This window comes from Perna viridis, chromosome 10, assembly GCF_037379345.1.
Source record: "Perna viridis isolate PV_CMFRI_1.1 ecotype Kerala chromosome 10, ASM3737934v1, whole genome shotgun sequence".
Lineage (NCBI taxonomy): Eukaryota > Metazoa > Mollusca > Bivalvia > Mytilida > Mytilidae > Perna > Perna viridis.
The window spans coordinates 33,680,355-33,824,533 of NC_142454.1; the positions used below are offsets into that span (position 1 = coordinate 33,680,355).

Below are 144,179 nucleotides of genomic sequence, written 5' to 3' on the forward strand. Positions count from 1 at the left end.
TATAGACCAGTCACCACCTGCATGATTCTTATATGAAGCAGTACTTAAGTTGTAACTAATAATATGGTGAAGTAAATGTTACTTGTTATGGTTCATATTTAATGATTTGTGGAAAATAAAATTCTGTGAAATTTGTCATCTTGTTCTGGCACGAAAAATTACTATGAAAAATTCATTAGAACATAAACAATTCTCCAAACAACCATTTCTACAGATTCAAAACTCCAAAATTCTCCTTATCTCCACTTGTATCTTATGGGTTATTTTTGTCTAGGTTATAAAATTCCTCAATTCCTGGACTACTAATAAATATGATAAACAAAAACTCAAATAAATAAATCCCTCTATAAAATATCAACAAAACATTAAAGACTAGTTATTCCATTTGACCCACATGGGAAATAAATATTAAAATGTGGAAAACATGGAATTTGTACATATCACTTGACAATTTTACAGCTTTGTGACATGTAACATCCTGATGCCACCTGGTTTATGTATATAAATGTTTATCAGGTGACCTGTTCAACTTTAAAGAATCTTTTGAGAGGCACTAAATTAAAAAAAAAATGAAATAAGAACATTTTTGATTTTTCATTTGAACCAAATTTCAAAACTTCATATCAAGTATATTTGTAATATTAAGAAAAAATAATAATAATTTCCTCAAAACATTGGTTCCTACTATGTCATGATAAACCCCCAAATCAAGTTACTGAAATAAATTACAAAGCCAATAAAACACGAACATGAAATAAATCATCAATATACAATGGAAACAAAAAACTATGGAAACAATGTCAGAAAAAATATTATACAAGAACAAAACAAAGATGGAACCAATATTAAAACAAAAGAAGTTTATTGCACCTTAATGTAACAAAATAAAATCTGCCATTATGAGATTTCAAACATAACCGTAGACCATAAAATACATAAAACAAAAAATTCAATCAATCGCATTGATTTTGTAGGAACTACGGCTCCTTTGTACAAAGCATTGGCAGCATTGTAAACAAAACAGTGATGTGATTTAATCACGGAAGGACATGCAGAAAAATATGGAGACAAAAGTAAAGAACATGACATCTAAATAAAGCAATTATATAGACCAAGACCATATCAAGATCGGAAATTAGCTAATCTGCCAAAAATTTCCTCACTGAAATTGCAGACAATCATGTTACAAGAACCAGTAAATTTCATTAGACTCTCATTTATTTTGAACTGAAATGAAGACATTCATGAAATTTAGAACACATCTAAATGATGATAGAGGAACTTCACTGCCCAAATGTCTTATTGATGCTTATTCAGGAACCTTATCAAATAAAAATGACGCTAATCATACCAAATACTCTAGTTATGCTAGTATCATATTTGAATGATTAAATGAAATTATTCTGGTTATCTAGACATCAAGCCTCTGATAGTTTTTGTCACTTGTTATAGAAAATACATTAAAAAAAAGACTAAAATCATCCTTTAAAATCAAATAATTACATTTTCAAATTAAAAACTAAATTCCAGGAAATTAATCTTCTGTGACCGATGAAAGTCTCTGAACTGTTGTTAAAATGTTTCAGCGCAGGAAATTAAATTGCTATGATAGCTTCTAATCAATAGTTGATGAAACAGATGAGAATCTTTTATATTTGATGTTAATTATTGAGCTGTTAGTGTATTTTCTAAAAATTGCAAAACTAATACATAACATTAGCATGTCATTGTTAAAAAATGGTAGACTTTTCTGTGTCATAAAATATTAAATGTTTCAAACTTCGTCTTTGAGAAATTGTATGGACAAGTGTATATCTCTTCCTAAAAAGACAGAAAACCAAATTAACACTAAAAGCATTGATCTAAAAATTTCATTATCCATAAGTAAGTCCTCACTTTAACCTCAATAGCAACTCAATTCTCTAGACATACACCATTAAGAAACAGAATAATTAAGTTTCACACTTCAACCTAAACAAGTGATAATAAAACTAAATAACAAAACTGTTGACCAGGAATGCAGACTTATGCCCTTGCAATTTGACAAATAAATCTAGTGAAGGCTCCTTCAAGGACAATTTTAAAGCATATAAAATCCCCACTGGAACCTCATCACTTTAAACTAAGTGCATGTTACCTTAATATAAATTTACAGAGACTTTTATAGGGGAATAAAAACTTATAATTAATTTAAGTTCCCCATGATAACAAGTTAACAATGATAGCAACAATTCCATGACAGGACCAAAGTCTATTATTAGAATTTTCCTCCTTGAAAACTAGTAATACATAGTCTACCTATGTTTGTCCTTGGGTCATAACGTGTTATGTAGCCAATTATTCCATCCTATAACATTCTAATAATAGTTATAGTAAAACTTTTCAAGCTAAATTGTCATTAAAACATAAGCCTCAGGGCAAAACTGGCTAAAAACATTTTATTTATATGCTTACAAGGTCACATTATTATTTCCCAGCCTTAACAACAATTTGAAAAAAAAAAATGATACTATAATTAGACATACTTTATTTGGCATATGAATCAAAAGTCTCAGCTACACATCAAGCAGTTAATTCCAGTAGAGGGGAAAGCCATTTAATATTGAGGAGGGACGGGAGGATTTGGAAGATTTCTTCAATCAAATATTCATTTTCACCAATTGAACAGATAAATATTCAGTTTTCACATACATAAAATCAATATTTTTTATATTCATATATTTAAAAGCATAATGTTTGGATCAGAGTAACATGAAAGGATTAAAATATTTTTTTCTTCCTATTCAAGATCAAAATATTTTCAAAATGATTTGAGTCAACAATTTTTTTTCTTCACCGCTCCTCCAAAATTAAATGGTTGTCTTTGTAAACACATTTTTAAAAATCTGAAATTTTTGCAGTTACATTTTGAACTGACATAATCTGAAACCTAATTCGGGCAAAAACATGGTCTTTTTTTTTCCTTGATTTTTATACAAAACGAAGCAAGTACACCTCTGCTATAAATATTACAAAATTACCTGTAAACAGTATTTCTATAAATAACTGAAATAATCTTTATCAACTCAGGATCTAAAAAGTTTACATGAAATAAATTAAAGAAGAGATTTTTTAAATTTGTGCATTGATTCAAGAATGGAATTTCATTAAAATGATAATGAAAGTACTTTAAATGAACTATACTCTTAAACAAATCACTTGGGGAACAAATCTAATAGCATTAAAAATGTTTACATCACTAACAATATTCATACAGCAACACATTTTCAATAATACCTTCCATTCTTACACATAAATGCAAAATAAATTATTTCACAACAGAGTCTGGTAAACGTTACCAAAATAGTTCTGAGAATCAATTAGTTTACATTGTTAGCATGCTCTTTGTCATCTGTGCTCGTCAAATTGCGATAAACTTAATAATATTGAGTTCCTTTACTTATATTTGTAACAATTTGCAAGTTAGCTCCAAAGCAATGCTTCCATACAGTGGCTTCAGGCCAACAGCCTGTAACATACATACAATGTTTACATTGAGGCAGTATATGGATCAATTATTTCTTGTATAGGTAATTGATTAAGAACTGGTGACCTCCCACACAATCAAATGACTCTTTTCTCCTTTACTCAGTGACAGTTTCTTTTCATCTTCTTGTAGAATCTCTTCATCTTCACCATCACCTAAAGATAAATAAAGAGTAAGTAATAACATTTAGCCTTGGGAAGTGGAGTTAAATACTGTGAAAGTACTGTTGTTTGTGGGGTACCAATTTTCGTGGGTAGGCCAAACCATGAAATTTGGTTACCAACGAAAAGGAGTGTATACTGAAAAAACTCAAAACCACGAATTCAAGTATCCACAACCTTGTGTTACTACCTAATCCACAAAAATTTGTTTCCAGGAATAAAAGTACTTTCACAGAATGAAACAAATTTCCTGTCAGTATGTTTTCTAGAAGTTCACATAATGTCCTTATTTGACCATTTCTTCAAAAATGATAACACTCCAGTGTTAACTGGAAAAACCTGCAAATTCTATATCTGGTGGCCACATTATTTGATTGTGTCGACTAAAAAGTAAACCATTCATGGAAGGAGTAAGGTCCCTCCTTCCATATTCTCAACCTTGGTTATAGCATTACTATATATGTATGCCAAAATGAGTTTCCTCATACAGTTTCAAAGACAACTTTAAGCGGCTGCAGCCATCCCCTGAGCCACAAAACAGTAAATAATTTGAAGAAGGCACTGAAGTCAATAACCTAATCAAGTTTCAAAACATTAAAAGATATGGTTTCAGAAAAGTTGGCAAAATCAGAACAATGGAAATAGCCTCAGGTAGCCATCTTTTTTAATCAATAGAAACCAAAAGTGGATTATTTGAAGAGGCTTTTACATACACCACTAGTTTAATGCAGTCAAAGATTTTTTTTTGGTGTAGTTAAGCAAAAATGAGAAATGTCACAATGGATGGCAGACACATAGTGGTGGTATAAGCTCACTACAACCTTTTGTCCAGATGAGCTAAAAATGCATCAAAGAGAATCTACCAATGGATGCAGGTTGAAAAATTAAAAACATAACAACCAGAAAATTGACTTAACATTGAGATTTCATTATGGACACAACAACTAGTTTGGACACTATATTGCACACAATTTGAAATTCAAATAAATATTTTCAATACGGACAAAAAATTAAAAAGTTGATTTTTGGGATGTAGTCCCTTGAACGCTTATAACTTGAAAATAATAAATGTATCTGTAATCAGACTGATAAATGCAGGCAGAGATTTTCATTAGGAATCCAATAAAAAAAATAATTTTAAAATGGGACCAAAAATTAAGAAGTTGTTTTTTTGGGGTGTGGCCCTTTGACCCCTTATGACTCGAAAACCATAAGAGATACCTAAATTTTGACTGAGAAATGCATGCAGAGATTTTCATAAAAAATCCAAAATAAAACTTTTTAATTCGGACCAAAAAAATAAAAAGTTGATTTTTGTGGATGTGGCCCCTTTGACTCCTTGAAAATGGTCCAAAACTCATCAAATCTCCTGATACATATGTTGACACAATTAAATTAGGAACACAATAAAAAAAAGATTCAGAAGATAAACAGAATTTTACATTGGTTTTCATAATACACCTATTTTTATCCTATTTGGCCCCTTTTTCTAAAATGTCAGGGGTCTCAAACTCCAAATTAATTAGAAATCTTCCTTTAGTGTTAGTAAAATTATACAATAATTTGGTTCACCTTAACTTAAGTTATTGCATGCAAACAAAGGACAACAACATGGACGACAACAACAGGGTCATACCAATATACAACCACCTTAGACTGTACAACAGTAAAGTAACTGTACTAAAATTTTCATTCAAACTTTCAGACAATCAAAGAGTTTTTAAATGCTTGCAAAAAAAAAAAAAAAAAATGAATTGACTCCTTATTTTTTTTGTTTTTTCAACATAAAAAGTATTGAAAATATTTAAACTGGAAACAGACACTGAAACTTCAATATATATATAGATATATACTTTTCACAAGCTAAATAAATATATACTGGAACTGTAAATTTTGCAATGTATAAATAATTAAATTTCATAGTAAAAGAACAAACGAACTTAATTAAGGACACAAAGACTTAAATGACTTGGTAGGAAAGAAAATCTCAGCATCATATTAGTATATCTGACACTGTATCCATTAATAATCTAAATCCAAGAAAAAAAATCTGAAGTAATGCAAAGATCCTGGTTAAGTATCTGATACAAAATGTCAAACCTTTGATCCTACAGAGAATTAATTATCTGGAGGATTTCATTACTGAGGACATTCACACATGGACACAATCAAATTCTATATCAGGCTGCTGGTAACATATATTTAAATCAAATTAATGGAAATGTCAGGGTCTTGACAATCACAGAGCATCTTTCAATGAGGACATTATATGTTAGTGATAAATAGTCCCAATCTTTGTAAACAAATAGAAGACATCTATATAACATTGGGGATATGTTCCCTATATATGACTCTGAGGACAGAAGACCGCATTTGACATAGCACAAATGACATTACAACTAGAAATCATTGAGATGGAATCCATCATTGTGGGCCCCAGCGTGGCAATTAAGCCACATATACGAAATTTTCAGTTTTTAATGCGGCACTCACACACAATAGAAATATTTACCAGTTGAAAAAGGAGTATGATATGAAATATATTCCTGCTTAAATAACCAAATGCCAAATACAAAAAGCTAACATTGAAAGACAAAAAAGGAACAGCCTGAACATGAGTTTCCCACAGAAAACACAGGAATTGGACCTTGAGGTCAATGTTTAAGGTCATAAGCCACTATCCATGGTGCATGACTCATCATCTACAAAGTCATTTAGGAAAATATAGCTGTACACTAAGTTTCAAATCATTTCAATATAGGGGGTATTGGAGATTTTTGCAAATAAATTTTATGGGAAAGAATCCATTAAGGAGACAACAAATATGTTATTTTTGCATGAGATCTTGATTTTTCTATACATATAATTCACGTATTTATAAATGAAAAAAATGTGCCTGCGTTTAGCAGTTGATATTTAGCACCCCCTCTATCTGGATCTAGCTAAGAAAAAATATTACTACTTTAACAATTTCTGCACACTCTCAAATATGTATAATTTTTACCAACTTTTCTGCTTTCACCACTGATCACTATTATTTACCTAGTAAATATGACTTAAAATTGAAAAATACATGTAAAAGCAGTCATAAAATTAAAATTGGATAAAGTTAAACACATTAACTTTTTCAATATCCATTGTCTTGAACTTCACAGTTTTGTTAAATGAAGAGAAAAAACTATAAATTGGCATACAAAATTTGAAGTTCTTCACAAGACATACAAGTACAAACCTTGATAAAGTCCTATTCTGAAGTCAACATAGCCTTCTCCACCAGACAGCACCAGTTTACTGTTACTGGGAGGTGCTGGTACTGCTTCATGGTAGTTCTTGCTGGTGTTAGACTCTGACATGTCATCAACCCCACTCAATCCTTTCCTTTTGGCACCTGTATAACAGAAATTAAAATAAATTAGAATTACTTAACAAAATACACCTTTCACATCCCTGTGTCTTGTTGTATAAGTTTGAATTAATCCTCAAAACTTCTTAAAGTCAGAAGTTTAATTCAAAATGAATAAAAAATTATAGACAGAAAATTGTTACCTCATTTGAATCTATGGCAAAGTTTGAGTCAAGCTTCAGCCAGAAAATAAAATTCAAAAACCATTTGGATGAAAAAAATCAAAATAGCAGGTGCACAATGGCATTAAGTTTCTAAGGATACAAAATGGAAGATTCTTCCACTTATCTATTAATGAATGTCTAAGTCTACAATAGACTAATGAAACTCAAAATTTATTTGCATTAAAAATCAAAATAGCAGGTGTACAGTTGCAGTACCTAATGAGCATTCCCTGAAAGTTTCATATAAATCAATCAAACCATTTAGGAGGAGCTGTTAAAGAAACATGGGATATCCTACTATCTATCTGGGTCACTGGGAAATCCATGTCATGCTAATGGAAATCCTAATTCTGATCAGAAATAAAAATAGATGGTGCACAATAGCATGACATTGATCAGGACTGTTTTTCATGGTAATCGTTATCATTTCAGTATTATTTTGGTTATTTTATGTTCTTTGTTGTGCATGTCTGTTTTCCTTGTCTGGTCTTTGTCCCTGGATTACATTCTTTTGATCTCTGCTAGAGTCTTGGTTCCGTTGAATACTTACTATTTCAGTTCATGTGACAGTCACAGAGGATACACAAGTGGCACTGACATCCTGATCACTATATACAACTCTTTCTTAAATGGGTATCAAAATAAAAATAGTAATAAATCCTTGGTCTGATTATCTTACTTTGCTTGATTCAGGTAGCTTCATGTATAGATTAATACATGAAGCATAGTCTTCAAATAAAGTTTCACCAAAATCAACCGAATGGTATAGGAGAATTTGAGTTTACACTTTACAAGGTATATAGATAGACCAACAGACTTTGTTTTCAGTTGGTATCAAGATATTTACAACAAACAGTATACAGTCAAACCTCGGAAGCTCAAACTCCAAGGGACCATTAAAATGTGTTCGAGTTATCGGGAGTTCAAGAAATTGAAGTTTGTATATTTCAGGATTTTTTTCGGTGCTGGTCCGAGTTCGACTTTATCATTAGAAATTGCCTGCTTCCTACGAAAAAGTAATCAAGGGAACCAAGGTTATAGCGGTAATCAAAAGAATGTAATCCAGGGACAAAGACCAGACATGGAAAACAGACACACACAACAAAGAACATAAAGTAACTAAAATCATACATACAAAGTAACAAAAGTAAATGAGCAACTCGGACTCCACTAAAAACTGGGAGCATGGACCAGGTGCACCGGTAGGATAAGCATCCTCTGCTTTTCTAGAAACACCCGTCGAATTGCTCATAAAAAGTCAAGTCCGGGGTAGACAAACGAGGAAAGGAAAACCATGACCCGTTGAATAAATCAGTTTTCATGATGCTGATGGATACACTATAAAGTTGTGTTAGTTTGTGGATCTTTTTCGTTCGCTTTTGGAAGATTATGTTGATTTGTGAACATTAAAAATGCTGTGTTCGCTTTTAAAAACATTCAGAGTTCGAGTTCCTTGGTCAATAATTTGTTTTCATCCAATTTTCTTTCATGCTTTTATCATACCAACTTCGGAACATTCTTGAACTTCAATCAGTGTTGTGTTAAAGACCAAAACTATCTAATTAGTGATGACTTAGATTTTACCTGTAATTAACTAAAACGACACAGATTAATGATGGGGTTTCAGTTTTTCACTCCTTTTATTACCCAAGCTGACAAAATTGCTGACGAGTTTGAATTAGTGAGGGTTATTCTCTAAGATTTATTACCGAACGGACCAACTAGTCAGTTCGAGTGTTTGAGAAATCGAAGTTTGAGAAATCCAAGGTTATTTATATTAATTATATAGGAGAAAATTTTGGTACTTTGAATTGTGTTCGAGAAATCCCGGGTATTTCAGCCATCCCTGTTTGAGCGAGAGAAGTTCGACTGTATTACCCTTTTGCTGTCATCAAACACATTTTAAATTTTGAGAAAGTCTACCTTTATTCATAATTACAATGTCCTTTAATTCTATGTTGGAATCATGTCACAATAATGGCTGCCTTTGAAATGGTTAACAAAGTGTGCAGTTTCAATTTCCTTTCCAACAAGATAATACATAACTTATTTCCTCCTATGGCATTAAAGTTTTAGAATCAGTTGACTTGTTATCAATGTTTTATGACAAGTCCCAGCGGGTACAATAATACAATCTAAAAGCTAACAACCTCAGAAAAAATGAAGCTTCAAGAAAAACTAGAAACATATTCTTCACACAATAGATTGCACTGAAAGAATTCTTGGTAATTAGTTAATCAATACCTAATATAGTAAAATATAAGAGAAAGTAAACTGATACATTTTTGGATCTACATATTTTGATTGTTTGAATTATCTAAGTCCAAATGTCAAAGATAAATAGTAGGTATTTGTTTGAAAGGAAATAAGATAATCCCTTTCAGAGCTGTTTTACATGGTAATCTTTATCATTCTGGTACCTTACCCTGACAGGGCTGTTTTTCATGGTAATCCTTATCATTCTAAAACCTCACATTGACAGGGCTGTTTTTCATGATAATCTTTATCATTTTTGTACCTTACACAGACTAAGTTGTTTTTCATGGTAATCTTTAACATAACCTTACACTGACAGGGCTGTTTTTTATGGTAATCTATATCACTTTGGTATCTTACAACGACAAAGCTGTTTTTCATGGTAATCCTTGTCATTCTGGTACCTAACACTGACAAACTGTTTTACATGGTAACCTTTATCATTCTGTTACCTTACCCTGACAGGGTTGTTTTTTATGGTAATCTATATCACTTTGGTATCTTACAATGACAAAGCTGTTTTTCATGGTAATCCTTGTCATTCTGGTACCTAACACTGACAAACTGTTTTACATGGTAACCTTTATCATTCTGTTACCTTACACTGACAGGGCTGTTTTTCATGGTAATCTATATCACTTTGGTATATTACACTGACAAAGCTGTTTTTCATGGTAATCCTTGTCATTCTGGTACCTAACACTGACAAACTGTTTTAAATGGTAACCTTAATCATTCTGTTACCTTACACTGACAGGGCTGTTTTTCATGGTAATCTATATCTCTTTGGTACCTTACACTGACAAAGCTGTTTTTCATGGTAATCCTTGTCATTCTGGTACCTTACACTGACAGGCCTGTTTATGGACACTTACTCTAGTGGTCTCTCCAATCAACATGAAATTTATGGAAAGAAGAAGATAGTTCCTCAGGAAACAATGGTAAATTTCAGTGAAGCAAGAAAACAATACTTAAAAGCATAACTTTTAGAAATTTGGCCAAAACCTATAGCCCCAAAGTTACTGTAAAACAAGCAAGACATAACCAGATTTAACTTTCATAAGAACTTTACAGTGAGGAAACCATAAATCGAACCTGTATACAATGAACAATACATAACAAGATTTACCAAGAACAAGAACTCTTATTAGGTTTTAGTTCAGGTGCACTTGGCAGAGCAGGAAATGCATATCCTTCCAGTGCACCTGATATCACTCCCAGTTTTATGTGAGAGTTCAAAGTTGCATGGCTTAAGTTTTTTGTAAGATGTCTTGTTATCCTTATCTTAAGTTTTTAAATGTAATTTTGTATTTAGTTCTTTTTGCTACATTGTATTTGTAGATTGTCTACGTTTCCAGAGTTCATGTTTCAGCCACATACTTGGACTTTTTATCTCTGTCTCCTATTTTGACACTTTTTTTGCTAATATTTACAAAGAACAAGACTGGTAGAATTTAATCAATTGTTCAATGAACAAGTTGTAACTAGAACTGGCGAAACAGGATATTACAATGAACAAGTCATAACTGGATCTATCGAAACAGGAAATTACAATGAACAAGTCATAACTGGATCTATCGAAGCAGAGAATTACAATGAACAAGTCATAACTGGATCTACTGAAACAGGGAATTACAATGAGCAAGCCAAATCCCAATCCACCATACAACTTGTAGAGATTTAGAAAATATACCAGTAACCAAAGTAAGGTATATACAGAACCTCAATCATGTTCTTAAACCAACATAAAACTACTGACAATATTTATAACATCCAACATATTTCCTATAAAAGAGTACACAAATTACAAAGAATTCCTGTAATCAACAAATTGATCATTTTCAATAGAAAACAGACATGACCTAATTGATTTTATCCCAGGGTGCCTTTAGCATTCTATAGGCTGATTTACATAGCATCCATGCTGTCATTTTCAGGAAAAGCAGCCAATTTTTATCTCATCTCTTGTCTGTATAAGTAATTGAGTTTTATTTTACCATAATTACACCAACTAAATAAAAATGTCAATCAGACAGTGAAGACAACAGTCAACCTCAATGTTGTGTCAGAAGTTGGAATCAGGTTTTATCAAAGTCAACTTTATTTACTAAGACTTACCATATGGTAAACATCACTGAATGACAGGTCTATAAATTGGATAATATGTTCGTATTAAATGTACTATACACTTGTACTACAACTTTCTATTATTAAGTTGGCTGATCCACCTTTTTCTCCTTCTGTTTTTCCTTCCCAAACTAAATGATACATCTTCAATTTACAAAAAAAAAATAAAATGCTTCACCAAACACAGCTTGATACAACCACAGACCTCAAACCCTGAATAGTTGAGGCAAGTATGATCACACCATTCAAGCTTGATATAGCACTAAATTTAGATCCTCATTAAATGTTTGACAGGATATGATTTTCACCAGAATCAAATTGGCTCCTTATTTCTAAATATAAAGTCACATCTCAAAATATCAAATCTAGTCTTTCTTTGGTGAAATGCCACCTTGTAGTTAAACTAAATTTCAAAAATATCCATTCACTTTTACTTAGGTTAATGCACTGAAACCAGGAAACTTATTTGTTTTTGGAACCTTGTGGATCCTACTTCCGTTATGAACATAGTATTAACCACTTCAATAATTTGGTAGTATGGAATCTTATGAAACAATATTATACTGATCAATGCACATGTAATTAAGATATAAACTTAAGCCAAAAAAAAAGAAAAAAAAAACTGTGTTTACAGTCACCCGACCAACCCTAATTTTATCGCTACGACATTAACTTTTTTTATCGGCAATTTTCTGAATTTCTGGAAATTCTTGTTTTTTTCCATCACCTGTATTGGTATTTATCGCATTAAACAACAATGGCGGCCAAAAAAAATCTGACCTACCGACCCAGCATGTGACAATAAACACACATATTTTTTTTTGGCCTTATCCTTTTCTGATTTCTTTGTGGTAAGAAACCTTATGTTCAATTTCAAATAGATCCCTACACTTTTACTCAAGTTATTGTCTGGATATCAACAAAAATGCTTGTGTCCTTTTTGACCCCTAATTCCTGAATGGTTCAAGTCATAACACCCAAAATTAATCCATGCTTTCTTTTTGTGATTTGGCACCGTGTGGTTATATTTATCAGGGATTAAATTTCAGAAATTTTTCCACTAGCTAAATTTAGCAAGTACTGAAAATTTACATTTGCTAAATTAACATTTTTGGGGTTATTTCTGGACATTACCTCTATTACATATATAGAATTCCACTAGCAAATTTTAGCAAGTGGGAATTATTTCTACTAGCAAAATTGCATTAAGCAAGTGTTTACCCTTATAATCAATCGCTGCTTATACTTGAATTGTATAGTTAAATTTCATGAAATGTTTTTTTTTTTGCCCCTTAAAATCCTCTAATTCTAAAACAATTGGGTCACAACCCCAAAAATCAACACAAACCTTCATTTTCTGGTTTGGAATCTTGTCAAAATTTTTTATCAAAATCCTTCAATTTATATTGAATAAAAATTAATTAAATTAATATGAAGCATTAATGAAAATCTAGTGTCTAAGAATGACCATGTGGCCAACAGCATCGGTAACGGCAGTGCCTTACTATTTAATATACAACCTCGATTATTTTGTGGTTGTAAAAAAAGCTATACAAACCAATCTCTGTTTTAGTCTGCAAGTTTTGTAAAGTATAAGGAAATTCAAATCACAAGGAAACTAGAAAAAGCAAAACAAAGAGAAAAAAAAATGCCAAGTACATTCTGGATTTTGTTCATTGCATAAGTTCAATATATTTCACATTAAAAGACAATATGAATTCCTTCTCTGGTTACCCCTAGAAACAGCCAGCCATAAAAATCTTAATATTATCTTTTGCAAGGTTTTTCCCCTTATATGAGGTATTTATGGCTTTGTATAAAAAGGTCTCATATGATCATCTTTGTAATTCTATCAAAAACTTGTCATATTATTCATACTTCCTACTGCTATCTAATTAAAGAAGGAAATATCCTTTAACATCAGGAATGCATTCATTAGCTTCTATCTTTCTTTGGGGACTCATAAAAGTCTGGTAGAAGTGAATGAACTATGGGTCTGTTATTTTCGGTAGTCTTGGAACTGTTTCGAGACAAATAGGTTGAAACAAAAGAAGGACAGCCTATCTAAGAATTACAAGTCTTAGAAAACAAATACAGTTAAGTAGAGTCTTTGTAAGAATCATGCAAATTCTGAAAAATGTGATACATCCCAAAAAACTGCATATTTTAATTTTGTAATGAAGTTGTTTTGTTTTATGGGTGTATATTATGAATGTGTATTTATTCATTCAAATCTGTCTGCTCTTATAAGATAATTAATACTGAAAATCCAATTTTCTATTGTATTTGAGTGTCATTTACAGAGTAATCTCCCTTAATTTTGAAATCTACAGAGCATTCTATATAATTTTTATCTCCTTTGAACACGTGTAAAATGAAAAACTGAATACTATGGCAATTCTAACTAAATATCAAAAAAAAAATATGTAGGCCTTTCATCCATGAATCACATTTTGCATCTTAGCTTGAGTGCTAATTAATTAAGTAGCAATTTATACCATCTATTTGTTTCCAATTTTTTGGTGGAGGTTTCCACTACATTTTTGTTCAGGGGTTGCAATTTCACCTTTTCAAATAAATTGTTTGATAAAAACTTCGGGATAGTATTTCGAACATATCCTCACAGAAACCAAATTTCAGATTTTTATATATTCTGACAATGTTATACCTTTATATGGCCACAAACATTTTTGTGGTCATATAATACCACGAAGGAATTTATTCATTTCTGTACTAAACAATAAAAGTACTTCCTAAAGTGTTACTTTTAAAGGTTGGCATGAAATAATTAATCAAATTCTGTGAAATAAAAATCTTCTTTCTCCAAATCCCCCTCCATACGACCAACTATGAAAAACATATAAATTAATAACAATCTACAGGACTAATAATTATACCGGTAATACAGACTAGTTAAATAATTTAAAACTTTGCCTAAGTTGGATGGTGCCATTTGTATTCAGCCTTATGCTAAACACATGTCATAAGAGCTTAACATTCAAAACTGGCTATCCCCAGTGGAAATACATACATACAGATTTTCAAATATTTTTATATAATAATTAAAGTTAAACCATCAGTAGGTCAGTAAACTAAATATTCCCATCAAATGGCCTTAATTAATGTTATAAATTCCATACCTCCAATAACAGAACAAAAACTAATTATTTTATATTTTATTATACAATCAATGGTACTACCCAATGGCAACGTTTTATACCCAGCTGATGTAAAGTCAGATTTGTAACCTTAAAAGCTATAAAATTGATAGGAAACAAATTGATTTTTCTTTAGAAGTTGATTACTTTACTTCACATCCATGATATAATGCCGTAAACAAGACTATGAAATTTTATATCATTAATTTAGCTTCCATATCTCTGCAGAAAATTTGTGCATCAACACGGGACAACACCTTAATTTCATGTAAAACTCAGGACTTTCCATGGATTCTGTTATGTCTATTGAAAAGCATCACATAAATCTTGAATTCCTCCCATAATGCTCTTTTAAGAAACGATTTTCTCTTATTTTTCTGTTTTGTAATAGAGACGATAACCTCATTTGTAACCTTAATCTGGATTTATTAGATATTTTGCTACATAAAAGCCACAGATATTGACATCTTTTCTAAAATAGGAAACATTTATTTTAGATTCATATGTTTCAACTGTTAGCAAAAAGAATTAATTCACTTAAATAAGAATCCAATTTTTTTCTATATTCAGTGAAATCAAGAAAAACCCAAGGTCTATTGCCTATGGAAAATATTTTATGTAATAACTGAACAGAACCGGCATTGTGCCAAATGCAAGATTTTTAATGTGCCAGTTTACAGAAGTAACAGTTCACAACCAAAATTGCTTACAATATATGCCCCATTTGAAATCGATCTATCCATTGGAAGACTTTTGTGACAAAAATTTGGATACACTGATGGACAAGATGATTAAAATATACCACTCACTCATTGAGTGAGGTAAAATTTCTTATGAGTCTAAAACACATTTCAAATTATAAATTATAAAACAACTTTACCATGAAAATTATAATATACACAGTTGACCCATACAATGCAACTAATACCACCCACTGCAGCCTGTGTGATGTCATACATTAACAAATTTGGTTGAAAGCAAAGTTACTGACAACATGCATGTCTCAATACAGTGATCTAACACTTCATCAAGTTTCCTGAGAATCCAGTGAGTAACTGAGGAATACTGTTACGGTACTCATTTTTTCAATATATTTTTGCAGTGAAAACAAAGAAACAGGAAAAATAGTACCTACCAAATAGATTTATCTGATGTTAAGATAACTCAACAAAACTGACAGAATCTATAAAATTAGCAACCGTGAAAATTAATATCATAAAAAAAATAAAATGAATTATTGTTACATTAGATTGGAAGGACTTCAGTGTTCATAAAAAAAAATAAATAAAGAGACTCGCATAAATCATTTTGTCAAACCTCATTTCATTCACCAGCAGTAACACTTAACAAGACTGAGTACATGACTTGACATTCGTCACCATCATACACTTGTCAGCAGATGAAAATCTTCAATATGTATATGAACAGTAGAAAATTGAAAAAAAAATTTAAACCCTGAAAAATCTGAAAAACCTGTTTCAAATCAGACAATTTTAACAGTCTTTTTAAATCTTGAACCTTGGTACACGAACCCATTAAAATGTCCAAAAGAGGTTCAGTTTAGACAAGTTTCATTTTATCATTTTAATTTAAGTAGCAGTCTTTGTAAGAATCATGCAATTCTGTAATATGTGATTTTCTGTTAACTGTAACATTTAAACAAAATATCAAAAATAAAAATATGTGCTGGTAAGCTTTCCAACCATGAATCTCATTTTGCATGATTCTTACCTGGGGAGCTACTTAATTGAGTAACTTCATATTCCTATCTGCTTCTTTGTATTCAAATAACAAGGAATAATAAAAATAACTAGAAAAATTTTAAAGAGATGCCCTAAGCTATGCATGGCAACATGTAGTTACATAAACCTTTTAGTAAGACTGCCTCAGAAATTTGTTCATGTCTGGGAGACAATAATGATGACCCACATAATACATGTATAAAAAATTTTCTTAATAAAAAGTAGGGCATATATATTAGGGAGATACCATGTAATCCTATGGAATATTGAAATTGAATCAATATTTTACAAAAATCATACTCCTTTGGCCATGCACATATCTATTATGTGTTTTAAAATCTTAACTGTAAGAGGAGATACAAATTGTGTTTCCCTCTATTTGGACTAACCAAATAGGTTGAACAGGCCCAGACTTTTAGTAGTACAGGCATAAAAAAGTGGTAACACCTATTCTAGGCCTGCATTTAAAGGTCAACTTATAACTCAAACAAATGTCTGTCATTTACAATGGAATGATTTTGAGCCATTCATGTATCAGATCTCCTTCATGTAAAGAATGCCTATTACTTAGAGTATTCTCAAAATTGAAAAAAAATTGATAGTATGCTTCACAGCAATACTTCAAAAATGCATTTACTGAATGTAAATTGAAGCTGTAATGAACCTAGTAAAAGTCTGAACACCATAGGGTTTTCTCCTTATCATATAATAAAGAGTTCTAAGCTGATCAAAGAATACTTCATTAGCAAAGAAAATTTCAATAAAGTGTTCTTGTTCACTAGAGGATATCTATACCATTGAGGAAATGCCAATACATGATTATAACTGAAGTTCATTTACCTATGACCAAAAGCTTATCCATGGCCACAACCAAAAAAAAATTAACTGTATAAATCAAAGCAAACTAGGTTTTTCAGTAAAATTAAAGTTTTTCTTTGCACAAAATTAAATTGACAAAAACAGTCACCAATACTTCCATAGCTTTAGAAATGGCCAGAAAGGGGTTTATATATCAATAAAATTAATCAAGTAATAGCCCATCATTAATCAAGTAATAGCCCATCATTAATCAAGTAATAGTCCATCATTAATCAAGTAATAGCCCATCATTAATCAAGTAATAACCCATAATTTTGTAAAATGAATCAACTCGGAGAACAAAATTTAAGCTTTATATGTAACTCATTAAAACACACTCAAATACCTAAATTCTATACCTGTAAGAGTTAAAAAAATGTCAGAACACTGTTACAGAATTATATTATACATCCTGGCCACACTGATTTTTACAAAGGAGGGAGACCTTGATGGACTGAATGTGACATCCTGGTCCACACTGATTTTTAACCAAGGAGGAAGACCTTGATGGACTGAATGTGTCATCTGGTCCACACTGATATTTACAAAGGAGGAAGACCTCAATGGACAGAATGTGTAATCTGGTCCACACTGATATTTACAAAAGAGGAAGACCTAGATGGACGGAATTTGTCATCTGGTCCACACTGATTTTTATAAAGGAGGGAGACCTTGATGGATTAAATGGGTCATCCTGGTCCACACAGAATTGTACAAAGGAGGGAGACCTTGATGGACTGAATGTGCCATCCTGATCCACACTGATTTTTACAAAGGAGGGAGCCATTGATGAACAGAATGTGACATCCTGGTCTACACAAAATTTTACCCAACAGGGAGAATTTGATGGTTCACATGTGTCACCCTGGCCCTCACAGATTTTTCCATCCAAAAAAGAATTGAAAAAAAAATTGATTTATTTAAACAAACCATGCTAATGAAGACTCCACATGAATCGTAATTCATCTAAAACTTAACATTATTTTATCCGGTTGTCAGATTTCATTTAAATTTTATGTAGCTTCCTGGGAACATAAAATACATGTTGCATGGCATGTCATTTATTACATTGGTCATGTTACTACCCCTTGGCCTGAAGAGTTGAACTTTATACTATCTTCATAACAATCAGCTATCATAATTAATGAAATTTTAATCAAAGACATTAAGTATTTGAATCATCATCATAGTAAAAGTTTTTAAATTAATTGGGCAGTTACGATCCTAAAAAAAGAAAAGCCAAAAACATACAAATATACAAAAGAGACCGAGATCTTAAGGAACAAAACAAAAAAGTTTTCAATAGAGTATCTATCTAACTATGAAACCAAGAACACATACTTTTAATTTGATTTCAATACACATTCTTTCTGAACATCTCAATATGATACCTTTTTTTATTAAATAAAACTGGGCCTAGAGAATTAGCTGTCACAGCATTTCTGAAGTTGAGACAATAAATATCATAGTGATTCCAGTGATATTCAGTCAACACATTCAAAACTAGTTTTATTCAAATTAACTGTAACATCACAGTCAATTAAATGAAACACTGTTAATGGAAATTGCTAATATTTATTTTTTGTATCACAAAAGTAGCCTGAGATAGAAAATATCAGGCAGTATGATTAATAGAAAGGCAATATCAGGCAGTATGAACAAAAGAAAGACAATATCAGGCACTATGAACAATAGAAAAATGATGAAGTCACATCTAATCAGGAGTATAATAACCTTAAGGAGGTAGACCTAGGGTAAGGGACACAACTCATACAGATTATTGGAACATTTGTATTCTGCATTTTACATTTATCTCATCTAAGCATCAAAGTAACTTGGACTGATTTCATTCTGTTTCACATGGAAGCTTGATAGGCTTTGGTGAAATTGAATATGATACAAACATATCACTGATTTCAAGAGAATGTCCCCTATCCTAGGTCTACCTCTTTCAACAGACACAAATAATTTTAAAGTATACTACTACATACTAACCTGGAACAGAAACGAAAAACTTGACTGCATCCCTATGTCCATGGAAAGACAGCTGAGCCTGTGCCATGGTACAGTAAGGTATAAAACTGCCTGGTGTGACACTATCCGTCTTGTTATCACTATACACGCGAATAATACCACCAGGTCGTCCACCGCTGGATGCAGTAGACACCGTCTGCTTATTACCTGCAAAAAAAATTTTTTTTTCTTTAAAGTTTTTCCATTTTTTTCTTCATAGCTATCAGTAAAAATGTAGAAAACACTTTTTAACATCATTGAACTTCATGAAGTAATGTATATGTGCAGAAGTTTTATTTTTCATTTATTTCCATGTGAAACACCTTTAGGTTAGTAGGTTATAAATTAATAAATCTAACAGAAGATTCAAGTTGATTTCTTCATCTTTCAATTGAACTTTCTGTCTGAGACTATAATGAGATAATCATTATAAATGCAATATCTTCTACAAAATCTTGTAACAGCTGTTCCATCCCAACACTCATTCATGACAGGTGACTGACCACATTTTTTTATATTGTACCTTGGATAAATGTCATTTTATTATCTGGAGACTACAGCTAGAAAGCACATGACTAAATTTCCACTACAAAAGGAGATAACTTACTTTCAGATAAAGGCACAGATATCACTACACCATTTCCTGTTCCTATCCACAGCCGCTGACACGAGATCAACATAGATGTTATACGTACAAAGGAGAATCCTAACTTTCCTGTGCCTGAGAATTTAAAGAGAATCACATATTACATCAAGAGTAATAAAACAAGGCTGAGTAAAAATGAAATAAATGAAAAATAAAGGGTTATAAACAACTATTGAAACAGAACATCTACATGAATTGATTATTTGATCAATGATAAATGTTTCACTAATGGAGTGGATCGATCTTTATTTTTTTTAAACAATTATACTAAAAGAAATCATAAAGAATATGCTTTACATGTTTGTCAACGTAACTTCCTAAAACATTTTGAAATTTTAATTAAGAATTGATCAACAATTTGTAATCTCAAATCATTTTTAATGAAGTTCAGTTGTTTTTACCAATGACTGTTTTAAGCAAGTGACAATATTTAAATTGAAGAAAAAAATCAATGATCACACTGAAATTGAATTAGACAGTTTTTGTAGCCCTTCCGTCTGATTTGAATTAGCCAAATACAAATGATAATCCAATCTGTAGCAAACAAATATGATGCAGTATACCAGCAAAAGTTTGGGTTATTTGAATTTTTAATGAAAGATTTGACAACAGACCTCTTTTAAAAAAGAACCCCTGTGACTAGTTCTGCAATACTTATGCCAAACATTGAAAAAAGTTAAATAGACTAGACAACATACCTCTTTTTAAAACAACCCGTGTGATATATGTTGCAATACTTATGCTAATTTTTGATAGATCAAAACTCAAATGAATTTAAAAAAAAGCACCTTCATTGCCCAGAGCACCCAAAGTTTGACTTACCTAACATTTTACTGACATAGGGTTCAATATCAACATCCTGTAAATGTTGGTGTGTGTATGCATGGTAAAGTCTTAGTGTACTGTCTAATCTAATGGAGACCCACACACCATCACCTAACCAAGCCAATTGTCTCACTTGGCTTTCCTTCCGTGGATGGGCATCAAAAGTTTTCTACAAAGAATGGAAAACATATTACACAGAGCATGGACAGCCACAATACAAAATAGACAGATGTAATTAAAGCCATTGCTCACTCACTACACCCTAGTCTTTTTGATAAACAGAGGGTGAAAGTTGCCTGGATAAAAAAGAAAAACTATAAAAAGCTTTTATTTAAATATTGAATGTCTTTTATGAGAACTTCTAACAAGAAATAATAAAAATGATGTTAAACAGATACACTACAAAGTAAAACAGTATACCTCATTCTCCTTTGTACCAGGGTTGTAATAAATACATGTATAGTTAAATCTGGTCATTGAAATTACATATAACAATATTAATTTTACTGCTTTTTGAGTATGAGATGATTAGCTTTCTCATTATCACAGTAACAGAAACTTGCATGATAGACATGGTTAACTTTCACTTTTACATATATATATTAACTTACCATAATATATTCGATTTTTCACCATCACATCAAAAGAAACTTACCATTATAGACATGGTTTCAGGATCTACCACATGGATTTTATTTCTGTATCCACACCACACATGCTTATTAGCTATCACAGACATACACCTTATGGAATGGTGTGGTTTTCCTAGATCCAGTAAATGGTAATTCTGTAGGTCCCATTGTCCATCTTATACAAGAAAAAGTTGTAGAATTTCACAAAATACACTGTTTGCACTTGAATCATCTCCCCTTAAATGTTTACTTCACTAATGCTCATTTTTGTGAAGTGCTACAGTCGTTTCAACTCATTTTCAATTAGTGTACAACACCAAAAACATATCGTATTGGCTATTATACCATCCAAATTTTATTAGTTTGAAGGCTTTGCTCAGCTGCCTTTTTAAAAAATAAATTCTTAATTAAAAATTGTCCCTAAAGTACCAATTCATAATGGACTGTTTATTTCACTTTAAACATTCAATGACAAATGAAAAATGACTACATTTAACAAGACTTACCAACAGCCCTATGGAATATTGCAACTTTCCCATTGGCCAGTGCCACTAAAACTCTTCCTTTAACATGACTGAAAAAGAAAATTGAAAAAAAAAAATTATAGTTAAAATATTTTGCATGTTTTTATTTCATTTATGGTAGGCTTTCACAAGTCAAATGAGCACTCTCAAAAGAAATTAATCCTAGATATTTAAGCTAATATTTACAATGGTATTACTCCCACTTCCGAACAGAATCAAAATAAATTCTAGAGGAACTTCCATAAATCTTTGTTAATGGGGAGTAATTTTGGTGTTGGTGAATGATATTGAAGTACTTTGTGCTCCGGTGGTGTAAAATATCTATTTGGTCAGATTTATTTTGGACTTGACTTCATTATGGATCGGATTAGTGTTCGGTAATTTAGTGGTTACCCTTATTTTCTAAAACTTTGTCTGATGAAGTATCAGGTACGTATCAAAGACATTGTAATCTACCAAAATATTTTTCCACTTACACAATATTCAGGACAGAATCCTCCAGTTTGACAGAATGTAAGCATCTTCTCCACTGTGACACAGCTGAATGAATATACAAACTGGAAAAGGAAATAAGAGGCGTAATATGTAACTTTAATCTTATAATATTTTAAATTAACAGACAACAAAAAAAACCCCAGAAATTGACAAAACTGGAATTTAAAAAAAAAGCCTAATGGTAAAAATCAGGATTTGAAAAAGCAGAATTCTGTTTCAATTTGGAAGAAAATCACTTCTGCTAAAATCATGGTAATCAAAATATTTTTTTTTCAAACTGCAACATGAATCCTATATCTATGATACAAATTTCAATTTAAGTAATAAAGTAATTTTATTATTTTGATAATCTGGGAATTAAGTTGGCTGTGTGAAACCCATAGAAATCACAAAATATTGGAAAAAATATACTGAAGCATTTAAAAAAAATGCCTTCACTGTGAACATTTTTATAATTTACCTTCCACTTTGTGAAGCTAACCACATGGTAGGCAGAACACTGCTCATCTTTTCAACCTCCTCGAACTGTAGATCTGCCTCCACTGGAGTTAACACATCCTGTCCTCCTTTCCTATCATAAGATCTATTAGAAGATGTAGAAGTAGGAGTTGTTCTTCCTGAGGAGACAGGAGAACCTTTAGCTTTGAACACAGCTGGGTGGAGACCATCTCCAGTTTGCCCTGCAATCCAAAAACTTAATTTAAACATTTGTTCAGTGTCAATTGAAATTTTCTGCACTAGGTTAGTCTCGACATTTCAAATTTTGGTCCCTGCATGTATTTTTAGTAATCATTTGTCTCATGTTGTGATGTTTATCTTCAACTTTAGATGTGGGCAACTTAATTAAACTACTGTCTAAAATACTAAAAGGACAGCATCTCATAACTACAGGCTCAAGAGAGCCTGAATCGCTCACTTGGTTAACCATTTGCTTACTTGAAAAACTTGAGGAATGAGACAGGCTAAGTTAAAATCAACTAAAATTATTTATAGCATTTTCATGACCTGAACTAGGATTTTGCTAAAGGCAACATTTTTTGATTTTTTTTCAAAAACCTGTCTTATGACCCCTAAGTTCCATTTTTAGTATAAGCAGCCATATCTACTCACAGATTAAAAATCACAACAGTCATTTTGAGCACGATACACTAAAGAACTATTATGCTTATTTTCATTCAATGATCTTAAATGGTTTTAGAGAAGAAGATTTTCAAAGTTGTACATGTGGAAAACAACACCAAAAAAACTGTTTCAGGGGTGGTAACTCCTACATTAGTCAATGAATGGTTTTGAAAATTTTGGCACAGGTCTATCTCAAGATGCTGAACAATATTACCCCACCAGAAATTAGCTAAAGGCAACGCTTTTTGAGTTATTTGCAAAAAACTGCCATCTGACCCCTAAGTTCTATTTTTAGTAATGGTGGCCATGTTTTTTCATGAATCAACAATCCCAACAGTCATTTTGTGTGGGATACCCTAAGGAACATAAATGCCAACTTTCATTGAATTCCGTGCAATGGATTTTGAGAAGAAGATTTTCAAAGTTGTACATGTGGAAAACAACACCAAAAAAACTGTTTCAGGGGTGGTAACTCCTACATTAGTCAATGAATGGTTTTGAAAATTTTGGCATAGGTCTTTCTCATGATGCTGAACAATATTACCCCACCAGAAATTAGCTAAAGGCAACACTTTTTGAGTTATTTGCAAAAAACTGCCATCTGACCCCTAAGTTCTATTTTTAGTAATGGTGGCCATGTTTTTCAACATGAATCAACAATCCCAACAGTCATTTTGTGTGGGATACCCTAAGGAACATAAATGCCAACTTTCATTGAATTCTGTGCAATGGATTTTGAGAAGAAGATTTTCAAAGTTGCACATGCAAAAAATGCAAAAAAAAAACTGTTTCAGGGGTCGTAACTCCTACATTAGTTGACCAATCGTTTTGAAAATTTTTACATTGGTTCATCTCATGATGCTGACATTGGTTCATCTCATGATGCTGAACAATATTACCCCAATGCCAGAAATTTGCTAAAGGCAACTGTTTCTGAGTTATTTGCAAAAACCTGCAATCTGACCCCTATGTTTTATTTTTAGTAACAGCGGCCATGTTTTTTCATGGATCAAAAATCCCAACGATCATTTTGTGCAGAACACCCTAAGGAACAATCATGCCAAGTTTAAAACCTGTCAGTCCAGGAGCTTCAGAGGAGAAGATTGTTTTAAATTTGTCCATGACGACTACGACGACGGACACCAAGTGATGGCATAAGCTCACTTGGCCTTTGGCCAGGTGAGCTAAAAAAAAGCTGTACTATATAAACTACGCTCAAAACAACCACCCATCCAGAAAGAGTGTATCTTACCATCAATACTTTGTTCTGACAACACACTGTCTCTATCCGTATCACTCTTTTCTCTCTGATCTGCATCAGTTTTCTCATCTATAATTACATGTATAAACACAAATATAGGATTTAGCTGGTTAATTTTCAATAGGTTTCTAAGGGTTTCCATGAACTATAAGTTATACATATTTTCTAAAGGTATCTACATAGTATTTGTTATATCAATTTAAGCTTCCGACAGTTTTCAAGCATTAAAGTTTTCAATTTTACTATACCCAGTTACCTTGGTTTGACTTTCAAAATATAGAAGAAAATGTACTTAATGTTTTCAAAGACATATCTAAAGGTAGATACATGTATCTGCATTAAATAAAACAATGAGTCAAAAAAGAATTATTGTACAAACTGATCTGATATTTTTAGAGCTACAATATGTGTGATGAATTAGTTTGAGAGATACAAACCTCCAGAAGCTCCTGAGTTTGGCCTGTGTTCAGGACTTATTTCTGAAATCAATGGTCAATTATTAGCTTGTGAGAAAACTGATGTAGTAACATTCACTTTATATGATAAATGAATAAAGAATAAATACATACAGGCATATTTTAACAATGACATGAAGCTTAAGAATTTTTTTTTCCCTTTCAGATATATATAGAAGGTATACAGTGTGTTCCTGTTCACATCAAGTCTAAACCATACTCTGAAATGTATGTATGTTTTTTTCAACATCACCAAATGATGGTAAAATTTACATCGAAAATTTCGGATGACCAAAATCCTTCTTCAGCATAAAACTAACGTAGTTCAAGATGATTCTGAAACTGAGACAGGAAATATTATAGTAAACCCTTTAGGGCCAGATATGATGTTCAGTGGAGACGTTTAATCTGACATTAATCTGTTTATCCACAGTCAATTTGATTTAACATTTGAAATTGCTGATATTTGTCAGTGTCAGGTCAGTAGCCTGGGAATATCAGGCAGTGAGAACAATAGAAAGCAATAAACTTGCCAATAACCATGAAAATTGGTACCTAACCTTTAAAAAGTTCTGTAAAAGTATTAAACCATTCCTACAAACCTTTAGATTTAGGAGATCCAAATGGAGATGAGACTGGAGTACCAGACCTACTGCTAGGCTTACCAGTGGCACACTGTACAAAGGAGATACCCCCTATACCACTGTCTGTTGTCTGATTGTCAGAAGGAGGTGGGTTGTACTGAGGGTAAGACTCAGCCTTCAGTATCTCCTCATCTACAGGGTAGTCTGACTCAAGAGCACCTTTAATTGATGAACAAAATGACAATTATGAAATGTCTTCATTTTCAGAGTAGTACTTTAACCTACAAATCTCCTTGTCAAGATTGTGTGATTTCAGTTTAATCTAACAGAAATGAAGTCAGGGGATTATTGCAGTAAACTAATGAAAAGGTGAGTTACAACTAAATGGTTCTACTTTATCACAAGTACTTCATTCAACAACAATTATAAATAGGATAATTAAATGGAAAAAATAAATAACTAAAATATGATCACAAGTGCCAAAGAATGTCAAAATTTAAAGAGAGAAACATACTATGAGTACAACTTAAATCTCCAAGTTTTTCTCAGCATGAGAAATTATATATTGGTAATTCACAATAACTAATTGGTTATCCTATTTATTATGTATATTTTCTAAATATTTTCATTATTTCTAAATAAATATGATATTTCAAATCATCAGCAATGTCAAAAAAAGTTAACACCCAAAGAAGGAGGCAGGAGAAAGTGCAGAATTTATTTCACATGTGATTTATTGAAAATCATTACATAGGAAACATTTGGTACTACAATCTATATTATAACAAAATCTTTCATTGGTTAAATAACCATTTATAATTCTCTATAAAAAACTAATGATTATTTACATTTTTTTATTTTTGTATCAGTTTTTAGTTTTACAACAAAAATAGCTTTTCATGAGGCATTGAATATAAATATTGGCTATAAAGATTTTTCAATCATAAGTTCATTTATTTGTATGTTAAGTCGTACATGTAATTCATGTTCATAGATTTTTGTTTTGAATTGAAATCAATACTAAAGTCATTGTTCTTACCTGCAATGCTGGCTATACACAGTATAGAGGCAGTAGAGACCCTGAATGATTCCAGTATATCTCCTGGACTGTTCGCATCAACTACAACCACTCTACTTTCTGATGATGTACTACAACATATCCACACAAGGGAAGATAATTGCTCCTTGTCAGAGCCTTTAAGGTTCTTCTCATGATCCTAAATTAAAGAGACATTAAACACATGTATTAAAACTGCAAAAATACTGTATTCTTTTAAGTCTAACTTAGCAGTACTGGGCTTTTTCTACCTTTGATTTACTGCTGATTACTTGCTCTATTCCTAATGACAAAAAGTGACTTTTTTTTCCAAAATTTATCATGAATTTCCAAACTGAAGCAGGCAATATGAAAATTGTCTTTTAATTTGTCGGTCCCTAGAATCATATTTTATCGATGAGTCAGCAAATCATTATTGTCACAGTTTCTCGAGAGCAATTTTAAGACCGGGGAAAGAAACATGCCTATTCTTCAATTTGTGACTTTTACGGCAGCTGAATTACCATAATTACTTTGGAACTTCTTTTATTTTTATCTTCCATTGATTGTAAAATGAAAGGTATCTGTAGTGAAAATGGCATTGTTTGTTATGTCTAATAATAGTCAATGATTTTGTTAGTTTCCCAACTGATATAAAACTCAGGGGCAGGGGCCTTATTTGAAAAAAGGTAGAAAAAGCCCTGCAGCAACAAAATTACATCTGGCAATCATAAAAATTCAACAGTGTTAAAAGATGAAGAACCCTACATGAGAATTAAATATCTAAGCAATGGCTTTTGTACTATTTCAATTGTTACTATGTTTACCATATGCCATATGATGGACCAATAATGAAGCAAAGAAACTTCAGGTACAAACTTTCAAAACAAAATATTCATGTACATTGTGATACATTGTGAGAATATTCTTCCATTGCAACTAAAACCAAAATTTTATAATTCAATGATGCCATATCCAGCTTTGTAACCAGCGACCAGTAAGTAAACGATAGTTTTAAGGTATTATGTTGACCTTTAATTCTTGGTTAAGTCTCTCCACTTCATCCTTCGTATCTTTCTTCACTTCTTGATCAATCTCTGATGGACTGGAGTAGAAAACACTGGCACCAACAATAGAGCCTCCATCTCTAGTTCTACCCCCGGTGAGGTTCACTCCCGCTGCACACCAGATCTGTTAAATAGGCAAGTAAAAAAGATTTAATGTCAAGGGGTAAAACTTGGCTAATTTGAAACAACAGGCTTATCCGAAGTAAGACAAATTTTCACTTCGATATTACTAACCACCAATATGATGTTTACTATGAGTTAACATAAAACTACATTACCAAAGTTTAAAAAATTAATTTGAAGAATAAGTGGTCCTGAAAACGACAAAAAATTTAGAGCAAACAAGTAAAAAACTTCATGAAAATGTAGTTGCCTATGTAAAACAAAGCATGTCTGTTTATTGGAAAATAAAGTAATTAATTAGATATTAAGTTGTTTGACCATTGAATTCTGAATCTCCAAAACACGTTAACCAATTAATTGAACAGCTTTGTAGACCCTTTCATGTTAACTAAGGGGTAGTTGATGAGCATGCTTATTATACACTTCAACAAGAATAATTCTTTTGTTCTACCATAAACCATACACCAAGAAAGTACATATCACATATGCACATCAACTACCCTGAAATTAACACAAAAGGATCTATTGAAAGCTGAAGTATAGAGGATGAACTAAATACAGTTAACTGGACACTAAGTGGAAAGTAAAACGAAGAAAAATAAGAGTTATTTTTCGAAGTACATGTATGTAAAAAGAGTAGAATACCTTTTACTCCCATTTTTGGTAGTAGATATTAAAAGAAGGTACATTTAAGATATTTAGGATAACATGGGAGATAAATTTATTTGGTGAAGCTAGAGAGATTTCTGCATGAACTGAATGAAGCTCACCTTTTCCCAGTGATAGTAATACTATCAGAAATAAAATTGCCATTAAGGACCAACTGAATCGATTCATTCTAATTTTACTTTGTTTGCAAGATGAATCTATGAAAAATAGGCAGTTCTCTATTGTATTTTTTCTGGCTACGATCTATGGCTGGTGTAATCTTATGAGCATTTTCCTTCATCTTCATTTTTTGTATCCACGTAGTTTTGTAACCAAGTAATTTAAAAAAAAACCTTTTGAAGGATGCATACAATAATTACAAGGAAATGAATGTACAATTTCTTTTTTGACAGATGACTTCAGATCTGAAAATCTTATATCAGATATCTGTTTTTTCATTTACGTCCAACTCAGTTCCAAGCTTCTTTATATTTTTTCAGTAAGAGAAGATAAAATTTTGTAGCAGAGAAACCCTCCTACCTTTAATCCATCATCTTTCTCCAGCAATGGTCTACAGTAAACTGGTACCGGTACTGGTACATGGTTTTTGGATGGTACATCTCTAGATACACTAGTAAGCTTGGCTGGTAAGCTCCATCCATAGGCCTGAAGACGTCCATCATCCTTCTTTACATGGGCTCGTACCTGTTTATATTGTTCCATTCTTTCCTTTTCTCGTTCTTTCTTGGCCTTATCAGACAATCTAGAGGTATAGGGAACAACAAATTGGAGAAAAATCAATGAAAAAAGGCAAAATAATCAACAAATAACAATATCTACCAGTTGTAAAGAAAAACTGAAGAAAATAACAACCTCGCGAAAAATGTGAAATGATTTTATAACTTGGCAACAAACAGAAATTTCAAAGGAACAGCTGATGGTTGGATTCATCAAATATTTTTTCAACTAAAATTCATAATGGACACTAGTACATGCAAAAAAAAGTTAAATAAAATATTTAATTCTTATCAAGATAACTCCATACTATTCATGCAAAAGCACTGTTAGAGTAGTCATTCTACAACACATTACTGAGTTTTATTCCATAGAAAAGGTATTACTTGAAACAAATATATACATTTTGTATAGTAAATTTTGAATGAAATGAACAACATAAAAAAAAGTTTCCTTCATTGAATTCTCATAAGTTGACAAAAGATCAGAACGTACATTTGGTGTTGGTGTGCTAACACTGGATCTTCTAATAGCGATTCTATCTTACTGGATCTAAAGGCAAGATGCAACAACATCAATTATAATATCACAAAATACAATGTACTATAGAAATCCATACTGTCTTCAGGAACTTGTTTAGTAATAGAAAGCTGAAGACAATATGATTATATATACAGTTATATAGATCTTTTCATCTTAACTACAGGGTAGTCAATGACCATGCTTAATAAACAATTCTGCTAGAAAATTTTTTTGTTTTACCCCAAATCCTACCCCATGGAAGTATATGTCATGGATGTCGTGGACTACTCTGCATTTATCATGAAAGGGTCTATTATGAAGGTACTTTTATTCATGGATATCAGATTTCAAGGTTTGTCCAAACTTTAATATTCTTCAAAAATTTGGAATTAATGAAATTTTATCACAACATCTTTGTTTTAATAGAGAATGTACTTTATGTTGGGAATTTTAATTTGTGGTTCAAAGGAACCATAAACTAGAGGCTCAAGAGAGCCTGTATCGCTCACCTGGTTAACCATTTGCTTATTTGAAAAACTTGAGGAATGAGACAGGCTAAGTTAAAATCAACTAAATTGTCAAATGCAAGAAATGCTTTTCATGACCTGAACCAGAAATTTGCTAAAGGCAACGGTTTTTGAGTTACTTGCAAAAAACTGCCATCTGACCCCTATGTTCTATTTTTAGTAACGGTGGCCATGTTTTTTCATGAATCAACAATCCCAACTGTCATTCTGTGCAGAACACCCAAAGGAACAATCATGCCAAGTTTAAAACCTGTCCGTCCAGTAGTTTCAGAGAAGAAGATTTTTAAAAATTTGTCCATGACGACGATGACGGATGCCAAGTGATGGCATAAGCTCCACAAACACAAAAATTGAAACGTGACGAAAAAAAATTTTCTATCATTATTCAGAAGAAATAAATTTTAGTAGTATTCAGATAAAAAAGAAATCAACAAGTTTCCAATTTCACAATGGAACCACAGATGATAAAATAAGACTCATCAAATTAAAGAAACTTAAAAGCTGATACTAATGCATGAATAATAGTACTTTTATAAAAGTAAATTTTTGAAGGATCTGAACAAAGTAAAAACGAAAACAACAAAATAAATCCTTCAATAAATATGCTGCATGCAAAAGACTACTACAAACCTGTAAACAAGTTCACAAAATGATATATATGTAAAACAAATGAAAATTATGTTTCCATGCCAATATTTCTTTGTGATTTATTTTTGTACAAAACTGGTAGTAAATGGACAATTTTTAAAGCAATTTCTTTCAATAGTAGACAGATATCAGTCTTCACAGTTAAGTATTAGTCCGAAGACCAAGACTTGTCAAAAAGGAGGTGGGCATGTAAAATAAACTGCTACAGGCCAACAGGCACTATACAAAAATTTCTGGAAAATGTAATTTGGGCCTGTGAACTGGAAAGTTAGTTGTGAAGACTGCAGATAAAATAATTTACTAGAAATTCAAATTGTTCTACATCAACCAGTATAATTTCAATCAGTTATTCTCAGATTTGTAGTGCTGGACATATCATGACAAGCAGAAAAAAAGTAGTATTCTCAGATGTGTAGTGCTGAACATATCATGACAAGCAGAAAAAAAGTAGAAAGCTTCATGATTATGTATATATTTTTTGTAAAACGGAACAAGATCTGACTTGATATTTTAAAGAATATGTCTACAGGTACATTTGTTCAATCTCACCATTTCAAATACTTTTGAAAAAATGGTGACAACAAATGCAACACAAGTACATTCAACTGGATGAAGTATACCAACTTCTGAGTTTAGTCAGATTTTGTTCCATGAAAAGTAGAAATAATGAAGGACTCCAGGAATATAAACAATATTCCAGAAATATATTTCATTAAATATATATATTATATACAAACAAAATATTTGTTTTTGATAAAAATAATGAACACTGATATTTTCTCTTTTATTTCTCACATGTTTCCAATTATTTCATAAATTCAATACACAAATGAAACTTAAGAAAGTCAGTTTACTATTGAAGCCTTACTTTCGTTGAAATATAGTTCTGGAGTCAATATATAAGAAAACTCCCTGCAACCATTTTTAAAAAAGCAAAGTGAAAGATTTACCCATTATTTGGATCTATCTCATTCCTATCACAAGTAAAAGTAACTATAAAATCCATTGTGGTATTTTCAATCTTTATTGTTTATGTGCCTCATAACTTAAGTGTTGGTGAGGAATAAAAAAACCCCAAAATATTAGAAAGTGTATTATGCGTTCTAATATGACATGCTTCAAAGCTCTTTAGACCACAGCTATGGTAAAAAAGTGATAAACACATGACCAGTTTTTTGTGCAACACATAGGCTGTGTCTTTTCAAAAGTAGGAAGAAACTAGTCATATTAGAATTGAAATGAATCACAGAAACTCCATTTTATTATTGTTTTACCACTGGCTGGCCATTTGTGTCGTTATTAAACCCATTGCTATCGTTTAGGGTAAAACATTGCAACATTGATGGCCAGCCAATGGTAAAACAATGATAAAACTGAGCTTCCGTGATTTATTTCTTAATTATTACTTAGACAAATCAATATACACACAAACAACAATAAAATATGACACATCCATTCAAACACATTATTGATTGCCCATGATGCACTAGAACAACACATCTAACATGAAAGAGACTCTGGCCTTGTAATTCAAACTTGCAAATGATTATCAAATTGACAAGCAAGAAAGCCTATCAGTATTAACAATGGTGATGACTTCATGTATATTTGTCTTACAATATGTGATAAACAGTTTGACATGCTGTTTTTGATTGTAAATATCTGAGTATTGGTAGATATAACATATTTAAGTAAAACACAGCCTTTTTTGTTTACAGTGTACATATCTTTTTTACACCAGAAGTAACTTTAAAGCCTACAGACAAATATTCATGATTCTCATTTATTTTCGTATACTATTTAAAAATATTACTTATCAAAATATTGATTCTATTCCATCTGTACATTTTAAAATAGTATACATCTGGAGAAAAGAGTATGTACACTAAAAAAAAAATTAGGCCTATTGCCAAATACAGTATATTCCATTGGTTGTTTGGGGACAAAATAGGTAATTATCAAATTAGGTATAGACAATGTTCAAGTCTCCCTTACTACATCACAATGGCATTCACATTTTTACACAACAAAATAATCATATACTACTTACAGTTCATCCTGCATAAATTCATAAGCCTTAGCTTTGTCCCCTAGGTTATAAGTTTTCCTGGTTTTCTTGTTGGGATCCCCTACAGGCTGAACTTGTGTAGTAGGAGCATTATACTTCACTGTTGCCATGGGATACGGTTTCTTATTTGGTTTGTTGGAGGAACTAAACAAGTTGCTGAAACTGAAAAAGAAATCTAGTTAAAGAACTCTTTCATCAATGCATCTTAAAGCTGCACTCATTTCCATGTGCCATGAATTGAGTTCTTTCGTTCTATGCATCCCAAAATTAAAGACTGTGACACCATACACTCTGGCTTGAATGGATTTCGCATTTGCCTCTTTCTACCATAGGAGTGGACCTATGATAAATCAAAGTTCTGGAATCACACTAATCCACATAGCGGGTAACTTTGGCAAAGTGGTAATTTTGGTATATTTTAGCGGTCTTCCTAAATCTGCAAAAATTAGCACTGCAAGATTTTAATCTGGGCTTAGGAACTAAGTTTATCCCTTAGCATCCACCAAAATTAGAAACCCAAAAATTTTGCGTATACTTTTTTACCTCATATATGCCAAAATTTACACCTGTCAAAATAACCTGCTATACGATATTAAGGAAGCATGCTGGATATATTTACATTTTATGCTTTGACACAATAAAACAAAGTGTGCCTACTGTGACTAGTACATGATCAGAAAGTGTAAGTTATTGCACTGTCTTACGGTACATGCTAGAGTTTAAAAGTACCACTCAAAATAAGAATCATGCAAAATGTGATTTGGAAAGCCTCCTACATATTTTTATTTTTGATATTTTGCTTAAAATGTCATAGTAAAGAGAAAGTAACATGTGGCTTTTCATATAACATCGTTCACACAGGAGATAAAAATTATACAAAATTCATTAACCAACTTAATACAATATGTATAGAAATGCCCATCCTATTTGAACCGAAAATTTTGAAAACTGGTCATTACGAACCAGGAATTCCTACAGCCAGTCATTATGAAATCACAGCCATGCATTATGAATTTCAAAACGGGGCATCAGTACGGGACCATTATGGACTAAATCAAAATGGTGTACATTTCTTACGATAAGTGACAACTTTAATTAAAAGTGACTTAATAATTCAATTTATTAGATTAGGAGACTTAAAGTTGCTGAAAGATGGTACTGGGACTGAGTATTTTGAATTATTAGGTATGTTTAATTTTGTACAATAAATTTACGATTTTTTGGGGGGTTATGGGAAAAGACAACAAAACCTTCATGACTTATTTTAATAAATATTTGATTCATCAAGATATGAACTTATTTTAAATTATGGTGAAATCATATGTGTCAACAATAGACTCTTACTACATCCTGAAATAAAGTTGGTAAATAAAAGTATTAATGCACAGCCTTTTCCATATTAGTCCTGTAACATGCCCTTGGTATTGATAAAGGCCTTGGATGGCCATTAGAGCCATCCTTGGCCATTTTTAGTACCTTGGACATGTTACAGGGCCTATATGGAAAAGACCATACATTAATACTATAATAATGTAGAAAAATTAAGGGAAATAACTCCAATTAACACTCAAATACAATAGAAACTACTGGATTTTCCATGTGGACGATCTCCTAAGAGCTCACAGATTGGAATGAATAATTATACATTTCATCATATAGACCTACAGAGCAATTTAATAACAAAAATAAAAATATGTAGCTTTTTTAAGGTGTATCTCATTGTAAAGAATTTGCATGATTCTTACAAAGACTGCTACTTAAAATTTTACAGCTACCAATACAATTAATACAGGGTTATGAAACCAACATACAATGACTGATGACAGAGTATTTATAGAACAGTAACACGCTTCAACACTAAATAAGTCTTGTGGATACTATAAAGAACGATCCTTTTAAACTATATATTTCAAACAATATGTATATATGTAAAAACATTTAAATATTCTCACTGAAAACACAGGAGGTAATTTCCCAATTGCCACCTTTTCATACATTTTTTATTAATTCCTAGAAACTGCTATTTAATCCAAGCAATGCCAAATAATTCCTTCTATCAAATGCATATGCTTCATCGATAAGAACGTTTTTTTAATAAGCTTTCATGAATAACATGATATGCAGTGGAGTGCTCTCCCTTTACCAACATAAAGGTGATGTGAGGAAAAGGTGCAGGGAAATCAAGTAACATGATAATATAGCTGATGACATAGTGAAGAAAATTTAAAATAATGATTATGACATTTAAATATTGTAGTAAATTGAGTGGAGTGAAAGTCAGGTCTGTCAAATCTCATGGATCATTTCAAGAAAAATTCTTAAAAATTAAAACATTCTTTTGTATAAAGAAAACACAGTAAAAAAAACAAAATACCCTAAGCAAATGTTCCCTCATTTTGACAATTAATACTCAAAGATGATTCAGACATTTTTGAATATCAAAGAACCTTAAGCTGAACATATTTTTAGCATTTTTTTTTAAAGCCTATTATCCCTCCTGGGTCATAGGCAGCCAACAAGCTGGATTAATACTTAACATAGCTAAGCAGTTATCCTCTCAAATTATATTTCAAAACAAAATCCTTGAGCAAAAACACTTTACTTAAAATATTTTCAAACTGGAAGAGACTTTTAAATAAAAATGTCCTGAATTTTCAAGCCTTGCAGAACCCAAACTTATTGTAAGAAAAGGTTTTAGTTTCCTACAGGGGCTGATCCAGGATTTCAGGTAAGGTAGGCCTCAATAAATAAAATAGCGAGTGAAGTGAGTCAAACAAACCAAGATTTCTTCTTTTTTGTGAAAAATTAAGATTTCATGCAAAAAAAACAAAAAAAAATCTCCCAATTGTGGGGTGTGCCCTTGTCATATACACTGTCTGGTTATTGACATTACAGATATTACCATCACATTAATAGATACTAGAGATCTTAGCTTCACTACAGTTATATAACCTCTATAGTCTTACAAGCATATTAGTATGGTCCCATATTCCCATTATAAATTCTTTGCAACTTTATGGCATTACTGAAAACTAAGGTATTTTAACATGATAAGATCTAGAAAATGTTCTGTTACAACCCTTTCTAACCAACCTTAAATAATTGTCATGCTTTTCTGTAGTATTCATGGAACAGAATCAGTTTTGGTGAAAAATAAACACTTCATCTCAATTCTAAATCAACCATAACATTGATAGGGGAAAATAATAGGTTTATATACCTTTACTCATCAGGAAAAAAACAAATGAAAAAACAGGACTGTTGAAATTAGAAATAAAGCAATGAAGACTGGATCATAAAAATAGAACTTTTTACTAAAAAACATAATTGCAAATGAAAAAAAAATATCAGACTGTTGCAAAACTATAAATTTAGAAGTTACAGAGAACATCAGACCACACATATTGACTGTAGTTATATATTTTGTCTTTCCATTCACATAGCCCTGTAATATCCCAAGACATTAAATAACCTCATAATATTACCTTTAATTGTGCCCAAAAGTGAGACAAAAGATGTACTACAAGTAGTCTTTTATTACTGTGATTTTAAATCTATCACATTTTTCATGGCCAAAACAAATAGCTCTCAGTAAACTCTAAATTTACAATATTCAACATCACTCATCTGGTTGGTTCAGGCTAGCTACATTTGCTCAAGTAACTGGCTAAGCATTAATCAAAATTGTTACGGATATAAAGCTGTGTTAGTAGTTGCTGAAGTAAACATACCTGTTAAGTTTCTTAGAGAATTCTGACCTATAATAAATAGACAAGCAGGAAAGAACATATAACAACAGTGAAACACAACATTGATCCATGCAAGTCTACCATGCTTGCTGGCTACAAGCAGCAATGCCACAGCTAGGAATTCAAATAAACCATGCATAGATTCTCTTTTCGTGGGAAAGAAATATACTAGTCAGTGTTCTCACTAGGCCCATATTATTTTGTGCTCTATACAGCTCTGATTTAAAGCACTTTGCAATCTGATGCATAAATGCACTTTATGTACTTCTCTGTCTAAGAATCAGGCAAAATGTGTGTAAGGTGTGGCACATGAGGGAAAAAAACAGAGATTGTATTGCATGATCCAATTATTTATACCTCATTACCTTCAAAAATAACCATCAAAATGTTTGTAAAATTTGCCTTTTTAAAATGTGGATTCTTCGGGTTTAGTTGAAATGCACTATAAAAAAATGGCAGGACAATTTCCCTGCAATTTTTCACTTTATAAGCAGTCAAAGTATATCTACATCAGAGATGCTTCAGGATAAATTTAAATACCTTTTCAGTTGTTCTGGATGTACGGACTATATTTTAGGCCAAAATGACTAAATTGGGTAAAATATGCCATTGCCTGATTCTTACACAGAATAATACTTAAAAGGAGATCATTCTTCTGCTACTCTTGATATTTCTTTTATTCAAATTGACATAAATGTAGTAAATACTACCAGTATATATTTTAGCATTGAAAATAACAAAGTTAATAGTGAAAGACAGATAACATTGCACTAATGAAAACTGATATATGAAAGTACAAAACTGTTTTTCTGAAAGTGGATCTATTTGATTTTTTTATTTTAGGGGTGGGAGCTAGGATAAATTTTTAGTCCTGGATATCTTAAAGTTGGAATTTCTAGTCTAACTGACAGTCTTTGTCTTGCAATTTTTATTAATCATAGTTACTGAATATCTCACACTCATTTTGTTGTTTTTTTTTATATTGCTCAATAAGTTTGAGCAGTTCAATTATCTGAGTGTGTTTTTTTTTGTTTCTTTAGTGTTTTGTCATTTGGTGTTCCTGACATTGTTTTATTCAAGGATTTCCCCTCATTTTTACCTTCAGTATTGTTATTTTTATTGGCCATCTTTTATTTCTTAATATAAACAACTCTGTCTTATTTTTTTTGGTTTTAAATTTATTTCATCTTAGCCTCCCCAATAACATTCAAAGACTGTTCCCCAAACAGCTTTGCCTTCATTTATGGTAAAGAATGAAAACAATTATACAAGTTGTTTACGTTCTGCATATTACTGTAAAGGCACAAATTATATATATCAAGTGTATTATTTAGTAGTTAGCATTTTCAAGTACAGCATGATTCATTTGAACTTCTAAGAGCTGAATGTACAAGTATGTATACCCTTAAAAATGGCCAGGCAGTTCTTAACACCCTAACCACCAAACTTTAAAGCACTATACATACAACCCAGCTGATTAGCAGAGTTTGGAGGTTTATTATTTTTTTAATCTATCAGTGCAGGTGTGGCAATAATGCAAGCATTGGCTCAGTGAAAGGCTACAGAGGTGAAAAAAGTTCTGAAAGCATTTCTCTATACAGTCAAACCTGTTGTAGCAACCACTTGTATTCAGCATACAACTGTCTTAAATGACTATGTATAAAATATCCCTAGGTAATGTAAATGTATATAATAACAACCTGCATATAAAAACCACATGTCTAACATGATAATTAATTTTGCCCTCCCTTTGAAGGTCACTTATTACAGGTTTGACTATTTTTAAACAAAAAGTTCAATACTCCCTTAAAATAAGCTCCACAAACTTCCAAAATTGAATCAAATTGACTAATAGAGATAAAACTCTCAGGTTGCAGTTTTCACTAATCACTTTTTCTTTTTTATTTCAATGCTAGTTTCACAAGTCATATAAGTTTTGCTCTTTCTACTCAACAGAGTGAGCTAGTCAACTGTTTTCAACTACATATTTACTACTGTCCAAGCTAGTATGTTTTTTTCACCTATCAGCTGAATAATTCCCTGTATTTTTCTACATATTGAGTTCAATCTGTTATAAGTAATGGTAAAAAAGAAAAAGTACCCAACAAATGAAATTATCCAAGACAGACATGGGTATATCATTCATGTGTTTACATTAAAATTAAAAACAGCATTTCTCTTAAACAAGTATTAAAACAAAGAACCCAGACCACAGAGACATGATTTCTCTGATAAAATGATTGAATACAATAAGAAATTGGACCCTTGAAACAATAATTCTGTCACAAGTCATTATGGTAATGGTTGTAGTAGAGTTTTAAGCAATTTTACACGAAATAACATCAGCAAACCTTCAAGATCAATGTACCTAATAGATAAAGCTTCCATACCAAAATTATTGGATATTTTCATAACCCAAGTTTAACTTGCTCTACTCTTACATTTATAACAGACATACTGACTAAAGCAACTGACCTTTTCATCATCCGGTACTTGGTTCATTGTTTGATAGTCATCAGGTTTTTTTGCACGACATGAAATAGTGTGACTTGCAACCAATTCCAACCTAAGACCTTTTCATATGAAATACCCATAGCACAGAATTTCATTCTGTTATGTTTTATCAAACAAAACTGACCTTTTCATGTGCAGAAAACACTCTAAACATTTGACTGACTCCTACAGCAGACAGGTAAATGATAATATGGTTTAAAATATGTTTTTGGTACCTTTTACATAATCATAATAAGTTTTCTAAAACTTTGGGTTTTCAAAGGGAAGTGCAACCCTCCATCAACTTTATACATCATAGCCTTTATTGCAAGATTTTCCAAAATCTTATAGACAGTGTTTCAATCAACTTATTGAAAAAGATTGCCCATTTGACAAGTTTCTGATTTTCCACTAGCCCACAAAAAGTTGACACTTGTCTCTATGTTGTTTTTAATGACAAAAATTGATATATGTTAACCTATCCAAAGAGCAATGCCAGACATTTCTCCAGAGATGTAGTCACCCAAGATATTTTACTATTGAGGACAACTGGCTAGTACTGTGATATACACTGTTCCAAATAATACAGTCAAATAATCTGTAAGTATGCTGGAGTGTAAAAATGGTAGGGAACATAAACTTAAGCAGTGTAGCTAGCTATATATAATTGACTGTAATGGTTAAACAGAAAGCTAGCAATCACTAAACAAATAGAATCCTAGCAACTATAAGACTGGATTAGTCTATGTCAGAGCATGCATTTTTGAGTATGTTTAAACAATCAGTCACATAACTATCAGGTTACAAAAGTTTTTACCACTGGCTGTATCATGGTTAAGAAGTATTATTTAGCATTAATCATGCATGGTTGGATGTGGTTTCTGCTTGGATATATATGCAAAAATATTCTTTGTGGGGTAAAAATTTTTGTGGTTTCCATGCCTTTATTGATTACGTCTTCTAATAATTCCACAATTAATTAATGTGACTTCCAATCTGAATTTAAGTGTCAGTCCCTGTAAGAATCTGGCAATAGGTGAAACAAGGTATGAAAAAAACCCCATCATTTTGATAGTGTAATTTGACTATTTGCACCATCAAAATCAAAGAAAACAGACAAGAGTTTCCATATCATGCTGGACCATTGAGTTACAATTTTACTGAAATGTACTGAAAATGAACATTTCAAGGCAAATAACTCAGTCAAAAACTTCATTTTTCTAAGATTCTATTGAAAAATTTCTGAGAAAATCCAATGATACAGAGATAAAATAATGGTCTTTTCAAATAGAGAAAGAATCCTTGAGTGATATTTTATTGTCAGATCGTTTGGGATTTGACATGCATGTTTCTGATTTCTCTTATTTTGCTTGATTCAAACAAACACTTACAATTAAACCACAAAAACTGATAACAACAGTAGATAAAGTATATATTTGAAATATGTTAATGGAGGTTAGAAAAGAATTACACTAAAAGAACAGTACATTTATTAAGAATAATATCATACGACATTCACTAAAACATGCCATTCATGCATCTTTAAAATCAACTGTTAAAATATGTAAATATCATGAGTAAAATCCTTTGGCACAGAAAAGTTAATATCCTGTCTATATAGTATTAGAATCATAACAATTATTTACATTATAATACAAGATAAAATTAATTCCATGAAAATGTCTACTACTCGTTGAGAAACTTTGACTAGTATAGGACGTAGCACCAATCTTCCCTTTCTAACTTGGCATAAAACTGAAACGAGAGAGATTTTAAAGTTAAAGATTTCCAACCCTAACTTTCCCATAAACAAGGAGTATTAGAACTGAATCTTTGATTATGTAAGTTCATAGTTTTTTTTTCTCTTTTGAACAATGTAATAAACTTTGCATTTAAATGAAACAGGAAGATTTCAAAATTTAGAATTCTCTTACTATATCAATTGATTTCAAAGTTGCAAGATGCTATAGTGAATGTTTTCATTTTTTAATACTTTATATGAAGTAGATGATCAAATTCAAAGCAAAGCTAAACAACTATGAAGCACTGTAAAATTGTAAAATGAAAACTAGCATAAAACACAGTGGATTGTATAGCAGTTGTTAAAGTTCTTTGTTTCTCATTAGAAGATAATTTTATGTCAAGCCATAGTTTTATAGTTCTCTTTTAAAAATTTTCCAGGTATCAAAATTCTATGAGATGTTTTGAACTATGAAAACATTTCATGGAATTCATTAAAAGGTTTTTTATTTATCAGAATACACCAAAAATGTGTCCTAAACAAAGGAAAGTTCCATCTAGACAGTGCGGTGTTGTGCAGTGAGTCAACCATGTTGGCCATTTTTATGATTAACTACAAATATGAATAATATTAGAGCAACAATAAAACCTGTCTAAACTGCACCACTTATAGGTTGTCTAATTTGTTTGGTTTACACAGGTTTAAAATGCATTTAAACTTATATGAATGGACTTAATAGGTGTCTAGTTTAAAGAAGTTTTTTAAGGTTCAGTTTAGAAAGGTTTCACTACATTCTATATTGAAATACGATACGAACCGAAGACATTTAGTGATAAAATATGTCTTCCCAAAAAGACTGCTAGTGTGATTTATTAAAACCTAGTTTATACTTCCAAAAAACATTCATCTGAATCTTAAATATCCTTTGAAAATGTAAATTAAAAAAGATCTGTCAACTATTGTTGAATATTTTGAAATAAATAATGAGAACATTTAAAGTAAGGCAGGTAAAATCTTAATTTGGATTCATAGTAGTTTTCTTGTAAAAAATGTTTTTTTATGATATGTTAGCACTTTCCTTTCTTGCTTGAATTATAGAATTAAAATTTTAAAGTATTAATTACAAGTCCATATAAAATTCAGACACTGCCTATTGTAAGCTGATTCATGGTGTAGAAAAACCCATGGATCAGATAATGCTTCTATGGTCTACATATGCTATATTTTCATGTGACAATAGTCCTTTCTGTATTAAGATCTGTGTTTTTGAGAAAACTACATTTTAACTTCCCACTAAAATCAACCAAATCAAACCAAATCAAGAACTTTAACTCTTGCAAAGTGCTAATTTCATGTACAATCTACATAAATTTCATCTCAAAAGTCGAACCCCCAAATGAAAAACTAAGACTGGTTATGTGATATGTAACGATATCTGAACAAGAAATAAAACTGAGTTCGGTGGGTTTTTGACATGCATGAATCACCTCCTCTCTGATTCTTATGAAGACTGCTACTTAAGTATTAATGCAAATGACAGTTTACTTAAAAAATAAAACACACAGAAAATATGACAGCACACAAAACAACAGCTAATTACAATAACAAATCAAACAGTACCATAAAATCATCACAATTAAACATGCGGAACTTCCACTTCTCCTTATCTTGACTTCTACAGAACATTTTGATACAGATTTTAATTCAAATACCATCAACTGAATAATTTCTACATCTTTGTACAACAAGGATATTCAGTAAATACTGGGCAACAATGTCAGAATCCTTTTTGCATAGCTCCCCTCCCTCATCATCCTTTTTGGGGGAGTGTGTGAACTCAATAACCATCCTTTCAATTCCACTAGAATCTTGGTTCCCTTGATTACCCTTTCAAACAACGATATTTTGATCAGATTTTAATTCAAATACCATCAACTGAATAATTTCTACATCTTTGTACGACAAGGATATTCAGTAAATACTGGGCATACTTTTCAACAATGTCAGAATCCTTGTTGATTTTGCATAGCTCCCCTCCCTCATCATCCTTTTTGGGAGAGTGTGTGAACTCAATAACCATCCTTTCAATTCCACTAGAATCTTGGTTCCCTTGATTACCCTTTCAAACAACGATATTTTGATCAATACAAAATACTAAATATTTCAGTCAGTTGCAAAGAATGTAATACATGTACAGAGCTACTTTTATGCCATCTTTACTTAAGTAACAAATTCTAATATGGCATGCTTCAAAGGTATTTAGACCACAGCTGGTCATTTGTCATTATTTAACCCTGTAATATCATTTGGGATAAAATAAGGAGATATCAACGGCAAGCCTGTGGTAAAACAATGATAAAATGGAGCTCTGTGAATTTTGTCTTTCACGAATTTGATTTCCTCATTTATTAACAGAGAGACAACCAAGTCTTTTCATGCAAAATTTTTATGAGTGTTATTTCATCTCCACAGCCATAAAGAGTAACACAAATATATATGAAGATTAGAGATATTCAAGTACATGTATATAGAGGTTTAATAACTGTGTTATGTTTTTAATCTTTGATCCATACTGATAAATGAAACAAACAATTTACTTTAGAAAATTTTAATCATTAACAAACATGTAACAAAATTATTCTTTAAAAGCATGCATAAAATACAATTCACTTTTGTGCTAAAAATATACTAAAACATGTCTATTGAGATCAGCAGGGATCAATATGGATCAAAGATTTAAATTACTGCATGCAAAGATATTCTATGTCATAAATTTGCTTTACTTCGACAAATATATCCTAAGTTGCACATTTTCAGTAACACTTGTCATGGCTGATGTTACATCATTTAATGAGAAAGGTCAAATATCTGCTTAATTTGTAGGGCAATTTCTTTAAATGCAGAATGTGTTTTTATGTTTGCCTTTTTCAAGTCTTATGGACAGTTAAACTCTGACATTAATTAAAATATTGTCAAAATATTGTGCAACAATAGCTCTGTTTGGTTAAGGTTTACAGTCATTAGTTCTATAACCATTTTAAACTTTAGTTCAGCAAATATGATCCCTGATTGATCCCCACTGACTTACAGAGTGATCACATGAAAAACTGTTACTGTTACCCTGAGAAATATGTATGATTTTTATACCAGTCTTGGGTAAATCTAGTCTAACACAATGTTTTAAGTAATGATATGAACATATTCGTTGCACTTATATAGTAGGGGCTTATAATTCTGAATTTTCATTACTTTTGAGATTCTTAAAATGAGATTTTCATCATAGAGCCAATTAACTTATTAACCAAACTATCTTTCTTTAAGAAAATATAACCTAAAGTAAAACTAAGCTATATAATCATTTGTAGCTGTTGATAGCACCATTTAGATAATGTAAAACAAACACAATTTGACTGAAATTCAATCATTTCTCTCAAAATATAATATTGATACTAAACACTACATTAAAAAATTTGAAGTTCAACTTCAAAACACAAAACATTAAGAAACAAACAAAACGTTCAATCAGCTTTCTAATTAATTTGAAATACCGCACACAATTAAACCTTTCTTGCAGATAAAAATAGAATAAAACAAAAAAAAACAAAAAACCACTAACAACCTTATAGGGCCTACAACCAACAAATATTCAAATCAGTATAACATCCATGAACACATTTCATAACAAAACCAAACTTCAACAAACAATCAAAACAAGAACTAAAGAAGAAACAGAGATTATTGTCATACTTTGAATCATACTCCAAACGGAGATATACATGTAACCTTAAAACTCTGATTGCTGTCAAATCACAGCATTAAAATGGAAACACAAGTTATTGTTTCCATCCAGGAAAGATGCTGTCAAAGCTTCTAAATAATTCTATAAATGGATTTCAAAATATGGGAGATGTGTCACCTCCAAGAAATTCAACAAAAACTCTATCACATTTCAAGGTATAAAGGTATCCATTGTAAAATTAAAGGAATTTACATGTAAAAAAAAAATACTTATAAAAATGTTAAAACCTTTATAATCTAGTACATATTTTGGTTAAAAGGCATTAGTAACAAAGAAATTTTCACTGGGGAACACATTCTTTAAGTCTTATAATTTAACTAATTTGAAAAGAACCAAAACAGTTTTTTTTTAAGAATTATCAAATAGCATATAAGAATTGAGTTCTAAAAATTCGGGGATTTCAAAAGTTGTGCATTTTGATATAGTATCTTTACTAAACATTTACAAGACCTTAGTAAGTTGAAAAAAGAAAGAAATATCATTAAAGGTAAGTTAATGGATTTCAATTAGAAAACAAAATTGTTTCCTTTATGATATTTCTCAGAAATGGCTGTTCAAGAATTTTGCAACAATCTTTAAGCACATAAAATTTCTCCCTACAATATTTGATATTTTCAATGTCCAAATCAATGAATAATGCGTGCAATAGCTGCCTTGTAAAGTATGACAATTTTCTATAATTAAACAATCTGAGTTTTAGGCTTTCCCTTCTTTTGAGAGGTACTGGCAGGGATAGGGTCGGGAGCTACAAGCTGACCAAAACTGAAAAGAAATGCATTCCACTATTTAGACAAGAGCAGGCATAACAAATATCAAGCTTTCAGCCTAGACATAACTAATATCTTTTTCCGTTCAGTCTATCTATATCAACACAGGATTCGACAGGAAATATTTCAAAGTTCCAAGATGGATCCAAGCTATCCTTCCCCACACAAAATATGTTATTAAATATTAATACCCATGATATTAAAAAAAAATAGTCAGGTACTTGTAACTTAGTCTTTATTTGACATTTTTTTAATATCGAGAACATCAGATGATCTCAAAATTTTCTCCTCACTGAGTAGAAAACATTGACTTAAATCTATTTCACTGAGTTTCTGTGGCTGGGTAAGGAAATAACATTCTCAAAATATTAATCAGTTTCTTTTTCAATCATTGATGATCATGTTAAATCAAACATACTTCATATTTCAAACTTGAGTAGAACTTTTTGAAAAGTTGGGAAAAAACTACACACTCAGAATAGGTGTTCTCTTCTCTGATTTCTTATATCTAAGGATTGGTCAAATACTATTTCATCATATAATGCTGAAAAACACAACACCTTATTTACTTACAAGTTCCATATAGATGACTTCTTCTGTTTCTGAGGTGTAGATATTTCAGGATGTTCACGAGAGGCTCGAATCATCTCTGTCCATCGTACAGCTTCTTGTAATTCCATGAGTCTCTCTTTATATTGATTTCTCTCCATTAATACTCTTGCCATTTCCACCCTGGTAAATCTCTTTCTCTGAGCCATTGGCACATCATCCTTGAAACAGAATCAGTTCAATGTGTTAGCACTTTTCTATTGTATGTTTTGAAATCTAACATTAAATTACACATAACTTTTTCGGAACAATCTTAGAAAATAGATTTGTAATGACTGACAGTGTTTTCTCCAGGAATTTTGTTCATTGAGGGACTGTTCTTTAACAAACTTAGGAATCAAGCATTTGTTATTTTCTTTGGGGGTCTCTCTCTCAAGCAGCTCCAGAAAAAAAACCACTTGGACTTCAAACCACAGCTGTGGCCATATCAAACACTTGGACTTCAAACCACAGCTGTGGCCATCAATAATCTCACTTATAAAACACTAATTTCATCATATATGAGTAAAATACACTTTACATTGTACTTAACTTTAACAAACCAAAAATACAACAGACCAGTTACACTACTAATACTATTTGAAAAACCAAAGGAACATTAGACTATCAATTATACTATTATTTGAACAATAAAGAAACAAATGACTACTTCATCTTCTTCTTTGGCAGCCGAGTTCTTCTTCTCAAGATCTTCTTTGAGTTTCTTGATTTCATCTTCCTGATCTTTGATTTTCTCTTGTAGTTTGGTTTTTACAGCCTTCAATGATGATATTTCCTCTTTGAGAATCTCCATCTCACTGAAGTATAAAATCAAGGCATAGAATAGAAAAGATCACTAAGAAAACTGACTTTCTAAGTAAAAATGAAGTAAAATATATGAACACTTGTTCAGTCAACATCTATGCATCTTGATTCCTTCATTTGGAAATAGTAGCTTCAGCTATTACATCTCTGCAAGAAACTTGCAGAAGTTCAAAACAGGTCAATGAAATACATATTAACATAAAAACAATCCACCTGGATTTATATGGACACAAGATATTTTTTCTCTCATTTATTTGGAGTTTTATTGTGTGGTAAAATTTACCTTGATAGTTCATCTACTTGTGCAATCAAATCATCTTTCACTATATTTAGAGCATTCCTGAAAAAAAAGAAACAGTTATTATGTGATATACCAGATTACATTTTCATCAAGCTACAAGCTGATAAGGAATGTATGTATTTTCAAGGAAGACCTTCCACACAACTGTAAGACACTATGGTCAGTCCTTTTACTATTACCTGAAGACAAAACATAGAAATATACTGTTGATTGACTCCAACACTTCCATAATAAATTAATCCTGTGACTTACTTTGTTTCTAATAATTCAGTATTCTCTAGTATAATATTTTCTAGTTCCTTCCCCATACCTGTAATAAACAATAACAAAAAACTAAAAAAAACATTGAAATAATAAATAAACTTGAATTATGGCGGATAAATTAACAAAATTGTTCAAATTAACTATTAGTAAGGAAGGATTTAAGGGTTTTTTAAAAATCTTATTTGACATAATAACTTCCATTTTCATAACAACTTTTTGCCTTTTCATGGGGCAGAAAAACAAGACCAAAATCTATATATTAGGTATATTAAAAAATTTTTGGATCCACTTAGATAGAATACCAGTGACACTTGCTTCGCAAAAAAAAATTTAAATTGATTTAAGAGAATATAATAAAACTGGCTAATTTCATTTCAAGCAGTTATGGTTCAATGTGATCCTAGTTGACTTCTGATGAATAATAAAATGCTGTAATACATGCCAATTGTATTGTTAGTAATCTTTCATAATTTAGCCGATCTAATTAAAATTAGATCTACTAATTGATAAATTCAGTTGCTGCATGTAGATATTTTTTTTATTAATCAATAGATTTCATCCTTCATAATTGTTGAAATATTTGAGTGTTGTAAGATCTTACATGCAGTGACTGAGTATAGAAATTAGTAGACCAAATTTTTATTAGGTTGTAATATAACCATCTGTAGAGAGAAGTGTAACCAATATTAGAGATAACACAGACATAGACAACTTTCAAAGACATCACAGACATTTCAGACACAGACAAAGTAACAAATCATACGACCCATCTAACTGCAGTAAAAGCTGAAAGAGAAGCTGCTAAGATTTATGTCAAATTTTGCATTTCTATAACCATTTCAACAATACATTTGCTAGGTTTCCTACAACTAAATCCATCATTACAGGACTAAACTGCAGCAGATATGTTTGTGATTGTTTGGGAATAGTAAAGCCAAGTATCATATAGACAAGGTTATGTGCAAAGAAAATAAAACCCTTTATTTAATTATATAATAATCTGTTACAAATCAAACACTTAAAATATAATGTACTATTAGAATAGCCTTAAATTTTTTTACTTTGTAAATATGAAAATAATTCCATCACATAAAAAATAATTAACAATGTGCTGAAGAATATTATATTTCCTCAATTAAGGCACACTTGCAAGTATCTGAAAAGTTAAGATTTTATGCATTTAAGTAAATAAGGAATAAGAAACAGAGGAGTTTTTGAAAATACATGTTTCCTAAATCAATAAGGGTCCTACTGGATACACAGATATACTCTGAATGTAACTGCCCAGAATGTACAATGATAAGGATACATGTTGATGTATCTACATGTAGCATACTGAAGATTACTGAAAAACATCTAATAATAACAGCATGCATTTGCTTAAAAAAAGCACCAAAATAAAAAAAAAAACAAGTGATATTTAAAAACTTAAGATATTGAAGGTGTGCATATGAATGGAAGGAGCAAAAAAGCCTAAAGCCAAAATAAAGAACTGATATTAACATGTGCTCCAACTGTAGTAAAAACTGTATTGCAAGTACAGATATCTGAGTTTTAAAGCATGATACTTAATCATGTAAATCTACTAAAAGTTTTCCATCAATTTAAGGTTACCAGTACTTGAAAGAATCAAACGTTTATTTTTACATACCCAATTAAAACCAACATCATGCCTATAATATATTGTTCTTGAATATAAACATATATAGAGAATAATTTTGTATATGGTGATCAGTTAGAGCACAGTAGTAGCTGTACAAATATAATGTGTTCTGCTTACCAAAGAAATTATCACTGACTGTTGGTAGTAAATATACAGAAAGAAATCAGTTAGTATCATTCTATTACAAACTTCAATGCATAATTCACAGTGTGAAACTTGTATGTCTGCTTTCTAAATCAAAGGAGTTATATAATTGAAGATTTTCCATAAAAAGATCAAGGATATTAAGTCAACACAGCTATTCCAATTTCGTTGTTAACAATTCTCATTTAGTTCTAAGTTTAGATATACATTTAAGTGAAATTTTTTGTAAGCACCAGGCAAAATGAGAAAAATCAGAAACATGCATTTCAAAAACCCAGGGATCTGCCAATATTATTTTATTCAAGGATGCTTTCTCTATTCGAAAACACCATTAATTGACCTCTACAGCGATGGATTTGCTTAGAAATTTTTTAATAGAATGTCTGAAAAATGAGGTTTTTGACAGTTATCCACCCTTGAAATTGTTCATTTCCAGTGTATTTCAATGAAATCATAACTCAATTTACCAAAAATGATATGGAAAATCTAGTCTTTTTCCTTGACTTGTATAGTGCGAAAGGTCAAATTTAACTTTCAAAATAGTGGGGTTTTTTTTCATGCCATGTTTCACCTTCTGCCTGATTCTTACAGAGACTGACATTTAAATCAGCAACGATTTAAGCAAAACTCCATTAGAATAAGAAAACAAACAACTTAAAACAGCCACACTGAAAATTCAAAGCAAGAACAGAATAATCTACCACATAACTCCAATTTCATTTATGCTTAAAATGCTCAAAAATAAGTTAATATAAATCTACACATTCATTAACAATGGTTAAAATAAAGACTACTACAATATCTTTTCCATTTATGATCAATGAGTTTGTGTTTACCTGAAATGGTCACTTATTAACCCACAAATTAAAAGAACTACTTGAACATGTAAGCTCTTAGAAATTATTTTTTTTATTAAAATATCTACAATCCATTTCTCCCAATCTATGAAAGTGGTAATATACATGTATGAACACTACAAAACTAGACAGTGAGATAATTTTATCAGAGGTTCCCACCAATACTGAGCATCTACAAATTCATGGGAGAAACCTTTCTACTCCAGACAATTCAAACTTTTAATAATTTGTCTACAAATTTTTTTACTAACATTGCAATCAGACTAGGATTAACTCAGGCATAACCAATCATAGTTACATGTATATATTTCAGTTAATCATGGGCATTAGCTTAGTTCTTCCTTGTGTAATGTAATGAGCTGAGCATGTGTTAAAGATGAGATAATGTATTCAACAAGTATCCTTTAATTTTCATCATTTTTTGTTTCAAGAAATGGAAGAATTAAACTGCTTTGTAGATGAATTATAAGAATCGTACCAGTAGATCTGCGTTCATTCTGGTCATCTTCATTTTCACTATCTGTATTCACACAAAACATAACAGAAAATTAACAACATGCAACAAGAACACAATGCACATCAATCAAAAGGTAACAATAATAATAAGTACTATCTATTACTGGTTCAAATAAACCATGCAATATGTATGTTCTCAAAATTGTATGGATCTTTAAGGTATGAATATTTTTAAGACTCAACAGTTTCATTTAAGGCAGAACGGCTCTATTTACTCTTTGAATTTTATATTTCTTATAAAACGTGAAAAATATGACATAAAATCAAAGAATGGACAATATTTAATCCAGGCAAAGTATCAATTACTTGCATGGTTTATTCCAACCCTGAAAAGAACATACATGGGGTACAATAATACTTTTGTCATTTTAAAACAGTTGCTCATGCCAAATGTTCATTCTTACATAGGGATTATGTCTTAGAATTAACTTTCCATGCCACTTATATATGTATTAACAGCTGTTAGTGAAATAATGAATGACACATTCACTGTATCAATTATCTTCCTAATGAAATATAAACTTTCTAAAATTTCATTTTTAGTCTTTTCTATTAACCTTCTTATTTCAAATTTATTTAACTATAAAATGTATGGGATATAGAAGGCTTGTAGCATAATATACTGTGAATATTTTAAAGTAGATATCTATATAGTATGGATGTACTACAATACACTGACTAAGTTAAAATAAAATATCAGCCCTAGCAATTCAAAATATAGTAAAAATCTATGTATTATAAAATGTAAAATTATTTTGTTAGTACAAACTGGACTGCTCATAAATCTTCCCTTTAAACACTTTCAAAATAGTTAAACAATTATGACTTTTATTACTGAGCAAATGTAAAAAGTTTAAACTTAAGTTAAAATGCCACCTTAAAATTAAGTAGTAGTTAATAGCAAATTTTGATTTCACAGTTAATGAGTATCTAATCGTTTTCATTTATACAATTTGACTGGAACACTCTCCCATGTGTTAATTGTAAGTTATCAATAACTAAGGATATACAATATATATCAAAAACTCTGAACTAGAAAAGTAAAAGCAATATAATTAAGTTACATGCAGACAACAGACAGAGACAACAACAATATATATATAAGACTAGACACATTAGTACCCTCACCTGAAGAAGCGTAATCACCAGGGTTCACTTCTCTCCCTTTATAACAAGTACATAAGCATTTTTAATCTGTGGATCATTGCTTAACACCAAATTTTGAAATGATAATCATCTGTATCAACCATTTTTATCATTTATTAACTATAATTATCTGTATCAACCATTTTTATCATTTATTAACTATAATCATCTCTATCGACCATTTTTATCATTTATTAACTATAATCATCTCTATCAACCATTTTTACCATTTATTAACTACTACTTATAAGTTAATGCTGCTGTAATTTTCTAATAGGGCTAATGTAAACATATTATTTTTGTGATGTACTAGTTTTCACTATTTTTGCTTTAGGTCAAATAATCATGAAAAATAGAATTAATTTTTAAACTATGAAACACTGATAAAAAGTATCAACCTTTTTATTGAAACTAATACTTTCACCAATTCAATATGAACATTAACAGCCTTAAGATAAAACACCTCAAATCTAGGATCATCTTTTAGAAAAAAAAATGACTCCTTTTCTCATCTTAAAATTTCATATCTCATTTAATAACATAGTGTGTTTGCAAAGTACATTTTAATGGCTGATTTTGTAATAATTTGATTTTTATACTATACATTTGTCTTAATCAAACATGCAATTTTAACCTGAATTCACCAAAGCTCAGATTTTTGTGCATGTTAGTTGCATATACCATTAATATCACAAAAGGGTTTTTCCTACCTGTTATATCAGCACCAAAATCTACATCACCAATTATATCAGCATCCGTACATGTCAACTCGTCAAAAATCGACTCATTATTTCTACTACAAAAATAATAAAAAAGATAGGATTAAGATTTAGTCCTTTGGTTTTCAATTCTTTATGATTTACTTCAGACTCAATTTGCTAGTTCTTGTTAATTAACTATTGCTTACAGACATTTTGATACCTAGTACTGATAATGCTTCTTGAAGGAATGACCACTGGTTCTTCAACAAGATAACTGGTCAATTTTATATCTCATTAAAAATCCTTCATATAAGATACAATAATTATCACTTTTGATATAATTAGAACATGCTTAAAACGTGATAGCTTTTAATTATATTTCCCAAGTACGTAACACATGCATTATAAGTATGATGATTTGTCAAGATGGCCCATAAACTAAGAAGGATTCATTATATTTTTCAGTCAGTGATGAAATTTGAAGGCCTTTTCCGTGTGATCTTAATTCCAAGTTAACAACTAAAAATAATTCATACATGATACTTTGGTTTGTACAAATGTACAAGATAGACCTCAAAAGTTAGCAAATCAATAATACTGGTAAATCCTAGGTCTGTAAGGTGAACAAATACAACCGTACAGACATTTATCAATTACTTACTGTGAATTCATGAGACTATTAGAACTCTTATGACTATTGGAGGACTCCTCTAATTCCTGAAGTTCTGGTGTGGTAGCAACTATATGTGCCAAAGTATGATCCAAACCTTCAGAGAATAGAACAACAGTTATTTAGAATATACTACAAATACACATGTAAAAGCCTACAAGATTATAAATACAACAACAAACAACAACAAAATTTAGCAATGAATTAATTGAAATTCTACAGCTAGTTCACTTTCTGACCAATGTAAGAAAACCATTCATTAAAACTTGAAACTTAGTTACATAAATGTTGCTCTTCTCAAAACTTCTTTCATAAGAGGCTGTTTAGCTTTATTCTACACACCCAAGCTATGTATTCATTTCAATTTTTATCTGATTTCTGTAAACATTATGCATGTTTTACTTCAAGTGGATTAACTATCATAAAAAGAATATTTCTCTTCTCCATTTTTATTTGTAAATTTTGTTTCTATTAGTTTTTTATCCATTTTGCAAGTTTTACATCAAGTGGAAAGTCTGTTGCAAAAAAAAACTGTACAATTCCATCTTTTGTCAAATATTTTAAATGCTGCAACTACTTAATTTTAAGTAAAATGTGGCATTAGTGTTAGCATGGTTTTGTATTTTTAAATGTATTTTCTGAGAAATTACAGGTAGCCCTTTTCCCGCCAATATATTTTCATATTATACATAGACTGTAAAAATTTGGATAACATTAAAATATCATTTTTCTTCGTAAACTGGCATGCAAAATAATGAACTGGAACTGATAAAATAAGCAAGGTAAATGAAAGAAAATTAAATATTACCCTTGCATGGTATATAGAAAAAACAAACAAGAATTTGCAGAGAAGAATGGTAATACTTTTCTAAGAATTTTTATAAACAGCATAAAAAAATTAACAACAGCAAACAACAACAGGATTCATTTACTCACCATAAATTATTTCGAAATTTTCAATTGGAGTGTGAGTGAAAAAAGAAAGAAAATTCATTATTATTTCTATTTCAGCATAATATAAATCATAAAAAATTTCTGTTCCTAGTGTAGAAATCATCAAAACTCATGTCAATAATTTATACAAATCTTTGTGCACATGAGTGAGATATTGGTGTCAAAATAGAAAAAACTTACCAAAAATTTTATCTTCCTCATATTCAGGTTCATCCAAGCTATCATATCGAGTTCTATTTTTAGGGACAGGTGTTGATGTTACAATTTTTTTACTATGATAATTCTTTTCAGGACTCTCTTGGATATCAACATTACTTATATCAGAGTTATCTAACTTAGTTAATGATTCACTATTATCTGAATGTATATGATCAGTGTTTGTTTCACTAGTTTCTGTTGATATGTGATTGTTATCGTCACTTTGAGTGTTTATACTAGAATTGTCTCCCTTTGTACTTTCCCATTCTTTGTCTGTTTGAGTCATTTCTGTATCTTTTGCTTCAACTTCTAACAAAATAACAAACAAAACAACATGCAAAAATGAAAAAAAAACGTGCATAAAAATAAAGCTTCCAGTAACTCAAAAATAGTCCAAGAAGAAACAATATACATGTATATTTAGCACCTTTAATGACAATGATCTATGCCATTAAACTTATTAGGGTAATTGACTGTCGATGCAAGACCTGACATGGCAGTCAAGGAGGTTAAAACCCCCCTCAGTCAGTCTAAGGATAATTTCTAGCAAATCATAATGGATTCTTAGTAAAGCAAGCCATCTGACATTAAAGGTGTCTGTATCATCATTCTTATAATTAATGTTCTATCTGCATTTCAAATGCATGTGAATAAAAAAAACAACATTCATTTTAGCTTATTCTTGGACTAAAGCATTTCATTATTACAATTGAATACAATAAACCAAAACATACTGAGTAAAATGAACAAAACATTCAAGTGAATCAAGAAACCAAGTAAACTAAAAGTCAAGTTTTACAATATAATCACATAGAAATCAAATTGACTTTAAGTGTTGTTTTGAATAATATGAAGTGCAATGATACAGCAAATTTATGCTGAAATTTAACAAATCATGTTTGAAAAAGACTGAACTATAAAGAGATATTTTTATTGTTCCCTCTAATAAACTCTAGTTATAACCACTTGAATTGTGGTAAACTGTCAAAACTTTAAAGAAAATACCCTTAACTTATCAACAACTGATTCATTTTACTTCATTTATTAAAAGATCAACTCTTCAAAGTATCATGTGAAGAATGGAAGAATACTTTCATATATTTATTCACATTCAAAAAGTTAACAGTTTTTGTGTCAAGTTATCTCAGATTAACATGAACCTTAGTTTTCATCACATTAAGCAATTTGCATTATCCTGATAGTATCAGTGCACAAAGTAAACAAAAAGACAAAAATTAAAGCTGAAACTGAACTGAAGCTGTCAAGCAAGTTATGTCACTTGGCAAGACAAATACTCACTTGTACCAGTAGATGTTTCCTTCACCTCTACAGCATCTGTCAACTGTTCCTTATCACAAGTGTCAACACGATGGATCTTTGACTTCTTGTCTTTATCAGGAGATTCTAGCTCACCTAACTCACTCTTTAGACTCACTGTGGAGTCAGCGGTACTCCTAGGTGATGTAATATCTAAACTTTGAGTAGGACTACTAACAGATCTCAGAGCTGCTGGTTGTTGACCAGGTAAATACATGCTTACTGGTCTCAGGTTTGGCAAATTAAAACCCCTAAAATAAAGTTTCATAATTTAAAACCCCTACAATTAAGTTTCATAACTTCATTTACAGTATTTCATGTTCAGAATATTTCAAGAAATTATGCAACAAAACATTGAGGGTGGAAATGTCTTAAATACACATAAAGGAATGTTTCACTATTATTCACTTTAAAAATACTTAAGTTTTGTATGCTTCTGATGCTTGTATTGCTTTCATTAGAGTAAAAATCCTGGAAAACAGGCTGACAAAAACTGTGATAATCAAAAGCAATCTAATGTTCATACATTATTTCTTTATGAAATACTGCATTTTCTACTAAAAACATCTTAACTATATTTCATTCTAATCATATTAAATCCAGAGGATAGTATTCAAATTTTTTATTTGACTTACTTTGTTCTCGGGCTGTTGGATAATTCTGGTCTGTCAGTTCCCAGCAATATTTTTGTTCTTTCCATATAGTCCATGTGTGTTCGAAATAACTGGTGAAAAAAAAATCTGATAAACATTTTGTTTATTGAATATATCAACTTTTCAAAAATAACTTTTTCCAATGCAAACATTCTACAAAAATTCTAGAACAGCCTTCACATAGATTAAAATCTCTTAACAACCTGATTAGGACTGTGTTGACAAAGCTCTATAGAAAGGTTCCATTATATACACAGAAAAGGTTGAACTAAATGTAGTGTATACAAAGTGCCATGGGTACACATACATGTACTTCTAATGCATGTTTACGAAATGTTGTTTATAAAACAAATTTAAGATAGTGTTCCATACCTCAGTATACCTCTCATGGAGCTTATTATATTCTTTTTTGAAATCTGATTCTTTTTCTTCAAGTCTGGACACTGAAACACCAAATAAGTTATAGAATGTCTAAGTAATGATAATACATACACATACTAGACACCAAAGGAAATGTATCTAGTTCTAGTTTAATCATCAGAACTACTGACTTAACAGACATATCTTGATTCAACATTTATTCATCAATTCTGTCATAAGTTTGGATAATCTAAAAGAATTAAACATTTCCACTTGGTTTGTGTCTTTCTTGGAGATTTTAGTTACGTAATTAATTTGAATGACTCCCGATCTTCTTACATGATACTTCAAATGAGAGCATCATAGTTATAAATCATGAATCAAATACAAAATATCAAACTTGTCTGGATTTTGTAATATGAATATATTAAAAACTTTCATTTTTGGCAATCATTTAACCAGTGTTCTCCCAAGGATTTTCAGACAGCGCTGTATTTAGCACGCGTGACACGATGTTAATATGTCCCGTGTCGAAACGTGCCACTTTGTATTTAATGTATTATATAAAAATTGATCATTGTATTTAAAATGTACATTTGTACATTGCTGTTTATGTTTACATGAATTATTCGTAGGTAAATATTTTACCTATTTTCTTCTTTTGCAGTAATGATAACTATAATACGGTTTTTTATTTTTCCTTTTTAAATTAACAGAAAAATTAAAGATATTCTATAAAATTTTGATAAGCAATTCTTCATAAATATTTCTTGTAATTCATACACACCAAGTGTTCCACAATTTTTTGCTGACAGCAGACCCATTGGAATTATTTTTTTTTCATTTGGCTCATTTGAATGTGATATTCATTTAATTAAGCGCAATCTCTATTAAACTCCTTTTCTAGTCTTAGTAACTTTCAAACTAAGAATATTATCTAATCAGGTACATGTAATAGACTAGTCTGGTCTTAATATTCATGTTTCCAAAAATTTTCAGGAAGTCAGTAGTGTGGAGTTGACCTAGTTATACCAGGAAAAAAACAAAAATGTTAATCCTGTTATTTAAAGTTGGCACACTAGTTGTTTTGTTTTGTTTATAAATATTATGTTTATATGTAGTTTATTTCATGACAAAAACCCCATATCATGACTTACCAAAAAAAATTTCTCCACACCTGTTGTCCTATTTATAGACTTGGGAGATTCTTAACTCATTTTCCTGCCAAAAATGTTGGTACATAACAACATGGAAATGTAAACAAAAGACGGTCATTTCCTTTTTCTTTTCAAAGTGTTTTGGAAGTATCTGATGGAATAAATATTGTTTGGGAATTTAATATGTTCTTTTATAAGGTAAATCAGCTTCTTAATGTTGAAAACATCATGTGATTGTGCAATTATTCAACTTTGCATTTATAAATAGCCACATGCTTTTGGCCAGGGTTGAGTGAATTTTTACAGTTGTCAGTTTTGATTGGTTCATAATAAGATATTAGTATCTGATTGATACCTTCTTTAAAATTAATTTGTGGCCAGGTGGGGTGACTGATAACAATATTGGCTTCAGACACCTGTGTGGTCATACGGTGATCAACTGACCACAGCGTGTTTACTGCTATCGGTTTCAAGAGCTAATTACCTTGTAGGATGCCGTAAAAGACCTCAGGGCACACGTTTCCAGTCGTAATTGAATTTTCATCCTCAAATTTAACTTTATAGCACAGTGCTGGTAGCACAATACCAATCTCAATAGCGCTATAAAGCACAGTGCTTTAAGAGCCTGGGGAGAACACTGATTGAACCCTTTATGATGAGTCTTAAAAATCTTTCTCATCACAAGTATAACCAGATGGACTAAGAATAAAATTGACTAAAACAGAATAAATTAACAATTATTTATTGTTTATTTTGTAATGTGTTGTAACTTGTATGCTATAATTTATGCTTTTGTGTGGTATGTGAACATTTCTTTTTCATATATGAAAATAGTGCTATAAAAATGTTGTACAGTGGATTCCACTTAACTGCATACTTGTTAATTGCATAGAAGCTCAAGGACCAAAAACATTTCCTAATCCCATGTAAAAAATTCCTCTTATTTGCATAACTTCAGGCCAAAAATTAGAAAATTCCTCTTCATTGCATAAATATTTTTCAAAATTACTCAAAAATGTACCAAATTGGGTAAAACAACAATAGATCATTAAAGAAATACTTCAGTCTTCTAAAAAACTTTTTTACAACACTATTTTCGCTTTCTCTTGACTAGACACTGTGGCAGGGATCTAATTCGACATGATAGAAGAATATGTCACACTTTAACACTGAAAATATTTGGTAATTATGATAATTTCGGTTAACTGCCTATTCATGTTAATTGCATATTTTTTTTCTGACAAATAGGCTATGGGATTGACAGGAATCCTCAGTAATATCATCATTTATAAATAGTTTACCATGGTCAGCTGAATTTTTGGCTTTCAATTCAATCATCCTCACTATTGATTCCAAGCTTTCAATTTTTTCTTGCAATTCTTTTTTTTCTCCATCAACAGAATCTTCCATTTCAAGATATTTCTGCAAAGAGTAATAGACTGATTTACAAGTACATGTATGTCATGAAAAGCTGAAACAGGGGTATTGTCAAACATCACTAACATAACTATTGTTAACCTAACGTTCTCTTAACACTGTATTCAGTTTTCCCAATACAAGTTGAACCAAACTCTTTTTCTATGACAGCAAAGTACAAATGTACTTAAAATGTACATGTATTTTTGAACAAAAAAAAAACATGCATTCATTTCCAGAAATAGAGAGGCACATGGACATGTAAACAGGAAAGTAGTGGGATGGACAGGATCTATCTATTAGAAGACCTAAATTTGGTTCAAAGACAAGGTACAAATGTACATGGTAAGGTGAATATTTAAAAACATTCAACAAATCTTTAACAAAAGATGCTATTAGCTTTATAATCTTTACATGACTGACAATCCATACATGTACTCAAATAAAGGGAGACAATGCTCCATCAGTGCATTGTGATATTTCCAACTACGATCTGGGTATCGGGGAACCGTTTACACAATTCTGATCCGATTCTATAATCGCTTCAACCAGAAGTACCAAAAGTAAACAAACACATGCTTGAATGGCAACCAGAAGACTTGTCACTCCACCAGCTGAATATAAATCTGTTGTGTGGAGGCAAAAAATAGCATAAACTAAAGCTTGAACAAGCCATATGATTACTAGATGCAAAAATATTCAGTGACATCAAAGGAGATCTAAGTAAGAATCATGACACGTATTGTATCATCAGCCAGGTATTGTGATACGTATAATATCATCAGTCTGGCACCGTGATATGTATTGTATTGTCAGGCAATAGAATAATTATTTACCTACTCAAATATATATATAATTAATTCATATCGAAGACACAAGGACATCACCTACCTCACATTGCAATACGTGTCGTGATACAAGGGTGACGATGAAAATGACACACATCAGCATATTGTACTATATATTTTCTTCAATTTAGAATAAAAAATATTCAACAGATTTAAAAAATGATGAATTGGCTTCATACTTAAAGTCTAAAAACTTGGTCTAAACAAAGATAAATGGATTTTCCTTACAAGACATGTCCTTCTTCACTATTTGCATAGTAATTTTATCAAATGCTTGTGAAAAAAGTTGTATTTTGACCTGTATTGTATTGTATCCAAACCTTAGTCAAATATATAGTATCGTAACCAAAAATAATGTGATACATCAATAGTGCAATGAATAGTTTCATCCTTACAAGACATACATTTAAAGCTTTCATTCAGTCAATGGGTCTATTTTTAATGTTTTCAAAACATGCAAAAAACACATACAAAAGAATGCTTTATGTCAATTTGCAAATGAGGAAATTGAAACATAATGTAAACTTTACCCAGGTCAAGAGTAAATTTAGTGTCCTAATCTACAGAAATTGAAAACTTACCATCTCACAAATACAAATGAGGATTTACAAGGGAGACAATATACTATACATTAGAGAACTCACGTACACGAAAGTTATCCATTCAATAACAACAAAGATTGAAGATAACCACCTTTTTTTGTTCTGGTTCTTTTTTTTTCCATTAATACTTATAAATTTTTTTATTCCTTATTATGGAAATAAATAATGATTTATACCTGCTCTGCAACCTTTCTCAGCTGCTTTTCCCTTTCATATTGGGTCAGCAACTGTTCATTGTCATCTCTCAACAGCTCAACATCAACTTCACATACTTGCTTGTCTTGAAGTGCCTGATCAAGTCCCTCCAACAAACCTACTGTTAGAGGCATTAATTCTTTAACAACATCTTCATCATATTTCTTGATCATGCGTTCGAACTCTTTATAAACATTCGTGGCAAGTGCTGAAACCTTCTCGGACATAACATGACCCTCTTCATTTGTACCGTAAACAGTTTCAGCTATCGCCGCCATCGTTAATTTGCGAAAATCTTAAACGGTTGGTGAATAATTAGAAAGGTTTGCTACATTTTGTTAAGGTGCTAAATATACATGAAACAAGCAGGGTCTGTTAATGTTTTGACGTCTGAAGCGTCGTCCATCTTGACAAGTTGATGTATGAATTATCATGTGACATACTGGGCATGCGCGAAATTAATATTGACATTTCCGGTTTGGAGGCCAATACAAAAACATGACAGTGCTCAAAGTCCTAGCCAGAAAAATACCTAAAACACTCGCCAGATTAACACTGCCATACAAAACACGATGCACAAATTTGAGATTTTCATCTCACCTTTTAAAAGGGAGGACTGTCAGAATAGGTTGTGCTTGTGGATTTTGGGGTGACACTGCTGTTGCCGGTATATTGAATTTTAATCTCTTACATGTACATGGCTACATCATGCATTGAGTTCAAAGGTTCAAACTTTCTTATACCTGCTGCATGAAATTTTTTCAAAGTTCATAAGATAAAAACAATATGATCATTTGAATTAAAAGTGGTTGGATCTGACTATCTGTTGTTGAATGAGATATGATATAGTTTGGGATTAAATATTGTACTAATCGTTTTATCATATATCAAAATATATTAAAACTGAAAAACATACAAATACATAAAGATAACAGTACAGAAGAATTGCACACCTGTTATGAATTGTGCGGTTTATTACAAACTCAATAATAAAGAGTTTTTTTAGTACACACTATTCATGTTTCTTAAAATAATGCAATACAAGGGTGTGGAGTTTACAAATTATGTAAATTATTATTCAGATTTTGATCTACTCTTTACTTTCAAGGGTAAGCTGGGAAATACAAAGAACCAATGAAGGGAATTTCCTGTTGTAATAACTGTTCTATGGAATACTCTAAATGTTTAGAAAAATGGGAAACAAGGATTTTAAACTCTGTTTTTAAAAATCTGTTGTGGAATATGATTTAAGTGCAATTTTCATATTTAAAAAAAAATATTTGCTTATTTTATCATTATAAAATCACAGAAGACTTTCAATTAACAATTAAGAATAATAAATAAGTGAACATTAGCCACATTTAAAAGATAAAAGGGAATTAAATCAAAATGAAATGTGTTAAAGCACAGAAAGTGTTAATTAACCCTAGAAATTAAATTTTAAGGTTTGTGAATTTGCTACAAAAACATTTCTCATTCATTGCCAATTAATTACCAAGTCAGTTCAGGCATTTTGTTTTTACAAACTAATTGTTGACACCAGTTTCAATTAACTTGACGGGAGCTTAAGGCCTTCTTTCTTATCATTACATTAAATAATAACATTAATTAGGAATTGAAGGGATGAACTTTTTGAAGGACTAAGGACTCCACTTACTTTGTACTGGTACATTGCATAGACTATGGTTGAAGCCTTTAATACATACAATACAAAAAAGTTTAAAGCATAAGGATACACCTGGGAGGGCAAATATAGGGGTGTCTAATGATGATGTGTGTAGTTAAGAAATTATAATTAAAATTTTGGGACCTACTGTAAACTAGGCATTAATAAACTATATATGAAGTGTGCATATATATATGTATCATATGTATATTTCCCAGTTTTTTAGTGGGAATTCCTTGTATTTTCTATTGCCTGAGAAGTACATGGGAGCTCCTGTACTTGGCAATAACAATACTGGTGTAAAAATTTGTTCCAGTACTGTGATTTTTTTTTCAAAATTTTGTAAAATACTTGTATACCAGTATTGTACTTAGTATTATAATTTAATAATGAAAATATGATATCACAGTCTTACAGTGTATTGGATTGGATTAGTTCATGCCATCAACTATTGAAAAGCAAAAGAGATGAAGAACAGCAATAAAAACACTCTTGTTTTGCTTTCAGAGATTTTGTGTCATCTATTTATATGCTAGTTGTCATATCCCTTCTTTACTATTAAGTAAACTGGGGAAAAAAGACCTTGAAAAGATCAAAGAAAATGAATACCTAGTCAATCTACTACAAGAACAGGGTCCACTTTAGACTAAGACCATTGAAGATTTAAGACTCACTCTAATGACAGTAGCTGTGTATCACCACCTTGATATGTAATTTTATCATGATATTTTAATTTGTTCTTAATTGTGATTTGATTTGCGCTTTCATTAAAACAGTGCTCAATTTTCTCCTAACATGTACAATGTACAAATTAAATGTCATACAACAGTTTTTGCAGTCTTTCATATCAAAGTCAACATTGCTACATCAATAAAAGTTAATCCTGTGTAGAAATGGGTAATGACAAAACAGTACTTGAGTTAAATTTTCACAATGCTCATGACAATACTTACTTGTAACAATACTATAGATATACAAGTAATATATATATTTTTAAAAATCACAATACTGGTACAATACCAGTATACAATACTGGAACAAATTTTTATACCTGTATTGCAATCGCCAAGTACAGGAGATCCAGTACATGTATGATTATTTCATGCTATTTGGCTACCTTGCAAGATAGTGATTGTTTGCAAACCAAAATAGTATCTAACTATATTGAAGAAAATTACTAATATAAGTTAAGTAGTCTATCACATGTATGTTAAAATACATGTCTAAACTCACCTTTGTTATTTGATTTGGATGATAATTAATTTTCGTCTATAAAATTTAAGCTAGGAAACTTGTTTGTTGTTATGATTTATTTACCATGCAAATTTTTCTTTAATCTTCATGTGATGGCTTTTTTTTGAGATTTTGAACTTAAACAATGTAGTAGAAGACATGCATTTATCTCCAAAATTTGTCCTACTGTACAGTATACAGATATGATTTTTATTTCATATTCGATATGACATGAGTGGGAAATATGCATCTCTATAAGTCATCCTACTTTCAGCTCATTGGTGAGTTGTTATGGCCTTTCTGTTAGTTCCTGATTCCCTTTCTATTATTAATAATGATATACTTCATACCAAAATGTTGTCACATGCCAAATTTTAATTGGTAGAGTAGGGTCAATCTGATTAAAGTATGCCATCTGACATGTGCCAAGTCAAAATTCTGTATGAAAATAAGAGTAATCAAAGATTTAATTTTGAAAGGGAAAATAGCGTACTGAAAGAGTTAGTTTTAAATTGGAGAGTAGCATAATCAAAGATATGATTTTAATTAGTTTGTAAAATGTTGTATTATTTATGATCAACAGAATCAAGTTACTTTGCACAGAATTATCAATTTCATACAATTTAAAGTAACAATGAATTTCCACGATTGTACTTTAATACAGGTTCACCAATGAAATGATGACAAGTCAATGAGTTATGTTAACTTTCTCAGACTTACTAGTGATATAAAATTTAATAAAAGTAAATGTAGAGAAGTTGATAGGTAAAGAAAAATTTACTACTCATGATATTATAAGTAGTGACAAACATGGTGGTAAATAGTTACAAAGTAAATTTTAAGTTGTTTCAACTAATTTCATCATTAAATCTTAGAGTAAGGTTTACCTTTTAGTGGTACTTGTCATAATTGTGATTTTCTGAAAGATTAAGCATAGTTTATGGTTGTTTAGAAAGTTCACAGCATTTTTGTCACTTTATTCCGTTTTGTGTTAGTGTCATTCTTGGATGGATTCACTAGTGAAATTCCCAGCACCAGTAACCGTGCATACAATGATGTTTGGGGGATAGATTTAATCTTCTCTTGATTAGTAAGTTATTATTACCTGATAAATTTACTATCAATATCTAAATAATCGTCTGATCGACAGTTTAAATCTCCTTCATTCTCAGTTCAACTACCTAAGGAAGATCATGAGATGATTTAAGAAATAATTCGTGCAGGGGTTCATTTTATCTTTGGTATGGCATTTATATTCTCATTTAACACCTCGCTATCGCTCAGTGTTAAATAATCAAATATAAATGCCGTACCCAAATTAAAATGAGTACAAATCTACCCCTCCACAAATTATTTCTTTTCTAATAGGACAAATACGGTAATTTTTGTGACAAAAATTTCCCTAGGCATAGCCAAAATAACAGCTGTTCTGTTTAACCTCCCCCGTATAGAAGCGAAAGAAAAGAGACAGTGCACAGGTGCTAAAGATGGGGTTGTACTTACATATACTGTTTGACGATACAAAGACGTCATATTAGTTGAATCAAGCAGTAGGTGAAACATGGTTTGAAAAAAAACCCATTCTGAAAGTTTAAATTTTACTATTTGCACCATCATAATTAATGAAAAAAGACGAGATTATCTATATCACTTTGGTAAATTGAGTTATAAATTCATTAAAATGCAGTGAAAATGAACATTTCAATGGAGGATGACCCTTTCAAAAACCCTAATTCTTCTAACATTCTATTGAAAAAATTCTGAGTTAATCCAGGGATCCAACTATGAAATAATGGTCTTTTCAAATGGAGAAAGCATCCTTCAGTTTATTGTCAGATCCGTGGGTTTTTGACATGCATGTTTCTGATTTTTCCTAATTTGCATGATTCTTTCAAAAACTTGCACTCAATCAAGTGAAAAGAAACTATCCCCTGAATATGCCATCATTTTATACCCGGTAAGCAATAAGAGATGGTTATATTTGTCAAAAATGTAAGAAATCTCAAAGTAAAATATATTACATTTGGATCTTTATTTGATAATTTCAGCACCACAGTTGATCTATGGAACCAAGCTGAATTATTTGGTCTTTGATTATCTGTCAGAGATCACTATGTCTCTCCTCATATCTGCTAAACACAAACAACCGGTAAGTAATCAGTTTTATTTCAAGGCTTTTATTTTTGAAATGCCAATTAAGGGATGTCAGTAGTATTTTAGTAGCAGGAAAAAAAAGAAAAAGTAGCAGGTAAATCTATGAAAATATGGAAAGAGTTCAATAGAGATGAGCAAGTAGCTGTCCAATATTGCTGGTTGACAGCTTCTGTTGAAATCTGTGGCCATGCATCCAATACTTGTAACAGAATAGTCAGCAAATGATAAAATATAAACTGAATCTGTATATTTGTACATGTAGTTAAACACACTATATGATTTATTTAAATGTACATACATGTAATTGTATCCTCACCAAATTCAAACCAAGTATTGAATACTGGATAGTCAGGGGATTGTGGAGGTGTTAAGAGGAAATCCCAATATTTTTACCGAACTCAGAACTACATGTAAGGAGACTATCTATAATGTATTTTCAAGCTCAAACTTTCATGATTTTATATGTTTTTTATTGATAGAATTTGGGATATGCTCCAGATTTTGTTCAAATCTGTCTAGCTCCATTCATTAAAGACATAAAGTCTAAAGGTAAGTATTAAACACCATTATCACATGTGCATTATACATTCAGGCTGAAAGTGAGTACAGAATGAGTAATGAGTCATAAGACTTAATATTTATAATTATGTTATCAATTTATTTCATTCAGTTATTGTAAAATGAAATTTTTAAGTCTACTGTAAAACTTTTGATTTATTTTGAAGTGAATGCCATTATAAAGACATATCTTTTTCACTTTGCTCATGTTTAACAGGTATTAAAGTGATCAGTAATGCTGGTGGCGTTAATCCACAATCATGTGCTGAAGCTTTACAACAAGTTTGTACCACAGCTGGAGTCCATTTAAATATTGCTGTTGTCACTGGGGATGATTTAATGCCAAAAGTTAGTAATTGAATTGATTATAGAGCTTACTTGATACACTGAAAAGTTGAGGTATAAAAAACATTATGATTTATCTCCCTTTACAGATGGCAAAATATCAAATCTGAAAATATTATGCTGAAATGCCAGCAGATAGTTTTTGATTTTGGCATTCGAAGGACTCTATTCTCTATCAAATGTAATATATCTTTGAGTTCAAGAAGCTACCAGCATATTTTTACTTTCAGCAGAATATTTAGAAATATTGTTTTGTTTGGAATGACAATAAGAACATATTTGGTGTATTTTAAGGTGCATTAAAGGTATATTCAGTAAATTATCGTCTATTTTTTTTATTTTCAGAAAAAAGAACTAGAGCAGAGGAATATAACTGATATGGATTCTGGTCTCACTTTCCCTAAAACTATCCACAGTATGAATGCTTACTTGGGGTGAGAATATAATGAATAAACAGCATATCATGCTAGTAACTAGATAAATATTTGCTAACAAAAGTTTAAAACATTTACATGTATGATTCAGGCCACATGTGTATTTAGACAATTCACATACTGTCCATACAGTAAGGGTAATTTCTAGAAATATATAAATGGTTGGACCATACGATCTGACATTTTATAAACTACGTCTTAAACTTCCTTCAGTATTTTAGAACTTTGTGAGTATTGTTCATCTCTAATACAGTGTGATAGAATTGAACAGCTGAATAGGACTCAGAAAAACGAAGTACAAAATATGGGAAGATTTATTGCAAACATATTTAAGAATATTGTTAGAAAAATTTTCAAATCAATTGCTTATCAGTGAAAAAATTGACAGGATAAATAATGTGTTGCTAAATGGAAAAGTTTTTTGATAATATGTGAAAGAAAAGAAGTTTTTTCTGACTAACTGTCCTGAATTTGGAATGGACAATGAGCTTTGCATACTTTCAGATGATGTAAGATTATCCCAACACTGGAATTGTTCGCGTCTGTTGTACTTTCATCATGAATTTCCAAAAGCAACTGGGTATTGATGAAGGTCTTGTAGTTTTCTATAAAAGTATGCCTGTAACAGCCACTCCATTCGGCTAATTTTTTACGATTCGATTTCATGTTATATATTAAATTCATGATAAATATGTTTACTGTATTTTCAATTTATAGGAACCAGAGCACATATAGGTTATGTTCTAATAACATACAAATACGTACTCATATAGTCTAAATACTTCTGTGGTCTGTCTTATGGTAGACCATGTGAGTGCACTGGTATGGTCAGACCATACAGGTTTCTCATATATGGTCCAAATACTCGTATGTTCTGGAACATATACTTATATCTATTGTTGATATTAATGATAACAGAGTTTCAATATGTGAGCATCCTACTCGAGGATATAAAGCCTATTATTATATAGATAGCAGTGATTTATTGAATGTTCCCAGTGTAAAAATTTTTGATAATTCACACTGTGAAATAAATTCAGTAATTTCACTCTTTCATTTTCTCCTGCCAGAACATCACTACACAAATATCAATCCGCCGTTCACAAAATTTTAAATTCATGTTGAAAATAGCAACGGATAATGGAGGCAATCTATATAATAGATAGGATTAATAATTGGTTATTGTGAATAACAAAAATATGAACACTTGCGCCAAGAACACATTAAGATTTAACTTGTGTGCAGAACAAGTTCCACACACCTGTGTAAATCTAGGCATTCTTCAGCACTTGTGACTATATTTTGGTTATTCACTCTTTCCAATTAATTATCCTATTATTATTTAACTGGATATAGAACATCTTCAATGCTTTTTCTTTCATAATCAGCTGCAGGGGTGAATATTTATCCTTAGCATCCTTTTACAAAGCTTACATAAATTTTACATGCATGTAACACCCATTGGTTTGTTAAGTATATACATGTACATTAGTCTTTGTGAAATGATACCCTAAACCTTTCTAAATTAAAAATCAATGGGCTCTATGGAAGAAAGCCAAAAGCCCTGAATATAGTGTCAATGAACATGGTTGACAGTTCAGAACCTAAGCATATAAGATTTCAAAGATACAATGTCAGAAATTAAATTCAGTGTCCCAGACGTCATATCCACATTAATTTGAGCCCATGTGTTACTTTCAACAAAAATGGATATACCTGTTTTTGTATATTTACTTCTTTGAACATTTATATACACTATAAAGTATACATACTTCTATTTGAACATGTGTGTTTCCAATAGCAACGATCCTATTTAAGGTATATGAATTTTCAGTATTCTTTTAAAGGGCTGGTGCAATAGCTAGAGCACTGGACCTTGGAGCTGATATAGTAATAACAGGAAGATGTGTAGATAGTGCCCTTGCTCTTGGCCCTCTTGTGCATGAAGTAAGTTGGTATATGTCAAACAGATTTCGACTAATCATGATCATGGAAAGGCATATAGTACTATTACAACAACAAAATCTTGCTTGGTATAATTTGAGGGTTGATTTAAAAAAAGTTACAGCAAAAAGTCTTACCTGAAAAAAAAATTATCAAATACTGTGTGCTTTTAAAGTACTAGTTCATATTAAATTCAGACATTGCCTATGGTAGAGGTGATTTATGGTGCAGAAAAGCTCACCAAACAATTACTTTTTTCAATCTACATATGCCAAGTCCTTTCTGCATACAGATTTTATTTTGGAGAAAATCATGCATTCATCAATCAAGTCAAGAACAATAACTCTTGCAAAGTGACAATTTCATATGCAATATATATATTCTCTGTCTCTAAAGTACAACAATCTAATGACACTTGAAGCTGGTTATGTGGTCTGTAACTGAAATTGGCAGGTTTTTGAAATGCATGAATCAACTCCTGTCTGATTTTTATAAAGAATGCTACTTGAGAAGACCTGATTTTTTTGTTCTTACAGTTTCAGTGGAACATGACAGACTTTGATCATCTAGCTGCTGGAAGGTTTGTTTTTATGATAGATAGTGTTTTCATGAGTAAACATGAATTAGTGAGTTTGAGAATTACAGTAAAACCTGTCTAAACTGATTTGTGAATACTTCAAAAATATAACTACAGCAAAATAGAATAAAAGTGACTATGCATTTGGAAAAAAAATATCAAAGCTTTTCTGTAGCAAATATCTAGGAAGTAACTTAAACAAAGGCGTGAAAAATTCCAGCATTAATGATTGCAATTTTATCATTTTAATTAAAAACTCTTTATTTTATGATTTTGAGAAAAATCCTGCATCAGTGATTGTTAAAAGTCACAATGAGAAGTTTAACTAAATGTGATTTTATGTCTGTATTTTTGGCAATAATGAAAATGTCACAATACTTTCTAACTTTACCATACCAAGAAATACTTTAGTAATATCATGCATTTGGAAACTCATTACTAGTAGGTTCACTGTTTAGAAAATGATATACAATGAAAATTATCTGAACTGAGCCCTGAGTAATTAAAAAAAAAAACTGTCTAAGCCAAACATTTTTTAAAAGTCCCTTGGTATCAATTTAATGTAAATTCCAAAGGGGTTCATTATAGATTGTTTTTAGGGTTTATCATTATGGACTTGGATACCTTATTCTTGACGTATTGAAATTTAATTACAGCTTGGCTGGTCACTTAATAGAATGTGGTGCTCAAGTTACAGGAGGTATTTTTACAGACTGGAAGAAGGTTCCTAATTGGTAAGTCAAGCAAACTACTTTCATGTCTTGTTTTGTTTCAACCACATATTATATCCCACTCGTATGGGGGACGATAACTGCATCCCCCCCAAGTTTGTCTGTACAGTTCTGTTAGCAAACAATTTTGATTCAGTTTCTACTGAAGGAAGTCATTCCACATTGTGTTTATTGTTATGACACAACAAGCTGTACATTGTTTCCTATTTTCATTTTGTCAATGCTTCGTCTTGCTCAACTTTATTAGAACTTACCTTTATCAAATGGCTTTATTTAAACAAAAAATCCAGTAGTTTTTAAATTGCTTCAGAACTGCATTAATATTGATTATAATCTACTTTATCTGGACTTACCTTCAACAAAAAGCTTTAGTTTAAAAAAAATTCCAGTTGTTTTTTTTTCAATTTGCTTTTGATCTTCTTTTCTATTGGTGTGTAATCGACACATCTAATGTACTGAATTCGTTTTTTGGCCAAATGCAAATTATACACATTTCTTCACATATATTGTTTTGAAAATATTTGTTTCAGGGAGCATATAGGGTTCCCAGTTGTTGAATGTAGTGCCAATGGTGATTTCTTGGTAACTAAACCCAAAGGAACAGGAGGATTGGTCAGTAAAGCTACTGTTAGTGAACAACTAGTGTATGAAATAGCTGATCCAACCAAGTATTATCTACCAGATGTAGTGTGTGACTTTACTCATGTCAAACTTGATGAGATACACTGTAAGTAGCCTGATGAATGATTTGAAGAAAGGATTTTAGAAGCAATGAATTATGAAAACATGATGGTATGGTTTTTGGTTTTGTTTTTATTTGATAAAAATTTAAAGAATTGTTTAAGAACTTTAATTTATAACTTTTCTCTTTGACATATTCATACTATATCCATTCTCGTTATATATTTGTGCTTCCAGTATAACTGTTTGCACATATAACATGTTTTAAGCTGTAAATTCTGCTCTTTGTATATTACATCTATATGCTAATATAGTAGCATATAGATGTAATATACATGTAATTGGTCATTGTACACTGCATCAGTAAATTTTTATAATATCCAGCTTAATGCTGCTCATATTTCCTTTTTCACCCCACTGCAAAGACTGAGTAATGATTTCAGTTTACCCACAAGTGGACATGACAATTGAGTATTTTATACTCTATAATATTTTGATTGCTGTATCATACATGTTTTTATAAATTTTATAATAATTAAACAGCTGGAACAGATGATTCTGCTGTGTTTGTTACTGGTGCAAAAGGGAACCCTCCAACTAGTCAGTACAAGGTACAATTTCTTAACATGCAACTCAAAAGAGTTTCATACCATCATTTTATTTCATTCTTCAAGTTTCTAGATAAAATTTGTGTTAAAACTATGTGTTGGAGTGACTTCATCAGAAAAGTTGATACATATGAAAACTGTGATATTTAAATTTAATAATGTCCAACATTTTATGCTTTTGAACAGAAAGATCTAAGTTTAGCAGTAGAAAAGGCTCTTTTCATCGTCTTGTGCCTGCCATTATTTATTGAAGGTCTATTTAATACTGTAAAAGTACTTTTATTGGTGTGTAGCAATTTGCTAGGATTATAGAAAGATATCAGTTCGTAGATTTATGACTTTGTGGAGTTAACATTTCCATCATACAACTGAACTTGAAATGCTCTTTTTGTCAGGAACTGAATTTTGTAGTGTGACAAACCCAAGAAAACTACAAAAATCTGAGGTTTACCTCCTTAAATAGAATTCTTTTCAAATGTACTGAACATAACATTATACTCTTTTCTTCAATATTATAAAGTCTAGTGCTACATATGCTGATGGCTTTAGGACTACAGCTGTAGCTGTTATAGGTGGTCCTAATACTAAACAGAAAGGACAGAAAACTGCAGAAGAAATTTTAAAAAGGTATTTGTACATTTCTGAAGTCAGTGATCAGGGACACAAAGCAGCCATGTTTACAAAAGAACTGTAAATGTTAAATCATAATACAATTTTGTATAGAATAAGGTATGATTAGTTTAATGTCTGGAAGTGTGGCATGACGTATGCATGGTTTGAAAAGGAGTAACATATATTTGAATAGATATTGTTTTGGAAAATCAAATATGTTCTTTTAGATGCAAAGTACTTGATATTAATATAGGAATTGACAGCCACTTCTTAACCTTTGTAGTAGCAATTGAATTGAATATATGGACACATATTGAGTTTTTTTGGTATTGAAATTGTGGATAATAGATGCTGAAAAATTCTTAAATCTGAACGATGATTGATTGATTTTTTGACAAACTTGATTTTGAAAAACTTATTTCTAGTGCTTGCTAACAACATACAAGGTGTTATTTTGGTAGAAATTTCTTATAATGTTTTACTGCAAATTAAGTTTTATATCTGGGAATTTTATTTTCATGCCATTCATAGTTATAGATTTATGAATATTGAATTGAAGATTTCAATGGAAAATTCATTGGGAATAAAATTTTCAATTTGATAGAACATGAAAAGCACACATATTAGTAATTCCTCCACACATGTATCTTTACATGAAAAAAATATTGCTACTCCTAGTACTATTTTAGATGTAGAAGAATATACAAGCAGTTGAACTTAGAAGATTTTAGTCGAGTAAACATTGAAATGATTGGTTCAGAAAATAACTATGGGCCTATGTCAGCAGTTCCTAATGTAAGTCTGTGTTATAATAAATGCTCTTCTTATACCCTGCAAACATAGTATAGGATATGTAGGAATCACTCTGTTCCTCCATGTGGCTGTTTGTCTAATCACATATCTTGTCAGAGTAAATCTCCTTAACCACTTGAAAGATAATGATGAAATTTTTTAGGGTGGTTGTGTATTATATGGATATTGTAAACGTAATAATTCTTGTGGTTGCTAATTTTACCAGATTCTCTCATATGACCATATTTGCAGATACCAATTTTCAGGATTTCAAATGAAAAATGATAAGCATTATATTATGTTTAAAATCTATCTTGCAGGGTATATTTTCTGTCCATAGGGGAAAATAGTGAAAATTAGTATGTTTACAGTATTGTCTTATGCCTCCTAAAGATCAATAAATTCCATTGTATTTACTTTTTTTTATTTTTATTTATTTTTTTTTTTTTTGGGTGGGGGGTTACTCTAGCGACCTTGCTCACAATATTTCTACTTTGTATTAGCCTCTAATTATATTATTATTGTTCACACTCTCATGGGTATCTATGCAATGCAAGTTCTAATATAGATACCTCTCTGAAGCTGAGATATTTTATGCTGCCATATACTTCTCACAAATACAACTATACAATTATTATACAGGGCGTCAGAGATGGTGTTCTATGGATGGCTGTACAACATCACCAAAAGAAAGCATTAGAATTTTTAGCCAAAGAAATAGCTCCTGCTGGTACAGGAATGGGTAAGTCAATATTAGGCAGACTATGACCAATTAGGCTATAAAGCTGATCAAATGAAAAACCTCCATGAAAATTTAAGAAATTTAATTGTATATGTGTGTGTGTGATTATGGTAGTCAAGTGATGTTTATAGCATTATAACTTTCATCCATTAACCTTAATGATGTTTTCTGTCAGAACAAATCATAAGAAATGGCCTGCTCAAGGTTATGGAACCATAATTATATGATTTTATACTATCATCTTTTTGTAGACAAACTTAATTTTTTTTTTAATCGCAGACATTCAAAATGATAACAATCATATATTGCCCTTGTTATATGTAGAGCTTAGTTTTGTTTTCACCTTTAGTTTATTTTTTATGTTACTTGAATATATAGGGTCAACTCTTGTGTCTAATGATGTTTTGGGGCCAGCTGCAGTCTGCCGTGTGATGATATTTCCTTGTTGTTCATTGAAGACCAATGGGTGGCTTTGGGCTGACATTTTCATCTCGATGGGGTTGTTGTCTTTTTGACATATACACCATACCTATTCTCGTTATATGTTGAATACAATGTCATTGTATATCAGGTGACATTAGTGCTGGCATCTAATTGTTGTTTATTGAAATTGTTTTGCTTTAAATATTTTGTTATATTTTTTTATATATAGCACCAGGACTGACAGGATTGGTTGGTGGGAGACCAAGAGTGTAAGTAATGTCTGAAAATCTGTTTCTGAAATGCAATGGAATTATAGAGATGTTTATTCTGCATGACATAGATAGATATTTGATATCTTAATTTTCTTTTCACTATATTCGTGGTAGGTATTTTACCATAAATACATCCAATGCCTGTTTGAATACATAACACAAGGCAATGATAAAAAACACATTAAACATTGCTTAAACATCCAAAGAAAAAGGTACCAATTATATTATATTTCATTAATAATGAAACTGTGCATTCAGTAGTGAAGTAAAGTGGGGAAGATATCCATTAGGCAACCACCCACGCAATTATATGCAAATAAAGTAAAAACAAGAGGTCACAAGAGTATTTTTTTACACTTAAATGAATGACACTGACATAAAACTCTGTGTTTGATGTTATCTTACTTGAGTAATAATATAAACCAGTATTTCTTTGTTTTATGTTTTACAGAACCCCAGTTTTAAGGTTGTTTTCATTTCTGTATCCCAAGTCTGACATCCAGGTTTGTAATGTAGAAACCAGGGTAAAAACAAATATTTTTGTTTGATATACATTTTATTTTTATTACTCCAGTAAGATTACCAGAGGGCCATTTTTATAATCCAACAATTTCTTTAAAATAAACTGTAAATAATTAGTAGAGGTCATAACAGGATAACAAAAAAGATGATGAAAAATTGATAAAATTTCAGAATTTTTATAGCACTGTTGGGCATAAGGTATAGATATGTAGGAGGGAATATTATTATTGCCAGAGGACTCTGAAAGGAAATACATGTAATCCAATTCGACATGGGTTTTTTTTGCATGTAACATGCCCAATTGATGTAGGGACCTGTTCTTATATTTTGAATAATGTGAATGTAATAGAAAGGGTTAAATTATTTAAGGGAAGCGGCCATAATAAAAATTGCAATTTTGTCAAAAATGCCAAAACTGTGATAAGAAATGCAATTAACATTTTCTGTTTTACATTTATACTTGATAACAGATGTGGGCTGATAGATTTATCAAATGAAGAAATTTACAAGAACTTTTTAAAATAATGTAGTGCAGAACAATTGTATAACCAAATGGATTACCTGCATAGTTAATTATGTAAATGGAATGTAGCCTTCTTTTAAGATGAAATAGATTAATGGATAAAATATGTCACCTGAATTGCAAAAAGTAACGCATGCTGTAAACAGGAAATGAAATAATGTAATTATAATGAATTCAATTGGTATTATTAATATTTTAGATTGATATCTATATGAATGGAGAGCATAAAGAGAAGTTCCTGCCTGAAGAAGTGCCTACCTCAGAGTATACTAAATCAGCTAGCAAAGGGGTAGAGGTTGAGGGATCAGTGCCATCCGGAAATCATTCTTACAGATTAGAGGAATTGGCTTACACCAGAAGTGGTGACAAAGGCAATACCTGTAACATTGGTAATTCCTCTAAATATATTAGTTGCTGATGTTTTAAGGACCTATGGTAAGGGGTGCAACTCTTACAAATCATTGGAACGTTTGTATTCACCATTTTACATCAATCTCATGTAAACATCAAAGTAACTTAGACTGATTTTATTACTATAAATATGTTACCATCATAAATTCTGATTAAGTTCATCTGCGCAAGTCAAGCAGGAATCCCCTATCTAAAAATATCATCCAATGGGATGACCTTATAGTAGCCATCTACCCTTTATTCATCCATTTTAATTTCCACCTGCGCAAGAAGACACATGTGGTAAATGATATTGTGAATAATATTGAAATTTTGTGATATTAGAAATCCCTCTTTTTGAGGAATTTTCTGTTATATATTTATTATTTTTGTATATTGATACTTTATTATGGAGTTTAATGTTAACAGCCCATTTCAAGCCATTACTGGCAATGACGTTTTTTTGGATGGGTTGTTACCTTACGATAGTCAGGTGGCTACTCCAAATGTGTCTAGTCAATCAACCGATGTTTTAACTTTGGTGACTAACACTACTATTCTACAGACCCCGGTTGTAGGTTCTGTGGATAGTAATAGAGTAATCCCTACTTTAGGTACGGTAACTCTTACAATATCTAGGCCAGTAGACACCACAGGTTCAGTTTCCTGTACCCCTGGTGTTTCTATGGGTCTAAATTTACCTGGTTCAAGGCCTCCAGTGTCTTACTGTGGTGTTACTTTGCCCTCCTCGGCTAATAACCCCATGTCTTGGTCAAGACATCCCTGGCCTCAGACTTACTCTTATCCAGGTTTTCCTGGTCAGGTTTTTCCTGGTTTCTGGCCTTATGGTAACAACTTTGGACCTATTGGTCCTCAAAGTTTCACTCCTAGTTTGTCAACCCCTGCTCCTTCTGTAGCAGTGCCTTCTAGTAGTGTTACTATACCTGCAACTGCACCTATCTCTTCTGTTAGGTGTCAGTTTAATCAGGTTACTAACTCCGCCCCCTCATTAGATGGGTTTAAGAGTGTTTTAGATGACTTTCATCAATCCATATCTTCTGAGTTTGTTGCTTTCTCCAATTTTCTCACAGCTTTGGAGAAAAATACCAACCAACCCACACCAAGCTCCTTTATGACTCCACTTCCTACAGTTCACAACTCTGAAAGTGAACATGAGGATAGTGATGATGAGGAACACTTTTCAGTGGCCCCAGGTAGTCAGGAAGGCAATTTTTCCTCTGGTGAAGAAGGTGAAATTAGGGATCAGGTTCCTCAGAATGTTTCTGTTCATAATACTGCTCCTTCTGTTATTGGTCGGTCTCCTAACAATTCCAACTAGGCTGCTGAAAGTGAGGATACTCCTGCTTTGAAGGATCGTAGAGATTCAGTTTACTCTATTATGAGAGACGTCAATAAGGTGTCATTTCAGTCACTTCCCAAACCTAAGAGACTCACTTCAACTTTTGAAGCTTCTTGTGGTTTGTCTAATGACCTACCTAAGTCTCATACTAGTTTCCCAGAATCCAATCACACGTCCACTTCTCTTCAAATTGTTAATGAAGGTATCATAGCCAATGAATCTCATTTTTCCAAGGTAAGTGGTTTTGGTATAACTTCCTTTAATGATCATTTCCAATCTAGGGATTATGATATTTCCAATTCCACTTTGGGTAAGTTGGTTCCTTCTTGTGGTAAAGCCTTTTCTTCTTTAATTAATTCAAAGCCTGTGGATGGACTGCGTCTTTCTCAGTATGTCTGGTCTAAAACGGAGAATCTTCTTAGAAATGCTTCTTACGTACTAGGTACAGCAGAACATTATTTGTCTGCTGTAGCCCCCTTACTGAAAGATATTGCTCTTCCTACTTCAGGTTGATAAAGCTGTAGGCTCTTCTCAGCTCTTACTTATGGGAAGTTGGCAAATTTTACCTTATCCAAAAGATCTGAGATTCTGGATAAAGCTAGAGTTTCTGACAGTCTGACGGATTGTTTGTTGAAATCTCCATTGGACGACAAACTTTTTGGTCTTCCTCTTGACGAGATTCAGAAACAGCTCATTCATACTCCAGCAGCAGTAAAGGTGAACGTTTCTCTCTCGGGAAATAACTCTTAGAGAGGGGGATTAACTCCAAAATTCAAGGAACTACCACCTCTTTCACCAGTTCATATTCTACTGTCCAACACAACTCATCTGCAAAAAATATCTCTTCGCTCAGCAGAGATAGATTGTCTTTTGACCAAGAAAGGAGTAGAGGAAGTTCTTGTATCATCAATAGATCCAGACTTCTATTCTCGGATTTTCCTTGTTCCAAAGAAAACAGGAGGAATGAGACCAGTCATCGACCTGTCCATTTTCAACCTTTATCTGGCTGTTCCCCACTTCAAGATGGAGACCAATCATTCTATCAGAGCTTCAATACTTCCAGGTATGTGGACCACTTCCCTGGATTTGACAGACGCTTATTTCCCTATTCCAATATGTCCTTCTGACCGAAAATTTCTTTGTTTTGTCTGGAACAACAAGGTTTACCAATTCAGAACATTACCATTCGGCTTATCTACTGCAACTCTAGTTTTCACCAAGGTTATGCAGACTGCCATAGCTCATCTTCACTCTCAGGCCATTCAGATTCATTCTTATCTTATTTTTTTGTATAGCTTCTTGCTTACTTTTGAAAATTAAATGGATGAATAAAGGGTAGATGGCTACTATAAGGTCATCCCATTGGATGATATTTTTAGATAGGGGATTCCGCCTGCTTGACTTGCACAAATGGACTTACTCAGAATTTATAATGGTAAGTATTTATTTTATAAAATCCTATTTTACTTTAAAAATTTTAAATTTCATTCTGTTTCAAATGAAAGCTTGATAGGTTTTGGAGAATTTAATATAATACAAACATATCACAGATTTCAAAAAGTTATGTCCCTTACCTTTGGTATACCTCCTTAAGACTTCTGAATTAGTTATCAAATTATCATTTAGTTCATTTTGATAAAAGTATACCTGAAAAGATGTGAATATAAGGTAAATTTTATAGTAATACAAAAAAAAAAATACATGTAGGAGAATTTTCTTTATTTGAAATAATCCTATCAAATGATATCCAGTTTTGCATCAACTAGAAATAGTTGTACATGCATATTTTCATAAAAAATAAAAACCAAAAAAAACTGTTGAACAAATCCTTATGTTAATTTATAAGCTTACAACCTTGAAATAGATATTTTTGACAATATCAATAATAACAATGGATTAGTAGATCCATTTTTAAGGATATCAGACTTGTGGAGACTGCTTTATGAACTACCATGATATTTCTATCTTTGTTTTTCTGTAGGTGTTATAGCCAGACACCCTGCAATTCTTCCCTACCTCAGAAGTCAGTTGACACAAGATGCTGTACAGCAATACTTTTTCCATCTATTTGACAATCCTTCTAATGCAAGTGTGCAGAGGTATGCTTTACTGTTATGAATTATATTACAGAATTTGTTACAATGTCTATCTTTGTATACCTGGCATGTTTACTTGTGTACACTGACAGAGGCAGAATAAAGGAATTTTCTTATATTAGTACTGAAGACAAATTACATAGTACAATGTGATAATTTGTACACTCATTTTTTTGCTACTCAGTGCAAGTTTTCTTTATTTTCAAATCTGAATTGGTATTCTTGGTAGTTTGGATTTCTACTAGATTATGCCATTGTTGAGTATTGTTTCTGTTTGTAGCTAGTGTATTTATTTATTTTTTATTGTAGATATGATCTACCAGGTATCCATGCTATGAATTTTGTACTCCCTGAATCACTTGGAGGTGGAGGTATAGCCTCTTTAAGAAGTGATCCTCAGGTAATGAATAATGCATGTAAAGATATCAGGGAAGTCTCTACAACAATGCAATTTAACATGTAATTAGGAAAGTGTAACATTCTTGTGGCTATGAAATTAAGAAGAAATTATTTGCTTTTTTACAACATTTTTATACTGCAGCAAAAATATTACTGTCATGAAATGTTATGGTGCAGTTTTGAAATTGTTGTTGTCTGCATTCATAGACTTAAGTTGATGTCGTCAAAAGTTGTGAGCTGAATCTTGCCATGTAAATGTATTTAGCTTTGGGAGTTTTAGTCCTGTATTCCTGTATTCATTGCAATCTTCTTCACCCCCATTAATTTGAATAGTTCTCCTAGTTAATAATAGAATCTGTTTATGTTTTCAGGGAAAAGCTTATGGACAGATGATGTTGGACTTCGTTATAAAGGATGTTCCAGATTTGTCTCAGTACATGAGGGCTCAATAACAATCAATCTTTTCAAGGACTATAGTAATTGTCTTCATACAAACTTATGAAAACCATGCATATCTGTGATTTGTATATAATATATACTTGTAGAAGTAAAATTTCAATTGGTATTGCTTGAATTACTGGTAATTTTCGTGTATATTAATTTTCATTGTGGTTGGCAAAAATTGATGCAAAATGATTTTATGAAGAAGTATAAGCATTGAATGAATTGAGATTTTTTTATTTATTTGTTGTGTTGCAATTCTGTTAATCAATCTTATACTTTTTTATCTTTCTGATGTTTTTGATTCAAGAAGAAAAGTTTAGAACCAGTGCATTAAAATAATGACATTTTGACACATCTATATCAAGCATTAAACAGATATATTACATTTGCTTTGCATTGGATTTGTCAGTTCATTCTAATTCATTTAATATATTAAATTCTGCAATCAGACATTATTAATTCATAGGTTTTGTCAGAAACTGATAATAAATAATAATAATAAATGTATCTTTAATTTGCTTTTATTTTGCCTATTCAAAACATTATCATGGTAAATCATTTGAATGAATGCACCAAAATATGCATCTTTACAGGGAATCATGTAGTTTTAATACACATATACCTTTACCCGGAATCCTTGGTTGAGTTCTGAACATCCTTTGCAGAAAGAATTAGAATGTCTTTTTCTCAGTAGCTACTGAAGAAAGTGTAAAAATATGCTTAAAGACAAATAAGTAATGTTTTTTTGCTTACTGGGTATTTGTTTCTCTTTATACTACTGCAAATTTGATTATTTATTACTTGCATCCTACCTTAGGCAAACTAAAAAAAACATTGGATCTTAAACCCTTTTCTTGTTTTAAGTTGCCTCATTTCCCAGCTTAGCACTACATAAAAAAAAAGCAATTATCAATTTTTTTTTAGGCTGTCAAAAATGTAAAGGTGCCATCATCACTATTTAAAGGAAAAAGACGAAGGCCATAAGGCCAAAAATTTGGGCTCATTTTTTTCAATATTTTTATGTTTTATTCATATTTTATTTGTATTTAATTCCTTTTTACCTTTTAAATGTGGCTTTTGTTCACTATCGGTTATTCATTATTCTTAAGATAAAAAGAAATGCCTTCCTCCCTCATTGGTTTTATGTTTGGTAAACCAAGAAATTACCGTTGACATTGAATAGTTATAGTCTTGGCAAAGTGTTTTTATTCTTGGAATATCGGTCGTATCTTCACCATGACCTCATGGGCAAACCGTGCCTGCAGACGTTAATTTCATTTGTATATTAGCTTGTTGCTGTGATTTAACTTTCTTCATAAAATGTTTTAAAGGTTCGACTCCTTTATTTTAAATCTCTGAGGTCATTGAAGATTGTTTAAAGGATACGTATGAATTTGGAAATTAAAGTTACTACAGCAGAAAAAAATTCATAGATCTTGTCAAAATTAAAAATTCCCTGAATCATGGTTACATACCATTTATTCAAGTAAAAATGCCTTACCTTTTTAACTCGTCTCTCACCAGAAATCTTGGAGTTACACCTACTAGCGTATACAAATTAGTGATAAGCCTTTTAATGTTCACACGATTACAATGGGATTTGCTATTGCTGAAGTGTTCTTCTGAACTGCTTTAAATATCTGTCAGTCATTTTAAACTACACCTTGTTGCATATCCAGGTTGGCACCCCTCTTTCTAATAGGAAAATTTGACATTTTCATGTGTTAAATTGACAAAAAATGGCTAATGATGTCCTAGCACCCCTGTTTATGTAAGGAACTCCAGCTGGCATCTCTCCTTTTCAAAGTATCTGTATCCACCCCTGCTACACGATCAGGCATGGATCCAAGGATGAGCATGCTGTGCATACGCTTCCTAAAATTGTGAAAAACATTTTCTTGGCATGAAATCTTTTTCACAAATTCGAACTCCAATTTTTGTTTGCCTTGCATCACTTGGCAGTAAATTCTATTAACACCTCCCCTTTAACCTGAAATCCTGGATTCACCACCGACCTAGGCTAATCTCAATTTTCCTAGTTAAATTTATCAGTGTAATTTGTTTTCAAGAAGAAAAAAATAGAATACAGAAGTGTCACATGTGCACCAGCAGTTTAAAAAAAAGTTCAATCCAATATTTCATTTGAAGAGTGTTGCAATAACAAAAATGGCATTTCTTAGATGACTATGTGTTTATGAAGAATTTGTTTAGTCATAATTGATTGAAAGTCTTATTTGACTCAGTGCTTCAGCACTTTGATTTATAATTCTCATGGGTGTGTTTGATTTGGAGTTTGTTTAAGGTCAAATACCTGTTTGTTATCATTTTACTTCTTGTTTTATCAGACAAATCACTCTTGACAACATACTCGATTATTCATTGATAAAGAGCTTCGTCCAAAATTTTTACACATCTTGTTGCTAGAAAGATTTTTAATGCATAAGAACATTTTATGTGGTCATGATACAACTGAACATAATTAGTCGATATTTTCAAATAAGTTAAAAATTAAAGGCAACGCTTCCTTTGAAACACGAAGTTCTTAACACATTTTAGGTTAGTTTTTACATGGTACCTAGACCCTTAATTCCCTAGAAAATTAAAACAAAAATGGAAAGTTTCTTTAATACGGTCTGCGAAAGTATTTTTTCCCCTTTTTGTCCACTGGTCAGAACTTTAATAAGCTCTCGGAATGTCTTGCAAAGAGTAGGTCTTGTTCTGTTTCACAATTTAGCATCATTTTAGTATTCAAATAGTACGGAGTAAAGTCATTTTTTAATGGAACGCGGGTTAACAACAGTTTAATAATTGTTAACAGGGTTACAGGGGTGTGTACAGGGGGCGACTTTTTCAAAATATAGTTTATACACAGAATATGACAATCTTCTTTACCGTCTGAATTCAATCTCAGGGGCTTGTTCCCGCTTTCAAATATGCAGTCCGGCTAGTATATATAACTCCGGCTGCATATTTGATAGTGGGCGCATGCCCTTGTTGGGGAGCTTCATATTCTAGACTACTAGTCTTTACGTAATTTCTCAGCTTAATTATCAACGAAATGTGAGAGGATATAGGGATTACGTTTTAGTACAATTCAAGAAAAGCAGGCTGCCTAAACGGAACAAAAATTCTTGTACTTGAGCTAAATGCTAGTATCTACATATTTAATAACAGAGGAAAACAATGGTGCAATGTGCACATAGACTCCAACATCAATTTCAGTATTCCTTCGAAATGTAATCAGCATCTGTCGGAGGGTCAAAAAGTTATTAAAAGCCCTCACAGTGGCCAGAGTAATAGCAAGGGAACATACAGTCGAAATTCGCTCATTGTATATCCCTGATTGTTTATATAAGTATGGGGAGGGGGTCTTTCACCAGCTAGCCTAAAATCATAAGTTCTTAGTTTGAAAGTTATCAATATTTTTTATACTATAGATACCCCTTTCTTAAATTTCCCCGTGTAGTCAAATGATTTTTATTTACAAGAGTATTGATAGCTTTGTTTGTCCTTGATCCGCATTAGTCATTCTACGCTATATCCTATTGCTCAAGAGGCCAGAATCTTCGAACTTAGTACAAATACGTACATGTCCATACAAAGTGATGGGGCATTTTAGTAATAATAATAAAACAAAATAAAACAAAACAAAACATTCGTTTTAAAGAAACGGACACTTATTTATTAGCATGCTCCAAAGGCATGTCCAGACATAGGGACTTGCTATGCAATCCGACTAGTGCTCCCTCTATCAAATATCAGAGACATTTAATAACAGGTCTATGCAAATATGTAGCCCGACTAGTATACTGGTTATAATAGTCGGGTTGCATATTTGGTAGTGGGAGCAAGCCTCTGTGTCCAGACCCAGGGTTCCGAGGTTAGAGACCCCCTTTTTGTTGGAATATATATTGTTGATTTGACCATTTTTTTTTCAAATAAGCAAATGATAGCCTGGTCCACTTAAAAACCTCTCTTTTATGAATTTCTGGATCCGCCATTAATAATTTTGAATTTCTGTATCACATTGGTATACTTTTCTTTAACAAAGAGAATGTATATGGATGTGTGGTTTCAAAATCAATAGAACAAACTAATTAATAAAATTATGTTGTAGCATAATGTAACTTTTAAGAAATGGCGGGATGACACACAATGTGCATGTACAGCGGCACTTTTTAAATTTTAAAGAGAATTTTTTATATCAAGACGATTTCCTGTCACGTGATCACACGTCCGTATTATTGGCCAATTAATTATTAAATTGTGAGTACAATTCAAATGTCTGAAGTTACCGCCATTGTAGGACCTGCACTTAATGTATATACATGTACATTTTTGTACATACTGCTGTCGTATGTATTTCAAACGGTTTTTTCGTTTTAGTTGTTCCGTTTTTATTTATCTAATTTATAATTATGAAATGGTTAGACCATAGAATGGACGAATGCGCAAGTGTCAATGTCAAGTACACCTGAATATTAAATGTGCGTTTGCATTGGTTTTTAGTAATTAACTGATGATTATAACTCATGGAATAAAACAAAATGTTACAGCAAATAATAATAGGATAATTAATTGGAAAGAGTGAATAAGCAAAATATGATCACGAGTGCCGAAGAACGACTAGATTTAACGAGTGTGCGGAACTAGTTCCGCGCACGAGTTAAATCTTAATGCGTTTTTGGCACGATAACCAATTGATTATCCTATTTATTATATAGATTTCCTGCATTATCCATTGTTATTTTCAACAAATATTTAACATTTTGTGAAAGAGTAATCTAGGGAACCAAGGTTATAGCGGTAATCAAAAGAATGTAATCCAGGGACAAAGACCAGACATGGAAAACAGACATACACAACAAAGAACATAAAGTAACTAAAATCATACATACAAAGTAGAAAAAAGTAAATGAGCAACTCGGACTCCACTAAAAACTGAGGGCATGGACCAGGTGCACCGGTAGGGTAAGCGTCCTCTGCTTTTCTAGAAACGCCCACCGAGTTGCTCATAAAAGGTCAAGTCCGGGGTAGACAAACGAGGGAAGGAAAACTATGACCCGTTGAATAAATCAGTTTTCATGGTGCTGATGGATACACCATAACGACCCACGAGTTCATGATAACGACCATAAAACTTCTGTAGTGATGACTTCAATCTTGTAGCAACATAACCCTGTTCCAGAAGCCTATTTGTTAAGAGTTCTAGCGCGATACAAAAAGTCTGCGTAGTTTCGGCAAGCTCTGGCATAACGTATGAGCTGTGATATGAACATTCCATACGCAGGTGCTGAAGGGATGTTGCCACAGATGAAAGGAAAGTTGACAATTCTGAATGAAACGTCATCACGTTTGTCGTAAAGTTTGGTCAATAGTTTTCCTTTACCTTCGATTTCTAAGTGTAGGTCAAGATATGAGGCTGACTTCACAGTGTCTGTAGTATCCTTTATCTCAAGTTCTGATCAGATCAGCTATAAAATCAGCCTCATAAGAGTGAAGGAATAGGTCAGCAAGTAAAGGAGCACAAGTTGTTCCCATTGGAGTGCCGACCGTTTGTTGAAAAACACGTCCACCACACTGGACAAATATGTTGTCAATTAAAAATTCCAGCATTTTGTAAACATCTTCCTCTGTATATTTGGAAGATGATTTGGAATTATTTCGTACAAAGTATGAGGAATCTCTACCAAGAACTATATATTTGTATCTAGGTGTACCATCTGTTTTGGAAAAACAACGATGTATAATGTTGTTAAGTCGGGATTTTAACTGAGTATGGGGAATAGAAGTATACAGTGTTGAAAAATCATAGGTTTAAATGCTATTATATTCAGATAATAGTCTTGAACTGATTGTCTCCAAAAGATCTTTCGAATTTTTCAGGATCCACATTGAATGAATAGCACAACGGGAGTAACAAGTGTTGTGGTATGACTGTAAACCCTCTTTGACAGTTGTGAGTATAGAAGTTAAAAGTTTTGAAAGAGGTTTGGTGGTACATTTTGCAGACCCAGCTATGAAACGTTGTTTGTGTGGATTCTTGTGAAGTTTAGGAATCCAGTACATAGACGGTAAATCACAATCATCGTCCTTGGTAGAGAAACCAAAAGAGGATAGCACAGATTTATGGTTTTCCACAATCTCTTCTTTGGAGAGACTGGTAGCAGTGTATGTCTTATCACTGCTATTATTTTCTACGTCTACCTTTGATAATAAACATTGGATATAAAACGTTTTGCAGACAAAAACTATGTTGTTTTGGGCTTTGTCTGCTGGTACGACAACATATTAGTCATGTATAGTAGACAATGTTTTTGCTACATCGGGGTCTTTGAAAACTGATTTAGCCTTGGCACTCATTGACCTACTTAAAACTTTCATTCGTTTCAAAATTAAAGACCTCACGGCCTTTAACCACCGTGACAGAGAATTAATGTCTTCTTGTTCTCGTTTTATCCATTTTCTTGCATAGTCCTCGACGGCATCCATAAGTACTTTAAAGTTATAATTCCAATTTATGGAGCGTGGTTCACGGTACTTGGGACCTTTAGAAAGGATATTACGCAGAGAACTGTGAACTGTGGATTGATATTCGTGTTGTGGCGTTTTGGCGGGAGAAAGCGCGGCGAGAATGAAATTACCGAATTAATTTCACAGTGTGCATTATCGAAAAAAAAAATACACTGGGAACATTCAATAAATCACTGCTATCTGTATAATTAAAAAAATATCAAGTTTGAAAGATCAAGTTTGCGACTGGTATTTTACATTATTATTACGTTGACGGGTGCTAGTATTTCTACAATAGTATATTCTAAATATCTTATCAAATTTTGATTCGATATTTAGAATAGACTATTATGTAAAACAATATGGAAAGTCGTTGAAAAATGGGAATATCTATGTGACTATGTTTATTTCAGTTTTTAGTATAATTTTTTTATGAAAATCAGGCTACCCCGTAAAAGGGAAAAATCAGAAACATACACAGCAAAAACACAATATTCTGACAATATAATTTCTCTCAATGGTGCTAATTTCTCTATTTGAAAAGACCATTTTTTCGTCTCTGCACCAAATCCGTTTTTTTTTACTTGATTTTGATGGTGCAAATAGTCAAATTAATCTTTCAGAATGTTTAGTTTTTTCATACCATGTTTCACCCACTGCCTGATTCTTACAAAAATTGACATTAAAAAACAATAATTACTCTGAATATTACATTAACCCAAATAAAACACAACATTTTGTGGATTGCAACTCTTTATGTTTATGTACATAGAAAATAAAAGTATGACTTCTTCACAAAGATGCTTCAAATGCTTTATTGTTGGAAATTATCATATAACAAGATAGTTATATAATGTACCAAATTTAGATAAAAAAAAATACATTTCTTAAACTTTCCTGATTTTTATATCTTGGATAAAAAGCTCATTATATGAAGGGAAATAATCCATATCAGGATATAATGAGGATGTTTATCCCTAATTTCAGGTTGTTACCATTTATTTATAGGAAAATATATATATATATACTAATGTGTTAATGTTCCATATTTTTAATTTATCAAAATGTGTTGCCATTCTCATGTCTTCCATTTTCATTTTCATCTAAATCCATCTATGCATGGTGTTTACTTGTGTCACCAGTGGTGAAAGCAGATCTAAATTTGTAGCACCACATTAAAAAACTTTTGTAGTGAATTATCCTGCAACAAGATATTTATGTTATATTGTACCAAATTAACATACATGTAAATATTTAAATTTTTAAACATCAAAACATTTTCAAGTCTATTTATGTATACAATGTGCAAGTCTACTAATTATGGATAAAAGAGGGGCAGAACCTCTTAATGGGCATCACCATTCATTTCCAGCCGGCACAACCATGTTTTTTCTTTTATAACACAAACAAACAAATTAGGGACAAACTAAGTTAAACAACATGTTGACACAGATGAGAACAGGGGTCGATCCAGGATTATCAGGTTAGGGAGCATGATTAGAATTAAATGCAGACTGAAGCTAGGCTAGAAAAAAAATTGGGGATATATTTGTGAAAAATAAAGATTTCATGTAAGAAAAATGAAAATTTCCCAACATTAAGGGAGGGGCGCCTACACCCCAAAAGCCCATCCTTGGATTCGCCTCATAGGCATCTTACAATTATTTTTCTTTTTAAAAGTATGTAACCAGCAAATCAGGAACGGACCACAAATTTCTGTGGGAGAATATGCTTTATTTGTATTTGGTTCTAACTTCACCCTTTAGATGAAGCTATTGCCATCACTTGGCATCCATTGTTGCTTCAAATGCTTTATTGTTGGAAATTATTTCTCGAAAATCTCTAATTTTAGCAAAAATTTATATAGCCATATAGTAACTGTATTGAAAAATTGTATTAAAGACTGGCTAGAATTTGAGTGAGATTCCTACCCTGATATATCCCCCAAGTCTGTTGACTGAAATTTCTTTTTAATAACATGACCCATGACCTGCACTTGCTTCAACAATCCTACTGTTACAACCTTGTAAGCACATTTACTCCTCCTTTACCACTTGATCGATTTAGATGAAATTTGATAGGAAGGTTGGGCATCATATGTAAATAGGCATGAATGAATTTGATTACTGTTGAATGACTCAAAGGGGAGATAACCTAACTTAAGGCTTCTAACTCCATTCGAAGCCAGTGTTATTTGCTCTTTGTAAGCTTCTCACAATATTTCTCCTTTTTTTTAATTATCATTTTGTAGTAAAAAATGGAGAGAAATGAGAAGGAAACAGAAAGAAGCAAAAGAACAGAACAGGAAATCAAGGGCTTGATACATCATAAGAGCTATTTCCTGTTTTTAATATTGATGAAATGATAACTGTGATAAGACCTTTAAAATCCTTTTAGGTTAAAGTTTTAGGGTGACTCCCTGTCAGGGTTATTACACATGAGAGGCAAAACATGACTTTTTGTGGTTTTAGCAAATATCTTGAAGACTAACCATTACAAAAAAACTTTTGATTTATGAAATTGTCTTTAAGATAAGGCCTACAAAAGTCTCCATTTGGTCAAAGTTGTAGGAAAACTTTGTTAGAGTTATTGTCCTTGAAGAGAGAAAAATGAACCTAGGTGAGCATGTAACTCAGCTCCTGAGAGTCTCTTCTTTCATACTTTGTAGTTGAATTGAAGAAAGGAACTCTGAGAAGAAGACAGAATAGAACAGATCAAAGGACAAGAAGAAAACATCCGCAAAGTATATCTGGAACATGCAAGGGCAAACTAAGGGTCTTTCCTATAATTCCTATTTTCGATTGCCATCTCTTCTGTTTTTTGTTTTATGATGTAGCTGAACTAAAAAAAAGGAACTGAGAGAAGAACAAAATGGAACAGAACAAAGGAAAAGGATAATACTGCAGCAGAGACATCTGATTTATCAAGGGCTTTTTTCATGCAGATCATACCTAATGTTTTGTTTTTTTGTTTTTTTATTGTAGTTCAACAGAAAAAAAAGAACTCAGAGAAGAACAAAAGACAGAAGACAAGAAGAAAACAGCCACAAAATGCACCAGGAAAACCAAGGGTCTTTGAGAAGAACAAAAGGACAGAAGACAAAACAGAATAGATCAAAGGAAACAAAAACATCCATAGTAAATACCTGGAAAATCAAGGGCTTTATGTAAGGTTTTTTTCTTGTTTTCATGCATGTCTTACTTTATATTTTGAATAACAGGAGAAGAAATTCAGAGGGTAAGAATAAAAGGATAGATTACAGAACAGATCAGAGGACAAGAAGAAAATACTTCTAACTTCAAAACTGTAAGGGTTAGTCAATTTTGAGATAAGGTTATATGATCAGCATGATGAGATCTATCTGTGGTAAAATTTGCATGTAATTCTGTTTAGCTATCTTGGAGTTATTTTTGCTATTTCAATGTTATTACTTTGAATTTTTTTCTCCTCAGAAATTACTGGCTTTAATGAAAATTGATATGATTGTTCCTTAGGTAAGAGTGTTAGGAATTTATTCAAGAAAAAACATTTCCACTTTTACAAAAATAGAATGTTGCTTATTGAGACAGCTGAGAGATTCAGGCTCTTTACAGCCTCAAGTTTTGTTTTTTGTTGTTGAATAGAAGAAAGGAACTCAGAAAAGAACAAAAGGACAGAAGACAGAATGGAACAGAACAAAGTAAAAGAAGGAAACAGTCACATCCTGAAAATCAGGGGATAGGCAAGAGTTTTTTCCTACTTTCCATTGTCGTCCTTGCTTGTTTTTTTTGTATTTTGTAGTTGAACAGAAGAAAGAAACTCTGAGAAGAGAAGAACAAAAGGACAGTAGACAGAATGGAACAGAACAGATTAATAGACAAGAAAAAAATAGCAGCAAAGAATTCCAGGTAAATCAAGGGTTTGTTAACTTGAACAGAAGAAATGATCTCAGAAGAAAACAAAGAACAGAAGACAAAACAGAGTGGAACAGACCATAGGAAAAGAAGAAATCAGCCATATAGTACACATGCATGGAAAACCAAGGGTTTAGTAAGGTTTTTTCCTGTTTTCAATTGTCTTTGCTGTTTTTATTTGTATTTTGTACTCAAACTGAAGAAAGGAACTCAGTAGCAAAGAAATCCAGGTAAATCAGGTGCTAGGTAAGGTTTTTTTCCTGTTTTCAATCCTCATCCTTATTGTTTATTGCTTTTTGTTTTTGCTTATTGTTTTAGCTGAACAGAGGAAATTAATTCAGAGAAGAACAAAAGGACAGAAGAAATAAACAGAATAGATCAAAGGGAAAGAAGAAAATAGCTGAATCAGAACATCATGAAAATCAAGGGATACATTACTTTGTTTTCTTGACTTTCACACTTTCAGTGTTTTTTTATTTTTGGATTTTGCAGTTGAACTGAAGAAATGATTTCAGAGGAGAAGAATAAAAGGACAGAAGACAAAACAGAATGAAACATAGGTCAAAGGACAAATAGGAACACCTGGTTAATCAAGGGCTATTTGTCAGGGTTTTTCCTGTTTTCATGTATGTCGTGCTTATTGGGTGTTTTTTTTTTGTACTGTAGTTGAATAAAAGAAAGGACTGCAGAAGAGCAGAACACAAGGACAGAAATGGAAATTGAACAGACAAAAGGACAAGAAAAAAAAACAACATCAAAGAACAAAAGAAAGATGCAAGGCTTAGTATGAATCTTTTCCCGTTTTCATGCATGACTAGTAATTGTTTGTTTAGCTGAACAGAAGGAAGAAACTCAGAGGAAAAGAACAAAAGAACAGCAAAAAGGAATGGAACAAATCTAAAGACAAGAAGAACACAGCTGCAAAGAACATCTGGAAAATTTAGGGCTAGGACTAGGATTGTTTTCCTTTTTTATGCCTACTTATTTTTGTTTTAATTTTTTAATTGAGCAGGAGAAAGGAATTCAGAAGAGAGATAAAAGGACAGAAGACAAAACAAAACAGATCAAAGGATAAGAATATAGTGCAAAGAACACCAGGAAGGTCAAGGGTCAGGTAAGGGTTTTTTTCTCTCTCTTTATACCCCGCCATAGTAAGTGGCAAGGTTTATGTGATGCCCTTGGAAAAGTTTGTCTGTTGATCTGTCTATCCATCTGTCCCCTGATGGTTTCCTGATGATTGGTTGAGAATTGTTGCAATTTAAGACAGGATGTATTGTGGTATACCATTGTCCATCCGTCCATCGTCAACACTTTGGACAATAACTCAAAAACACTTTCACCAACTTTTATGAAACTTTTGTGAATTGTTCATATCTATTGATGTAAGCTTCCTTTCAATTTTTATAAATTTCAGATTTATTGTTTCTGTGTTATGAATTTTATACTTAGAAAAAGGGGGATCTTCAAGTTTTCGCACAATAACTCAAAAACACTTTCACTTTTATGAAACTTCGGTGTATTGTTCATATCTATTGAAGTAAGCTGCCTTTCAATGTATATGCCTTAAAGCTGCATTAGCTGTCATTTTCCTAGAATTTTGTTTCTGTTGGAATATACCTCAACTTTGAATTATTCCTACTAAATTGTAATTTTCCTGTATAATTTCATTTGATATCCACACATAAAATGCATTAAATCTATTAAATACATGAAATATGTAAAATATGAAAAAACATTTTCACAATATTCTGTAGGTACAAAAATGTATTATCAACATTTATTGCTTCAATTGCATTACTTAAAACTTATTTCATTGAAAAAGCAAAATTCAGTAGAATCATAACTGAACAAATTTGGCAGCTAATGCTGCTTTAATAAATATAAAAGGTACTTGGTAACCTTGTCAGAAAAGTGTTTGCCATTATTTTGGATATTGGTTTCCACAGACTCTTAAAACCAGTTTGTGTGAAAGGTCAAGATGAAGAAAAATTATCTTTTCTTCCATTACCGTTTGTCAACAAGGGTATAGATGGAATTGATTTGGCTAATATCCTCCATCAGCAAAATGTTACCAACAAAATTCCCCCATATTTCAAAGACAAATCCATACCAATTATTTCATATTCCTATACTTCACCCATTGCATCCAAAATTTTCAATTATAAAAGGCTATTGCAGAACCTTGAGATTGAGGACTTCAAGGCTAAACCACCTGACTGTTCTTGCAAAAACTCTCCATTCAAATATGGTCCTTCCAGTCACGTCGTTACGGGAGATTTAACCATCATTGAAAACGAATCTCTGCCTAATATCCTTTCTAAAGGTCCAAAATATATTATTATAACATTAAATTCTTATGGATGCCATGGAGGACTACGCAAGAAAATGGATAAAAGGAGAAAGTGAAGACATTGATTCTCTGTCAGAGTGGTTAAAGGCCGTGAGGTCTTTAATTTTGAAACAAATGAAAGTTTTAAGTTGGTCAATGAGTGCCAATGCTACATCAGTTTTCAAAGACTCTGATGTAGCAAAAACATTGACTTTGAGATTGTGGAAAACCATAAATCTGTGCTATCCTTTTTTGGTCTTTCTACCAAGGACGATGATTGTGATTTACCATCTATTTACTGGATTCCTAAACTCCACAATCCTATCACAACACTTGTTACTCCCATAGTGCTATTAATTCAATGTGGATCCTGAAAAATTCAAAAGATCTTTAGAAGACAATCAGGATATAATAGCAATAAAACCTATGATTTATTCAACAGGTCATAGTTTTCCTTTCCTCGTTTGTCTACCCCAGATATGACTGTTTATGAGCAACTCGGCGGGTGTTTCTAGAAAAACAGAGGATGCTTACCCTACTGGTGCACCTGGTCCATGCTCCCAGTTTTTAGTGGAGTATGAGTTGCTCATTTGCTTTTGTTACTTTGTATATTTGATTTTAGTTACTTTATGTTCTTTGTTGTATATGTCTGTTTTCCATGTCTGGTCTTTGTCCCTGGATTACATTCTTTCGATTACAGCTATAATCTTGGTTCCCTTGATTACTCTTTTCAACACTGTATACTTCTATTCTCCATACTCAGTTAAAACCCCGACTTAAAAACATTATACATTGTTGTATGAGATGGTACACCTAGATACAAATATATAGTCCTTGGTAGAGATTCCTCATACTATGTAAAAGAATGTGTAGGCTCTGGGTTTTAAAGAACAAAAAAAAATGCATTAGTTGTTTCTGAAATTGACTGAAAAGAAAGGAAGTATAAGCCCTGGGAATAAGAACAAACAAGAAAAAAAACACAGTAGTTTCAAATCATCTGCAAAATATACAGTTTGTTTGTTTTGTTTGTTGGGGTTTAACGTCCGAGCAGCAATATTTCAGCTATATTCAGACGATGAACATGAAATTAATGATAAAATGAACATGAAATGATGATGAAATGAAAAAGGGACGGGACACAAGGACAATGGGGTCGACAAATTTTTAATTGACAACATATTTGTCCATTGTGGTGGACACATTTTTCAACAAACAGTCTACAATTCAATGGGAACAATTGTGCTCCTCTACTTGCTGACCTATTCCTTCACTCTTATGAGGCTGACTTTATAGCTGATCTGATCTGAAAGAAAGAATATTGTATAGCTAGACTCTTTAATCTCAGTTTCTGCTATATAGATGATGTATTATCTTTAAACAATCTTAATTTCAGGGATTTGATACATCACATCTACCACAAAGATCTTGAGATAAAGGATACTACAGACACTGTGAGGTCAGCCTCATATCTTGACCTACACTTAGAAATCGATGGTAAAGGAAAACTATTGACCAATCTCTACGACAATCATGATGACTTTTTATTCAGAATTGTCAACTTTCCTTTCATCTGTGGCAACATCCCTTCAGCACCTGCGTATGGAATGTTCATAACACAGCTCATATGTTATGCCAGAGCTTGCCAAAACTACACAGACTTTTTATATCATGCTAGAACTCTAACAAATAGGCTTCTGGAAGAGGGTTATATTGCTGTAAGATTGAAGTCATCATTACAGAAGTTTTGTGGTCGTCATCATGAACTCGTGGATCATTATGGTGTATATCTGCACCATGAAAACCGATTTATTCAACGGTTCATAGTTTTTCTTTCCTCGTTTGTCAACCCTGGACTTGACATTTTTATGAGCAACTCAGCGAGCGTTTCTAGGAAAGCAGAGGACACTTACCCTACCGGTGCACCTGGTCCATGCTCCTAGTTTTTAGTGGAATCCGAGTTGCTCATTTGCTTTTGTTACTTCATATGTATGATTATAGTTACATTGTATTCTTTGTTGTGTATGTCTGTTTTCCATGTCTGATCTTTGTCCCTGGATTACATTCTTTTGATTGCTGCTATAACCTTGGTTCCCTTGATTACACTTTTACATTGAGGGTTAATATTTTTTATTATAAATTTTGCTGATTTTATTGCATTATCAACCAAAATAGTATTAAATATGTTGACTGCTGTATTCGGTCCATCAAAAGATGTATTCAGAAATGTTTTCAACTTAATAATAGAACTGTCTTCACAGTTCATGAAAATTCTATATTTTTTTATTGCATCAGGCAACCATTAAAATTTTCCAGTGGACATTGGTCATTATTTCTATAAGTAAAAGAGGAGAACAAAGTACAACATATTGAACAGTGATTTAACAATGAAGTAAAATTGTTTACTTCCAAATATCCAATACTATTAAATAAGTCTTGCGATACAATAATATAATCAACTACACTGCATCCATTGTATGTTATGCTTGTAAAGTTTCCTAATGGGTCCCCTACTTTCCTTCCATTTAGAATTCTAAGGCCAGATTCTTTGCGTAGATTTAGAAAAAATTTTCCACTATTGTTTAGATATTTAGAGTTCTTATTATTTCTATGCATAAATTGGTCTTCAATATACCGATCATCTTCATTGGGAATATTTTTGGAATTATCATTAATAATAAAGTCTGTCTTGGTACCAGTATATGCATTAAAGTCTCCCTGTGTCCAAATACGTCTGAATTTACTATATTTTGAAGTTTCAGTTCAAAGATGATCATACACTGATTCTATACCATTTTCATAAAATTTCGAATTTTCTGGTCTGAATTTACTATATTTTGAAGTTTCAGTTCAAAGATGATCATACACTGATTCTATACCATTTTCATAAAATTTCGAATTTTCTGGTGAAATATATACAGTGGCAAAATAAATATCTTTAGCTAAATTGAAAAAGGTTTTATTCAATTTTATCCAAAGTATATCAGGATGGGTTTTGGGTAAAATAGTGAAACCCTTAATGATTTGGTGTTTTGCAAAAATGCTTCTGCCAACAGAATTTCTTCTAGCTTTTTTGTGATTTTTTCTAAAACTATTGGCTATTTATTTTGAAAATTTGGACTATTAATATCATAATCCTGTTCCATAAAAGACCAAATAATGATAAATTTTATGGTGTTAAGCTTATAACTTGAAAACCTTAATATTTTGAAGCAACAACCATTTTGAATCTGGGGATTTTGAAAAGTGATGGACTAAATGACTACAAAATGTATTTTCAACAATTGTTTAAACAATAAAAGACATTGGGTTTGCAGAAACCTGGATTCTTTTGATATTTGGTTTGCTGTATTGTTATAAAGTGTAGATGAGCATACTACATAGTTGTCTCTTATCACAGCCACCTGATATTTTGAATTTAACTTTATATACCATAGGTATGTCATTACATTGGATATAACAATAACATTGTCATAACAATTTTTGACACCTGGGGCATGTGAATTTCCTATTTGACAGTTTTTTTTTAATGTTTTGAACATATGGTTTCTGAGGTGCTGGGTGTATCGTGCAGTGAGCTTTGCTCACAATTTATATATATATATATATATATTTTTAATATTTTGTTGTTGAACAGAGGGAAGTAACTCAAAACAGGAGAACAAAAGGACACAAGGCAGGATGCAGCAGATCAAAGTAAAAGAAGAAAACAGCTACACAGAACAGGAAAGTAGAGCAATATGTAAGATCAGAACTAACTAATTTTGTCTTTTCATTTTTTAGGCATGGAATTAATCCATCTTTCCTTTTAATTAGCACAGAATATCAGGAAAGTAGAGGGCTTTATGTATAGGGTTGAACAGAATGAGAACCTGAGATGAGAAGAATAAGGGGACAGAAGATGGAACAGAACAAATCAGAGGATAGGAACAATAGGCAGCTGCACAGAACAGGAAAGTAGAGCACTAGGTAACAGAACTAACTGATTTTGTCTTCTCATTTTTTCAGGCATGGAATTAATCCAACATTCCTTTAAAGATTCTTTTCAGCACAAAACTACTGTGTTTTTTTTTTCTTGTTTGTTCTTATTCCCAGGGCTTATACTTCCTTTCTTTTCAGTCAATTTCAGGAACAACTAATGCATTTTTTTGTTCTTTTTAACTCAGAGCCTACACATTTTTTTCTGTTCAGTTTCTCACAGAATTAATGCTTAAATTGTCCTTTTCAGTTTCAGTCACAGAACTAATGCATCTTTCCTTTTCAGTTTCTTTCAGGCACTGAACTAATGTATCTTTCCTTTCAGTTTCTTCCAGGTGCAGAACTAAAGTATCTTTCCTTTCAGTTTCTTTCAGGCACAGAACTAATGTTTCTTTCTTTTCAGTTTCAGTCACATAACTAATGTTACTTTTAGGGACAAAACTAATGTATCTATCCTTTCAGTTTCTTTCAGGCACAGAACCAATGTATTTTTCCTTTCATTTTATTTTAGGGACAGAACTATTAAATGTATCTATACTTTCAGTTTCTTTCAGGCACAGAACAAATGTTTCTTTTCAGTTTCAGTCAAAAAACTATTGTTTCTTTTAGGGACAGAACTAATGTATCTATCCTTTCAGTTTCTTTCAGGCACAGAACTAATGATGTTTTCCTTTCATTTTATTTTAGGACAGAACTAATGTATCTATATTTTCAGTTTCTTTTTAGGAACAGAATTAATGTATCTACCTCTTAGTTTCTTTCAGGCACAGAACTAACGTATCTTTCCTTTCAGTTTCTTTCAGGCACATAACTAATGTATCTATACTTTCATTTTGTTTTAGGGACAGACCTTATGTATCTTTCCTTTCAGTTTCTTTCAGGCACAGAACTAATATATCTATTCTTTCATTTTTATTCTAAGAACAGAACTAATGTATCTATACTTTCAGTTTCTTTCAGGCACAGAACTTAAAAATCTATCTGTTATTTCTTTCAGACACAGAACTAATGTATCTATCCTTTCAATTTCTTGTAGGCACAGAGCTAATGTATTTTTCCTTTCATTTTATTTTAGGGACTGAACTAATGTATCTATACTTTCAGTTTTGTTAGGGCACAGAACTTATGTATCTTTCCTTTTTCAGTTTCGTTCAGGCACAGAATTAATGTATTTTTACTTTTACTTTTCCTTTAGAGACAGAGCATGTTTTCTCCTTTTTTTAAGGCTAAGAGCTAACACATTTTTTTCTTTTTCCGTTTTTTTCAGGCGCAGTTGAGAATAACAGCCAATCAGATCACAGAAGAGACAAGCAATGAACAAATAAACAGCTTCACAAATCACAGAAGAGGAAGTTAGCCAAACAGATCACATAAAAAAAAATTATAAGCAAAACAAAACTGAAAATGACCAAACCAAACATATAGGAGGCTATTAAATTAACAAAAAAGTCACAGAAGAGAAGGAGAAGAACAATGGAATTAAATGTGGAGATAAAGAAGAAACTGCTTAGATCACAGAAGAGAAGGAGTCTCTGGGACTGGTTTCTGTTGCAGATTGTCTCTGGTACTGGTTTCTGTTGCAGGTTGGAAGTAAACAAGATAAAAAATATTTAAAAAAAAATAAATTTGAGAGGAATGGTTGAGTGGGGGTATTCTTAGCATGATGTGGCATGAAAACAACTGAAAAGCTATTTACATTTATCCTGAAGCATTGGTGAAATAAATATTTTTTGACTGCTTATATAAGGAAAAACTTCAGGAAAATATTACACTTTGACAGTAATTTCTTGATGATATGAGGTATAAATCGATAATGCAATAAATCTCTGTGTATATTTTCTTCATGTGCCAAACCTTATATACATTTTGCCTGATTCTTAGACCGAGAAATACTTAAGAATCGTACAAAATCTTAACAATGTGATACACCCCAAAAAAGGCTACATATTTTTATTTTTGTAATTAAGTTTTTTATGGGTCTATACTATGAAATTTGTAATTATTCATTCAAATCAGCCTGCTCTTAGGAGATAATCAACATAGAAAATCCAATAGGTTCTATTGTATTTGAGTGGCATTTATGAAGTTATCTCCCTTAATTTTGAAATCTACAGTGCATTCTATATAATTTTTACCTCCTAAGAACACGGGATATATGAAAATCTGAATGTGAATTTCTGTTTACTATGGCATTTCAAACAAAATATCACAAATAAAAATGTGTAGGCTTTTTACCCATGAATCACATTTTGGTTATATCAAAATCAAACAAAGATATAAGGATGGGTGACAAACGATGCTGTCCAAATTGTAATTTAGTTTGCTTGTTTAAATATTCATATAAGAGAGAACAATTTTTCGAAGGGGGATCATTCATGGATATTTACAAGGCAAGCACTACAAATGAGTTTCATATCATTTTTATTGTTCATATTATTTTTACATTGGCAGTAAAAGGCAAAACTTTTTGAAGAATGGCAGATGGGAAAAAAAGCCTTTAAACAGGAAAAAATACATCTGAGCAGCATATTTATAACACTTTTGGGTTGTTTAACTTATATATCCTTTTTAGGGGTATTGTCAAACTTTTGAACAATTTCAGTTATCTCCAGTTTTGTTAGTGAATATTTTTATTGGTATGGCTTTATGTCTCATCCTTGCAAATGTGTGAGTATTACATGTACATTAAAAAAAAACCTGAACATTCCCATGCTTTGTTGTCATATTTACCCTTTGATATAAAATTAAACTTTTAATTTAAATATAGCTTGATAACTTTGATAGTAAAATGGGATATAAAGTGCCTTTCAATTTCAGCTTGTGTTAAAACTCAAGACCAAAGACTTTTTATATCCACCTCTTGACATCCATTGCAGAACAAGCTGTTCAAGGGAGACAACTTGTACTATTTTATGGAAATCAGGTATGATACAAAACTCATACAGTGCATGGTAATGGTCTATTAAATATCATTGGTTTCTATTAAAACATGAAAAGACTGATAGGTCCATGCTTGTCTTTTAATGCTTAGTTATTTTAATTCCATGTTCCGGAAGACAGTATGAAGTTAATTTTTATGGATACTTATGCAAGATAGAAACCCCCCATAACTATCAAGGTTAAAATTCTTTTAACACTAAGTTGTCAAACAAAAACATTAAAAAAAATAGTCATTGGGCATTCTATGGACTTGACATCTGCTTTTCAGATGTTCTGAAATTTGCTTAATTTCCAGATATTTATGGTTAAAATGTTCAACAATTTCTTTGTCAAATGAAATGTCTTCATCCATTAACTTCTTCTTTATAAAACATTTATGAATGATAAGAGATGACGGTACAAATTTATTGTTAGTGACAGTTTTTTTTTTAAATGGCATAAAATGAAACCAAAAAAAAGTTCCATAGAGTTAAAATAAGTTATACAGATAATTACTGTAAAATAGAATTTTTTAAGAAGTAAATCTTGTACCAAGGAAACAGTAGACATCCTTTATTCTGACACATCATGACGTGATGAGATATTATTTTTTCTGAAAAGGGGGTTGGGGAGAAATTAGTGTAATGGTGTTGACAGTGGGGGTGTCATTGTCGCTCATCTTCATTCTAACTAGTACATTACTAACAAGACTAACAATGGAATGGGGATGAAAAGAAAATCGGTCAAAAGTTATTTGTAAATTTTTGAAGTTGATTGATGCAGATCTTTGATATGTTTTTTAATTCTTTAAAAAATATTGGGTTTCATGAATCAGTCTACGGTTATCACTTATAGAGCAGGATAAAAGGTTGACTTAAAATATCTCCAGGAGATGCAGATCTCATCAATAAATTAAAAATGTCTTCCATCAAAATACTGGACTTCTATCACAGAAGGTATGTAAACCTCCTTACACTCCAGCAACTTGTATGTACACTAGTTATTTTCAGAATCATTTTTCCTTTGTTCTTAAAAAGTGTCAAGTAGAATTGCTTTGTTAAATGAGTTGAAATTATTTAATAGTGCAAGAGAATACTTTAAAAATGGTATTAGAGTTGTCTTTCTTTAAATCGATTGTTATAATGTTTAAAAAAAATAACCATTATTAGGCTCTAAGTGGTTAGTAACAATAGTTTCGTGTTTACTTGATTTTAATAAGACTTTTTTTATAATCACTTTTTCAATATTTTTTAAATACAATAAATAAATAAGGATAATGGGTTTGCTTTTGCATTGAAAAAAAACATTGATTTGTTTTTCATAATTTGCAGACAAAAACAAGAGAAACCATAGATGGATGTGATGAAAGACCCTTTCTAGATATGGAAGTCAAAGGTTACAACTGGTGAACAAACTTAACAATTCCAGTGAAAGTGTACTCAACTTGACCTGACCATGCAACAGGAAAAATTATAAACTATTTTCTGACAATAACATTGAGAAAATGCATAGTAGAACCTTTTGTTCTGTTTGCTTTCCTATGAATCGTACAGAAATCTTTTGTGCTTTTAGGCCACATCAAGTCAATTTGTAGGTTCTCATCTACATGTCAAAGTTTGTATCCCAATTTAATTTTTCTTTTCTGGGAGTTCAATTACAAGAATTGTTTTATGTTGGTATCTTATACATATACTACTTTTACATAATGTCTATTGACTTAAGGTAATAGCAGAGTTCAAAATCAGAATGACATGGTGTATGTAATATGAACTGAACTATAAAGTGTTCAATTAATTCAATAGGATACATATATATAGGGTTTATCAATGTATCATTGTAGTATGCATGTTTGACAGCATATGCTAGTGATTTATTTTATATTTATAGCACAACCTTGTGAGTTATTCAAAAAGACTTTGAGCCTGCAAAGTCTATTTGGATAATGAGGAAGGTGTTGATATAAAAAATTTATTACATTAATTGACCAAATAGAAATAGACAGGCAAGGGTAGCTCAAGTTAGTGAGCATTGCTCCTAGTTTAATTTGTTGGTGGGTGAGAATCTTACTTGATCTGGCCTTACAGCTATACTAAAATGATTTTGTTGTTTTTTTTTTACGACATTCTGAAAGAAATCATATAATGCAAGAATTTCATCACATTGCAAATTTAAAAATGCCAGTTTTGGCTATTAGAATACTGATTTAGTCACATTCTTGCAATAATAAAAAATATGATTTCTGTATTTACTGTATTAATATTATTATGAAATAACTGTCCATGTAGAAACCAGATAGATTATTTTATATGGGCAGCACAAGGTAAATTTTATTCCACCATTTTTTTTGTTGTTTTGCTCCAATGATAAATATATTATGATGTCAGAAAGAACATGGATTTTTCTGTATAGATAATATATTTTAAATCGAATAAATTATGAGCAGATCTCCAATCTTTATATTTGACTGACTTACTTCCCTCACTCCTTGAGGAGAATCGGGCCTTAACATCTGTCTCTCTTGTATGCATCTAGTCCAGTCAAACTAAATTTTAAACTTAAACAAATTGCAACAGAATAAATTTAGATTCAAAGACATAGCATTATTCACTATACATACACAGAAGTCTTTGAAAAAAATTATGTTACATAAAACTAAATTAAGCATTTCAAAATTACATTGGGAAGGGGAGATTACTCCATAAAAATAGCATGTTTTTGTCAGATTTTGTTTTATTTTTAATGATTTCATGTAAAGTATGATATTTCGATGGATCACACATTTTATGCTGCCTATGATATGTAACACATTTGGTTATGATGGGTATATTAAAAATTTTGGGTAATTCATATTTTCTGGCACTTCCGTCATTTTGAATTTTTTTTCATTGATATTGTTTACATCTGCAAACTATTTATCAACAGTTTTGCTTTTGTTAAAAGAATTCCAACCACAAAAAGTAGAATATGTACTTCATCCATACCTGTTAACCTTCCCTCTTTTTGGGTCAATCTCCCTCTGAGAAAGTCTCCCCACATTGGAGACACAAATCTTCCTCTTCCACAAATCCCCCCCCCAAAAAAAATTCTCCCTCTTAGCAGAAATATTGCACAAATTATGTTCTAAATGGCTTATTAAATTGATATTAATACAATGTTTATGTAACATTATAATCAGAGAAATGATCAACAAATAATTAATCCTTTCATTGCACTAATTACTCAAATTTTGATTAGAAATCCTCAGTAAATTTATAAGATCATAGATTTTTTATCTTGTCTTATTTTTGTAATTGGTATTCTAGCAAAATTATCCATTTTTTCTGCAAAAAAGGTTGTCACACTGAATATCCCTCCTAGAAAAGCAAAAAAAGGGAGATCCCCTCTTTGAGCATTCAAAAGGTGAAGAGGTATGTTCATAATTTTCATTACAATTCAAAAGCCTCTTTTTCAAGATAATGAAGTTTAAGCATTCCAATTCAACTGAACTTCATTATCTTGAAAATTAGGCATATTTGGTTTCTATATAAGTTGTTGTTCGGTAAAAGGTAAGAAACCTCTTTTTAAGTTGAGAATGGTCCTCTTATTGATGCTAAAGTGTCCACTATTGTTACACTTCATTTATCAGATATGGCATAATTATGATTTATTGTTATTCGGTCATTTTTACAGGGTTATCTCCCCTTTCCATTTCTGCTCTTGAGACATTTATGCTGTGTTATATTTATAGCATAGTATTCCGAGTTAGACAAATAAACTTTCGAACGCGCAGCGTGAGAAGTTTATTTGGCTAACGAGGAAGGCGTTGCTATAAATGATTTGTAACATGAATGACATGCCCATGAGAGTCTGTGCAGAAAAAAATAACGTTTGGCGGGAAAATCTAATAACCCGCACAGTAGGCAGTATGGCAGACGCATTCTCTCTACCAGATTGGCTTGACATTGAAAATGTAGAAAGCGATGATTTGGTTCTCTCTCAGGTGTGTATTTTTTAATTGAATTAGACTGATTTACTCTAATTGTCTTTTTGAAGGCTTTTAAACACAACTATTCGGGGCATGGACCCCCTTTTTTGGCCCAAATGTAAAAAAAATCTATTTAAATTAATGAGTAGACATTATATTTTTTGTTCTCTGTCTGGCAAAGAAAACCTGCAGAGATTTAAAGATTTGTATTTTATTATATGAAACCTAATAAAATTGACATTTGTATGTGTTTTTTGTAGGCGTAATCTTTTCCCAAAGAGGCGGAGCTTACCCATGCAATATTGGTTTTAGTGTTTTGGTTATTTCATGGCTGTTTCCTCATTGCATTATATAGGCCCATGTGACCTTTCATGCAATATTATTTGGTTGCTTCAATTTAGAGCATACATTTTGGTACATGCTTGTCGTCTCTATGTTATTCCATAAAAAGATCAAAGGAAAAAAGAAGATTCATGTTACAAGTTTATATAGTTCATAATGCTATAGACTGGAACTTAAATATCTTCTGTTGCAATTTGTTAAGGTTGAGGGTTTAATTTTGCTAGACTGACTGGACTATTATAAATCGGTCCAGGACTGAAACTGAAGATCTTGTCTTTCTTTCTTTTTATATATATTTTATCCATATATATATAATATTTATTTTATTTTAAGACCATAAATTTTCAATTTATACATGTATCTCCATGCTTGTTGTAGAAGTGTGAAAACTTTTTTTCCAAAATCTTGACTGCTATATGCGGAAAATTAACATTACCATGCCTACATAATTCTTGAAAATTGATGAAATCATTGCCAATGGATAAATTACTTTATTTAGGCCACACCAAATGATTTTTTTTTTGGATTTACCATGGGGACAAATTCACTAGAAACTCAGGAGTTGGACCATGTGCACTGGTAGGGCAAGCATCATCTGTTTTATTGTTTTATATTCTGTCTGTTTTCCATGCAGTCTTTTTTTATCAGTTATATACTGTTGTGTATATTATTTCTCAACCCAATACAACACAGCAAATCCAATGAATTCAGTATCGCTGAAATGTCTCCTATTCAACTTTATGGGTAATTATTTTGGTTGAAATTGTATAAGGTCTTGCTCCTTACTGTCAAAATATATGGTAAACAGTGAATGTCTTATGTAGCAAAAACCTTGCCATGCAAATATTTTCAAAACATGCTTTTGATAAATTTATTATCATAGTATAGTTGTAAATGTCTTTGAATAATGCCTTATGTTAAAAAATAAAATGCTTCCCTGGGTAGAGCTGAATGCGACTACATAGGTCAAACTCTGAACTGTTGGAGCAATTTAAGCATGATACAGCTCTGTGTACTTGGATTGTAATGTTTGACACAGAATAAGATACTGACTGTAATCATAGAGGCTTGTTTGGCCCCCAATTCCACAATGGTTCAAATAACTCAATAAATTAAACTCAGAGATCTGTTCACTTGCAATTGAGATACAAGAGATGGACTTGTAAAAGTAGCAATGCCTTTCCTTTTTTTTTAAATTAATATGCTTTGGAATCAGTCTGCCTCCTTGTACATAGAGGTGCTATAAAAAAGAACACAAAAAAATAAAGGATGCCATAGTCGTTTCATTATCAAATTTCACCAATGAGACTTTAGTGAAGTTTTCCATAGTTTTGATTTTAAGGAGAGCAACCATTGGATTTGTACATGACTGGTATAAACTTTGAAATACTAAGACAGTACGAGACTTGAAAATAATGTGGTAGAAAATCAGAACTTAAATGAAATAAATGTAGGATGAAAAATTTAGTCCCAATCCCCATACTAATTTAATAGTCCCATTTTCACCCCAAGATTTATAATGTATGAAATGAATTCAAGATAAAAAAAGATTCTAGAGAATGTAGTTGAAGAATTTTGTAAATGAACATTCTTTTTTTTCAAATCCTTAAAATATCACCTCCCTATGATTTACTAGAAACTCATTTATTTTAATGCACTGAAGGTGTTACAGCATAAGTTCATACACACAAGGCAAAATATTACCTTAAACTGATAGTGATGTGTGACAGAAAAGAAAGCAACGCTAAAACAGCAAACCAAATTTTGAATCAACTCCATAAAGAGCTCTCAAGTTGATCATGGACCAAATGTACTTGTACTTACATACTGGCATTAAAACTTAATGCCCCTGTTTATATCAAAAGTAGACACATTAGGGGATGACCATTAAATTCTGGCAGTCTCTGATTATGTAGGATATAAATAATCTGGCCTCATCATACCAGAAAATAAATACTTAGTCTGACATTGCAAATTGCTAGAAAATAAATATTCTGACCTTGGCTACTGAATCGAAAATATCCTGATCTTTACTAGTAAATTGAAATATTCTGCCCTACGCTCCCAATAGTTTAAATTAGAAAAGTATATATTTTTAAATACTCCACACGTTTTATAGAACACTGTAAGTCTCCAGTGGCAATATTAAATACATTGGATTCCTCTTAATCGCATACCCAATTGTCAGAAAAAAAATGCTATTATCAGGAATGTTGAATTTGGTATGTCTTATTCTTCCATACATCTTCCATACATCTTCCTGTTCCTAAATAAACAACTCAAGGGCATTGATAAAACCAACATAATATAATTACAAAGAAATAGTTTTTTTGACTAATTTTACTATAAAAACATAATATCAAACAGTTGAATTAGCTACACCTTTTAATTGAGTAGTTGTAATTCATTCATATACATAGATATGCGTATCTGCCCCGTAAGTCCCTTGCAACATTTCCCACAAGATTTTGGACATATTTCAGGTCCAGGAATGCCACCTGCTGGATACAGTAGAGACTATGCCTTGTATTATAGAGAATGGACATCATTTAATGTCTTTAGGACGCTTACCCTAACGATGCACCTGGTTCATGCTCCCAGTTTTAGTGGAGTTCGAGTTGCTCGTTTGCTTTTGTTACTTTGTATGATTTTAGTTACTTTATGTTCTTTGTTGTGTATGTCTGCTTTCCATGTCTGGTCTTTGTCCCTGGATTACATTCTTTTGATTACCTCTATAACCTTGTTTCCCTTGATTACTCTTTAATAAGATACATAAAAAGTAACACATGCTTTGATATAGAACCCAAACCACATATTCACATATTTTGATAACCCTGATATGCATATTTAAATTTTAATAGAATGACCCCCCCCCCCACCCCCCCACCCCACCCCCACAGAATCTAATGGTCATCCCCTTATCTTTCAAATGACATTTATACAGTATTTGGAGATCATGTATTTCATGTATTGTCACCCTTTTCTGGATGCATCAATATCTAACTTTCCACCTGCATTTGTATACCACTAGAGGATATGGACAGAATATTTCATTTTTATTTTTTTCCCTCTTAAACTACCATGTGGACTATAGATGAACAAGTTTTATAAGTAAAGTAGTACATTTCACTCTGTAGGGTGTCCACACATCTTTATATCAGTTGCTATTCATATATACCTCAGGAACATTAGTGTCCATTTGAAAACATGTATCTCATGGGAAATTTAAAATACAAAATCAATATAAATTTCCTTTTATTTTAAGCTTTTGATCAGCATACAGAAGATTATCAGCTTTACACGCTGATTAAATCATATCACACTACATTTATAACAGGAAAAATGGTTATTGGTTTTGTCATCCATCATCCCTTGGAACAACAAATGCCAGCATCATTAGAACTGTTTCAGAACATAGGGAGCTGAAAAAGAAAATATACAAATATTTGAAAGCAATACTTTATCAAACAATTTAAGTTACACATGATTTAAAATTTGGAAGGTGATGTTGAACTTATTTTGACTTATAAATGCTGTTTGCCCTCTTGCAATACAAATTTTGCATTGAAAGTGTCTCATTTAATTTCTAGAGACACAGGCAGTAATAAACTTTATAAGATATATCAAAGTTTTAATATAAGATATCTCATAAACTCTACAAGATGTCTTTTTAACATTTTACTACAAGATATCTCATTTATGCTGTTTTAATTTGACCAATTCTGCAGAGAAGACAAAAATGAATTAAGTCTGGATATTGTTTGGTATTAAAGGTAAACTCTGTTCACATTGACATGCCAGTCAATAGAAGGACAATAGCCACATACATGTATACACCATAGGTGATTAAACTGTGTAAATAAGTAGACCAAATAAAGTAAACCTCAGGTGTTAATTTATTTTTGCACTCTCGACAAAATTGAAAAAAAAATGCAAAAGTCAGGTCAGTTTTTGATACAATTTGACATAAACTTGGCATAACTTTTTCATATCTAGGGGATGCTATGCCTTGAAAATTTTCTACACGTGTAGGTTCGTCTGTAGTCAGAGGGAAATTAGTGGTAATGAAGAATCTTAACTTCTTTAGGAGTCGATCACCAGTCCCTGTAATATACAGTCCCCGATTCTAATAGTTATAAAGTACACTGTATTAAAAGTGGTTCTTAAATTTCGGAAAATTTCGTTTCCAAGATGACCTAGTCGACCTTGAAAGTGAAGAATATTCTCACCAGCTCGTATCAGACCACAAATAGCGCCGAATAAAACTACGTTTTGTATTGTTGCCATTCGTGCTATTTTCTTTTCGTCATCAGGGGTAATTGTTTTCTCGGATTTGAGTCGCATCATGATGAAATTTTCTATTTGTAAGGGAGAAACAAAAATTTGAGACGTGTGCTTTTTTTCTCTTCGGTGTATAATAATTTCTTGAACTGCAACTGAATTAACTGCAACGTTCAAAACGTTGAAAAGATACAGACAGAATTTTAAAATACTCTTACCTTCACACTGAAAACTCTATGTTATAAATTAAGCCAACGACCATATTTTGCTTACGAACAAAAGTAAAACACAATGTTCAACAATTAATGAGGACGATTTGAGATTCCACGAAACAATGGATCGACTGTTAATAGCGACTTTCTTGTATTTATTTTGTAAGTATACGTTTGATTTTTATATATAAGCTAATAATTTTAGTGAAAAAATTGAATTGTATTTAACAAAGGATAACGAAATTCAGTCTTTTTCAAATTCGTCAATTTTCAGAATTCATTAAATGAAACGAATGCCTTTAAAAAAAATACCGTAATATTTCCCGCTTAGACCAACATGGATTTAAGAATTCTTCTTTTCAAGTTAGAATGTTTAAATATTGCTTAAATTACGGAGTGTATATTCTTTAATAACAATTAAGGCACTATAACCGACCGACGTGGAAATTATGAATATTTCAATTATTTCTATTTGGTTTTCATAATGGTAAATTGCTTTCTTATTTTATTAAAGGCCACACATTTAGAAAGACATTTTTTGTGCTTATTCACTTCAATAATTTTTAATGTTAGAATGTTTAGATATTGCTTAAATCAGAGAATGTTTATTCTTTAATAGTAATTAAGACACTATAACTCTCCGACTGGCGTGGAAATTATGGATTTTTCACTTATTACTACATGTATTTAGTTTTCATAATGGTAAATTGCTTTCGGCATAGGTTCAATACATCATGCGAAACAATTTAACTCCGGTCCAGATTTTATTTAAACCATATTTTATTTAAACCGAACAGCTTTTTAGTTCTGTGCAAAATTCTGCAACTTGACTCTGGTCTATCTTTAGTAAAGGCGGCCATGTTTTTCGCAAGATCAAAAATCCCCACACAAAGATCGTTAAAAATACCCTAAGGAATATTCGTGAAAATTAAGTTCGGCTACATTCTATTAAGTAGTTTCAGAGCAGAAGATGTTTAAAAAAGTTAACGGACGACGGATACATAGTTATAGCAAAAGTTCACATGGCCCTTCGCCCAGGTGAGCTAAAAGGAATAAAAAGAAATGTTCAAGATAATTTGTACCACCAGAAATACATAACAAATTCAATTAGGTGAATCACCGACCGTTCATACATTAAAGCAGTGTTCTCTGACCGATGTTTCATCAACTTCGTGCCAAGATCATTAACCCTACGTATGATGCGAATATCAAATGTCCACTGTCTAAAAAAAGTAGTAAGAAATCCAAAGTTGAGTGAACTCTGGCAAAAGTTCTTCGTACCTTTTTCCAAGATAACTATTAAAATATACACATCTTGTTAAAGATTAACCATTGCAATATACGTGGTGTCCTAATTGGTGGCTTATATTTTGATTTTGTTATCGTCATGAAGTTCTTCTCCCAATGTTATGTGTTGAAAAATAATAAACAACAGTAATATTATAATGAGAAACACAGCAGTTTATAATTTGCTTACATCGTCCGATATCCACACTAAAACATGATGAACAAGGCGTCATGTGATGAACTATAGCATGTGTACGCACCTGCCCTCTTTTCCAGACTGTATATTGAATAAAAAAAAATTTTGATATGATTTTGCGAAACTTGAGACTATTTATTAAAATTTGCATTTCAGAATTTTAAAAATAATTTTCATCAAACCGCAAAAACTGAAATAGCATTTTACAGGTTAAAATAACAAAACCACAATGTATAATGCACGCAGTAATTTCTGAATTTATACTATTTGTCAGTATTTTTATAAATGACTTAAAATTGTTTTAAAGGCGTCCTTAAGAGCAACCCTATCAGTCGGAACTGCAACCAGATATATGAAGGATGGACCATTGCTGATCAACAATGTATTTTTAAAGAAGATATAGATAACTGCCAAAACCCTTTGCTATTCCAAAGCTGGGAAGACTGTTTGATAAACCTATTAGGCAAGTTTTTTTTTCTCGTGAAATAATTAGAAGTTTTTTTTTTTCATTTCATGATTAATTGCTCTGTGACTCGCCCACTTTCATACCTAATCAATTTGTTAAGCTGTAGAATTTTTTTAGGTACAGTCAATTAAGGTTTACATGGACAAACAGAAACGATCGCGATTTAATGAATAGTCTTCTGATTTTTGTAGGAACCGATGACTACTGTTCCATACCACGGATATGTAACACCGGGTTTTGTGCTTCAACGAGGAGTTGGACGGGACGGTCATCATACAAGTGTTACTGTGACGGGACAGGGTATTACGGGAGAAAGTGTGAACAACGTATGTAAAAAAATACACCCATACAAACACACACACTTAATATCATAATTCCAAGTAAGAAGTAGGAAGGTGATGACTCGCTTAAATTTTTTTTACCATATGTTGATTCACAAAACCGAAAAAAAAACCACTTAGTACACAGATCTCTAATAGCGGAGTGAAGGGCAATTGTTGAGATTTACTGGTTTTTTAATCTGCTCATAGTGCATTGCAACTAGTAATGCTACTGGTGAGGGATTATTCCTTGAAACACGTGTACACTGTGTCGACATTTGCAATATGTATGATTAGATAACCAATGGGTCGATGCACAGGGCTTGCTCCCACTATCAAATAAGCAGTCTCACTAGTGTAGGTTATATACTAGAGGGTTTGCATATTTGATAGTGGGAGCAAGCCCCAGTGGTCGATGTCACTGCTGGTGGACCGAATTCACCAACCCAGTAGTCAGACTTGTCCGACTCCTAATTATATCAGATTTTCTTTATCATATTTATCAAAATTTCAGTACTACAAAATTCAAAACACCTAAAACAATTAACTTCAACCCTGGTATTGCAAATGATATAGAATCTCTCGGTAATAGATTTTGCTCCCAATTTCCATAGTTTTGGTTTTGAATATGTGTATGCAATTCATGCGTGAATTTAAATCATCCTATATATTTGCTGCTCCTTGAAACACGTTTACAACACATCGAAATTTGAAGTATATTTGATTGGATTTTTTGCATATTTTTTTTACTAGAAGCGTATATGCACCAGAAGTAATTTCAGGAGCAAATGTAGGCGACCAATACTACATGATGAAAACAGTGGCGGATCCAGAAATTTACAAAAGGGCGCTCCAGTGATATGAAATTATTGGAACTTGTCAAGCATAAGTACCCCTGGATTCCATAAGATTCCACCTGGAAAGTTTTCAACAGCAAAAACAAAATACTAGTATTATTTTATAATTTTTTTTACTTACCTCAGTATTTGTAGACAATTCATTTTTTAACATAGAAACAAGAATTTCATGGATTTAGTTAACAACGTATAATTATCTTTTTCAGAATGCCCTAGGACTTTTCCAATGCCAAGAAGTTATCCAATTGCTTGTATCCTCATCTAGAGTAGTAAGCAGCTATTTTCACAAGAAGAACAACACCATTCACAATAAAAATGAAATACCACATCTTATTATTTGTATTGCATTTATCAAAACTTCGACATTCCATCATACATTTTCATTTTATGAATTTTACTAATACTAGGACTTCTATAATAAAATGTTTCACAAGAGGTTGAACCTTGAACAGATGGGGCAAATATGGTCACAAAATTCAAGTTTGAAACAGCTCTGAATTTGTGTTAAAATATTTGACACAAAATATAAAAAATTGCCTTATCATAAGTATTGTTTTATCATTTGGAAGTTTTTTTAATCTAGCTTTTTTTTTTTTTATAATTTACAAGATATTGGGTGAAAACCATATTTTTTTTTCTAATTTCAAGGGCAATAACTCTTACAAAGAGTCGTCAAACAATTTGACTTGGAGACTTTTGTAGACTTTTATACAGATCTTAAAGATCATTTCATTAATTGAACATCTATCATAGTTGTTAAGATATTGGCTATAACTGCAATGAACATCATTTTTTTTCACATTTCAAGAGCAATAACTCTTACGAGGTGTTGTCTGACAATTTTGACCCATTGGAGGCTTTTTTCAGACTTATCATAAAGATCATTTCATCAATTGAATTTTTTGTTCTTTTTATCATATTTTTTAAGATATTGGCTATTAACTGCAAAAAAATGTCCTGTTTTTGCCTTTCAAAGCCAATATCCTAACAAGAAGTCGTCTGACAATTTTAACCCAATTAAGACTTTTTGTAGGACTTGTCATAAAGATTGTTTTATCAATTGAAAGTTTTTTCCTATCTATTATAGTTTTCAAAATAATGGCTAAAAACTAATTTTTCACCTTTCAAGGGAAATAACTCCAACGAGGAGTGTATGAAAATTTTGACTTGATGAAGACTTTAGTAGTTGTCATAAGGATCCTTTCATCAATTGAAAGATTTTCCATCTATTATGAGTTGTCCTACAACTTTGACTTAATAAAGGCTTTTGTAAAACTTCAAGCTGAAAATGAAATGAAGGTCATATTTATTTTCAAATATCTCTATCAGTATTTGAGATATACCAGTATGTAGATATTGGTGACTTGGCCCCTGTGGTCTAAAAATGTGGTGTAAAAATAGCAGTTTTTGAAGTAGATACCTTAAGGATGCTGTTGACCAAGTTTTGTAAAATTCACTTAGTGGTTTCAGAGGAAAAAAAAAAATTATAAGAAAAATTAACAACAGATGACAACAATGATGAAAATTAATGCCAAGTGATGAGAAAAGCCCGGTGAACTAAAAAGAAAAAAAAAGGAAAAAAAAAAAACAGTTCCATGACAATCACTTGAAAGAGTTATCAAGGAAACTAAGATTCTGAAGAAATCAAAAGAATGTTATCCGGGAGCAAAGACCAGAAATGGAAAACAGACACACACAACAAATAACATAAATACCAAAATAGTACCTACAAAGCAACAAAAGTAAAAGAGCAACTCACACAGCACTAAAAATGGGAGCATGGACCAGGTTCACTGATAGGGTAAGCATCTCTGTTTTTCTAGAAATACCTCTTGAATTGCTCATAAAAATTCAAGTCCTGGGTAGATGAAAGAGGAAAGGAAACCTATGAAATTTTGAACAAATCGGTTCTCATGGTGCAGATGGACAAAATGTAACCATCCATGTTGATGTGTGCTGAAGTTATTGTGCAAATATGGAAAATCCTCACTTATATATGAAAAAAGTCCAAAAACTCAAAAACTGAAAAGAAGAATTCATAACAATTGAAGAGGGAGTCAACATCAATAGTAATAAACTATTTAAAAAAAAAATAATGGAAACTGGTGCAACCACAATGGAGTAATAGTGAAATATAGTTATAATTAAAACTGAAATCCCCTCCTTTTATGAATAAAGTCCCATAACTGTAAATCATAAATTCATAAACTTACAAAAACAGAAAAGAAGCTTACATCAATATAAAGAAACAATTCACCAAAGTTCCATTGACATTGCTGCATGGGTTTTGAGTTATAGTCTGATGACATAAAACCACCCTACTTTTGTACAAATTATATCAGTCCCAAAAAAAGTGTAAATTAATAAAAATCTAAAGGGAGCTTATGTCAACTGAAAGAAACAATTCACCAGTTTCACTGAAATTGGTGGAAACATTTTTGAGTTACTGTTCAAAGTGTGAACAACAGACTGACATACATACACCGGTGTTATATACTACATTCTGTCTAGACAGATAGGCATATAAAAATTGAAATAGCAGCTTTTGAACAGAGTATTTGATTGTGCCACTTAATGAAGTATGGTAAATATTTTAACTCTACAGAAATAATTACCATGCAGCTATCATTTTATTTCTAACTGATCTTTCAAGTTCACAGTAGACATATAGTTTAAGGTACAATGGAAAACAAGACGGATGTCTAAACTTGTGTCTCCTGCTTAAATATTGTGTGCGATTCAAAAGAACATATTCATCAAAAATTTAAATAGACTTGCAGCAATCCACTTTTAATAATTCTTTGGTCAAAACATGGGTCAAACCACATACACAATGTGTTCTTTTGTGAAAACTTTTAGGTTGCCATGTTAGATACTTGTAATTTTCAAAGAACATAAACAAGATACCCACTAAGTGCAACAGGCAACTGGGTGAAAATATGAGACGTATATTGACTAAAATAATAAAAAAAATAAAATTGATAACATGAAACAAGTATTTAATATCAATTTCATTTAAAACAACCATTCATTTCATTTAAGTATTCAGCAGTTCAATTAATTTCTCACAAAAAAACTTCACGATGATATGAAGATGAAGCAAGAAATCAAAATTATATAGTTAAAGCACAACAATATTAAGATACTGCAGACTTTTCCTATACAATTTATTTTAATTAACACATTCTCCATTACTTTAAAACAATTTTTTAACCAGTTTCTCTATATTTATAAAAAACTATTTCTGGCAAAACAAGAAAAAATATGACCTATTATCAGGTAGTATTATAAGGGTTTCATGCAAATAAGGACACAGCTGTTAAGAGAATATTAGAAACTATACAATTTCAACTGCTTGTTAACTGTTTACCTTGCAGAAACCCTACTTTTACTATGACTGTATTAATGAAAACAAACAATACAAGTAAGAATTTAAACCACTGTTAAGGAATCCTTATTTTTAAACAGGAAACCTGATATCATATTACATCCATCTCCATTACATGATTTTCTTTTAAGTACTTCTCCGTCTAAGAATCAGGCAAAATGTGTATAAGGTGTGGTACACAAAGAGAAAAAACAGAGACTTTTTGCAAGTATTTATACCCAATAACCTCCAAAAATAACCATCAAAGTGTTTGTAAAATTTGTCTTTTTAAGATATTGATAGGTCAAATTTAGTTGAAATGTACTATGGAAAAATGGCGGGAAAATTTTCCTGCACTTCTTCCTTATATAAGCAGTAAAAAAATATCTATGTAACAGATTCTTCAGGATAAATTTAAATAGCTTTTCAGTTGTTTTCTAGATTTATTGAATATATTTGAGGTAAAAAAGACCAAACTGAGAAATATAATGTGCCACCCATTGTCTGATTCTTACACAGAGTGGTACTTAATTAATCAAACTTCATTGTAAATTACTTGGTATTCAGGTTTAACTATTTCTACTGCTAGCATTTTTGTATTCATTGACATAAAAAGGAATTCTTCACTTTACAGTAAAACATAAATACAACAAGTGTCACATATTTACACAAAAAAACATAGATAAGCTTAAATCCTTACAAGTGTAATACAAAATAAGCTTAAATCAAATAGCACTTAGATTGCTGAGTAACAAAATAATGAGCAAATAACAAGATTGAGAAAAAATAGAAATACATACAACAAATAATGGGTCTGAAAAAGCAACATGTCAGCAATGATAAAAAAAATTTTAAGTGCATGCAATAAACATTGAAGTATGTAAAAGAAACGAATAAGTGGACAGATCCATGTAGTAAGTGTCTCATAAAAATGTCAGTATTGAAGTTAAAATCTATTTATTCCTTCTTTTAAACAATGCATGCAATTGTTGAGAAAGTATAAAATAGATGAACAAAACATGTACTTTCATTATAATGTTTTTTTCACAGCATTGAAATGCAAATGAAACCAATAATGAATGAAAAAAAAAAAAACAATGGAAAATTATCCTCAAAATAATGGAGTACACAATAGCTGCCAGTGAGTGATCTGTTGCTAATCAAAGTGAGGTGACTTAAGACCATGTTTTCGGGAATATTCATTCTTCACATCAATTAGATGGGGAAATTCCATTAATTACAACATTGATGATATCAAAATATTCATGGATGCATATGTTTCTTACTTCAATGTCTCAAAATACAAACTGGTATACTCATCAAACATTTTGCATCTTAATTGACAGAAAAAAAAAAACCAACACAAGTATTTCAATTAAAATATAAAACACTTTTAGATATATGATTCATCATAATATTTACCCTGCTCTATGAACAAGAAACTTAAAGCTACATATTATAATGTCAAGGACATCCACAAAATAATCAAATGGCTTGTTGGCTTGACAACAACTTTCTTAGAGATGTCATTTCCATACAATAGGCCTACCCTAGAAGAATTTGAGACATAATAACAGTAGCAAACATTTAGCAACCATTTTTCTTATAACAAGATCACAACTATATGAATAAGGATTGATTCTAACATTTATTAAATTGAGTCATGTAAATGTAAGGGGAGATAATCCATTTTTTAAACTAAAAAATAATGAAGTTTCTTCAGATACATGTATAACTATGTAGAGACAGTAGTTAACTGGCCTAAGAATTTCTGCAGATAGAGCTCACATTTACAGAATATGAATGTTTACAATAATGTAACACAAAGTTAATTTTACAAGTCCTAAAATAAAACAATGCTAAAACATGTATTACATGTACCAACTTTGGAATATTGATACACAAATTCCTATAATACATTGATTCCTATCCTAACAATTTTAGTATTTATTCTTCCAAAAACATAATGATTTTATTATAATCCTTATAAATATTATCAATTCAAATATAACCGCTGACCTATGGATCATCCACGAGATGTTCTTAGTCTGAATGAAAGTAGCTAACCACTGAATAATGTTAGATGCAGATAACAGTAAAGTAATGTCATATCACCAAAATCCCTTGACTAAACCTAAATCTTGTATCTGATTGATTATAAACAAGTATTTGTTCTTGTCTGGTATCAAAGATTCGTAAATGTTTAAGAGGAACAGCTATAAGTTGACTGATAAAGAATAATCTAATCAAACATAAAATTATATTCAACAGTGTTAACAATAAGAGGAATGTTCACTGTCATTAGGGTCCATCAGGGAAAGTTTAGCCCATTCAGCTGTACAAATGTATTCATGGTTGACATCTGAAATATAACAACATTGTAAGTCTCATAAATGCCAAATATGTCTATCATAACATTACATATTATAATCTCTAAGTTGTGAAATCTTATCATATAACATCGAATAATATGAACTAGAATCATCAGGCCCAAAAGAAATATTTGATTTACATATATCTTACAAACTAGAATGAGTTTCAAACTTCAGACCTTTGAAATATACCCAAATTCCCCATCATGTCAAAGCTGTGTACTAATGATTCCAAACAGTAAAATTAAAGGGAAATGAAAAACAAAACATTGGGGTATAACAAATCAACAAGTTGGCTGTGGTTTAGTAACCCTACTATTATGTGTTGTATTCACCTACGACAGATATAAAATTGTACTCACCTGTTACAAAGGTACGTTACTGAACAGGTATGAGACCGATTCTCCATTGTGTGTTCTCCTCACAGCTTCAGCAAGGATCATAGATATATCAATACACTGTAATAAAGTCAATTTATAATTTGATATGAAAGTGAACAACAATCTAAAGCATATCATCCAATGGCTAAAGACAGGTAAAGCAAAGAAAATAGAGATTGAAACAATACGAAAGACATAGGAAAATCACATGGACAAATAACATAGTAAATTTCATATTCATATTTGTTTATCTACGTCATACATATACTTCAAACTAATTTCACTGACACAGGTAACAAAATATAACAATTTTATTTCCGATGACTATTACTACAAAATGTCAGTTTTTCACAAAAAATACTGTTATCAAAAGAGGGTTGTTTATTACAGAAATAGTTATTTATATGTTAGAGCATTGAAGTTTACCCATATTTTAGGTCCTGACTTGAAAAAAAGTTTTTAACCTGTATTTCACATCCTAACTGAGAAATGGTTATTTTTACCTGTATTTCACATCCTAACTTTGAGATACAGTTAATTTACCTGTATTTCACATCCTAACTTTGAGAAACGGTTATTTTACCTGTATTTTATAACTTAACCTTTAGAAATGGTTACTTTACCTGTATTTTAGGTGCTGACTTTTGTCTTTCTTCCTGAGGTATTGTGTTCGTAACAACTACTGCTTCAAACACTGATTCATTAATTCTAGTAATAGCTGGTCCAGAAAATATACCATGTGTACAGATAGCATAAACTTTACTGGCCCCTGCTTCTATTAGCCTGAAAAATATACCATGTGTACAGATAGCATAAACTTTACTGGCCCCTGCTTCTATTAGCCTGAAAAATATACCATGTGTACAGATAGCATAAACTTTACTGGTCCCTGCTTCTATTAGCCTGAAAAATATACCATGTGTACAGATAGCATAAACTTTACTGGCCCCTGCTTCTATTAGCCTGAAAAATATACCATGTGTACAGATAGCATAAACTTTACTGGCCCCTGCTTCTATTAGCCTGGAAAATATACCATGTGTACAGATAGCATAAACTTTACTGGCCCCTGCTTCTATTAGCCTGAAAAATATACCATGTGTACAGATAGCATAAACTTTACTGGCCCCTGCTTCTATTAGCCTGAAAAATAGCAAAGTAGTTATCTTAAATTATAGTGAAACCATTTAAAATGAACTTATTTCAAAATTGGAAAATTTGTGTGATTATTTCAGGCTATTACCGTCTGTTGAAAAAAATATGTCTATTTAAGGTTACATTCTTAAAAAAGGGAGGGTTAGTCCTAAGCAAATTTCATTTCATTTTTTTTTCAGCATAGGTTCACCTTTACTTCAACCAAATCATTAGTCTCTGAGTGTTACTTAATGCAAATGTTAACAACATCATTGTATGCATTATTATAAACTCCTTTTGTGGTTGCCATGCTGCTGAATGGCTTCTGTATACAACTGGGTTGAGCATATGCATTGAAGAACCCAAAAATACTACGAGGTCTAAAATGCTGGAAAGACTTTGATAAAACATACTAAACTGGAAATTAGTGATTTTTATCGTTTTATTTTTAGCTAGCGGATAAAATGGCTTAGGTTCCTGGCAAAAAATAAGGTTGGTCGTAAACAGAAATATATTTGTTTTGCAACAAAAATTTTGGGATATTGAATGTTAAATGATTCATATAGGTTCTATTTATGTAGACATGTTTCTCAGGACTTCCTTATGTCAGTTTGTTCTTCAATTCAAAATCAGTATATTAATTATGTTTTCTACTTTGTCAACTTCATATCTTTTAAACCTGAATAACTATTATATTGCAGCAGCAATAACAATTTAGGACATTACTTTTCAATTGCAAAAACTGAAGAAATTCAAAATAGGAAATCAGTGATATCCCCTATTTATAAACAGGAAATTGTTGAGGGATTGAATACCACAAACCTATGTAAAGCTTGTGTCAAAATATCAAGTTATTACAGTGAAAACTGTTACCAAAAGAACTGTGTGACAGACTGCTGGACAAGGTAATATTATCTCCCCTCTTTGGAGAGGGAGGACATAAAATAAGAAATCAATTATATTAATGTAGAATTCCATTCTAAATACTTTTCTGCAGCATGACAGAATGTTCCACATGTATCAGCCATATCATCAAGGAGTATAGCCACCCTGTCTTTGACATCACCAACTAACACCATAGATGCTACTTCATTGGCTCTCTTGCGTTCTTTGTGAATGAGGGCAAAGTCCACGTTTAACCTATCTGCCATGGATGTTACTCTGAAAAATTTAAATTAAGTGTTTTTTTTGTCCTCACCATTAATGTGACTATTCAATTGGACAAGGATGAAAATCAGCAATGAAGCTAACGACATTTGCCAATGTTTCAAGTCTAATTATTGATACATATAAAGTATTACTGTAAGTCAAATTTTGACCCCAGTATAAACCAATTTGAAATTTAAGCCAAAAATCAATAAAGTGGTTAAATTTCAGCACATAAATAAACCAAGTAAACAAATAAGACTTTTAATACACCTCACTATTAGTAATCAAGAAATATGCAATTTACATAAAGTTTTATATGACAGGTAGGAACAACCTTTCAGTTGTAGCAGAGATCTTAGTGTTTGAATTTTTTGTAGTTGATCAATCGACTAATACTAAAGTTGTGGCACAAACAAGTGTCTATGGAGAACAATGAAAACTGTACAATACCGTCATGTACTAGCAAAATTTTAGTGGTTATATAAAAAATGATTGTGTAATATATTTTCTATGCACAAGTATGCAAAGCATGTGCTGTTTTCATAACAACATACATTGTAATTTATCCACAACAATTCTTTGATATTCAATTTAATTACCTTTTAGCACCACCTGCATCAGGGGAGACAATACAACTATTCCTCCAATCCTGAATATTTTCTTTAATCCATTTGATAACAGCTGGTTCTGCATAAAGATTGTCAACAGGAATGTCAAAGAAACCCTGTCAAAATGGAATAAAAAAATATAACAGGAAATATAATCCTAACTACATGTATAAGACAATATTCATCAATCAAAAAAATTTCTTCATAAAATAACAACTGTTTCATGTTTCTAATTTTACTGTTAACTTAGTCAGTTTACTTACCATTGGTGAAAGTTTTGAAATTAAACCAAGGTCTCAGCAAGTTATGGAACAGTACTTGGTAAAAATCAAAAACCATGCTATGGGTTCCTAGAATTAATTTCAAATCCACTAAGGTATTGGACTCTACTTACATGCACTTATTCTGCCTGGACTCAATTTCATGAAAAAATATTGTTAAATAAAAAATATTTTTGTGTACCTGAATTTGTGATGCATGTAAATCCATGGTGATGATGTGGTCAGCTCCAGCTACAGACAACATGTTGGCAACTAACTTAGCAGAAATAGGGGCTCTACTCTAAAACACAAATATTGTACATGCAGGTAAAAGGAAAGAAACAATATAGAGCTTCACATAAGAGATAGCACATTCTTAAGTTTACTGGACAAAATTAACAGATATCTCAAATTCTGTCAGTTACAGTTAATCCCCCATATTCACATTTGTTGTATGGCAAGAATGTCCTTCAAAAATATAAAAAATATATCCAGGAAACAAGAACTGAACCTTTATTTCTTATACAACTTTTCGAAATGGAATTAAAAATTTGTATCTTCTTATTGGCTCAAAGTTTCATTCTGACAAATTCATCAACCACTCAATTCTGAAACATAATGATAATTAATTTGTAAAATAAATAGTAAACTAAAGTATTGAATAAGATTTATACCAAAGAAATGTGATTAAACAAAGTCATTGTTGTTGTTATCTAACAATCATAATAGTTAGATAATTCCATCATTTATTACCATATCAACAAGTATTTCATGAAGTTCATTGTGCAATGTTTGAATACAAATTTTTTTTTCTAAATGTATAATCAGTTGCCAGGCAAGTTTCCAAAAGGTTGGTTCTTTTAAAATAAAACAATACCTTATCTTTTTTGTCCTGTCTAGCATAAGGAAAACACGGAATAAGAGCTGTAACACGGCAGGCTGAAGCTATCTTACAAGCATTGATCATAATCAGGAGCTCCATCAACATATCATTGACTTCATCACAACCACTCTGCACAATATACACATCCTCTCCTCTAACAGATTCACCGATCTCTACACTGCAAAAAAATGAGAATATAATATCTTTTACTATAAACAATTTCAAATTACAATTGTTCAAAGTCTATACAATCATTTAATAGTGCAAAAGCTCCACAGCCTATTACATGTACTTCATCACCCCAGGTTCATTTAGCAAGAGATAATCAGTCATTTTACATATACAGAGTAAATTGTTCTGGCTGGATTCACTGCCTGGTGATTGTTTGGAATTATATTGTATTTTTATGGTGACAAACCAAAACCTGAAATGTCCATTGGATAATCAATATAATATTAATTCATTTCACAATAGAGATATATGTTTTACTGCAAAGCTCAGCCCGGCTGCTGTTCCAGAAAATACTATGTTCCCCTTCAGGACAGCACTTTTTTTAAAAACCCCATCACCCATACTCTTGAAAAAAAGAAATCAAACTCCACAAACTATAGTATTGCTTTTTTCTGAATAACCACAACCCATGTAATTCAATAAAAGTTATGGATACCCCCACCATAATAAAAATACATATGACCCAAAAAGCAGCATCTTGAATGTGTAATTGTCTGACGAACCATGAAATGAAATTAATAATTGTGTAACTTCACGGTTTTTTCAGTACATATATGTTAGTTAAGAATAACAACCATTTCTTTGATTTTTTGAATTATACCCCGTAATAATTCGTTGTAGTAAAAACAGTCCCCCACCTAGAATTAGCAATCTTCAGAAATTTATTACTCTCAACAACCTTTCAAAGGTAATCAAAACATATGTCCAAGCTGACAATTTCAGCTATTGTCCATGTTACGCATTTCTTACCCGAATAGTAAATTAATACACATAAACACAGACAACACAGATAAATACAAAAATTAACAAAAACAATATTCTTTATTGAAATAAATACACAAAACAGATGAAATGGTCCCTTCTATTTACAAATAAATTAAAGCCAGAAATGTTTGTGGTTCTAACCAGTTACGCAATTTTCACTGCATACAATACATGCATACATCAGTAAAAAGTTTTTTACATCAACTTTTAAAGGAAACCACCCTGCGCGTTATACACAACTGTGCCCTATACACACCAAAATACGGTAAGTGTCAAATACTTACAAAATGAGCTTATTCTTCTCACATTTATGCCATTGCTACAAAGTTCAGTTTGACAGAAATTCCACTAAATTAAATAAATGTTGGGTAATATGATGAAACTAAAGTAATTACTATGTAACACTGCCATTTTTTCCCCTACTTTAGTTTAGAATAATAATAAATATTTGATTTTGTAATTAACAAGAGGCTCCAGGAGCCTGAATCGCTCTCCTAGAAATTTTTCACCATTCAAGAGCAATAACTCTTGCAAGGAGTCGTCTGACAACTTTTATCCCCGGAGACTTTTTTAGGCCTTACAATAAGGATCATTTCAGCAATTGAAAGAATTTGGCTAAACCTAAAGGTTTTGGAGATAAAATATGCGAAAAACTATTGTCTGACCCCTATGTTCTATTTTTAGTAATGGCAGCCATTTTTTTGACGGATCAATAATCCCCACTTCAATTCTATGCAGGATACCCCAAGGAACATTCATACCAATTTTGGTTTCAATTGGTCAAGTAAGTAGTGTTGGAGGAGAAGATTTTTGAAAGAAATAACATTAAAAAAAAGCAAAAAAACATTGAAAAAGGGCAATAACTCCAACATGACTTAGGTCTCACTAACCACTTCTAACGTTTCCATTACTTTACATGTTAAAAAAGTAATTTTCAAAGTCTCACTGTGAATTCCCAGGACAAATGACATCTTAAAGCTGCATACCGTTGCGAAGCTTGGAAAATAAGGCTTCCAAAATCATTATGCTAATGGTACGATCATAGTAGAAATTCTTCACAAAATTTACTTGAATAAATAATACTGAAAATCCACATTTTTACCTGTTCTGCTAACTGACAGCATGGAGGCAAATTACTCACACATGTAAACAATATTCATACACTTTTGTAGTTAATTACATATATGATTTTAAAGTACACATTCTCAGCTTTATTTTGACTACTTTTAATCATAATACACACAAATAATGCACTTACAATGCATATGTCTAGGTTCAGTGTGTTTTTGGTACTACATAGGGGGGTGGCCATTGACCCGGAAGTGGTTAGTGAGACCTTAAAAACATTTTATGAGTTTTTATGTTTTTCTTTTTTTACATTTTATGAAAGCTTGTGGTATTGTGAGTCTAATAAGACCAAAACTATCAAAATCAGACATAGGACTACAAAGAAATGGTCATTTTTATATCATGCCCCTCAGTGATATTTTCCCTAAATTACTAAAAAATTACAATTTTAACTAACTTGTCACACCAAATTGATACCTATGATAATTCAAGAAGTTGTAATAGTAAACATCATTTATCATTATGAAAAAAGAACAGATTTCAACAATTTATATCATACCTATTTCATTACTGTGTGATTCTTAGTCTGTACTGTGTGACTATTTGAGTACTTTGAATATCCCAAGCAGTGACGTTGTGTATTTCATGGATGACGTCAAGTTATGAGTCACTGTTACTGATAAAAATCTTGTTGCTATGTTGTTTTTTAAAATACCTTGCACAATGCACCTCTTAAAATATAGCCAGATTACCAATATCACTATACTGATTTTATGGGAAAATGGAAATAATGACCAGGAAAGGCAATTTTCCTCAAATTATGCATTTCTCTGAAATATGCCATAATTCAATTTATGGTCTCACTAACCACTTCTAACGTTTCCATTACTTTACATGTTAAAAAAGTAATTTTCAAAGTCTCACTGTGAATTCCCAGGACAAATGACATCTTACAGCTGCATACCGTTGCGAAGCTTGGAAAATAAGGCTTCCAAAATCATTATGCTAATGGTACGATCATAGTAGAAATTCTTCACAAAATTTACTTGAATAAATAATACTGAAAATCCACATTTTTACCTGTTCTGCTAACTGACAGCATGGAGGCAAATTACTCACACATGTAAACAATATTCATACACTTTTGTAGTTAATTACATATATGATTTTAAAGTACACATTCTCAGCTTTATTTTGACTACTTTTAATCATAATACACACAAATAATGCACTTACAATGCATATGTCTAGGTTCAGTGTGTTTTTGGTACTACATAGGGGGGTGGCCATTTGACCCGGAAGTGGTTAGTAAGACCTTAACACATTAGAATGAAAATTTGACTACAGATAGATCTCATCATGCTGAACACTATGAATTCTATATCAGAATTTAGCTAAACCTAATGGTTTTTTAGATATATGAGAAAAACCATTGTCTGACCGCTAGGTTCTATTATTAGTAACGGTGGCTGTGTTTTTCAACCGATCAAAAATTTCCACAATAGTTCTATGCAGGATACCCTAAAAAACATTCATACCAAGTTTGGTTCCAATTGGTCAATTAGTGTCAGAGGAGAATATTTTTGAAAGAAATAACATTAAAAATGGCAAAAATCATTGAAAAAAGGGCAATAATTCCAACATGGCTAAACAGATTAAAACCAAAATTTGACCAGAGCTAGATCTCATCATGCTAAACGCTTTTACCCTGTCAGAATTTTGCTAAACCTTACGGTATAGGAGATATATGTGAAAAACTATTGTCTGACCCCTATGTTCTATTTTTAGTAACAGCGGCCATGTTTTTCAACAAATCAAAAATCCTCACTACAGTTCTATGAAGGATACCCCAAGGAACATTCATAATAAGTTTGGTTCCAATTGGTCAAGTAGTGTCAGAGGAGAAGATTTTTGAAAGAAATAACATTAAAAATGGCAAAAATTGTTGAAAAATGGCAATAATTCCAACATGGCATAACAGATTAAAACCAAAATTTGACCAGAGATAGATCTCATCATGCTAAACACTTTAACCTTGTCAGAATTTACCTAAACCTTACGTTTAGGAGATATATGTGAAAAACAACTGTCTGACACCTATGTTCTATTTTTAGTAACGGCAGCCACGTTTTTCAATGAATCAAAAATCCCCACATCAGCTCTATGCAGGATACCCCAAGGAACATTTATGCCAAGTTTGGTTCCAATTTGTCCAGTAGTTTCAGAGGAGAAGAGTTTTGTATAATTGTTAACAATGATGATGACAGTCAATGACGACGACAATGGACACCAAGTGATGGCAATAGCTCACGTGGCCTTCGGCCAGGTGAGCTCAAAATGTCAAATCCATACAAGCAATCTAATTATGATTATTCCTATCAACTGTTCCATTTCATCACTGCATGTAGGATCTAACAGCACAAACAGACACCATTTGTAAAAAGTATTTCATTTCCTCAAATTTATTTTGTCAAAAAATTAAATACTATCTTATTATAAGTATTAATGCAAGAAAAACTTTCTGTAATGGTTATATTATACTTCTGATAGATTATTGCTGTATTGTATGGGGTGGATGTAGCAATGAGAATTTTGAATAGAATATTAAAACTACAGAAGAGAGCAGCTACATGTACAATACCAAGATTGATACCAGATGCTGATCATATGCCACCCTCTGTCCCATTGTTCACACAACTGGCTGTTGGTATTATAAATGTTGACTATAGGATTAAATACTAAATATTTGCTAAAGCATAAAATTGTTGTAGGACTTGGTCTAAAATATCTTACAAATACACTACCATCAACCAAAATTTAATTTCTCCACTATTCATAGTAGAGTCACTCATAATCTCCACTGTGACTCCACCAAAAACAAAAACTGGGATAAATTGCTCCATTTCTTTACTTTTCAAAATTTATTTTTGTCAATTACTAAATTGTTATTAAACAGCTAGAACCATTAAATATATTTTGGTATAAACTTTTAAACTTTTATTAAAGACAAGACAGAATAAGTAAACTGCAGTCAATTATTGAAATGGTGACTCCACTGTGGAGAGTGGGGAAATTAAAATTTGTGTTGACAGTAGTGTAAGTTCAATTATGCATCTACAAATATCACTTGCTTAATGAGACGTACAAAAAGCAAAAAGTTTGTAGTACCAAAACCTAGAATTGAACTCTACAAATAGTCTTTTAAATATTCTGGTTCAATTTTATGGAATGAAATACCCAGTACAAAATGTAATATTTCAAATACATAAGTAATACATATTTTTATTAGTTAATTTTGTTTTGTTTTTGTACTATGTTGTCATATTTGTAAACAGACTTATATAATTTCTGCCTCCATTTGTATTGCATGAGGGCCTCAAGGAAGAATAGTTCTTGAAAACTAACTGTGTTACCCTCTCAAAATAAAGTCTATTATTATTATTATTACTCCATTCTACTTTCTGTTCAGATGACCTTCTCTGAATCCTCAGGTTTTTCCCTTTGAATAACGCTGTCAAAAACATGACAGATGTATTTTGAATGGATGATAAGGAAGGTCATCTGAACAAAAAGGAGAATAGAATGTTGTTAGATTCTACATGCAGTGACTGAATGGACCAATTGATAGACCTAGTTTCAATTAGATCGCAATACAAACTGAGCTTATTTTTTTCATATTTCTGTTTTTTTCACACCGTTGTTTGGGACAAAAATTCCATTAAATTGATTTATCAAGGGGAGGCTATTGAATCTCTGTTATCAAACACTGGGAGTGATTCAGCTAGCGCTCGTCATTTTCGCCATTTACAAAACGATTTCATAAATGGCGAAAATGTTTTAGATCGTTTAAGTCACTTAAAATTTGAAAACTGTATAAAAAAATCCATTCAAAAAGTATTTCAGATAAATTTTCGTCACCTTAAATAAAAATGTTAAAAACTGTCAATTGAAAGTTACATAATTTCACCTGGCCTTACGCTCTGACAAGTTTATGTCCCCAAGCTCGGTAATTACCTGGTCAACTAGGTGTGAAATACATTCTATTGTTGTTAATCTGACATCCCTAATATGTGCATCGTTAATAATCATTAGGACCACAAAAGATATCCCAGGGTTCTCACTCAACTTCAGCTGGTCGTTTTCGACCACTGAAAAGAGCTTCAAGTTGACTCGAGACATTTCTGCTTTTAAGTACATTTAAAATATAAATTATATACAGCCTTATTTTAAAAACAAACCCTTCACGAACCTCCCAACATATATATAGCTATCTATTTTTAGAAATTTAAATGCACACAAAAACAATGTCTCCGATGTGTGACTGGTCATCTCATTGATTTCAATTAATTTTAACGCAATAGTGGACAGTTAGGAAGTATTAATCAATGATAAATATTTATTTTATGATTTTCTTTTCTTCTTGAAATGAAATCACAATGATCATGAACATCTTCAATTCTACTCATGATCTGGGGTCAAAGGTCACCAAAAAGTTACTACCCAGCAGTAAGATATCATGCAGCAACTGCTTACAGAGTGCAACATTCTACAGTTGGCTATGCCAATGTGGCCAACCTCCTTTCTATCTGTCTAGTTTCTGCATTATCTTCTGGTGACTGGGAGGGGTGACTGGCTGTAACTCACTCTGTACATATTTTTTTTAACAACCACCATAATTTGATTCAATTATTTTGAAGTAAGATGACCCACACAAAAATGTACAAATTGCCTTCCTGGGGGTGGGATAAAGTATTTCTTGAACAGCCCACAGTTGTAGGGAATAAGGTACATTAAAAATTGTAGCATTGGTTATTTTGCAAAAACAAATGTCATTACAAAAGTGTAACAGAGCAATCAGCATACCTGATTCGGAGCATTAATGGTTGCATTATCAACTGGATTCAGAATACTTATGGCGAGAAAAACCATCAATATCAAATTTATGCACAGAAAATCAGGACTTAAAAATAGTCAGTGTTTTAGGAATTTCAAAATTTTTTAACTTTCCACGGGGAAGTTCCATGTGAAAATCAGCTTTCCAAGCTTATGATATCATATAAAAAATTCTTAAATTTCTACTTTCCAAGGGAAAGTAGCAGTTGAAAAATAACTTTCCCTGACCCAAATTTCACTTGCCTCGGGTGACGGGAAAGGGTAATCCTAGGACACTGAAAAATATCATGGCAGCTTCATTCTCATATAGTTTATACAATGTAAATGCTATTGAAATCACACAAATCTCAGAAAAAATTTGCTAGCTTCAATGATAAAATACAGATTGAATCTTAGCGTTTTCAAAGATATGTATGGACAAAACTTGGCACCCATATGTTTATAAAAATGATCTATTTAGCTTATCAACACCTGAAAATTTGACCCAAAGATATTTTGGGCCATGACAACCCATAGTTCCTAACAAATGTGAGACATTTTGGCCCATACAGATAATAAATCTTTCAGACCATGATAATTAGGAGAATACTTAGGGACAAAAAAAAATGTACATGTATATCATAACAAATTCCACCATTCTGGAAGTTATAACAGGGCTGACAAAAATTATGAAAGGAGTTTCTGAAGCATTTCAGGCTTCACCTTCCTCATATCAATACCTTGAAAAATAAGTAAATTATGCCTTATTACCAAGGGTGAAAGTGCAAGTAAAACTGAGTTTCTAAGGATGATAAAGAGAGACAATCCATCTCATCTATAGCACTTCACTCAAAAGATTTCAGTACACAGAAAAGTACTAATATTTTGAAGATTTTTTACCATTTACTGCGGTCACATTACATTGTGGAAGTTATTTGTCGCACAAACCCTGACATTCTACTAAATGTCATTTCCAAATTAATCACTCATGATCACTAGTACACCACTTACCTGCATTCACCATTGCTGAATTTTTTCGTGACAACTTTTCCTTGTTCTATTCCAAGACGGTCACATATTCTTTGCGCCAATTCTGTGTGGGAACTCCCACTAAAAACCTTTATATTAGGCATTCTAGAGTAATCTCCCAAACTTTTAGATGCAGAAATTTGCTGGCGAATACCCAACATCAAACTTGAGCATGTGTTAAATATAGTTCATGCGTATTCCGGATCCAGATGTCAAAAATAAAACGCTCAGAAAACTCTGAATTAGAATGGCACGACCTTGACCCCTTATTGACCTCAATTGACCCCATTTTAATTTACAAAAATGAAACTACTCTTCAGATTTGCTTATTAAGTTGATCAAAACGAAAATAAAATCATTGTTTTAAAATCAAACCGATCGAAAATTTCACACAATTTTTTTGACAAAACATTTGATGCGTTCCTAGCAGTTTGATACATCCGGGATAGTCCAGCACTGAAGTTGAAAACACTAGCGAAGTTACTCATCCTTCTGAAAACTTTGCTTTTACTAATAAGATCAGAAATATTTATGAAATAGACACCTTCCAGTTAATATGGCAAATATTGCAGCTGCCCGTATCCAGAGAGAATTCAAAGAAGTGGTTAAAAGTGAAGAGGTATAAAAAGCACATTTTTTTCTAAGAGAAAGAGTTACATGTATAGATTGCGATTTTATACCAAAATGAACTGGCCAGATTTTATACCGATTTTAAATAGCTAGGGTACTATGAGATTTTTAAGGCTCTCTGGGTAGAGCTCTGTCCTACTTTATGTAGGCAGTGTTCACCCCTTTATTACCACGTAACACCCATGTTTTAAGTTTGAATAGCTGTCTATAATGATGATCTTGACATACATGAAATTGCCCTGGTAACTGATATGATTAATTTCCGTAGAGAGGTGTTGCTGTTTTCATTGTCCGATTTTATATGAGAAAGGCATTTGCCTCAAGTGGGGGCATAACATTTAGTAAGTTCCCTTTTATGAGAATGGATTTTTTGTCATTTACCATTTTTGCTAAATTTGATTTAAGATAATTTCATATGTGGGGGCCCAAAAAGGATATTCCATATAATTGTAATTTTTATGATTCAAACAGTTCCAAAATCAGTGAAGAATGCCTTGTTTTACCACAACCAGATGTAGATTTCCTTAAAATGTCTGAGTACTTCTTCAATCTTCAAAAAGGTCACTTTGTCTTTGATGTGGAACTTCTTATATGCACTTTTCAGTTGCACGTTTGTAATAAAGTAAACACTGATGTACTTTCACCCTTGTACTGTGGTAGGTAGGAGCTGCCTAAAAAATAAAAATAATAAAAATGGAATAAATAAACAAATAATTTAAATGCAGGATGAGTCAAATCTGTGTGTCTGGTAAAGTGGATTGAATATCTTCAGTTAGGAGTTTTGATCACATGACGGTGGGTCTTAAAAAACGTTTGGTCTAGTGGATGTTTTGACTACATTTCAAAACTTTAATAAATGGAGATTTATTTTTTTGCTTTGAGGAGGTTTATGAAAAAAATTTAGAGGAGCTTCTTTACATTTAAGATCAAGATTCGCTCACTTATTAAGACCATTTCGCAATTTTTAACCTCAAATTATCCCACTCAGTATCTCAGATTTAAATACTCATAACTTTGTTCATAGATCCAATTCAAGAATTGTTTTTCACCTGAAAAAACAGGGTACCAAAGCAGCGTTCTTGATAAGACATATTCACACATCATGGAAGCGTCATGCTAAAACATTGTGCATCTGCGGGACGCATACTCTCACAGTGATTTAGATAGCACTCGTCATTTTCGCCATTAACGAAAGTTTGTTTGTTTGTTTGTTGGGATTTAACGTCTGAGCAGCAATATTTCAGCTATATTCAGACGATGAACATGAAATTAATGATAAAATGAACATGCAATGATGAAATGAAAAAGAGATGGGACACAAGGACAATGGGGTCGACAAATATTGATAGCCACTGGAAATAGGGAGAGGTGGGTAGGGTCGGGCAATTCAGCCTCCTGTGGCGGAGCCCTATGGTTCCTACTCTGGGAGAATACCACAGTAGGGTTCTTTAACGTGCGAGGAACGTGGCATCTTCCCAACACGGTGCACCACTATGGTTTGCGGTCAGGTTTTCAGTATTATAGCCTGACAACCCCAGCATGTAACATGCCAGGGGTACCCCATTCCACCACCTGGGGCACACATCCCAGTTGGTCTGTGGGCAGAGCGCCCTAGCACCTGGCTAGGGTTCTGAGCACTATTTAGTCGCCTTTTACGACAAGCTTAGCGCTGCTGCAGGCCTATTCTTGTTACACCCGGACCTGCACGGGGGATTAACGAAAGGATTTCATTAATGACGAAAATATTTTAGATCGTTTTTGTCACTTAAAATTTGAAATGTGTATAAAAAAAAATTCCATTCAAAAAGTTTTTAAGATAAATTTTCGTCACCTTAAATATAAATGTTGTTAAAAACTGTCAATTGAAAGTTACATAATATCACCTACCCTTACGCTTTGACAAGTTTGTTACCCTACGTTTGGTAATTACCTGGTCAACCAGGTTTGCAATACATTCTATTGTTGTTAACCTGGGATCCCTGATATGTGCATCGTTTATAATCCTGTAAAGTAACAACAATTTATCAATCTTTTGATCATTAAGAACAAAAAAGATAATCCCAGGGTTCTCACTCGTCTTCAGCTGGTTGTTTTCGACCACCAATAAAAGCTTCGATTTTACTCAAATCATTTTTGATTTTAAGTATGTTTAAAAGATATATATGCATTTGTATCCTTATTTCAATGATTAGTCGTGTTGAACGATTTCGATCTATAGTGGAAGCTGACCGTTATTTACTCCCGTCATCTAGTGGATTTCAATTAATTTTAATGCAATATCGGACAGTTAGGAAGCATGAATCTACGATAAATATTTATTTTAAGATTCCCTTTTCTTCTTGAAAGGAAATCACAATGATTACGAACTGCTTCAATTTGACTCATGATTCAGGGTCAGAAGTTACTAAAAAATTACCACCCAGTATGGCAGCAGTAAGACATCATGGAGCAACCGCTTAAAGAGTTCAAAATTCTACAGTTGACTAAGGCAATGTGGCCAAGCTCCTTTCTTTCTCTTTAGTTTCTGCTTTATTTCTAGTGACTGTGATAGGGGATTTAATAGGTACAATCTGATCAAGACCTATCTTAGGAACAAGCTCACGGTTTCATCAGTCAATTCTCTTCTAAAGATCTGTCTCCATCCTTCTGATTTGAGGAGTTGTAGGTTGGAGAGGGCTTTTGAGGTGTGGTATTTGTCTGGTCATACCATAATCATGATAATAGAAGCTTTTGTCAGATAGTAGCTATTTCTAAACTGAATGCTTCAAAGCTTTTGTCATGATGTAAAAAATCTATTTTTCTAATATTAACTATTTTATTTAATTATGTAACACACGTTTTCTTATAGAAAATAACAATTATTTTGTAACATTTATTGTTATGTCTGTATCTGTAAAATTAAAATAAATATATTAAGCGTGTTTATGTCTTTAGTTTATAGTACTATTGACTATTTACAAAATTCTGCTGCCCATAATATGTCATTCGTGCTTTATGCAAAAGTGACTAAAGCCCTCAAAATCCTAGCTAAAACCCTGCTAACAATATCAGCTGTGTCCTAATACCAGGATTTTTTTTTAAAAACTGTCCCAAAAATAGTGGAAATACTTTGTGTGTCCAACATTTTTTGACAACCAGACATGTGTAACAGAAGTTTACATTTATTTATACGTGATGTTCATCATACGATATTTTTTTGCAAAAAAAAGTTTCGAACTATTTGATGTAAAGTTGTGTCAAAATATTTCAAAATGAGTAAATCCGTTAAGAACAGAAGTTTTTGGTACTTGTACATCATTGTACTTTTGTGACACGATGACTCCACATGATCCATTCCATAACCGAAATGAGAAATAAAGATCACTTGAAATTTTATTATAAAGAGGGGTTCAAAGATGACAAAATAATAATAATTGTGAAGTTGAAACTGCAGGTTATGTCTTTTTTTTTTATTAAAATGTTTTAAATGTCGCAATTTTACTATGCGTTTGGCGATTTTCTTTGCTGTTTGTTTTACGTTTAACTTGAATAATACACAGAACTTTATCTAGACATGGTGTGGGGTCAGTCTAGTTGGTAGATGTTTATTTTTATACACTAATTATCAGCAATTAAGATTCAATTAAGTTGGGGATTATTAGTTTCCTTTACGTTTAACTGTGAATAATGCATTGGAATTAGATATAGTGACAGCTTGGGGTCAGTCTAAGTGGTAGATGCTTATACATTAGTTATCAGCAATTACAATACAAAACAGTCTATTGATTGCACAACTTGAAGTTTTAAAAGAAAATAATTGTAAATTTCACCATGGAGAAATCCATAAGCTTTCATTTATCATCCATTCAAATCAGATTCTATTAAAATATTATAACAGTTATAAGAGAAACCAAAATGTTACATCTAATTTTTTAAGTCCAGTTTAAAATTATTTGAGGAAAGGACAGTTGCATTATTTTGTCTTTCTTTTAATTATATGTACTGGAGTATAAGATGTGTCTTACTTGAAGTTTTTTTATTTATATTTTAATATTCAGATGCATTCAGGGTTCAGTGTTCTAGGATTTTTCAGAAATTGAGGTTTCCTCGGGAAAAATCCATATAAAATCAACTTTCCCACAGTTAATGACTGCTTTCCTAACAAAACAAATCCTTACAGCATATGAAGTTTTCAACTTGCCATGGGAAAGTGTAACTAAGTACCTAACTTTCCCTGACCCAAGCTTCACTTGCCCCGGGTAGCGGGAAATTGGAATCCTAGAACACTGCGGATTGAAAAAAAAACAGGAAATTGAAGCCATACATATAAATCAACAAAGCAGAAAGTTGTTTGTTTATCAATTGTATTAGGTCACAATACCAGAATTCACATGATCTTGAACTGGCTTTGAAGTCACTGATGTGACCAACAACTTTTTTGTTTTTTGTTTCCACATTAACCAATAAAATTTTTGGGGGTTCTTTAAAAAGACTAGTTATGTCATTGTTGGTATCAGTCTCACCGTGAGTCAACAAAGATTGCGGTCTTTCTTCAAATGAAAGTTTCAAGAGACAGAACCAACCGCTACAGAAAGTTCAAGCAAGCGCCAGTGTTTCCAGACTGACACACTGACACCACCTACTACACCAACAACTACTCCAACTTCCACTCCTACAAAACCAAAGAAAGAAAGAACAAGAAGCAGACCAGGGTTATTGCAGTTGGTGCAGAGATGGAAAGAGGTCTAATGCTCTAGTCAATGTTACTACAAATCTACAGAGATCAACATGGGTCAGACAGGAGAGTCATCCAGAACACAAGTTAGTCAGCATTGCTAGACAGCCACAGAACCATCAACCAACCCTAGAACAGACTAGTTCCCACCCATGCAAAGAGGCCCAGCTGAGAACAATGTATTTCATCATGGAAGTTTAACCTATCAATACATATGCACACTCCACTACTACAGCTTCAGAGACTCAACAGATGTCCAGACCTACAAGAACCAGCCAACTTCTATAACAGTCATGGTTCACAGACAGACATGATTGATTTCTGTAATCAGGCAGTAGAAGACAGCATACTGAGAGACATCAGCTACAAGAAGCAGATTGGTATCATCCTTGACAAGACCACTGATATAACAGTCAATAAGAAGCTGTGAATTTACATCAAATGCCTCACAGAGAACAACACCCCAGTCATCCACTTCTTAGACATGATGTCAGTAGTAGATGGTAGAACAGAGACTATAGTGACTGCAATTGACAGTTTACTCAAAAGCAAAGACATACCACCAAAGAAGCTGTCAACTTTAGATGATGCATGTGTTGGTGCACTACTCAGACAGAGAAACAACCTCTGCTTGATCCAGATTCACTGCATCACACACAGAGTAGCCCTTGCAGCTGGTCAGGCCTGCAGAGATGTTACATACTTTGCAGAGTATCAGCTTGCAAATGTATATCATATTTATCATCTTTTCATCAGTTATTTATTTTTATTTTATAGTGCTTTCTTGTATTATATATTAAAATATTTGTTAAATCATTGCTCTTTGATTGTATGTCTTTCCCTTTGTCTGTCTGTTTGCCAGTCTTGTTGCTCTTTTATTTGTCTTGTTTGGGTTATGTCTCCTGGCATTGTTGGTTTAGTTTTTTTTACTTTTGTCACAAAATGAATATCACAAGTAGTTATGACATGAAGCCAGTAAACACTAAACAACACATTTGAAAATGAAAATGGCGTAAACCTATTAGTATTAAAGTTAAGTAACTAAATACACATACATTATACATGGAGTTATGCCAGCAAACAGAATAAGTTTATTTTCAAATAAAAAAAGAGATGCGGAGTTTACTTGACACAGTTTGATAAGTATGACATGCATAATTGCAATAAGATATGGTTTTGTATGACATAGGAAATGATAACTACATATGTAGTACTGTAGACACTAAAAGTAATGAATGTAGTGTTCAAACTGGCGTTCAACCAGGAAAAAGGGTAGGACCCCACAAGTTCTTCTGGGATTCACCTTCCCAAAGAAAACATATTCATATAGGAAAACTTTCGTCTGAAACATTGTTGGCCTTCCAGAAAGATCATAATCAATGCCAATTTTCCATCTGTAGAAAGTAAGAACATTGTTAAGCTTTAAGAATCTATTTTTTACATTTAATCTATACAAAACGATTTCCGGCATGAAAATCTCCCTTGCTCTTCTGTGTGACCTACCATTTTACCCCAAATAATCTGAACTGGAAATGGGGAAACATCTAAATTTATGAGTTTTCCCCAAAGTTTGAAATCGTTTATTCAGAGTTTGGCATAGAATGCTGGGTATTTTATGATCACTTTAACAGTAAAGAGCTTTATTTAAAAATGTCTGAGTTGTTCTGATCAATTAACATGTACCATTTTATAATGTTTTCAATAAATCACAATGAAGCATTTTGCTTTGACAAAAGTTTCTTATGAGGTTTTAGACAAATTTCTATACATACATTTGTATTTAGGGCAAGCTTCACTACTTATTAGCTATTATAAAAAAAAATGTGAGTGACCTTACTCATTACATGTGTATTTTGTTTTTTCTTTTAATTCTAGAATTTTGTGAGGTGTTAGTGGAAATACATGTAATGCATAAGGATGTTCGCTGATCATGTTCTGTCATTTTTGTCAAATTTTCGGACTCCGATTTTATCCATTTCATAGCATAATTATTTTTTGCCCAGTAATGCCCCTTTTCTTTTCATAATTTCATTAAACACACCTTAAAATGTTATTTGAGAATTTTTTTATGAAATCTTTATTATTTCTTTAGTGGATTTAACAGATAAAGCCTACTAAAACATAACCTATTAAGATAAATCTAGAGAAATTCTTTTCTGGCCAAAATTTTAAATGCTTACATTGTACATATATATCTATAAGATAAGCTCTCTAACCCATTTTTTTATGTGACCACACAAAATTTGTGGTCGTATAATGTTATGGTGCAGTCATCCTCATCATTGTCATCGGCATTGCCTTTGAACATGTTTCTGTGTGATAACTTTAGATGTGGTTGACCAGTTATTATGAAACTTTGATATCATTTTATTAACCCCTTAAGGAAGGTTCTTACTGATTTAGAATTACGGGCCAATATGGGCCACTCCATAAAATTGACTTTTTTTGGGTCCGATTTAAAAAATTTTTTTTTGATTCCTTATGAAAATCCCTGCTTGCATTTTTCAATCTGATTTCAGATATCTCTGTGGTTTCAAGTTAAAAGGGTTAAAGGAACCACAACCCAAAAAAATAGACTTTTTATTTTTTGTCTGATTTTGAAAATTTTTATTTGAATTTCAAATTTTGTGCAGTATAGTATCCAAACCAGTTGTTGTCAATAATGAATTGTTAGTCCCTATGCTTAAGTGTATTAGAAACTGATACTGTGCTCACACTTACCCTATCTGTTCTGGGTTCAACCAATGTGGTCGTATCATGCTGCAACCCTTAAAGCTTTCATTTATTCTTCTTTTGTTCTATTATTAGATTTCACAACCCTTTGAAATCCTTATTATTCTTAATATACCAGTGAACATCATTGATAGCAGTGTTCTACTTGGCCATTTGAAAAATGTATGTTGAGCAGTGTTTGGATTTTTTTTTTCACTGCATTTGTTTAAAGCCCAGCAAATTGGCAAGTACATGTACATGTACCATTAAAACTCAACCTGCCCTCAAAGGTTTCAACTTACCCCTTAAACTGAGCCTGCACAATATTGTCACTGAATGCTGACCACACTAAATATGTTTAGTCATTTGAGTGAGGTATTATGTGATACCCTACGAAAAGTTACATGTCTGTCTGTCTGTCCCTGAAAATTTCCTGATCATAACTTGAAAACAGATCATTGAATTTTTTTTTACTTAGCACAGTTGTTTAGTACCATGAAATACAGGTCAAGTTCAATTTTCAGCAAAATCGAAAATGTAGTTTTTGAGCTTTTCACCATTACACAGCCATGTATCACTGAATGTTCCATTAATACTTGATTTTTTTTTTTATAGATATGACTTATAGGGGTTTCCTAATGCAAAAAATGGAGTTGGTTATTGGTCAATCCAAGTGGCCCATCCTCTAATCTGAATGGAATTGGATGAAACTTTCACAAGTTCCTTATCACATGATCGTGCACCTCCAATTTTGTTTTTCCATCTGAATGACTTTTTGCGTTTCTTCTATAGTTCCTTGGGAGGGAAGCTGGGGTATCACCAAGTGAGCTTAACTCACAGTTTCCTAATCTATGCTTTGTTATGTCCCTTGAGTTTGGAACATTATTCTGTAATATCCCTAAACTATTTTATTTTACAAATGTCACACATTTTTAAATTCATGGTTAGGAATTGTGGCTTTGCACTTATTAGGAATTATTTTCAAGAAATTCATGTGAATATCTTTCTAATTACAGATGAAGCAAAAATCTTATACATGCAATTTTATTTTTAATGATCTATCTATCTATTTATCCTCTTAATGCCCATCAGCACATAAGGCCTCAACCAGCCGACGCCACAACTGCCTATCATTTGCTTTCTTCTCTGTTTCCCTCCAGGTTTTCCATATATCTTTCATCTCCTGTTCGACCATCCTTTGCCATGTCTCATTCAGGCGTCCTCTTTTTCGCTTCTCATCAGGTGTCCATCTTAGTGCAATCTTAGGGGTATTTTCTCTTCTTTTAAAACATGCCCAATCCAATGCCACCTCCTTTTTTTTATCTCTTTTTCCATGTAGCACTGCTTGGTCTGAAGGTATAGTTCTTTATTTGATATTTGAGCTAGGTGTTGTGGAATGAGGAGAGTTTTTTTTCATGTCAGTGTGTATTATTCTCCAGCATTCAGCCCCATAAAGTAACACAGACTTCATATTACTATTGTATATTTTGAGCTTTGTGTTCATTCTGATTGACCCACTTCTCCATATGGATTGCAGTTGGCAGAATGCATTTCTAGACTTGCTTATTCTGGCTCTAATATATTTCGCTGTCCCATTTAAAATGAGGCTAGCCTTAAACATTTCCTATACTGAGGAAAATTTGCATAATTATAGAAATAATTGAAATTTACAACCTTCTGAACAGCATCTTTTTATTTTTAGGTTGAACGATGCAAAATAAAGGTAGCTTTAAAGAATGATATGTATAATGAATTAGAGGGAACCATTGCTGGCCCTCCAGACACACCATATGCTGGAGGAACATTTAAATTGGAAATAAAAATACCAGAAACCTATCCCTTTAACCCACCAAAGGTAGGTATTCTCTTCTTATAGTTATTCATTTAAAGTTTTTAATGTATACCTGTCAACAAAGTATGAGGCATATCTATTATTGTATCTTCTTCCATAGGCCATTGTACATGTGCATTTTGAACTCCTCTAGCATAGAAGCAAATGATTTTTCCCCACTACTGTATGAATATTTGATTGTACCAAACTCTTTAATTTGGTTCATATATTTAGCTGAATAGAGATGTTTGAAAATGTTAATGAGACAATTATCACTGCATGATTCTTAGATAGAAGATTTTTATACCCTGCCACAAGAGTTGCAAGGTACATTTGTATTATGTGGCACCCTCCAAAAAAAAAATTGCGTCAGCTTATCTATCAGACAGTCCTATCAGTTTCAAGATGGTAACTTCAAAAGTAATTGAAGGATCTTTTTTCAAACTTTAAATATTGATCAAATTTGACTTTCAGAGGGATAGATGTAACTTGGGGATATAATAGATTTTTTTGGTAAAGTTTATTGCAATTATATGAAATGATTTCCTAAAGTGCAACTTCCATCCACCTTCAAATTATCAATTAAAGGAATTTTGGTTGAATGAAGTTTATAAGAATCTTGTGAATCACAGGGCTGGCTCTCTATACCAGAATTTTAATAATCTTTACTCATGGAAGCCACAGCCAGCAAGATAATTTATTTCCCCACTTAGACTTAGGTCGAGACTAGAAGAGGAACTTTTGATAGTTTATTCTGAATAAAAATACCTGTGTCAACATTAAAATCATAGTGTGAAAGGATTTAAGTTTTCCAATTTTAATTTCTTTGTTCAAATCTTTTCTAATTTGTCTTTCAGGTAAAATTCACAACCAGAATATGGCATCCAAATATTAGTTCAGTTACTGGAGCTATCTGTTTAGACATCTTAAAAGATCAGTGGTAAGTTAAGTTCATAGAGCTATTAGTGTGACTTCTGTCAAACAAACAAAACCCAAGTAAATGTTTTACTGTGTCATCTATATATGTACTATATGGTATAAAAAGATATGTATTGTTTTATGTGAAGCCATATCAGTGAATATCATGTACAGGTATGATTTTGACCATTTACGAGTAGGTCCCCCATCACAACCATTGGGACTTATACTGCAAATTGTGAATTGTCAAGACTGTACACATTAATACTTACTAATTCAATTTTGATGTGTTAAATCATTGCAATGAACACTCCCCCAAGACATGCAAAATTACACCCAATATAAAATCATCCTCCAGAAAATATATCCCTTAAATCTGCCTCAATGATCTTTTCACGTAAATTCATAGGAAAAGTACCATAAGATTAAAAGTTGTAGTTCCCAAATGGGCTGGACTCCCTCATTGCCTCAATTGAAAATGTGATGAAAAGTTCAATCATTAACTTGGGCTAGGCATATTTGATATACCTTGAATAAGAAAAATAAGGTGAAGCAGTCATATTCATTGATAAATAATTGTCTATATCTGTCTCTCGGTCTCATTGTTTTGGTATGTTTCATTTCAACTTTCACTTTCAAAATACTATGTGCTTGGTGATATTAACTTCAGTTTTAGTATAATGCAGATTGGACATGAAAAAGAATCTTGATTTTAAGATTTTTTCACAAATTTGGGAATTTTCCCCAGTCAGGGGAATTGAGCCACCAAGAGGGGAATGACCTCAAATACAGTAGTAACCTCATCCCTGATCTGTTCAAACTTGTATAATGCTTAATAATGACTTTGAGCACACAATACATATGTATACATATGTAACTCAGGCACTTATTCATTCCATCACGAAATATAATTCTTAGACCCTGATGATTGTAAATGAACCAAATACTTGGTTAGATAATAGTAATAAATAAACACATATAATTTTTTTTATTCCATATGAAAATGAAACAATTGTAAAATAAATTCAATATATCTTAAAACATGTACTATGTTACATGTTATATAATTTTATCGTTGCCAGACTTTTAAAAATAGACAATGCTCAAATAAAGTCAATATATATCAAAACAGAAAAAAATTGATGATACAGACTGTAAAATTTGGAGATAAATGTGTTTTATTTGAAGATTTGGAGACATCAGTTGTAGATTGTGGTGGTTGCTATTAGAGTATACTGACAACACTTTAATCAAGCCAGTAAACAGTAATTTATGATCATCAGTCATGATTTGTGGCAACGGATCTCTTTATAAAATAGCTATTTTCATACTTACGCAGTATGTCTGTATCATTGCAATTTAATATCTTAGGGATAATATTTGAACATGAGGAAAAGTTGAAGGGGTTATTCATGAAATACTTTTATATGTAATTTTATGACCATAGTCAGTGCAATTCTATTCATGTTGAATGTTGCCTAAGAAAGTAAATTTTTTGAGGATGTGAAAATTCTTACAAATAATAAATGAATGATGCCAGATGTAATAAAACCTTTGTTTGTTTACAGGGCTGCTGCTATGACATTACGAACAGTTTTATTGTCTTTACAAGCTTTATTAGCGGCGGCTGAACCTGATGATCCACAAGATGCAGTTGTAGCCAAACAATATAAAGAATGTCCTGAAATTTTTGCTAAAACAGCTCGTCATTGGACAAATATATATGCTGGTGGTTTGTGTTACTTTTTCCCCCATAGTCAGCCAGTGATATAATTAATTTTGTAGGTGACTTCAAAGACCAGATGTGGATTTTTACTAAAGGTTTTCCACTATATTTCAAATTGCATAAGAGGCTATTTATTAAGCAGGCTTATTTCCCATTGAATGGTATGATCAAACTTTCACTTATGGTACTTCTGGTTCATTTGTAAAAAATCACTTATGAAACAGACTAATAATTGACATGCATCTGTAGTTCGACTTCAACAAACCACATAAATGAATGCAATCTAAGTCACCAACCTGGATATCTCATGAAAGTCTTCAGTTTAACCATCTCGATGATGAAAAATTAAAACCTCTCCAGACTTGAAAGGGGATCTATGTTTTTTTGCATTTAATGTAGTGAATAACATTGGTTTATTTGACTTTTATCGCATATTTAATTTTGCTTTGACTTGCCCTATCAATTGTTAAAGGCAAAATATGGTGTACATGTACTTTGAAAAATCTGAAATCCACATTCACTGTTTTAATAAAAATCACATATTAAAGATATTCATTTGTAGTTTGTTATTTTAGGTCCTCATCGAGAACAAGACTTAGAAAATAAAATTACACAAGTTATGGGAATGGGATTTGATGAGGTAAGTTGAGCTTAACTGGGCAGTGGATATATTCAAGATACTTTTGAGTGAAGGGTTACTGTAAGATGAACTGTAAGACTCTTCTAAAACACCTTTAGTGCCAATGCTATATCAGTTATATCAAAGACCCTGATGTAGCAAAAACATTGCCAGCTATACATGATTGATATGTTGTTGTTCCAGCAGACAAAGCCCAAAACAACATTGTTTTTGTCTGCAAAACATATTACATGAATGTTTACGATAAAAGGTAGACAAGAAAAATATAGCAGTGATAAGACTTATACTGTCACTCACTGTCAAAAGAAGAGATAGTGGATAACCATAAATCTGTGCTGTCCTCTATTGGTCTCTCTACCGATGATGATTGTGATTTACCGTCTATGTACTGGATTCCTAAACTCCACAAGAATCCATACAAACAACGTTACATAGCTGGATCTGCAAAATGTACCACAGCACTTGTTACTCCTGTAGTGGATCCTGAAAAATTAGAAAGATCTAATGGAGACCCTCAATTCAAGATTATTACAGTGGATTCCGCTTATTTTGCATAGCCTATTTGCCAGCAAAAATTATG

At 31.8% G+C, this 144,179-nt stretch overlaps 5 protein-coding genes and 2 long non-coding RNA genes across 39 annotated transcripts in view; 4 read left to right on the forward strand and 3 right to left on the reverse strand.

Moving 5' to 3' along the window:
- Nucleotides 1-2,423: 2,423 nt before the first annotated feature.
- On the reverse strand, nucleotides 2,424-61,682 carry LOC148605504 (C-Jun-amino-terminal kinase-interacting protein 4-like). 19 transcript variants are annotated; one of them, XM_088548841.1, is made up of 34 exons: nucleotides 61,232-61,682; nucleotides 59,491-59,611; nucleotides 57,045-57,115; nucleotides 56,655-56,743; nucleotides 56,002-56,270; nucleotides 54,685-55,011; nucleotides 53,542-53,647; nucleotides 52,890-52,975; nucleotides 52,162-52,197; nucleotides 50,996-51,037; nucleotides 49,634-49,651; nucleotides 47,842-47,899; nucleotides 47,572-47,628; nucleotides 47,134-47,281; nucleotides 46,449-46,645; nucleotides 37,058-37,084; nucleotides 33,309-33,488; nucleotides 32,209-32,232; nucleotides 30,057-30,113; nucleotides 29,367-29,589; nucleotides 28,021-28,179; nucleotides 26,992-27,169; nucleotides 25,971-26,171; nucleotides 25,351-25,392; nucleotides 24,905-24,982; nucleotides 22,991-23,210; nucleotides 22,512-22,592; nucleotides 22,018-22,085; nucleotides 21,535-21,686; nucleotides 20,877-21,048; nucleotides 20,016-20,129; nucleotides 19,391-19,576; nucleotides 6,920-7,075; nucleotides 2,424-3,681 (listed from the first exon to the last, which is right to left on the reverse strand). In XM_088548841.1, exons 1-34 carry the CDS (start codon nucleotides 61,526-61,528, stop codon nucleotides 3,578-3,580), a joined length of 4,344 nt encoding a protein of 1,447 aa, XP_088404967.1. In that variant the 5' UTR covers nucleotides 61,529-61,682; the 3' UTR covers nucleotides 2,424-3,577. The 19 variants fall into 19 exon arrangements, with proteins under 19 accessions (XP_088404967.1, XP_088404981.1, XP_088404980.1 ...); XM_088548855.1 differs by lacking the exon at nucleotides 54,685-55,011 and having other exon boundaries at nucleotides 53,542-53,620; XM_088548854.1 differs by lacking the exon at nucleotides 54,685-55,011.
- Nucleotides 58,297-81,259, forward strand: LOC148605505 (uncharacterized). 3 transcript variants are annotated; one of them, XM_088548863.1, is made up of 20 exons: nucleotides 58,297-58,387; nucleotides 59,845-59,950; nucleotides 66,198-66,298; nucleotides 66,783-66,852; nucleotides 67,079-67,209; nucleotides 67,552-67,640; nucleotides 69,488-69,587; nucleotides 70,121-70,164; nucleotides 70,818-70,895; nucleotides 71,423-71,619; nucleotides 72,117-72,184; nucleotides 72,702-72,808; nucleotides 73,483-73,588; nucleotides 74,228-74,327; nucleotides 74,980-75,019; nucleotides 75,474-75,525; nucleotides 76,267-76,456; nucleotides 79,799-79,916; nucleotides 80,223-80,313; nucleotides 80,684-80,907. In XM_088548863.1, the coding sequence occupies exons 2-20, from the start codon at nucleotides 59,887-59,889 to the stop codon at nucleotides 80,762-80,764; spliced, it is 1,827 nt and encodes a 608-aa protein (XP_088404989.1). In that variant the 5' UTR covers nucleotides 58,297-58,387; nucleotides 59,845-59,886; the 3' UTR covers nucleotides 80,765-80,907. The 3 variants fall into 3 exon arrangements, with proteins under 3 accessions (XP_088404989.1, XP_088404988.1, XP_088404990.1); XM_088548862.1 differs by lacking the exons at nucleotides 58,297-58,387; nucleotides 59,845-59,950 and adding an exon at nucleotides 61,710-61,917 and having other exon boundaries at nucleotides 80,684-81,259; XM_088548864.1 differs by lacking the exons at nucleotides 58,297-58,387; nucleotides 59,845-59,950 and adding an exon at nucleotides 65,124-65,239.
- Nucleotides 81,260-85,021: 3,762 nt separating this feature from the next.
- LOC148605506 (uncharacterized) lies at nucleotides 85,022-104,799 on the forward strand. Of its 13 annotated transcripts, none has more exons than XR_015915971.1 (8): nucleotides 85,022-85,111; nucleotides 90,254-90,435; nucleotides 91,050-91,156; nucleotides 92,172-92,276; nucleotides 97,126-97,457; nucleotides 98,734-99,056; nucleotides 100,284-100,389; nucleotides 101,717-104,799. It is a non-coding gene; the product is annotated as an uncharacterized LOC148605506 (long non-coding RNA). The 13 variants fall into 13 exon arrangements; XR_015915970.1 differs by having other exon boundaries at nucleotides 92,175-92,276; XR_015915969.1 differs by having other exon boundaries at nucleotides 85,023-85,111; nucleotides 91,050-91,298; nucleotides 92,175-92,276.
- Nucleotides 104,800-107,929: 3,130 nt separating this feature from the next.
- Nucleotides 107,930-109,174, reverse strand: LOC148605507 (uncharacterized). Its single transcript, XR_015915964.1, has 2 exons — nucleotides 108,921-109,174; nucleotides 107,930-108,113 (listed from the first exon to the last, which is right to left on the reverse strand). It is a non-coding gene; the product is annotated as an uncharacterized LOC148605507 (long non-coding RNA).
- A 17-nt stretch (nucleotides 109,175-109,191) lies between these two features.
- LOC148605508 (uncharacterized) lies at nucleotides 109,192-112,727 on the forward strand. The gene is made up of 4 exons (XM_088549233.1): nucleotides 109,192-109,346; nucleotides 110,975-111,130; nucleotides 111,325-111,459; nucleotides 112,517-112,727. The coding sequence occupies exons 1-4, from the start codon at nucleotides 109,307-109,309 to the stop codon at nucleotides 112,573-112,575; spliced, it is 390 nt and encodes a 129-aa protein (XP_088405359.1). The 5' UTR covers nucleotides 109,192-109,306; the 3' UTR covers nucleotides 112,576-112,727.
- A 2,194-nt stretch (nucleotides 112,728-114,921) lies between these two features.
- Nucleotides 114,922-130,656, reverse strand: LOC148605509 (ribose-phosphate pyrophosphokinase 2). The gene is made up of 8 exons (XM_088549229.1): nucleotides 130,411-130,656; nucleotides 122,458-122,641; nucleotides 121,783-121,881; nucleotides 121,312-121,436; nucleotides 120,551-120,724; nucleotides 119,053-119,212; nucleotides 118,412-118,507; nucleotides 114,922-118,039 (listed from the first exon to the last, which is right to left on the reverse strand). Exons 1-7 carry the CDS (start codon nucleotides 130,587-130,589, stop codon nucleotides 118,415-118,417), a joined length of 1,014 nt encoding a protein of 337 aa, XP_088405355.1. The 5' UTR covers nucleotides 130,590-130,656; the 3' UTR covers nucleotides 114,922-118,039; nucleotides 118,412-118,414.
- A 204-nt stretch (nucleotides 130,657-130,860) lies between these two features.
- LOC148605510 (ubiquitin-conjugating enzyme E2-22 kDa-like) overlaps nucleotides 130,861-144,179 on the forward strand; it is a 16,822-nt gene continuing 3,503 nt past the window's right edge. Inside the window, exons 1-5 of the mRNA XM_088549230.1 lie at nucleotides 130,861-131,047; nucleotides 140,187-140,339; nucleotides 141,173-141,255; nucleotides 142,802-142,965; nucleotides 143,535-143,599. Coding sequence (XP_088405356.1) covers nucleotides 130,985-131,047; nucleotides 140,187-140,339; nucleotides 141,173-141,255; nucleotides 142,802-142,965; nucleotides 143,535-143,599 — 528 coding nt within the window. The 5' untranslated portion in view covers nucleotides 130,861-130,984. The remainder of the gene's footprint in view (nucleotides 131,048-140,186; nucleotides 140,340-141,172; nucleotides 141,256-142,801; nucleotides 142,966-143,534; nucleotides 143,600-144,179) is intronic.

What these genes read in the sequence shown, in the direction of transcription:
- LOC148605504 (XM_088548841.1), bottom strand. Translation starts at nt 61,528, where the DNA reads ATGGCGGCGATAGCTGAAACTGTTTACGGTACAAATGAAGAGGGTCAT. An exon ending in AAGTCATCTATATGGAACTT is followed by an intron (nt 37,085 to 46,448) that starts GTAAGTAAATAA and finishes TATTTATTATAG; the next exon opens with GTCAGAATTCTCTAAGAAAC. An exon ending in GTCAGAACAAAGTATTGATG is followed by an intron (nt 23,211 to 24,904) that starts GTAAGATACACT and finishes TTTGGATTGCAG; the next exon opens with GGCAAACTGGAGATGGTCTC.
- LOC148605505 (XM_088548862.1), top strand. Translation starts at nt 61,749, where the DNA reads ATGACAGTGCTCAAAGTCCTAGCCAGAAAAATACCTAAAACACTCGCC. An exon ending in CTATGTCAGCAGTTCCTAAT is followed by an intron (nt 73,589 to 74,227) that starts GTAAGTCTGTGT and finishes ATTATTATACAG; the next exon opens with GGCGTCAGAGATGGTGTTCT. An exon ending in AGGCAATACCTGTAACATTG is followed by an intron (nt 76,457 to 79,798) that starts GTAATTCCTCTA and finishes GTTTTTCTGTAG; the next exon opens with GTGTTATAGCCAGACACCCT.
- LOC148605508 (XM_088549233.1), top strand. Translation starts at nt 109,307, where the DNA reads ATGGATCGACTGTTAATAGCGACTTTCTTGTATTTATTTT. An exon ending in GACTTTCTTGTATTTATTTT is followed by an intron (nt 109,347 to 110,974) that starts GTAAGTATACGT and finishes ATTGTTTTAAAG; the next exon opens with GCGTCCTTAAGAGCAACCCT. An exon ending in CTGTTTGATAAACCTATTAG is followed by an intron (nt 111,131 to 111,324) that starts GCAAGTTTTTTT and finishes TGATTTTTGTAG; the next exon opens with GAACCGATGACTACTGTTCC.
- LOC148605509 (XM_088549229.1), bottom strand. Translation starts at nt 130,589, where the DNA reads ATGTTGGGTATTCGCCAGCAAATTTCTGCATCTAAAAGTTTGGGAGAT. An exon ending in GACAGGACAAAAAAGATAAG is followed by an intron (nt 121,882 to 122,457) that starts GTATTGTTTTAT and finishes TTTGTGTTTTAG; the next exon opens with AGTAGAGCCCCTATTTCTGC. An exon ending in GATGCAGGTGGTGCTAAAAG is followed by an intron (nt 120,725 to 121,311) that starts GTAATTAAATTG and finishes TAAATTTTTCAG; the next exon opens with AGTAACATCCATGGCAGATA.